Consider the following 143,545-nt stretch of genomic DNA (forward strand, 5'->3'; position numbering starts at 1 on the left):
CTGGGAAATCTTTAGAACGGGTCCCCCTATACATGACAAGTCCTACTTTCTGCTGTTACACGATGAGCATTATTATGGAATTCTAAACATGAAAGGATTCTTTGGATCTAGAAATTACTGTTCCCTCTGCGGGACTCCTTATGCTCACACACACACCTGTAGGTTTTGCTGTCGTTTTTGTTTATGGAGACAGTGTAACAGGGGGGTAGAGGTAATGTGTAGAAGCTGTAGACTGATATGCCCTTCTCAGAGTTGTTTAAACATTCATAAAAAATTAGCGGCCAAAAAGGAGATTGACTGTTTCTCTAAAGAACTGAGTGAAAAATGTGGAGGTTATGTTTCTAAGGGACACAAATGTGAGCCGCAAAAGTGCTTGGTGTGTCTTGAACTAGCTATACCTGGCCATCTCTGTTACATTCCCTGTCTTAGGCAACCTGAACTATCGAACAACTATAACTTTTATGACTTTGAATGTACGCAGGAGAAAGGCATTCACATTCCCAATTATAGATATGCGATAGGAACAGTTGATGGGGCAACTTGGGAGTTCAAGGGCGAGGGCTGTCTTACAGACTTCATCACAACCTTTATCTCCCCAGATTTCAAAGAATTCACATTTTTGGCACACAATGCGAAGGGCTATGACAGTTACTTTATCTTAAACCAGGTGGTGAAGGAAAAGATGGAGGTGAATCTTATTGTACAGGGCGGTAAGCTTATGTGTGTGACCGTGAAAAAATTAAAAATTAGGTTTATAGATAGCTTAAACTTCCTCCCCATGAAGCTTGGAAAGCTTCCCAAGGCTTTGAGGTTTGAGGGCTGCAAAGGTTATTTTCCCCACTTTTTTAACACTGCTGAAAACTGGAATTACCGAGGGCCTCTCCCCCACCCAAAATTTTATGGGTATGACACCATGATGCCCGATGAGAAAAAAGATTTTCTCGCATGGTATGAGGAAAATAAGAACAACACTTTTGAACTCCAGAAAGAGCTAGCACATTACTGCCAGCAGGATGTAAAAATACTGAAGAAGGCATGTATGTTGTTCAGGGATGAAATCCTGAGAATGACTACATCGGCGAAGAGGGACGGGTGAGACCCCTTTCAATACCTAACCATTGCTAGCATTGATATGGCCATGTTTAGATACATGTTTTTATACAGCAGGACCATAGCTGTTCTTCCATGGGACAACTACCTCCTGAGAGGAAAAAGATTTTCCTCCCCAGCAATTCAGTGTTTGATGTATCTGGAGCATAAAGAATCGATCGAAATCAGACATGCTCTGAAAGGGAGGGAATTTCGGGCTGTTGAGTTTTCTCTGGACGGGTACGCAGTGATTGGGGCAAGCCAACAGCTTTTGAATTCTACAGCTGCTTTTTTCACGGCTGCCCCATTTGTTACAAGGAATCGGATATAAACCCACTCAGGAACTTAAGCTACTGCATGCTTTATTATCTCATCATGCGTAGAGAGGACCAGATCAAAGACATGGGTTTTGAGGTCAGGGCCATTTGGGAACACGAATGGCAGGGTATGATAGCCACCGATGCAGCGCTTAAAGCGTTTCTATGTGAAACAAACCCACCGCAGCCTCTGAAGCCTAGAGATGCTCTGTATGGTGGGAGAACAAATGCCATCACCCTCTATTACAAGCCCAAAGAGGGGGAGGAAATATGTTATTATGACTTCACGAGCCTGTACCCATATGTGAACAAAACAAAGAAATATCCTTTGGGGCATCCGGATATTATCACCAAGAACTTTTTGCCCCTCTCTTACTACTTTGGTGTTGTAAAAACAAAGGTGGTTCCCCCGAGAAGTCTCTTTTTCCCTGTATTACTGGTTAGGGTGCGGGGGAAGCTCATGTTCCCTTTGTGCCAGAAATGTGCTGAAACTAGCCAGCAGGAGCCCTGCCATCACTCAGATGAGGAACGAGCCCTCGAAGGCATCTGGTACACTGTTGAGCTGATGAAAGCCTTGGAAAAAAGGTACAGGGTCTTGTCAATTTCAGAAATTTGGGATTTTCCTAACAGATCTGACTAGTTGTTTTCTGGCTACACTAAAATGCATCTACACCAGAAACAAGAGGCATCAGGCTACCCAACATGGTGCACGGATGAGGCGAAGAAGAAAAAATATATCTCCAATTATCATAAAAAAGAGGGAATCAAATTACGCCCCCAAAAGATTGAGGTGAACCCCGCAAAGTGCCAGATAGCAAAGTTGTTTTTAAATTCTTTATGGGGAAAATTTGCTCAGCATTCTAACTTGCTGAACAACAGCATCATAAGGGACCCTACACAGTTTCTGGAGTACACCTTCTCTCCTGCCTATGATATTTCAGGATTTGAAATTCTTGACAATGAGGCTGTCACTGTGTCCTGGAGACACGATAAAGAGCGGTTCAGCTGGCCCGGTGAACAAATGTACTAATAGGGGCTTTTACAATTGCATATGCGTGGTTAGAGCTTTACAACTTGCTAGACAAGTTACAGGACAGGTGCTTGTACCACGACACAGATGCTGTGATCTTTGTACACCGTGAGGGTGACTGGCATCCCCCCTTATGAGACTACTTAGGGGATCTGACAAGCAAGATTTTCCCAAATGAGCACATCACAGAGTTTGTGTCAGCCGGTCCTAAGACCTACGGCCTGAGACTATCCTCTGTGAGGTCTTACATGTGGGTGAAGGGCATTACACTCCACGCCCAGAATTCTGCAAAGGTCCATTTCAATAGTCTGAAACAACTGGTTCTAGACTATGGAACGGGGTCTAAAGAAATTGTTCTGCACCAGGAGGGCATTCTGAGAAATAAAAAGCTGTGGCGTATCAAAACAGGCGGTGTGAAGAAGATGATAAGGGTCATATATGATAAAAAGATCCTTCTGAAAGACTTCAGAACTCTACCTTACTGGTATTAAGATGGATGTGTGGTGGAAACACCCCCTTTTGGCCATTTTAGCAGGGCCAAGCAACTGCGGGAAAACGTATTTTATAAAAAACATGTTGGATCATGCGCGTACTGTGCTCTCTGTCGTTCCTGAAAATATTGTATGGTGTTATGCATGCTAGCAGCCTTTGTACAAGGAGCACCTTCAGAAGTACCCCTACATACATTTTATGGAAGGGCTCCCTATGACATTTAATGATGATGAATTATTAACCCCCAATAAAGTGAATCTTGTTATCGTGGATGAGGTCATGGCCTCTGCTTCTTCCAGTGCTGAGATTGGCGAGGTTTTTACCAGGTATGTGCACCATCATAATTTAAGTATTTTTTTTCATCACACAGAACATTTTCTTCCAGGGAAAATCCAATCGCACCATTACCTTAAACGCAAAATACATGGTGCTCTTCAAAAACCCTAGGGACAAACTACAGATTGTTACACTGACGTGTCAGATGTACCCTGGAAACCTGCAGTTCTTTCCAGAGAGTTTTCAGGATGCGACCACAAAACCTTATGGGTATCTGCTGGTAGACTTAAACACTTCCACACCTGAGTCTTACAAATTGAGGATGGGGCTTTTCCCACCAGACTGGCTGATGGTCTACACTATGAAAAAAAGAAACTTGGAGCCCTTTACAAAAGCAAGTGAGTTAACCTCAAGACCCTTGAATTGTAAGCGTATCCTCCTCATGGCAACATGTCTAACTGTGTGAGAAGAAATCTGCCCCTTTTGCAGCTGCTTATCAAGGCCCCACCGCAACAGAGAAAAGCCATTCTGTGCGCGGCTTCGCACGACCTGGTCTCGGCTATCTCAGAAATTGCACTCAACACTTTAAAAGGTAACATCCCCTTATCCGGCAGACAGATTTCTGTGCTGATAAAAAACAGCTCGCTCATCAAAAAACTGAGTAATAAACAGTTATCATTAAGAAAAAAGAAACAGCTGGTAAATTAGTCTGGAGGGTTTCTAGCACCCTTGTTAAGCATCACTCTTCCTTTAGTTGCAGAGCTTTTACATAACCGGTGATGGAGCATGCTGAAAAAATGTTCCTTGTACATAGCCACCAGCTAGAGCAACTGAAAAATCCTTCCCTGGGAGAAGAAAACATCAGAACTACAGCCCTCAGTTCCTTAGATGTTGACATGCAAAATTTTTTACAGAGAAGGGATTTAACGGAATATGAAAAGGTAAAACAATATTCCACTCTGCTTCAAAAATATCTAATTCATGAGAAACAGGGGGAAGCTGAAAAAAGACATCTGAGCTTGTTGTTACCAACATCACCAACAGCATCAGCTGAGACAACTACCAAAGCACATGCCTCTCCAGCTCCAGACAACGTGTATCATGAAGTCTTGGACAGCTTGTCCGTCAGATTTAAGAACCCTGCAAAGATACTCCTAAACAAAATGATGCAAAACAAGTCTGTTTCTTCGTGGAATGAAAAGCGGGCTTTTGTTTACAAAGGGGAAACTATCCCAGGCTGCAACATGTTGGAGTTGCTGAAAGCAATCACACAAATCCATGCGTTGCCATCTGCGCGCACCCCTAAAGGCTGGGATGTCTTTCTGAAGGCAATGGCTGAACTAAATATCCCTTCCAAGGTTGTTGGCAACCCTGGAAACAGGGCCTCTTTGGATCATTTGAAAAACCACAGCCCCGTGACAGAATTAAAACATACCCAAAGGCTTCCAGAAGATCTTCTAAAAAGCAGAGACAATCTATCTCTGTAGCATGGCTCACCTTATAAAAATAAAAGCACTTTTTTTAAAAAAAACAAGCTGCTTCAACCTTTTTTCTTTTAAATCCCTCAGCGGGGTTATCTTTTTATTGAAAAACATACCCATGAAAATTACTACAAGACACACAGGTTTGGGTTGATAAAAAAACTGCGGGGCAAGCCGCGACACGTACTGCTTCTTTTCTACAATTAGCAGTACCATGTGATCATTCCTTAGCAAATCATCAGAATAGAGTTCTTGAATCTGATTGAAAGTTAGATTGAAAGTTTTTTCTGGCACAGAAAAAAACACACAATGGTAACCGCAGGTTGCAGAGTCCGGGGGCTGTACTTGCTTTGCTTGAAATGTCATTACAGGGCCACATTTTCTTAAAAAATCCATAATTGCCTTGGGGAATCGGGGATGGTCTGGCGAATTTCCGTAGGAGTCAAAAAACTCTATGTGGTTTTCTTCTGTCAGGTAAAAAGCTAGCCAGAGCTCTCCAAGACGATCGTGAGGATCCGTGTTGACCACCAGCCCTGCGGGTCTCTGTAGCTGATTCGCTTTAGGAAGTTGGTCACAAGGAAACATTCCCTTGAATACCCTGTGGGTGGCTGGGTCAGCGGTCAGCAACCGCGTTAACTGCAGAGTGTCCATGTCACATATAATCAAACAGAACATTCCTCTGGTTATTTATTTCAATTATATTGTCAAAAACCCCATAAACAATCATGTTAACGGTCTGCAGGAGGGATCTGGCAAACTGTACTTCTGCCCTAAGCTTCCCTGTGTTGATCAAGGAATAGTGGTCGCTGCATTCCTGGTCAGGGGACAGGTCGAAGGCAAAGAGTGTGTAGCCCCTCGCAAAGTCTTCTCTGTTGACTATCAGCCCCTTGTCTTTCATGTGCTTACCAGTGGCATGCACCAGGCTCATGTACTCCCTCACACAGCTTCCTTCTTGAAAGTCAGGTTGAAATGGCTTTGCGGGGATTTGGTAGCCCGACAGGTAAATAGCAAAAAAACTGATGTCATAATGCTTAAAGTTAAACGGGTTTTTGCTGAAGGTTCCGCTGAAAGCGTTGTTGTCCACCAGGCCGATTACGACCATCTTCGGCAGTTGCCCCAGAAACAGGTTCTCCTGATTACTGACGCAACTCCCCGCAGGGAGACTACACTTTCATACTGACACGGTCCACGGGGTACTTGGCGGTGGTTGTAAGCAAAGCTTCGGTGTGCCCCAAATGTATCCCCGGGGTGACTCTCACTTTCTTTACAAACATCAACGGTTGTGGCGGTCACATGCAAAAACCTTAAACTGTAAGCTATATTAATCACAGTGTTCAGAATTGCCTGCAAGTAGATTCTTTTACACACAACTTGGAATAAACCTATTCTATCAAAATTTCCCAATCTCTGCAATTGTGGGCTTCCTCATCCTTGGATTTAATTTTACATCCAAAGCAGCAGTCAAGTAAATAGCCCTTATAACAATGCTTAAGAATCACATACAACGTAGCTCTTATTAGTGATTTCATAGCGCCTGAGCAGCAGTTTGGGCTGAAATGCTCCACGGGGGTCTTCTGAAGGCCTAAAGTATCACTGAAACTTGTACGGCCTTCTTGATTTCCTGGAAACTTCTGGGTCTTTGGAGAACCAGAGACATTCTTTCTCCTCTGGGGATTCCTTTAAAAAATATAAAAACAAATAAATATTTATGTCTTTCTAACCCATTAATACAACAATAATATCAAGCATGTATGCAAAAAAATGTTACCTGCGCAATCTTGATTACCGCTGCCTCCGGAAACTTGGATACTGTGTGGAAAAGCAAAAACCCACAGTCATAGCCTTTTGGGGGAAAACGCACAGTCTCTTCATCCCACACTAGCTTGTAAAGAACCTCCATAGGTATCGGTATATGAAATTTGTCACTAACATAGATTTCACAGCAGTGACTTTTCTTCCTTGGTGGAGATCCCGTCAAATGCTCAGAGACTGAAGCCGAGTGGGGGAGGTTCTTAAACACTAATCTGGTGTTAGGCGATTCAGGGGGGCTTTGAGAATCAACCGGTCTGACTGGGGTCTCCATTCCTGCAGGGGAAGCGGGTGAGCTTTTCAGAGGGGATGCCATGGCTGCAGCAGGCTGAATGGCTTTCTCCCTTCCCTGAAGGCCAGGGTCTTAAATACAGGGGGCATGCCCGGGCCTGTTCCCATTCCCCCTTTTCCCCATTGGGTCCCTTGGGTAGTCCAAGAGCTACGAAACCTTTGCCTATTGGTCAGCGGTGAAGGGGAAAGTTGTTTGAGGGGTCACATGAACCCCTTTCCTGCACTTCATTAGTGGGCTCCTTTTCCCGCCAAACCAAATATTGGGGTGCCACATAACCCCTTCCTAGTGGTCGGCAGGGATGGGAGAAGTTGTTTGAGGGGTCACATGAGCCCCTTTCCAACACTTTACTGGAGGGCTACTTTTCTCACCAAACCAAATGTCAGGGTGCTACAAAAACCCTTCCATAGTGGTCGACATTCATGGGAGAAGTTGTTTGAAGGGTCACATGAACCCCCTCAGGGGGCAGGATTTCTGGTAAAGAGGGGCGGGACTTCTTGCACACCAGGCCATAGTCCACATCACACGCTACAATCTGGCCAACTTGGTTAATGCTTAGGTCTGGGTGGCTTTCAGCTCTACACTGGATATTGATTGGCTTCCCGCAGATTTTGCCGCCCGCAGCCCGGATGTTGTTGTAGGTCTCGATGTCTCCTCCTTTGGGTCCGGAAGTGGGGAAGTCCACGTCAAACCATTCGGACCACTTGCATATGGGTGCACAAGTCGTTGTTGGAGGGGTGGTAGTTGGCGTTGCAGTTGGTGATGGCGGGTGTGTCGTAGTAGGCAAGGTGGTGGTTGTCTTGGGTGTTGTGGTTGTTTCGGTGGTGGTAGCAGTGGCAGTTGTGGTTGTTTCTGTAGTGGTTTTTGGAGGTCTTGTAGTGATTTTCTTGGGAGTTGGTGCTGGTGTAGTTGTGGTGGGTGTTGTGGTTGTTTTGGTGGTGGTATATGTGGTTGTTTCCGTAGTGGTTGTTGGGGGTGTTGTCGTAGTAGCTGGTCTGGGAGTGGTTGTGGTGGGTTCTGTAACGGTAATGGTTGGTTTCTTAGTGGTGGTTGTCTGGGTGGTAGTTGATTGGCAGTGAATGTTTTCCTCACAGCACAAGACCCGTATCTCGTAGTTGAAGCACAGCTTGTATTTCCCAGTTTGATCTTCATTCTTGCACACCAGGCCATAGTCCACATCACACTCTACAATCTGGCCAACTTGGTTAATGCTTAGGTCTGGGTGGCTTTCAGCTCTACACTGGATATTGATTGGCTTCCCGCAGATTTTGCCGCCCGCAGCCCGGATGTTGTTGTAGGTCTCGATGTCTCCTCCTTTGGGTCCAGAAGTGGGGAAGTCCACGTCATACCATTCGGACCACTTGCATATGGGTGCACAAGTCGTGGTTGGAGGGGTGGTAGTTGGCGTTGTAGTTGGTTTTGGCGGGTGTGTCGTAGTAGGCAAGGTGGTGGTTGTCTTGGGTGTTTGAAATGAAGTAGGTACATATACTACTGCTGAGAATAATTATGGTAGCTTGAAGGGGGTATGCACTCCTTTTTCAGACAAGGATTTAAGTATTCCCTGCATGGGAGATCTCTATTCAAACAAGCACCAGGATGGACGCATTCCCAAGACACTGTAATGGAAGATCAGAAGATCATCAGGTGGATGATGTGGTGTTGACAGTGATCCGATGTTTTGACAGCTGTTTGACAGCTCTGGGAAGGGCAGGGCTGGCTCCACAGCTGTAATCAATCAAGGCCAATGGAGACTCTGATGGACACCTGAGCTTCATTTGACCTTGATGAGACTTTGAATGGATGTGGACTCATGGACTGAAGAGATGGCTCAGCTGGCTAACTTGGACTTAACAAGGTAGCTTACAGCTGAGCTGAATTTGGACTTAACAAGGGGCTGCAGGATAAAAGGCAGCTTCAGAAGGAGCCAAGGGCTGGCCAAGCAGGATGCTGACCCAGCCGGAAGCTGGATGCTGACCAAGAGGGCTACCTGACCCAGACCTACAGGAAGAGTGGACTGCCAGGACCCTGCTGGAGGAGACACACTGCTGGAGAGGAGAAACTCTACTGCAGAAGACTGGACTGTGTTTTGGAGACCAGATTGGACTTGGACTGGAGGCTTCAGACGTTACCCCCGGAGTTAAGTGGAGTTTTCGGGAGGGAAAGCCTCTGGACAAGAGGACTTGCACGGAATGTCTGTGTTTGTAGCAATAAATTCTTGTTATTTGCTATAGATAAGAAGTTCTGTGTTTATTCCTTTGCACACCACAGCTGTACTTCTTGGAAAAGGAGGGTGTTAATTAGCCAAAAAGCGGGCATTAAAAGGGAGTTGGGATATTTGGACGGGAAAAATTGCCATGGTTGGCAGGAGTCGAGAATTTGGCAGAACAGACACCAACCTTTTTGTCTTATGCAGAACCTTTGGCATGACTTTAGCTGCCTTGGCTCTTTTCTTTGCTCTGATCACAGCTCTGGTGCTTGGAACCTTCATTAAGCCAAGGGACATTCCTGTAATCAAGGCCAATAGTTGCAGCCTCACCTACATTCTCCTCATCTCCCTCTTCCTTTGCATCCTCTGCTCTTTGCTCTTCATTGGAAAACCTACACAGATAACCTGCCTCATTAACAGTATTATTATTAACCATATTTGCTCATCAGGCAAACAGCCTTTGACATAATCTTTTGTGTTGCCATTTCTTCTATGTTGGCCAAAACTATTTCAGAGAGATCCTTCTGGAGATCCTCACAATCCCTTCTGCACTTTATCACCCCATCTCCAGGTCATTTATAAACAAATTGAAAAGCACCAATTCTGGGACCAATCCTTGGGGCACACTCTTTTCACCTCTCTCCACTCTGAAAATTGCAAATTGACAACCACTCTCTATTTCCTGGTCTTTGACCAGTTCCTAATTTGTAAAATGACCTGTCCTTTTAATCCCTGACTGTGGAGTTTTATCAGCAGCCTTTGATAAGGGTCTCTGTCAAATGCCTACTGAAATTCAGATATATAATGTCCACGGGTTCTCCTGCATCCACATGCCTGTCGACCTTTTCAAAGAATTCCTGAGCATGAAATTGCAAAAGGACAATTCTAAATTTGCAAAATACAGAATCTGGGCTGGTCCAGCTCAACATGGAAGGGTTTAAAAAGCTGCACCTCTTCTACACAACAGTTAAAGGTAGAGGTTCTCAAACTGGGATGTTGTGACATCTCAGCCAGGGAAGCCCCATCTCTGTCCCCTTAAGGGTCACTTCGATGGTGAAGGAAGCGACATGATCACCACGATTGTGCTGTTGCCGAGGATAAAAAGGGTTTTTAACTCACCATTAGCAGTGCCAGCCCACTAGGTGGTGCGGAGACCCCCCAAGCCTCAAAACAACTAAAAATACCTATCCCAACCCACTTTTGGATTTGCAATTGCAAACCGGAAGTGGGCCGTGATTGCTATTTTTAGTTGTTCTGAGATGTGGGGAGCCCAGCAAAGGGTCCACAGGCTCCCTGAAGCCCCAACCCCGAAAGTCACTGCTAATGGTGAGTTTAAAAAACTCCTTTTATCCGCAGCAGCGATGTGATAGCGGCAATCTCGTCACTGCCTTTGCCCCGCAAGCAAGCACTTTCCCCCGTTTCCAAACTCCCAGAGAGTTTGGGAACCTCTGGATATACAGAAATGATACAATAGATGTATCATCTATTGTATCTGATCACTTTGAGTGAGTCTGAAACTGTTGAGTAGCAAACAAGTTTGCCTCTTTTGACCACAAGGAAGTAAGAAAAACAAATAGCAAAAATAATGTACTCCCTTGTAATTTCAGCAATCAGTGCCATTGATACCCAAGGGCAAAGCTCTTTCCAAGCACACACAAGAAAAATCTCAGTGAGCAAGTCAGAGAGTGGTTATAAAAACAGTAGGGTACAATTCCCAGCTCAGATTAGGGACTATTGACAGGCAGGGCTCTGTCCATTTCATCCTTTTCCTCCAAACCAGCCTTTCAAGTTCCAGGAACAGGAATTCAAGTCTGGCTTTTTAAACATGGTTGAGATTAAGGAGAAAGTTGCACTTATCCATCATGCTGCTGTTGCTGTTGCTATTGCTACCTCCAATGGGGTGCAAAGCACATGCTGAGAAGTGTGCGGGGGATGTTCCCATACTTATCCGACATGAGTGGTACCAGCCAGGAGAGATTCATATTGGCGGGATCGTATCTAGTATCACTTACTTGTCTCCGGAATTTTCCTTTGAAAAACATCCTTCTAAGCAAGAGATTAAAAAATTACCACTGTAAGGAGTTCTCTCACCTCCTCCTCCAACAGACAAATATATATTTTTGGCAATCTGCATCTTGGCATGTCCACAACAGATCTGACAGTTTGGGGGAAAATGAGTTGTGCACTTAAGACATTTTTGGGGTCTTTAATGAACAGCTATGAAATACGAACAATTTAACATTTGAAATGGTTAAAAGACATACAAAGAGACATACATGCTCTGCTCATAAAGGACATTTTGGGCACAATCCTAACCCACTTTCCAGCACCAACATAATGGTAATGCAACTTTGAGGTAAGGGAACAAACACTGCCTTACCTTGAGAAGTCCTCTGTGACTTTCCCCCAACTGCAGGATGCAGCACATGCCCCACTGGCACAGCTATGCCAGTGCAGGAAAATTGGTTAGGATTGTGCCCTTTGGATTGTAGTAAAAAGCATTTCAACTCACATATAATATCATACAGTTCTTTTTATTACCTGTCGTGTTTTGGTTTCCTGTCTAGTGACTATGGAAGCCTTAGGAAGCCTTGCTCTCAACAATACTCTTCTAGTTGCCTGTTATATAAATTAGATTTTGGCTGCAATTCTATTCACACTTACCTGGGAGTAAGCCCCCTTGACTATACTGGGACTAAATCTGAGTAGGCATTCATAGGATTAGGCTTTCAGTTGATGTCATATCTTCCAAGAGCAGAGAAACCTATATTATGTATAGGGGATTCTTTGTCCAGCCTGAAAGTTACCAGACTAAGGGCTCAATCCTGTCCAACTTTCCAGTGCCAATGCAAGTGCGATGCAACCCCAAGGAAAGGAAACAAATATTCCCTTTGAACATTGAAGAGGCTTTCATGACTGCGCGCACACTGCAGGATACAGTGCATGCCCTGTTTGCATGGCTGCATCAGTGCTAGAAAGTTCATAGGATTAGGCCCTAAACAACTTAGCTCAGAGAGCAGCTCGGGCAGAAAATAACCATTTTAAAATGTTCCACAGAGAAAGCACTATAGTTGAGAATCTCTCTTCCCAATTTTTAGACCGCAAGGAGAGGCTCCAAGAGATTGGATAGCTTGGACATTCCTGATATTCTTCAGGAATGTGGTTCAATGTTCAGATATCATTCAGGATGGTTAAGCATCAAAACAACCATACTCTTTAAGGAGAATCTTTCTGTTACTGACCATATCAGGAGCATCAATGAGGCTTCCGTGTGGTCCTAGAGTTGCACAAGGTTCTGTGCCCAGGGCATTTGCCCCTTTCACTTCATGGCAGGTTTGCCATTGACAAATGAAAATTTTATCCAGTTGGATTTCTGATTTGGTTCACAAGCTTGGAAAAGTGCCATCCATTCGGAATAGACGGTTCTATAATGTCTTTCTGTGTGCTTGTGTGTGCGCCGATAAATTTCAAATATTATTTAGATTGCAGACTGGGCTGTGCCTCACTTCAGAAATATCTTTCATGTAAACAGTAATACCTGCTCTTTTCAGCAGAGGACAACTATGACAAACTAGATTTCCAGTGGATTCTGTCACAAGTACCTTTACTGGCTCGACAAGCACCTGTTGGAGTGCTGTAAGAGGATTTTCTGCCTAAGGCAGGGGTTTGGACTAGATGAACTATTAGGCACCTTCCAACTCTACAATTCTGTGATTTTCGTCCTCATTTCACTACCAAGCACCTCAAACTCTTAGAGCCTGGGAGGGCCAGTTAGTTGCTAAAATATATTCAGATACTGTTGGATTCTACTTAAAACTGTCAGACACTTCCTTTGCAGAATGGTAACAAGGTTGTACCAGCACATCCTGGCCTTGGCTTTTGCCATAGATGAGATCAATGAAAACTCTGAAATCTTGCCCAATATCACTCTGGGATTTCATATCTATGACAGCTACGGTGTTGCAAGGACAACCTACTGCAATACTCTTGGCCTGCTCTTTCAGTCACCAAAGTTCATCCCCAACTACAACTGTGGCTCCAAGAAAAATATAATTGGAGTCATTGGTGGACTTGACTCTGATATCTCCTCATATATGGCAAACACCTTAGGTCTTTTCAAGATTCCACAGGTAAGAACTGTGCTTGGGAGGACCACAAACACTTTTCTTCATTTCACATGCAGGTCACACTTCCCTTCTTTTATGATTAGATGTGTCACCTAATCACATATAATGCACACCTGTGTTCCTCAGGGCAGGAACATTCTCCTCTGAAATAATATATGTAGGATTAAAGAGATAAGTGAAATCTAAGAATTTTTCTATTTTGGAGTATATCAGCACAAATATTTCAGCCTTCCAAATATTTTTTTTTTTCCCCTCAAAAATTAAAAAATAAATAAATTGAATTATCATCTGTAGAAGTGGGACAAAATACACAGATTTTCTTGAAACAGTTTAAAGACTGGAAAGTACATTTATAATTCAATCCAAGCAGCCATGGGGATTTCTATCTTTAAAAAAAAGTTAGTTAGAAATTAATTTCTAAGCGAGTACATAATATGAATTTCAAATAATCCTATTTCATGCCTAAAGTAACTGAATTCTATTTTTCAAGTTTTCCTATGGCTCATTTGAACCAGGAAAGAAGGACTATTCCAAATTATCTTCCTTTTATCGCATGGTCCCCAATGAAGCCCTTCAGTACTGGGGAATTGTCCAGTTATGTCTGCATTTTGGATGGAAATGGGTCGGCCTCCTTGCTATGGATAATGAAGCTGGAGAACATTTCTTACAGGTCTTGGAACCCATGCTGTCCCAAAATGGAATTTGTTCAGCCTTCACTGAAAGGCGTAAAGGGCTAATTCATGCTCTGACATATCTCGAAGAACTTGTGAACAATATGCCAGTGTTCCTGGAGAGTAAAGCCAATGCAATTGTTTTCTATGGGGACATTCCAAATATTGTATCATTGACGAGCACTATGTGTGCTATAAATATGATTCCTCTGGTCATTCCTGGATTTAAACCCCCTGAAGGTAAACTGTGGATTATGACAGCCCAGATTGATTTTACAAGCAACATCTATTACAAGATATTTAATATTCAGCCATTCCGTGATGCTCTTTTCCATGGTGCTCTTTCCTTCTCAATTCATTCCAACCAGCTTCCTGGATTCACAGACTTTGTTCAGAATATAGAACCTCTGGAGGATAAAAATAATGGCTTTATGGAGATGTTCTGGGAGCATGCATTTGGTTGTTCGTTCCCAAAACTTGGTGTGCCTCCAAGGAGTAGAAGACAATGTACCGGAGAGGAGGAGCTGAAGAGCCTCCCTGCACCTGTTTTTGAAATGAGCATGACAGGCCACAGCTATAGTATCTATAATGCTGTCTATGCTGTGGCACATGCCTTGCACCTCTTGCTTTCCCCCAGAGCCAGATATGAAGAAAGAGGGAATGGAAAAAGACTGCACATGAAGCCCTGGCAGGTAATCCTGTCAATCCAATATTACCATTTTACTGTGAGTCCTCAGGTTCCTGAAAGGTGATAGCTGACTGATTGCGTTCCCCAAGTTCCCCTGTTCTTTTCTCTGCATTTCCTCATTTCTCTGTACATTTCTCTGCATTTGGGGGCAGTTGCTGTGCCATTCAGATGCTGGGAGCAGGAGGTCTGCAGTCCTCTGTTCTGTAAAACATCATTTTTGTTTTGCTTTTCTCTTCCATTTGAGTCTGAAACTTTGAATCAGGAATGAACTAGCTGCTTGCCTCATGTTCCTACCAGTTCTGCTCCGGGAAGGAAAGAATTCGTCGGGTAAACCAGTGACTGTGTTAAAACCTAGCGCTAAAAGTTCCAAGCTGACAAGAAGGAGTGCTCTCTTTGTTCCAGCAGCCCAAAGCCCATGTAGTGGGCTCTGGGTGGAAGGGACTCACTGAAGATGAGTGAAAATGTTGGATCACTGGGTAACCCTGAAAAGGCAGGAATAAGTCTAGCTAGAGATCATCAGTGCTTGTGTGTGTGTGTGTGTGTGTGTGTGTGTGTGTGTGTGTGTGTGTGTGTGTGTGTGTGTGTGTGTGTGTGTGTTTTGCCTTTTGTAGTCCTTCCACAATGCATTCAGACCTCTTCAGCCTAGAAAAGAGGCATATGAGGGGGGGCAAGATTGAGGGCGCAATCCTAACTAACTTTCCAGCATTGGCATAGCTGTGCTAGTGGGGCATGTGCTGCATCCTGCAGATGGGGAGCAGTCACGGAGGCCTCCTCAAGGTACGGCAATGTTTGTTCCCTTACCTCAAAGTTGTATTACCCTTATGTCGGTGCTGGGAAGTGAGTTAGGATTGTGCCCAGAGAAATACAAAATTATGCCTGGGAAGGACAGAGTGGATAGAGAGATGCTGTTTTCTTTCTCACACAACACCATAACCAGGGGACATCCACTAAAATTGAATGTTGGGAGAATTAGGACAGACAAAAGTAAATACTTCTTCACTCAGTCTGTAGTTAATCTGTGGAACTCCTTGCCACAGGATGTGGTGATGGCATCTGGCCTAGATGCCTTTAAAAGGGAATTGGACAAATTTCAGGAGGAAAAATCCATCACGGGTTACAAGCCGTGATGTGTATGTGCAACCTCCTGATTTTAGAAATGTGTTATGTCAGAATGCCTAATGCAAGGGAGGGCACAGGATTCAGGTCTCTTGCTGTTTTGTGTGCTCCCTGGGCATTTGGTGGGCCACTGTGAGACACAGGAAGCTGAACTAGATGGGCCTATGGCCGAATCCAGCAGGGCTGTTCTTATGTCCTCAGATTTAACTTGCAGTTGGTCCTTTTAACATGCAACACGAAGTGCCTCAGCACCATCTGCTGGCATAAATTATAAGTGCAGTTTGGAATACCCCTTTGCCAAGTTTATTTCCTTTTTATCTGCTTTTATCCACCATTTCATTTTCCCCTTTTTGGTTAGACTTTTAGTAATTTGTTTACAGTATACATGAATATTAAGTCTCTGCAGTCTGTGGAATGAGAAGCCCTGTGGATTGTCACATCTACTTCCTCTGCAAGTGCTAGTATGAGAAAGATTTTGATAGAAAACACAGAGGTTCGATTTTATTTTTTTTAATGTTGGGGTTTTGCCCAGCTAGCCCTTCTCTCTAGCCTGATCTCCTGGCTAGTGGCAGAGGTGACATTGTACCAAAGCTTTTCTGCATTCTGCTGAGTGTCCAAGCAGGGGAAAGAGGGGTAGGAAAGGTATGAGTGTGCTAACCACTAGGCCCTACTGCCCTGGATCAGCCCATACATGCTGAGAGCCCCTCTTTCTACCATGACACTTGGTTCTTTTCAGAAGTTCTCCAAATCAGCATCATAACCAACTCATGCAATTAATTGGCATAGAATCTGGCTATGATCTTTCCTTGACATGGTCCCTAAAGAAGCTATGGTCAAATATAACTTGTCAAAGAATAATCTATCAAACCCTTTTCACTCTAAGAAGGAAATTCATATAGGGAATTCTAGGAATATTATTGTAGGTTTTAAACCTGATGCTTTCATGCCTCTTTCCACCCAGCTGCACTCACCTCTTCTGAGGCTCTCGTTCAACAACAGTTGTGGAGATGAAATTAAGTTCAACGAACATGGAGAATTAGCAGCTGGATTTGATATTACAAACTTGATCACTTTCAGGAATGACTCCTACGTCAGAGTCAAAGTGGGGAGTTTGAATCTTCAGGCTGATTCAGGCGTAACATTTGCCATTGATGTGGATGGAATTGAGTGGCCTGACTATTTTATTCAGGTTGGCAAATCTTGTTTTTTGCTAGATAAATATTTCCTGACAAAATTTGAAATTTTGTTTTACTGTGTGCAGAGAGACACAGGTAGGTGGCAGTGGGTGCCTGGGGGTCCAGTTCCTACTCACCTGTACATTTCCCTGCAGTCCTTAGAGGTACATTTAGTCCAATCTTATCATTTTAACCGCCACCCCCATGGATGCACCAGCACCAAAACAACAACCGCTGCATCCTAAGGTGGGGGTCAGTTGCAGAGTTCTTCTCTAGGTAAGGGAACAATTGTTGCTTTACTCAGAGGTAAATATCCACAACACAGAGGGGTATATTCAGACCTTCAACAGCTATTTTGCTGTCACAATTCTGTACTGACCTGTGTGCAGGATCAGGTCCAGGAAGGGGATTAAGATATCCAGTGGGACCTAATCTTCCCATCTCCTGCCCTTTCCACCCCTCCACCCCCCCAGTTGCCCTCTTTCCATCCCCTCCTGCCTCTCCTGATGTTTTGCTACTTGCACTGACTACTTAGTGGCAGTCAGTGCCAGTGTAAGAAGAGAACCATCACAGCATGGCTTGGTGCAATAAGCATAAGATTGGGCCCTGAGTTTTGGAAGTGATCAGCTGAATACAGGCTCCCAGAACAGCTTGACAGCCCAAGACTCAAGCAGAAGCCTCGCTTTTTATTGTCAGCCCACTCATCCCTACCCACACTATCAAGTTATCTGTCAAGGAGCCTTGCGTGATCCTTGAAAAGTTCCATGTGTGACTGTACCTTGCTTGTGCAGCACTTTTGAACCCTGTGGGGAAAAGCCATCTCCTAGGAGCAAACAAGGTTGTTAAGTGACACAAAAGAATGTCACCCAGCCCCGCAATGCTCAAAAACAGCATGGTCAGAGAAGTGGCCCAATCCTACTGGTCCCCTCCCCCGCCAGAATGCATATTCCGGTGACTGGGTGTGTTTTCTGGGCACTGCAAATATCAAGGTACCGTAGCACACTGCCTAGCTGCCACTGTGAGAAATGAGAGACCAGACCCTCATGCTGGTAGCCACCACAAGAACCCCAGCACTGGTAAGTTGGTACAGGGGTGGGCAGTGCTCGGGAGTCAGTGGGCGGAATGGGGTGGAGACGCAAGCAAGGAGCAGATCAAGGCCAGGAAAGGGGTGGTGTCAGCAGCAGCACTGCTGCCAAAATCTGATCCCCCTTCCTAGCCTGGATTCATCCTTCTGCATCCACTCAGACCTGGAACTGGCAAAGGTCCAGTGAGACTCAATTGGGCAACAAAGGCCAGGTCAAGGAAACAACTGCTACCTCCTCCTTCTTGACCTCAATACACCAGGGCTCCATCCAAGTGTGGAAACTGTTATCATCCTCTATTTGTGTTTATGTCTAAGTCATAAATAATTTTGAGTACATTTGACCAAATGTGCCACCCATGAGCTCAAGGATAGTATTATACACTGTCATCACCCCTCTTCTTAACTGGCACATCATTTGTACACCAAAACTCCCCAAACATGCTTAGCGTTAATGGTAAAACTTCCTCGATTTAAGGACAGGTGCCGCCCTCGTCTCTCTGTAATGCTAACTGCCCACCTGGTTCCAGCAGGAAAAGGAAGGAAGGGGAGAAATTTTGCTGCTATGATTGTGCTCCGTGTCCAGAAGGGAAGATCTCAAATCAAAGCGGTAAGCTGTGTATAGTTCAGAAATTTGAATTGGATTAATCCTGTCTCACCCCTCTCCCCTGCCCCTCTGGAGCAGCCTTCCACTGGAGCACACCCTGCATCCCGAAAGGGAAAGTCCCAGATGTCTCAGCAAGATTCTTGGTTCCCTTACCCCAGGGGTACACTGCCAGGATGGGACAATTTTGCTGCGGCAGGTCTGAGCAGACTTGGCAAGCTGGATTCAGTTGCAGACCTGGCCCATGTGCTGCCCTGGGACCACAACATGCCACCCCCTGCAACAGGCTTCCCCCCCCCCGGGGATACTTGTGCACCCTATGAAGCCTCATACAATGTTCCTAGTTGCTCTGAAAGCATTCTGAGTCTTCCAGAGCACCATTAAACAGGGTACTCTGGAGAACTCAGAAGGCTTCTGGAGCACCCTTGAATGCAGCACAGGGCTTCTGCCTGCCCCCAGAATGGCTCTGATGGGCAGGTGGCAGCAGCTGTGCTGCAGCAGGCACAGCGGTTCCACCCCCACGGGGCCCACAGGCATGGCACCTGGAGCTTCCGCCCCCTCGACCCTCTCCAGGACTGCCACTGGGTGTATTGAGGCCAGGGAAAAGGACAGGATATCAGCAAAGAAGCTGCAGCTGATAATGCCCCCTTCCCATCCTTGACACACATTCCATCACACCCCGATCTCTACCCTGTTCCTCCCACCCCCCTACCATTCTTCCCACCAACCACCACCCTTCCAGTAGCACAGCAGGCCCATAAAATTGGGCTGCTAGTGTGTCAAAAGCACTGACACTTTGGAAGAACAGATAGTCATTCCTGGTAACAATTATAGTAGCTTGAAGGTGGTATGTGTTCTTTTTCCAGACATGGATTACTGTATTCCTTGCATGGAAGATCATTACCCAAACAAGCACCAAGATGGATGCATTCCCAAGACACCAACCTTTTTATCTTATGCAGAACCCCTGGGCATGACTTTAGCTGCCTTGGCTCTTTTCTTTGCTGTGATCACAGCTGTGGTGCTGGGAATCTTCATTCAGCAAAGGGACACTCCCATCGTCAAAGCAAACAACCGCAGCCTCACCTATGTCCTCCTCATCTCCCTCCTTCTTTGCTTCCTCTGCTCATTGCTCTTCATCGGAAAGTCTACAAACACAACCTGCCTTATTCGGCAAACAGCCTTTGGCCTCATCTTCTCTGTTGCTGTTTCGTCTGTCTTGGCCAAAACCATCACAGTGGTGGTGGCATTCATGGCCTCCAAGCCTGGAAACATTTTCCGGAAATGGGTGGGGAAAAGATTGGCACACTTTATTGTCTTATCCTGCACTCTTTTTCAAGTAGGCATTTGTGCTGCTTGGTTGGCTGTTTCTCCTCCATTCCCCGAGCTGGACATGCACTCACAGATTAGAGAAATTGTAGTGGAATGTAATGAAGGTTCGGCCACCATGTTTTACTGTGTGCTGGGCTACATGGGCTTCCTGGCCTCTGTCAGCTTCAGTGTGGCTTTTCTAGCCAGGAAACTGCCAGACAGTTTCAATGAAGCCAAATTCATTACCTTCAGCATGCTGGTCTTTTGCAGCGTTTGGGTGTCATTTGTGCCAACCTACCTGAGCACAAGGGGGAAAGCCATGGTGGCTGTGGAGATCTTCTCCATCTTGGCCTCCAGTGCTGGGCTGCTAGGCTGCATCTTTTCTCCCAAATGCTACATCATTATCCTGCGGCCTGATCTGAACAAACGAGAACAGTTAATAAGAAGACAATAATGAGGTATCTAATAATCAATCTTTTTCCTTCAGTGTCCTGTCTCTGACATATGAAAAGAGCTGGTGTTCTGTCCAAAGGTGAAGCCTGGGATGATTATACATAAGAATCTAATCTACGCACTCCCCCTCCAACAAAATGACTGTGATGTGTACCTAGAATAAAAACTCTCAGTTTAAACATTGTGAAAATGTACTTAAGCCATAGGTTGCATTTTTCTTGGTTTCCTGGCAGAAGCTCAGGGTGAAATTTTGGAATAACAAGAGCTGAACCCAGAGTATCCTATTGTATTGTTAACTTAAAACTATTAAAATAACAATGTTTTACTTTGAATTATTTTATTCCTAATCGTCTTCAAGTCAGGAACAGTGGCTTCAGCATAGAAAGGGGGTATGAATCCCATGGCTAATCATGTCTCAGTGGCTTCTCATCTAGTCCCTGGCATAATACTATCAAACAGTTACAGTGCACTGTATAATATTGAAAATTGTGCATCTACATTTTCTCATTTATCCATATTACAACAATTCATTGAGGAAGATCAGGATAATTACTATCTAATTGCAGAGACCGAACCTGAAAGTTAAAAGAAATGGTCCTTTCAAAGGTCAACTACCGAGTTCAGTGGTGATGGAAGAATTTTAACTCTGCCCTTCCCCCAATTGGGCTAACAGAGGATTCCTTTAGAGCAGGGGGTGGGCAAACCCCTGCCTGTGGGCCATTTGTAGCACTTGGGGACCCCAAATCCGGCCCACAGGAGACCCCAGTCTCCAATGAGCCTCTGGTCCACGTTAGCCCATGCTGGCCTGTGACTGCTGATCGCAAATGCCAGACACAAGCTGCGGGCCAAATTAGAGCAAGGCCTTTTATCGTCTCCATGTGTTTTTTGCTTTTCCCTGGGCCTGTTTTTAAATGCCCTCCCATTGCCTCTGAACAACTAATGTCTCCATGCGTTTCTGGCTTGGTCTGTATGTTTTCACTGTGCAAGAGGTGTGTAGCAAACAGTGCATATTTCTCATGTGGTTCTACATGCCTTTGGGCACAATCCTAACTAGGTCTACTCAGAAGTAAGTCCTATGTTGTTCAATGGGGCTTACTCTCAGGAAAGTATGGTTAGGATTTCAGCTTGTATTATAGTTCTCATGTGTATTATAAGTAATCTCAATCAAATCATTCATTCATATAAGTTCAGTGTCTAATGTATTCATTTATGAAAATGTATGTAAATTTATTCAAATTTGAAATGTAAATTAATTCTTTTTTCCCGGGCCCCCCAACGCAGTGTCAGAAAGATTATGTGGCCCTCCTGTCAAAATGTTTGCCTACCCCTGCTTTAGAGCTAAACAGGTTTTATCAAGCAACAGCACACAATGCCTGTGCTTGATAACATCTGTTTTGCTCTAAAGCAGGTGTGGGCAAACATTGCCTGCACTTATGTCATCAGCCACTAGATACAGTAGTGTGTTAAACCAAGCGCACTCCTAAATCAGAAAATTAGCATGATCATATTTCGGGATATTTCACACTAGAATGGAAAATGTCCTGCGTGTACCAAAACTTGCTTCTGCAGCAGCTGCAGTCCCGCAGCTGTGTCTCTGAGCTCCTGTACACGTCTTCGTGGTAAGCACATCCACAAGCCAAAGAGCTACCGTAGCAGGCCGGTTTCCCCCCAGATTTGACACTGTGTCCTGTATGCGTTCCTGGGCCTGGTGTATATGATTTTCAGCTGTAGCCACCGAAGTGCGGTAGTGTCCCCAGCAGGGCCTCTGAGAGAAATTTTATGAAGGGGTACAAAGTTTCTTTGGGGCCCCTTCCCAAAGAGGAAGAGGGTGAAACCAAGTCAGGGGTAGAAATGGGGTGGGTAGAATGGGGTCAAAACAGGGGGAAAGTGGCAAAAGCCAGAACAGGAGCCAAGGTCTACCAATCTTCCAATAGATAGGTCAGGTCTACCTGCCTGCCCGGCATTGACAGCATCCCACATGGGCAGTGAGTCTGGGTGAGTCTGGGTCCCCTCCTTTGGCTCCTGGGCCCCCTTTGTGACCCTGGGCCTGGGTAGAAATTAACCCCTTTACCCCCCCCCTCCTAGGCCCTAGCCCCCAGCATCACGTGCAGGCAGCAAAGTCACGTGAGAAAAGAAAATGTACGATACTAGGAAATTTCTGGCTCCCCTCCTTAGGCTCTTGAACCCCTTTCTCCTGGGTTGCCCTGGGTCCCATTAGGGAGAAGGGCGGGATAAAAATAAAGTTTTATTATTATTATTATTATTCTCACCCTGGGTCTGAGTACAAATTACCCCCTTTAGCCCCCCTCTCATATACCCTGACAGAAGGGCATGATTTTGGCTGCAATCCTATGTACGCTTTCCTGGGAGTATGCTTCATTGAATATAACAGAACTTACTTCTGAGTGGACATGTATAGGACTACAACTTTCATTTGGTTTTAGAAACTAATTTAGGTTCCAGACTGTGATGGGGTTTTTTTTTGGGGGGGGGGGCGCTAACCATCGCTGACACTTTATAGGCTTTTTTCTATTCTTTTCTAATTGAAGGAGAAGAGGTTAAGGCTGCAATCCTAACTACACTTTCCAGAGAGTAAGCCCCATTGAACAAAATAGGACTTACCATAGATACTCGCCTATAGTACGTGAAATTTTTGCCAAGTAATCAAGTTCAAATTATCACTTCGCCTTATCTCCGGGTCAATCAGAGGGCAAAGCCTTTTGACTCTGAAAAGTTTCATTTCTCAAGCAGCAGGCCGGCACAGCTCCTTAGAAGCAATTTGTTAACCTTTTATTCTCCTTCCTTCTGCTGCAGCCTGGTTCTGCTTGGCAAATGCTTGCAAAGCAGGTTAGTTTTTTGAAAAACCAGGATGGGAATCTTCCTTTCCATCTGAAGCAGGCTACAATTCAATGCACCCTTACTTAAGAATAACACCCATGGAAAGCAGTGGATCTACTTCACAGTAAAAAGGTTTGCAAATATATGCAGCTCCATCTCTCTGCTGTGAATTGAATTGCACACTCCCAGTTATGTGTTATGGGTTGTATGTTGTACGTAGAGCTTCTGGCTTAACACACCAGACACCTTAAAGGTGGATTTGATTCATGGTTCTCCTGCAGTGGTTCCCAAACTTTTTCACTTGCATATCCCTTGGCAGCACATTTCCATAAATTGTACCCTTCATATTAGCAAAATGTTTGTAATTAATAATACAAGCCTTCATCTCCTCCATATGAAAGCCCAGACTTCATGTATTCATCACATATTTTCTCTTTTCATCTGTTTGAAGAACAGAAGACTCTGCCTTTGCACTGTTTTGCACCAGAAGCGTGCTGAGAAATTCTGGGTGATTGATCACTTTCCATATTATGTTTCAGCTTTTTTACTGTGCTGGTTTTCAAACACTGGTTCATACATGAATTGATGACCAAAAACTAGCTATTGGTGGGGCTTTCACAGCCAACTAGCTACCTCCCTTCCTGCCTTGCTGGTCCTTGCAAGGCATTCCTGTCCTGCAAGGCATTCTGGAGCATGACCTGCCTTTTTCTACCTTTATTCCATTCTTTTTCAAGTACCTTTAAAGGTCCTGTTGAGTGTCCCTGGGAGTACATGAATACCAGGTTGGGAACCACTGATTTACTGGTATGTTGTTTACAGTGCACTTACTCTGACAGTGCTTACAAAAAGGTGATGAAGACTAGAATTCAAAAAGAATAAAAATGTATCTTATGATCTTTTACTATGTTTTTAATAAATTAGAGACTACAGTTCTTAGGTAACAATTAGTGGTGGGTTATTTTTCAGGATCTGGCCTTGAGTAAAATCAGACAAAACTATAGTCAGACACCCCCCTAAGTTTAACCTCCAACTTATCTGAGGGTCATAGAAAATTCCATGATTGTTGGCTCAAAACCTGCCCTCGGCTTATCTGTGGGATTGACTTATAGGCGAGTATCTGCGGTGCTTCTGAGTGGGCCTGGTTAGGCTTGTGCCCTAAATATATTTCCATTTCTTTTTCCAAAATGCACATTTCCTCACTGATTCCATTGTTTTGGGACAGTGTGCCTCACTCCAGCCTCACTACCCAGTGACCGCTCCATCATGAAGCTGCTGAAAGAAGCTGTGAGATCTGGTAAAAATGTTTTGCTTTTCCAGTCCTGCTACTGATGATGACACTAAGAGAGAAGAGTAACTGAAATTACAAACTCCTCTGTAATTAGCACAATCATCGGCATTGATTCCCAAGGCCAAAGCTCATGTGCTTTCCAAGCAGGCACTAGAAAAAATTTCAGTGAGCAGGTCTGAGAGAGGTTATTAAAACTGCACGGTATAATGGAACTGTCTAGCTCAGATCAGGGACCGCAGGCAGGCAGAGCTCACTTGCTTTGATCCTTTCCTTGTCTAAATCAGGTTTCAAATTCCAGGAAAGGGCGTTCAAGTCTTTTCTAACACTGTTAAGAATAAGGACAGGGAAGCTTGTTCATCATCATGGAGCTGTCTCTGTTGTTGCTGCTGTTACTGGTGCTCCCTAAAACAGTGTGCAAAGCACATGCTGAAAAATGCACGGGAAATGTGCCCATACATATTTCACATGAGTGGCACCAACCAGGTGAAATTTGCATTGGTGGGATTGCAACTCATATCTGGTATGCTTCAACTACATTTTCCTTCAGGCGACAACCTCGGGAGCAAATTCAAGATCATTCAGTGTAAGGAGTTGTCTCCCCTCTCCTGTAAAGTGATATTCAAATCTATTTTAGGGATTGTGCATACCTGCATGAATACAGTGGCATAGCTAGAGGGAGGCAAAGCACTAGGTTTTGGAGGGAGCCTCACCGCGGCATGCAGGCAGCCCCTCTGCCTCCCCTTTGGAGCCATTCCAGGCTGGGGAGTGAAACAGAAGCGAATGCTGCTTGCACACCACAGTGAGGCTCCCTGCAAAACTTAGTGCTTTGCACCCCCTTTAGCTACACCACTGGATCTGATTCTTTGGGGGGAAAGAGCTATGCTTTTTATATTCTTTTTTAAAGAAGGGAGGAATACAAACCATAAATACCCCTGCTAATTGGGTAAGAGGCACTTTTTTCAAGTGGGTGCTCCTCTTTTTAGCATGGGGAGAGTAACTGGCCCACCTCACCCCAGCAGTGTTTTTTCTAGTGGCTGTCTGCTGGTGTTCTTTTTGCATCTTTTTAGATTGTGAGCCCTTTTGGGACAGGGAACCATTAGTTATTTGATTTTTCTCTGTAAACCGCTTTGTGAACATTTAGTTGAAAAGCGGTATATAAATACTATTAATTAATTAATTAAATAAATAAAAAATATGAAATGATTAGAAGACATTTTAAAAAATCTATGTGTACTCTGGCAACAGAACATTTTGGATTGTGATAAATTGGATTTCAACTCTCACGAACTGGCACATAAAATTTTATCTGTAACTTTTTGGTTGAATTCCAGTTCAAAGTCTTCCAAGGAAAACTTTATAAGCAGACCACCAAAGAGAGGTTCCAATTGTGGATGTTCTCGTGGAATGCAGTGAAATGTTCAGGATCCGTTCGGACTGGCCAAACTGCAAATCCAGAATAAGAATTTAGATGTGAAACTTTCTGTTACTTTTATTAATAGAGCCTATTTCATACTTTTATTAATAGAGCCTATTTCATTAATAGAGCCTCAGGCAAGAAGTGTTAGAGTTTATCCAATTTGGTTTCTGCTTTGGTTCACAAGCTTGTGATTTCTCACTATTTTAGGTACTCATTTTGCAATGGTTGTTAAAAGGATACAGTTAGTAAATTTTTGGTCTTTTTCAAGACAAATTCTTCTTGTGTGGCTACTCCTTTTCAGCTACTCCATTTGGTTCACTGCCTGCTTATGTTAAAACAAACAAGGGAAACTTGTGAAATCTGGTTCACTGATCTCCTCTGTCACATCTGGCTTGGTTCTAAAATATATGAAAATGCCACCCATTTAACCCATTCTAATCAGATAAATTTCAGTGTGTGTACACGCATTGCATGCACTGATATGTTTTAAATATTATTTAACTTGCAGATAGGGCTGTGCAGAAATATCTTTCATGTACACAAGAGCGCATATCAGCAGAGGATAACTATGACCTTTGTGTTCATTTTACTAACAAGCACAGTAAACTTTTAGAGCCTGAGAGAACCAAAGAGGTATTAAAATGAATGCAGGCACTGTTGAGTTCTCCCTCAAAACTGCCAGGCGTTTCATTTGCAGAGTGGTGACCAAGTTCTACCAGCAAATCCTGGCTTTGGCATTTGCTATTGATGAGCAATATTTGGTATTTGCTATTGATATCCACTGGGGGCTGGGGATAAGAATAGGCCCTCAGTTTGGCTGTACTTGTCATAAGAGGCGACTAAACAGCCATCAGGTAGATGGGACTTGTCAGCCTGGGAAGGCAGCTCATCTGAGAGAAGGAAAACTCTGATCCCAAACCTCCACTGCCTTGTGGCTACATCCAGTTATGGAAAAGGCTTCAGGAGTCAACCTCTAGGCAAAATCCGGAGCCGGAGTCCCTGAGGCAGTTCATGGCTGAACACAGTCATGTTCTGGCAACTCCTGCAATGCCGCTGGAACCAACGGTATTGGCCTCTGCCTTTCCATTGGACCATTTCAGCGACATGGAGAGGGGGGAATTTGCTGCATGGGTAACAGCCTATCCTCCATACCTACTTTACCCAGGCTTCGCGCACTGGAGAGGACACTCTGTTCCAGAACCACCATTCAGAGCATGACACCATAGTCTTCCAAGACTGAAGGATGCCAACTAGGATTGATGAGATCAGTGAAAATTCTGAGATCTTGCCCAATATCTCTTTGGGATTCCATATCTATGATAGCTACGTTGATGCAAGGATGACCTACCGCAACACCCTGGACCTGCTCTTTCATTCATCAAGGTTCACCCCCAACTATAACTGTGGCTTCAAGAACAATTTACTTGGAGTCATTGGAGGACTTCAGTCTGATACCTCCTCATCTATGGCAGACATTTTAGGTCTTTACAAGATTCCACAGATAAGAACTGTGCACAGGATCTGTTCCAGTCCATGGCTCTGACCAGGGCTGGAGGTTCTTTTTGGTTTCTGAGGAAGAAGTGAGTCCAGTCCAAGGTTGTCATAAAAAGAGCATTAATTGTCTAAAATCTAACAGCATAGAGAAGGGGTGTCAAACATAATGCCCAAATTTGACCCCCAGAAACAATTTATCTGCTCCCCCGTTATAATTGGGCTCTCCCAGCATAATTGGGCTCTCTCATAGCTTGAAGATATGATCATGATTTGCACATTTTCTCTTCTATCATTTGAAGCTAATGAGTTTCTATCTGAGAACAAAGTGCTTATATCTGGTCAACATCTGCTTAATGATCTCACTTCTGCCCCTCAGCAGGCACCATGAAAGCTAACTTCAGCCCTCTGTATGAAATGAGTTTGACATCCTTGCCCTGTATTGCCTTGCCTTGCCCTTACAGCATTCCTAGGGGACTCATGGGGTGATGTGACCTTGTGGGTGTCCATCAGCATGGCCTGGGGGTAACGAAAGAACATAAGAACATAAGAACAGCCCCACTAGATCAGGCCATAGGCCCATCTAGTCCAGCTTCCTGTATCTCACAGCAACCCACCAAATGCCCCAGGGAGCACACCAGATAAAAAGAGACCTCATCCTGGTGCCCTCCCTTTCATCTGGCATTCTGACATAGCCCATTTCTAAAATCAGGAGGTTGCGCATACACATCATGGCTTGTACCCCATAATGGATTTTTCCTCCAGAAACTTGTCCAATCCCCTTTTAAAGGTGTCTAGGGTAGACGCCAGCACTACATCCTGTGGCAAGGAGTTCCACAGACCGACCACAAGCTGAGTAAAGAAATATTTTCTTTTGTCTGTCCTAACCCGCCCAACACTCAATTTTAGTGGATGTCCCCTGGTTCTGGTATTATGTGAGAATGTAAAGAGCATCTCCCTATCCACTCTGTCCATTCCCTGCATAATTTTGTATGTCTCAATCATGTCCCCCCTCAAGTGTCTCTTTTCTAGGCTGAAGAGGCCCAAACGCCGTAGCCTTTCCTCATAAGGAAGGTGCCCCAGCCCCGTAATCATCTTAGTCGCTCTCTTTTGCACCTTTTCCATTTCCACTATGTCTTTTTTGAGATGTGGCGACCAGAACTGGACACAATACTCCAGGTGTGGCCTTACCATAGATTTGTACAACGGCATTATAATACTAGCCGTTTTGTTCTCAATACCCTTCCTAATAATCCCAAGCATAGAATTGGCCTTCTTCACTGCCGCCGCACATTGGGTCGACGCTTTCATCGACCTGTCCACCACCACCCCAAGATCTCTCTCCTGATCTGTCACAGACAGCTCAGAACCCATCAGCCTATATCTAAAGTTTTGATTTTTTGCCCCAATGTGCATGACTTTACACTTACTGACACTGAAGCGCATTTGCCATTTTGTTGCCCATTCTGCCAGTCTGGAGAGATCCTTCTGGAGCTCCTCACAATCACTTCTGGTCTTTACCACTCGGAAAAGTTTGGTGTCGTCTGCAAACTTAGCCACTTCACTGCTCAACCCTGTCTTCAGGTCATTTATGAAGAGGTTGAAAAGCACCGGTCCCAGGACAGATCCTTGGGGCACACCACTTTTCACCTCTCTCCATTGGTAAAATTGCCCATTGACACCCACTCTCTGCTTCCTGGCCTCCAACCAGTTCTCAATCCACAAGAGGACCTGTCCTCTAATTCCCTGACTGTGGAGTTTTTTCAGTAGCCTTTGGTGAGGGACTGTGTCAAACGCCTTCTGAAAGTCCAGATATATAATGTCCACGGGTTCTCCCGCATCCACATGCCTGTTGACCTTTTCAAAGAATTCTATAAGGTTTGTGAGGCAAGACTTACCCTTACAGAAGCCATGCTGACTCTCCCTCAGACGGGGCCTGTTCGTCTATGTGTTTTGAGATCCTATCTTTGATGAGGCATTCCACCATCTTACCCGGTATGGATGTTAGGCTGACCGGCCTATAGTTTCCCGGGTCCCCCCTCTTTCCCTTTTTAAAAATAGGAAAGAAGTCTTTCCTGAGATTGTATAGGCGAGGCTAAGGATTTCTAAAAATAGCACAATTAGAGAGAACAGTCTAATTGACAACAAAGTGACATATGTTGCTGAAAACATAAACTATGCATGACTATTTCCCAGGTTCTCATCATTAAGAGGCATCTTATAAAACAAGTGCAGTGAGTAAAGATATGAGAGAGCACTATATAATGGACAATCTACTGGTGAGGTCATTTGCTTTTGGGCCCAACATCTCAGTTTCTCTCAGGAAGGTTAGGCCATCTTCTCATGGGATGAATAGAGGAATTTCCAGTGAGAAAGTAGACAACTTTCAGAAAATGGAAGACACAGAGAGAAGATGACTGCCAGGTCTTGCTCCAGGATTCATGAGCACTTTTCCTAACCTCACATCACAATACTTCTGATTTCTGCACCCCCAATGGTGTATGTGTTTTGAACAGCACGTACACACACACACACACACACACACACACACACACACACACACACACACACACACACAAAATACAGAGATTATCTTTAAATAGTTTCAAAGACCAGAAAATTCATTTTTTTATTTTTTTTATTCTAAGTAGCCATGAGGATTCCATGCAGCAAAATTATGAAATAAAAAATCATTTCATAAATAAGTACAAAACATGACTATCACTTTGAATTGAGAGAATTTCAAATTCTTCCATGTCTAATGTAACTAAATGATTGTTTCCAAGTTTTCCTATGGCTCATTTGAACCAGGAAAGAACGACGCGTCCGGTTTCTCTTCGTTTTATCGTATGGTCCCCAATGAAGCCCTTCAGTACTGGGGAATTGTCCAGTTATGTTTGCATTTTGGATGGAAATGGGTTGGCCTTCTTGCTATGGATAATGAAGCTGGAGAACACTTCTTACAGGTCTTGGAACCCATGGTGTCCCAAAATGAAATTTGTTCAGCCTTCACTGAAAGGCATAAAGGGATATTTCATGCTGTGATAAAAACTGAATTATCCATTCTTGAGCAGGATCTTTTATGAAGTAATATTTGGGTAGCACGTAATGGATATGAGATGCAACCCCACCAATGAGAATTTCTCCGGGCTGATACCACTCTTGTAAAATGTGTACAGGATCGTTTCCAGTACACTTAATGGTGTACACTTTGCACACTACTTGATGGTACAGCAGCAGCAGCTGCAACAACAGCAAGAGCAGCCAGTGAGGCTTCCTCATACTTGTTGAAAACTTTCCCCAGGACTGGAATCTGCCACTTCTTTCACATCATTCTTTCTTGAATTGGTCTGTATTGAACATGCTGGTATCCATGGCAGCTTACTCCACCAATCTTCCAAGGATGGGTGTGCACTTTATCCTTAATCTGAATTAACTTTGAAAAGGAAGTCTAGAGTGCTAGTCAGGAGACAAGGTGATGAAACCTTAGACAAGGCAAGTGGGAAAGTGTTCAAAGTGACAGTCTCCTGCCTTTCTGCAAGTTCCTAAGCCTACGATGGCGCACAGGGATATTTAAAAGCATTTCAAGCTTGCCTTCTGATGATCTCATTCCTTGGAGATGACTGGTGCTTTGGCCAGTTGAGTTAATTACTGTGATTGGGATAAGTAAAGGGAAGAGAATTGATTGTGCTCTCCCTGTGGCATTGGCAACAAAACCATGAAGCAGACAAGTTTGTCAGACATCATGGCAATTTTCTGTTGATCATTAGAAGCAGGGGGGAAAGGAAGCAGGATAGGTTAGAATAACCAAGACATTCTTCGTGGATACAGACAAGGTGGCAGGCTTGGTGTCTAGGAAATCCCTGGGGCAGAGGCCACCTCAGCCTTTCACTGGAGTAATTGGCCCACCTCACCCCCAGCAGTGTTTTTCTAGTGGCTATCTGCTGGTGTTGCATCTTTTTAGATTGTGAGCCCTTTTGGGACAGGGAGCCAATAGAATTATGATTTTTCTCTATAAACCGCTTTGTGAACTTTTTGTTGAAAAGCGGTATATAAATACTGTTGTTGTTGTTGCTGCTGTTGTTGGAGTATCTAAAATGACCCCTGTGGCTACCTCTGATTGCCAACCTTCAGAGGTCCCTTTCATCCTATCACACAGGCATGGAGAGAGCACTCTGTGCAGTTAGACACGTGGGCATCTTGTCAGAGCTTCCAATTTATTTATCAGTTTATTTATCAGTTTATAGAGCATACAACATTATCCATATGTATGTTCCAACATTCAGGAAAAGAATCTTTTAAGACTTCATTGTAACCAATAGGAACAACAATTCGTAGATACCTCAGATTGCTGGAACTGAGATGAGTGATGGTTTCTTTCCCTTAAATATACTGTTAAAGCAATGGAACTCTGTGACTGCATGTTTTTATTTGGGTTCATTACTCTATTCTTAAACCACCTAATATGCTTACTGTAGGGGCTATAGATAAAAAAATCTGGATTATAAATTCACTGGAATGTCTAGGAAAACTGGTTACAATTTTAGTGAACAGTCTCTCATAAATATTGGTTGTTTAGGTGACTTTCAGCCCTAAGTAAATCCCCACATGGAGGTGCATTTGGAAGGGGCTGCATCTGGGTCAGATCCAATTAAATGCCAAATACTATACCTGGTCAAATTATAAAAGGATAACGACCACCATTTTGAAAGTCTCCCGTTTCTGTTGTCCTCAGATACAAATTGGCTTTTGGAATTACAGGGAAAGGAACATTTGTGGCTTAAAAATCTTATCTCTACCAGGATCAGAGTAGAAATGCCTCTTACAGCCTAACCCTATGCGTCACTTACAGCACTGGAGTTAACTTTATTGTAGCAGTGAAGGCTATTTAATTTAGAACAAATATCCAGGGCCCTAGATAAAGGCTTCGGACATTTGTTCTAAAACTTCATAGTTAGGGGAGAGTTAGAACAGACAAAAGAAAATATTTCTTTACTCAGCGTGTGGTTGGTCTGTGGAAGTCTTTGCCACAGGATGTGGTGATGGCATCTGGCCTGGATGCCTTTAAAAGGGGATTGGACAAGTTTCTGGAGGAAAAATCCATTACGGGTTACAAGCCATGATGTGCATGTGCAACCTCTTGATTTTAGAAATGGGCTATGTCAGAATGCCAGATGCAAGGGAGGGCACCAGGATGAGGTCTCTTGTTATCTGGTGTGCTCCCTGGGGCATTTGGTAGGCTGCTGTGAGATACAGGAAGCTGGACTAGATGGGCCTATGGCCTGATCCAGTGGGGCTGTTTTTATGTTCTTATGTTCACAGCTGATTGACATGAAGGAACAAAGCAAAAACAGCCCAACAGTTTACATTGGTCATCCAAGAAGAATTTTTATTCTACAAATATATCCTAATAGTTGCATTTGGTTGGGATGCATGAAGAACAATTATGGCAAGTCCCAAGTTGACATAGTCTTGCTCAAACATTTAACAGATTTGTTAGAAGAAGAGAGCAGAGGAAATGAGAGTGTCTACTGGATACTGGAATGCTTTCTTCTTAATTGCTCTCTTTTGTTGAGATCAGGTCTCAGTATAATTATGTAGCATTTGGGAGCAAAAATGCAGCCTAGCAGCCCAGCACTAGAGGTCAAGATGGAGAAGATCTCCACAGCCACCATGGCTTTCCCTCTTGTGCTCAGGTAGGTTGGCACAAAGGACAGCCACACACTGCAAAAGACCAGCATGCTGAAGGTGATGAACTTGGCTTCATTGAAACTGTCTGGCAGTTTCCTGGCTAGGAAAGCCACAGTGAAGCAAATGACCGCAAGAAAGCCCATGTAGCCCAGGACACAGTAGAACATAGTGACAGAACCTTCATTACATTCCAGGATCATTTCTTCAGACAGTGAGTGTGGATCCAGGGATGGGAAAGGGGGAGTAGTGCTCAGCCAAACAGCACAAATACCAGCTTGAACAAAGGAGCAGGAGAAGACAATGAGGTGTGCCAGTCTTTTGCCCACCCATTTCCGGAAAACATTGCCTGGTTTGGAGGCCATGAAAGCCAGAACCACTGTGATGGTTTTGGCCAAAAGAGAAGAAACAGCAGTAGAGAAGATGAGGCCAAAAGCTGTTTGTCGCAGGAGGCAGGTCACCTTTTGAGGCTCTCCAATGAACAGCAACGAGCAGAGGAAGCAAAGGAGGAGGGAAATCAGAAGGATATAGGTGAGACTGCAGTTGTTGGCCTTGACGATGGGAGTGTCCCTTTGCTTAATGAAGATTCCCAGCACCAGACCTGTGATGGCAGCAAGGAAAAGAGCCAAGAGAGCTAAGGTCTTGCCCAGGGGTTCTGCATAAGATAAAAAAGTTGGGGTCTTTGGAAGGCATCCATTTTGGTGCTTGTTTGGGTAGTGATCTTCCATGCAAGGAATACAGTAATTCATGTCTAAAAAAGGAACACAAAAAATTCTAAGATTCTGTTCTTTTAAGCCAGCAGTTTTCAAACTCTTGGGGAGATGCTCTAAGTTCTTACGGGGCTGGGGGGAGGCATCAGGAGCGGGGGAAAGGCAGCGGTGCGATCCCCAAGATCGCGCTGCTCAGGGGGGCTGCAGGGGTTTGGGTGCACTTTCCTGAGCCTTCTGCAGCCTCCCGGGGGTGCAGGGAGCCCTGCTTGACTTTCTGCAGGGCTCTCTGCAGCTTCAGAAGTGAAAGTGGAATGATCACACTCCTGTTCTGCTTTAGCGGGGGTAGGGCAAATCGTTCTGCTTTTGGTTTCAGGTCAGGTCAGCTTCAGGTCATATTTCCCCTTATGTCTCTGAGGCCTCTTGAATCTCCACCAGGATATAACACGTACTTGGTCAGAGCAACTGCATTGTTGCCAAATGCTGAGGGATAATATTGGGAATAATTATTCCAGGTGACCCTAGGTCATCAGGAGGCTCACACAGAGATAAGGGAAATAGATTTCCCCTTATGTCTCTGAGGCCTCCTGAACTCCACCAGGATGTAACACGTACTTGGTCAGAGCGGCTGCATTGTTGCCAAATGCTGGGAGATAATATTGGGAATAAGACTATTCCAGGTTTTCAGATTCAGATGACCCTAGATTTCATTTGGGGTTTTTGTGTTTTAACCTGAAAATTAGAGTTGTTCATTCTGCCACACCAAAACTCCAAAAGCTATCTTAGAACTATTTTTCTAAACTTCTGCTAGAAGTTGGTCTGAGCAAGGAAAATTCTCACTGTTATGTTTCAAAATCATTAAGGGCTCAATCCTGACTGTGCCCTGGTTTGGCACCAGCCCGGGAGAGTCGCAAACGTGCCATAAAGCAAAACTGTGTCTCCGTAGGAGTAGACTTGACCGGCGCAGGAATATACGCCAGCAGCCAGCCTCTGCTGTGCCAAAACGAGGTAGGTTGACGCTGGCTGAGCTCAACTGGTGCGGGGGTCTGAGAGGGCATGAGGAGGGTGGGGAGGAGGCAGGGTGGAGGCCTTTTGGGGCAGGGAGAGAGTAGGTGGTGAGCAGACCCATGGGAGGGCAGGCAGTGAGAGGGAGGTGGGATCAGGATCTGGCAGTTATGCCAGACCCATTCCCAGGTGGCATGGAGCAGCTCCTGGTAGCTCCGTTCTACTCAGATCTGTGCCACCTCCTCAAGTGGTGCAGAACCAAGTAAGGCCCGTTGAGGCCACTGTGGCTCTCTCTGGGGTAAGGGGAATTTGTTCCCCTTGCCTTGGGCCGAGCCTCAGCCAGCCCCAAACTTGCACAGGATACAGCGCAGGCCCGTTGGCTGCCTGTCCCAGCACAAGTTAGGATTGCACTGTACCTGATTCTGCTCACTGGTTCTTATAATTGACCATAATCATATTCATCTCTCTTCACAGTGCATCACTTACTGTCTTGGTTTGAGATCATCCCTTCTGCACAAGGAGCACACTCATAGCAGCAAAATTTTGCCCCCTCCTTAGTCTTCCTGCTAGAACCAGGGTGGCAGTTTTCGTTGCAGAGAGAGAAGGGCGGCACCTATCCTTTAACAAAAGGAGAACATAACCGTGAGGATATTTTATAGGGAGCTGCAGCACAATCCTAACTTGCATTGGAGCAGGCAGGCCAGCAGACCTGAGCTTCATCCAGTCCAATTTTGGGGCCAGAAGCTTTCCCCATACCCCGTGTCGTGCTGCACTGGCCCCAATGGGTCCACTTCAATCTGAGCCACCTGACAAGGGAGGGCACCAGGATGCAGGTCTCTTGTTATCTGGTGTGCTCCCTGGGGCGTTTGGTGGGCCGCTGTGAGATACAGGAAGCTGGACTAGATGGGCCTATGGCCTGATCCAGTGGGGCTGTTCTTATGTTCTTAACTACAATTCCCAGGAGGCCTTGCAGGTCTCTTGTTATCTGGTGTGCTCCCTGGGGCGTTTGGTGGGCCGCTGTGAGATACAGGAAGCTGGACTAGATGGGCCTATGGCCTGATCCAGTGGGGCTGTTCTTAAGTTCTTAAGGAAGATGACTCCTGTGCTTTCCTCAGAACTGGTTGCTAATGGGAAACTTTTTCACTAACCATTAATTCATAAACTATTATGCAATATATCATTTCTTAAAACAAAATATTCCAACCTGAATCAAGTCTTCATGCCATTCAATTTGGTCCTCCTTAATGATTAATTTCACGCCTGAAGCAGTCTGAGGATCCAGCCGTCCCACCTTGATTCGGACAAAGGAGTCAATCTTAAAAGTGACCAAATTTGTAATATCAAATCCGCCTGCTAACTCTCCGTGATTGTTAAACTTCACTTCATCCCCACAACTATTGTTGAAGGGGTGAAGAAATGAGTGGAGCTAAGTGGGAAAAGGGAGAGAATCAGTGGGTCTCTCAAGTGTGGCAACATTACAACAAATACATTTCCAAGTTGTAAATTTACAGCCAAATCCGAATGGGGTGTGCATTCTCCACTGCTGGCTGCTGAAAAGAAGTTGCAAATTGTGTTCTGGTGTAGATCAGCAAGTAGCGCGGTACTGGAGCACCAGTGGAAAGGTTGGAGTCTTTCTGTGTGTGATGACAGCTGGCGCAGGTTTGCCAATAGGGAGACTGGAGGGGTACGGGAAGGTGGAATATCTCTTCTTCAACCTTTGCCAGCAAAACCGCTGGTGCAATCCAAGGAGATCCATTGTGGTGCGGGTGAATTAAACCCCTTTCCCCTCAGAGGATGGGCAGCCGAATCCTAAGCTGCCAGAGGAGCAGTGGCGCTGAACTGGCCACTGCTGCATTCTATGGGCATTGCAGCCGCTGCTGAAGTCTCTTCAGGGGAAGGGGACATTTGTCCCTTTCCTCTAGGTAAGGATGCAGGCCCCACAATGGGTCTCCTTTAGTCTGTGCTGGCTATTTTGACAGTGCAGACTGGAGGAGCTCTGTGTCGGGCATTTTAGCCTGACACAGAGCATAGGATCGGGTGCAGCAGGGCTCCACTGATCCCATCCCTCTCCCACCCTTGTTCTTCCCTATGTCCCATTCTCCTCCTGCCCCAGAATGCCTCCACCCCCCATACTGTCTTACTTCCTTACTGCCAAACCTTACTGACAAAATTTACTGCCACCCTGAGCTCTTTCCTTGCTTCAGGCGGCATTCATCCTATGCTGGATTCAGCTCTGACTAGCACTGGGCCTGGCCAGCAGTCCCTACATAGAACATACCATAAACATGCCCTCATCTGGAGGCATTCCGGAGCAGGAGGAGGGTGAGCGGCAGGTGGGCCAGTGGGAGAATGGAGTTCAGGGTCAGGACCAGGATCCAGGACTTAGGCCAGATCCTAACGCCCCTCTCAAGTGGTCCAGACTTACACCGGGCCGCTCAGATCTGCCCCACCTCTTAGGTGGTCATATTCATGTAGCCCCATGGGGCAGCTGCCACACAACATGAGATAAGGGGAATGGATTCCCCATACTCTGAGTTGCCCAGCCCAGCTCTGCTCTGGATGCAATACAGGCCAGCTGGCCCACCTGCTCCATGGCAGGTTAGGATTTGGCTGTTAGCTATATTGTTCTTTCAGTTGGTTAATTTTGAGTAGAAAACAAATAAATTTGGCAATGTATATCACCACTTCAAGTCATTTCAATATGGTATTTAGATTATGGCAATATTGCAGTGTCAGGGGGAATCCATTACCGGCCAAGGTTTCATGTTCAGTTGGCCTCCAACCTCTATTGTACTGTGTCTCGATCTAGAAGAATACATGAGCTGCAAGGCATATGCCACAGCATAGACAGCATTATAGACACTGTAGCTGTGGCCAGTCATGCTCATTTCAAAAACAGGTGCAGGAACGCTCTCCAGATCCTCTTCGCCGGTGCATGTGTCTGTGCTCTTTCGTGCTGCATTTCGCTTTGGAAATGTACAAGTGAATACTTGTTCCCAGAAGCCTTTGCTGAAACCATTTCTGTTTGCCCCCAGAGGGTCAATATTTTGAAGAAATTCTGTGAATCCAAGTGGCTCATTGGAATGAATTGTGATGGAAAGAGCGCCATGTAACAGAGCGTCACGGAACAGTCGCACACTCAACAAGGTGAAATAGGTGTTGCTTGTGAAGTCAATTTGGGCTGTTAAAATCCACACTTTCCCAGCAGGGATTTTATATCCAGGAAGCATCAATGGAATCACATTTCTTTTTACCCATAGATCAGCTGCCAATGACATAAGGGATATTGATTCTCCATATATAACAACTGCATTGGCTTTACTCTCCAGTAAACCTCGAAAAGTGTACGGGGCACGATTGATCAGTTTGTCCAAGTTTGAATTACCATGTTTATGTACAGTTCTCTCAGTGAAAGCTGTACAGATTCCACTCTGGGAGAGCATGGGCTCCAAGGCTTTCACAAAATATTCTCCAGCATCATTATCTATGGTGATGAGCCCGACCCATTTCCATCCAAAATGCAGAAGTAACTGGACAATTCCTTGGTACTGAATAGCTTCATTGGGGACCATCCGATAAAAGGAAGTGGAATGGATTTCATCCATCTTTACTTCTTCAAATGAGCCATATGAAAACTTAAAACAAAGATGAGGTGATATTTCAGAGAAGTAACATGACCATTGGCAGTTCTTTCAAGCTGTTACGTCGCTTTTTAAAAATATTTCCATAATTATTATCTTAAGTTCCATCTCACATTTTCATTTAGAGCAGTGGTTCCCAATGTTTAGAAACCCGCCAACCACTGGGGCAAAAATTGGAATCGTTGTGGATCACATGTGGCTGGGGGGGTGGGTGGGAGGGTTTCTGTTTGCTGCCCTCTCTGGTGGTCTGTCCCCCAAGCGCTCTCTCACAGACTATCAGAGAGGATGAAGAATGGACTGCCCACAGCCACAGCTGACACTTCAGTGGTTGTGGCTGTGGGCAGTCTGTTCTCTGCCCTCATTGGTGGTTCGTGGGAAATTGCTTGTTCAATGAGACATTGGAAGTGATCAAAAGTGATTTTTTTTCCCTGAGACCCCACCACCCATGGTCCATGGACCACAGGTTGGGAACCAGTGGTTTAGAGGGAACTTCATGGCTGCTATATTGGACTACGAACAATCAAAATCCTCCACATGATATGTTTGTCTATATATTTCTTTCCCCTGTTATAAAAGTCTACTTTCCATTGAAGAAGAAAAAGAAGAAAATGAAGAAGAAGAGAGGTGTAGGGAAGAAAAAAATGGAAGAAATTCCAATTTCCCCCAACAGAGAAACTTCTCTGCTTTACCTGAACAATCCTAAACATCTTTACTCAGAAGAGCGTCTGCTCAATAATACTTATGCCCAAGTAGACATTTTCAGATTGCAGCCGTAACTACAATTCTGATTTAATATTTCTTTTCTAGAAGCTTCAAAAGCAAACTGTATTAAAAATTGTTATGGGCCAAAAAGGAAGACTTTTGACATGTCTTTTAGCATACATCTCTTCAACGTCAGAAGACTGATACCGAAGAGTTGCATGAATGAAATGCATCAAGAGAAGCTTCCCGGGTACAGAGGTATAGTCATTTCTCTGGTTGAGTGCCAAACTCATTAATAAAAAGAAATAGTTAACCACTTGCTTGGTTAACTTGGCTGTATTCTTTGACTGCAGTTTGCTTGAACCTCAAACTTGAGACACCAGTCAAAATAAGCAGAATAGGTTTCCCTCTGCTTGGACCTTCTGCCGTGAGCAATTAAAATTTTTCCATATGCGCTGACTATAATAGAACCAGCTCTCTCTCTCTCTCTCTCTCTCTCTCTCTCTCTCTCTCTCTCTGATTACATTATTCTATTACACTGTATTATTACCGTATTCCTAGATAACACTCAGTGGAGGACCTCCCCAGCCCTGCACCCTGGTGCAAAGGTCCGAGATGGTACCTCCCAACAGGATACTGCCATCCCCTGCACGCAAATCCATCCCTGGTCACTTACCTGGAGCGCACGGTGCCTGGTGCAATTCCAGGATGCATCAGAGAAGCCTCTCTGAGGTTCCCCAGTGCTTTAAACTGTGCTTCCAGTAAATTGGAAGCACAGTTTCTGACCGTGTCGGGAGCCTTGGAGAGGCTTCCGTGTGATCCTAAAGCTCTGCGCCTGGGACATTTGCCCCATTGAGCCCATGGGAGGTCTGCCACTGATAACACTTGTTTCCTTCCCTCTCCATTTCATTGTCTTGTAAACATCAGCCATGACCTACTATGACTTATATATGCACACACATGCAATATCAACCAAGGTGCTGATGCCACTAGTAAACTCATTTACCTCTTGATCATTTTGAACCATCCTGTTCTAGAGATTGGAATAATGATTTCCACTAGCAAGATTAGGGAAAATTCCCAAGTCCCCCTCCATCTCACCTGTGGAATTTTGTAAATACCTAAGATATCTGCCATGTATGTGGAGGTATCAGACTCAAGACCCCCAATAGTTGCCATCACATTTTGAGGTCTTCCACATCTGTAGTTGGGGACAAACCTATGTGAATTGAAGAGAAGGTCCAGAATGGTTCGGTAGGTCATCCTTGCCTTGGAATAGCTGTCATAGATGTGGAATCCAAGGGTGACATTGGGCAAGATCTCAGGGTTCTCATTCACCTCGTCGACTGCAAATGCCAGGGCCAGGAGATGCTGGAAGAATTTGGTCAGCACACTGCAAAGACAAGTGAATTTCTGTCATTTTAAGGGAGAATTCTGCAAAGCCCTGCAAAGCATCACCAAATCTGTCCAGTCTGGATCTCAAAGAATCAGCTGCCTGGCCAAAGATCAAAGTTACATACAGAATCCTGATTGCCCAATTAAAGGGTGATCGGAGTTTGTTTAGCCTGTCCTGGAACATGAGAATCTCCTCCCATTTGGGGAGTGGAGGTGGACTGGAACTGGTGGCTATGGGGGCCTTTTAAAGGGCACAATACCCAGCCCTCTTCCTCCTTTACACGTGGGCGCTGTGTGGACACCCGCCTGCCCGCCCACCCTAAAGGCAGTCTGAGTTTTACTGGTTGCCATTTGGGGCTGGGTAGGAATTTTTTGCTACCTGCCCAGATTGGCCAAGGGTCAGGCAGTTTTTTCGCCTACCCCAGACTGTCTGGGGCCAGGGGTTGCTCCCCTTCAAGCTGCCATTGGTCACTTTATGAAGGCAGGTGGTGCGGGTTAGGAGGTGTGAAATGGACTTTGGGCATGCACCTTCAGGCGGCATAGGCAGGGCAGAACCCAATTGCAATCCTCAGGGGCTCAGCGGCATGAGGACATAGATGGGGCTTTGGCCGGGACCGCGGGGCCACCTCAGAGGCTCAGTGGCTCGAGGTGGCACAGTCCGCAGTCCGACGGCCTTCCCCTTAAGTGACAGACCTGGATGAGCCTAAAAACGGGGCGTGGCTTGGAGTCAGGTGCATGCCCGCCTGCGGGCAGATGTGTTCTGGTACCGCCCAGAGGTCCTGCCTCCACACCACAGGGGGCTTTGCTGCCTTGGATGCTGCAGGTCTCAGCCTCCTCTTCTGTTGTAACTGCTAAATAAAGTGGCCCTTTCTCCCATATCTGTTGTCTCGAGTGTTCATTGGACGGTGTGAAAACAAAAGTCAGCCAAGACTGAGTCTTACTGGAAACAAAAGAAATCGGTCATGGTTGTTTTTTGCTGGTCATTGTCACCAAAGACGGCAAAATAGAAAGAGAAAGAAAGATACATGCAAAAATGGATAAAACAATTTACTGAATTTCAGTAATGTGACACCAGAAGTTCATGAATATAATTTTATTTAATGGGGGAAGGAATCTACCTATTAATTCACCCCCTGTACAAAGATGTTATTTATTCCATGCTGAAAAGTAGAATATGAACTATAGATGAACTAAATAGAAATGTTGTATACTGAATGTGTGCAAAGAAGGAATGTTTTGTCTGCATTTGAAGTAACAGACACTCAAATAAGGAGTGTTTTTTTTTTTTTTTTTTTGACAAAGAAGATGCTTCTCCTTCACTCAATTTCGAAACATTCCATTTTGAATTTCAAAGTTTGCCATCCCCATCTAGTTCCACAGCACTGCCTGGAGGACTGTCAACTGAATTGAGGGTTAGTGATGCGCATTTCATGTCTCTGGTGTGTGAGTTTTAATGTGTTTAAGAGGATCTCATTAGTTGTCAGCCATCTGTCTGTTCATTCTTTTACAAAAACAATTAGAATGGCCTGACATGCCAATAAAGGTTTCAGAACAGAACAGAATTCGAATGGCCTCTCTTCTTTCAAAACAATCAAATTGTTTGCAGTCACATAACTATCAGAATCATTAAACTAAAACAAAATTTGACTTCGGGGGGAGGAGAAGGGAGCTTTCCTTACAGTGGAAAAACCTTAACTTCTTCTTGTGCAGGGTGTTTTTTGAAGGTATATTTAGGCAGCAGGTAATGGACGTGAGATGCAACCCCACCAATGAGAATTTCTCCGGGCTGATACCAGTCATGCGGTATATGTAGGGGATCATTTCCAGCACACTTAGTGGTGTCTACTTTGCATGCTCTATTCAGGTGTAGCAGTAGCAGCTGCAACACCAACAGCAGCAGAAGCTTCGCCATGTTTATTGAAAGCTTTCCTACCAGCGTTGGAATCTGCCACTTATTTCCACATCATCATTCCATTCACTTTGAACATGCTGGTCTCCATGGCAGCTGAGTCCACCAATGCAGTTCTTCAAAGGATGAGTCTGCACCTTGTCCTCAATCGGAATCATCTTAGAAAAGCAAGCCTGGAATGCTTGTAGGGAGACAAGGCAATGAAGCCCTGCATAGACAAGGCAAGTGGGGAAAGGTTCAAAGTGATAGGCTCCTGGCTACCTGCAAGTCCATAATCTTAGCCTACAATGGTACACAGGGATATTTTATAAGCATTTTAAGCTTGCTTGCTGATGATATTTTTCTTGCTTGCTGATGATAGTTTTCTTCCTTGCACTTTGGCCAGTTGAATTAATTACTGTGATTGGGATAATTACAGTAGAGAAAATAGATTCAGCTACACTTTTGCTCTCCTCCCGACTCTATTGGCAGCAACTCGGGTGAAACAAACAAATTTGTCAGACATCATGGCTACTGTTTGCTGATCCTTAGAAGCAGGGGTGAAAGGTGGCAGTAAGATCAGAATGACCCAAGACATTGTTCATGGATATAGACAAGGTGGCTGGTGTGGCTAGGGACTTCCAGGGCAGAAGTCACCTCAACCTTTCAGTGGGGTATCTCAAATGAGATACCTCTGGGTACCTCTGATTGTCGAGCCCCAGACACTTTCCATGAATTAGAAAGCTATTTTCTTTCCAGATATCTTGCATGCATGGCAGTGACATGTAGTGAGCTTCAGGTCCAGGGAAACATAGCCACATATACAAGCTCCCCCTTCCCCCTTAAGATCAGTCTCACAGAGTCTTCCTTGAAAAACAAACTCCCCCCCCCCCCCATAAATAAAAAAAAAAAATACCTCTTCTTTCCCCATTCAGAGCTAGGGAGAGCCCAGGGGCATCTCCCCTGAGTAACTGAAAAGCTGCCTCTTCTGGTGCTTTAGTTCACTGCACAGTCTTCCTGCCTTTTCATGGCTTAAAAAAAAGAAGGGAGGCACAGTGACAGTGGTCCTTCCTCTCCGGGTATCGCGTACATGCCTTGCTGGAGCTCCAATGCTTGAGGCCCATAGGATTGGGCCCTAAATCCCCACACAGTGATGCGTTCGAAAGGGGCTCCATCTGGGTCAGATTATTTTAAATGCTGAATCCTGTAACAGGCCAAAGTATAATGACCGCCATTTTGAAAGTCAACCGTTTCTGTCGTCCTCAGCTCCCAATTGGCTCTTGGAAGTACAGGGAAAGGAATCTTTCTGGCATGATAAGTCTTACCTCTGCCAGGAACAGAGCGGCAATGCCTCTTCCAGCCTAATCCCATGATTAGGTGTTTGTTTTCTGTTTCCAGCAAGTAAGACAGGATCACAGCCCAATTCTATGCATGTCTACACAGATGTAAGTCCCAGTGTGTTCGGTGTATCATTTACCCTATCTTATTTACTCCCCTCTCTTCTCATGCAGCAGGGAAGGTTATTTGCTTTAGAACAAATATCTAGGGCCCTAGATAAAGGCCTTGGACATTTGTTCTAAAACTTCACAGCTGATCCATATGAAGGGACAAAGCCAAAACAGCCCAACAGAGAAGAGCGTTTACATCGGTCATCCAAACAGAATTTTTATTCTACATACCTATTATAACAGCTGCATTTGGTTGGGACGCACAATGAACAATTAGGGCAAGTCCCAAATTTACATAGTCTCACTCAAACATTTCACAGATTTGTTAGAATAAGAGAGCAGGGAAAATGAGAATGTCTACTGGATAGTTGACTGCTTTCTTATTAATTGCTCTCAGATCAGGTCTGAGATTAATTAAGGTCAGCAGATTAATTGCTTCAGATCAGGTCTCAGTATAATAATGTAACGTTGGGGAGAAAAAATGCAGATCAGCAACCCAATACTTGAGGCCAAGATGGAGAAGATCTTCACAGCCACCATGTATTTTCCTCTTGTGCTCAGGTAGGCCAGTGGGCCTGTGCTGTATCCAGCGTAAGATTGGGGCCAAAAGCAACACAGCTTAAGGCAAGGAGAATTGCTTCCCCTTATCCTGTGGTGCAGCAGGCCGCCCGTGGGTCTCCTCAGATCTGCGCCACCTGATGAGATGGCGCAAATTCGAGCAGCCCGGAGCCACACTGTGCTGCCTGGGAATGTGGTCAAGATCTGGCATAACTGCCTGATCCTGGCCCCGCCTCCGTCTCCCCGCCCACCCGCACCCAGGAATGCCTTACTACACTTTTGTGACACCCCCAGGCCAGTGTAAGGGACTCGTCCCATCCCAAGTAGGGGTTGGGATTGCGCCCAAACACACACAACCCAATCAGTGTGGAGTCATACAATTATACACAATCCCTAAAATAGGGTGGAGGGGATAATTCCTTACAGGAGACGTTTCTGAATCCGTTCCCGAGAAGGCTGTTGCTTGAAGGAAAAATTAGGGAAAAGGTAATGGATATGAGATGTGACCCCACCAATGAGAATATCACCCGGCTGGTACCACTCATGCGGAATATGTACTGCGCACTTCACAGAATGTACGTTGCACACCAAGGGAGGGAAGAGCAGCAGCAGTAATAATAGAGAAGTCGCCATACCGATGGCAAAGCTTTCTTGTAGCCAGGGATTTTGTGCCTCTATAGAACCAACTCGGAGTTTCTGCCAAGGTGAAAACAAGTTGATCTGGACGTCAGCTGACACTTCGAATACATTCCTTAGCAGAAATGCATTTCTGATGCATTTCGAATACATTTCTGACCCTCAGCCGTGTTAGGAAAGCAGGACTTGAATGCTGTGAAGCCAGGCAAGGAAAGGGGTCAAACAGCACAAATGGGCAGAGCCCTTCCTGCCTACTACAAGCTGGGAACTGTACAGTGTAGTTTTTATACCCATTCTCGGACTGGCTCATTGATATTTTTCGAAGGCCTGCTTGGAAACCACACGCACTTTGGTCTTGCAAATTAATGACAGCAATTGTCATAATTACAGAATGGGAACCAATTTTGTGACTCTTTGTTCTCCACGTTCAGTAGCTGAACTGGGAAAGCAAACGGTTCCCCCCCACCCAGACCTCACAGCTACTGTTTGCTGCTTCATAGTGGAACACTAATTGGGTAGGGCAGTGTTTCTCAAACTGTGGGTCACAAGCCCATTTCAGGTGGGTCCCCATTCATTTCAATATTTTATTTTTAATATATTAGACTTGATGCCACCATGGTATGTGATCGCATTTGGGGAGATGTTGCAGACCTGTACTTTTAACAAGCTACTATGTACATTCTTTTAACAATGATAGTCAATGGGACTTACTCCTGGGTAAGTGTGGGTAGGATTGCAGCCTAAAATGTTCATGCTTTTCATGGGCAGGAGGTCTGGTCTAGAGGGTAGAGCCTCCGTCTGCCTGAAGATAACATCCACAAGGTCGCCAGTTCGAGGCCACCGGCACCGTGCGACCTTGAAGCAGCTGACAAGCTGAAGCTGAGCTATTTCCATCTGCTCTGAGCGTGGGAGGATGGAGGCCAGAATGTGAAGCCAGATCGGATTGAAACACCTGAATGTAGTGGTTCTTGAAAGAGAGAACCTTCTTTCAATTGTAAAAATCCCTATTTAATAAGGGATTTGGATAAGCCTGCCTATGTAAACCGCCTTGAATAAAGTCTTGAATAAAGACCAAGAAAGGCGGTATATAAATACCTGTTATTATTATTATTATGCTTGAATGATGTCACTTCCGGTCATGACATCACTTCTGGTGGGTCCTGACAGATTCTAATTCTAAAAAGTGGGTCCTGACACTAAACGCTTGAGAACCACTGGGGTAGGGAGTTCAGAGTGACCCATAAGATGGAATCTGTAAGGAAAGGAACATGCTTGGAAAATAAATGGATACACTATCATAGGACCTCTGTCCTTCCTATGAGAAAATAAAAAAAATGCCAAAGCTGTACATTCAGGGTGACCTGGTGTCCTCTTTTTCCAGGACATGCCCTCTTTTTTGCCTCGTGTCCTAGAAAAGAACCCAAATGTCCACCTTTTCCCTGTGAGCAGGCAGTGCAGAGCCTTCTCGAATTTAATAAATCATATGTAATATAGTTTCTAATTTAATAATAAGTAAAACAGTGTTTAAATGAGCCACATTAAATCAATATATGAGTGTTTTTTCAGCTTTTATTTTATCGTCCTACATTTTTCTTGGATGTCCTACATTTTGGAATGCCTTGTCCTCTTTTGTGGTTATGACATCTGGTCACCCTGTACACGTTCTTAGCAGTGGGTTTTCAAAAGGATTCATGTTTCACTTGCTCTCTATACATTCAAAAATCAGTCCAATTTGCATCTCTTTTAAGATTTCTGAAGTCTTCATTGGAAACTTGTCTCCACTGGAGACTTCATTGAAGACTCAACCATGCTCCTTGAAGCATTTGGTGGGCCACTGTGAGATACAGGAAGCTGGACTAGATGGGCCTTTGGCCTGATCCAGTGGGGCTCTTCTTATGTTCTTATGCTCTTAAATCTCAGTTACCTAATCAATGCACCTCCAAACCATGCCCTGTGGGCCGGATCCAGTGCATCGAGACTACTGTTCTGGGCATGGTGCAGTCATGGTGAAGCCTTCTCTGCAGACACCATTTGTCAAGCCTGACCTTCACAGAGCCTCACATCAGGGAGCCACTTCCCCCAGGAAGTTGGGGCACAGAGACTTTGCAGTGATATGCAGAGGAAGCAGCTACCTGACGTGAGGCTCTGCAAAGATTGTACGTGATGAATGGTGGCCGTTGGGTGGAATGGTAAGGCCTTGCCACCACTTCACCACTCTTGGAATGGCAATCTTGGTTCACCACGACTTGCTGGTTAATCCAGTATAGATTCCTGTTCATCACCCTCATACTTTATACCACATATTGGGGAGTCTGCGTGATGAATCCCAGGTGCATAGGGTGTGATCCATCCGATCAGATCAACTGGCTTCTAATCTAAGCAGTGCAGCAAGGCACATTGGACTCAGTCAGCTCAACCAGAGAGCTCACGTCAGGGCCACTACCTGGTGATAAGAGTTGCCCATGCTTTTTGTGCACCAACATCCTCCTCCTCTTGGTTTGATATAATGGTCCTGTCATGCTGCCGAAGAGAAAGCATGAATGAGTAGTTTGGGCCTTTAAGAGGAAGTGGGCAGGCAAGAAAGAGCAGCAGCAGCTTCTTTTTGAAGCACTATTATTCTGGGGATGCCCCTGGCATGAGTTTCTGGCCCAGGGTATCGAGTTTCCCCTTCCTTCCCAAAATCAGGCAAACCATTGCTCACGACTCACTGGGTTTCCCTCCTGAACCCTCCTTATCCCTTTCTTCTCGCCCACTGGTGCCTTATTCTTTGGTCTCCCTGAGAAGCTGGCTGTACCGCAACTACTTAGCCTCATGGTTGCCTTTCCACTTCTGTGTTCCAGAGAAATCATTCCAGCTGATTAAAGAGAGGAAATTTGGGCATTGAGCTTTCTCCCTATCTTCACCTAAAAGGCCCTCTAGCCTCTATGTTTATCCTCTGATGTCCCTGTTCCAAACCTGTTCATAGAGGCTCATGTCCAATGTATTTTTAATTGGCTTACAGCCCAGTCCTATTCCTCCTCCCACGATGCAGCTTGCATAAATAATAAATAAAATAAGCTAAAGTAAAATAATTCAAGTAAAATGTCTGTATTTTAATAGTTAAGAAAGGAAGATTATCTGGAGGCCAGTTTTGAAGTTCACAATTGTCAAATTCAACCTCTGTTGGGAAACCAAGAAAAAACACAATCTCTCACATAAGCACATTATTAACAGTATTTATTAACAGTATTTATATACCGCTTTTCAACTAAAAGTTCACAAAGCGGTTTACAGAGAAAAATCAAATAACTAAATGGCTCCCTGTCCCAAAAGGGCTCACAATCTAAAAAGATGCAAATGAATACCAGCAGATAGCCACTAGAACAGACAGTGTTGGGGTGAGGTGGGCCAGTTACTCTCCCCCTGCTAAAAAAAGGAGCACCCACTTGAAAAAGTGCCTCTTACCCAATTAGCAGGGGTTAACATCTTCACAATGTTTAAAACAGAGTTTTCCTTCTATGAAAACATCACAGTCATTTCATTGGGTGGAGATATGCGAGGGGTGTAGATGGGATTCTTATTCAGAATCATCCCAGGCTCCACCTTTGGCTAGACCACAGACTCTTTCCATAAATCAGGCCCTTGAGAATAGAAAAAACAGAATAATCATTGGATATCTCATCGTTGTCTTCGTCTTAACTGTTCTCGTTTGTTCAAATCAGGCCGCAGTATAATGATGTAGCATTTGGGAGAAAAGATGCAGCCCAGTAGGCCAGCACTGGAGGCCAAGATGGAGAAGATCTCCACAGTCACCATATATTTTCCTTTGGTGCTCAAGTAGGTTGGCACAAAGGACAGCCACACACTGCCAAAGACCAGCATGCTGAAGGTGATGAACTTGGCTTCATTAAAGGTGTCTGGCAATTTCCTGGCTAGAAAAGCCACACTGAAGCTGACAGAGGCCAGGAAACCCATGTAACCCAGGACAAAGTAGAACATGGAGGCTGAACCTTCGTTACACTTGACTATGATTTCTTCAAACAGTGAGTTCATGTCCAGCTCTGGGAATGGAGGGGAAATACCCAACCAAAAGGCACAGATGCCTACTTGAAGAAGGGAACATGAAAACACAATGGAATGTGCCAATCTTTTCCCCACCCATTTCTGGAAAATGTGTCCTGGCTTGGAGGCCGTGAATGCTGATACCACTGTGATGGTTTTGGCTAAAACAGAAGAAATCGCAGTGGAGAAGGTGATGCCAAAAACCATTTGTTGGAGGAGGCAGGTCATTTCTTGTGGCTCTCCAATGAAGAGCAAAGAGCAGAGGAAGCAAAGGAGGAGGGAAATTAGGAGAACATAGGTGAGGCTTCGGTTGTTGGCTTTGACAATTGGAGTGTCCCTTTGCTTGATGAAGATTCCCAACACCAGAGCTGTGATTGCAGCCAGGAAAAGAGCCAAGGCAGCTAAAGTCATGTCCAGACATTCTGTATATGATAAGAAGCTTGGTTTCTTTGGAAGGCACTGATCTTGATGCTCGTTTGGATAGTGATCTTCCTTGCAAGGAACACAGTAATCCATGTCTGAAAAAGGAACACATACTGCTACAGGTTGAGCCTTGTTATTCGAAATGGTTGCATTCATAGAACTCACCTGGATGGCAAAAATCACATTAAAGCAAATCCATTTAAAAAACAACGTCCCTTTGCTGGGCAATTTAAAAACAGCCTTGCGGGCTTTGTGATGTAAGATAGAGTCATTAGGCAGACAAGCCATCAATCAGTCTCTCTCCAGGTGCTTCACTCCGACCTGATTCATCCCTTTATCCAGATCGAAGTAAAGTGATTGAATGCAAAGTGATCATTTTTCTTTCACGTGTTCGGGGGAAGGGAGGGGTGGCTTGTCTTGGAGTGAAGCTGTTCTAAGTGCCTGGAGAGAGAATGATTGATGGATTGTCAGCCGGCTGCCCTTTCTTGCATTAATGAGGCTATTCTTAAACAACTTTGTTTTCCTTTAAATTAAAGGGCTCTTCTCATCGTGTTGAGATAAAACTGCAGGTAAAAAATTCTGTGGATAATTAGGTTGTACCTGTACTATATTTTTAGCAAGAACTGCCTTGTATGTGGCGTATAGGACTGAACCATTATCTCATGCAGCGAAATGAGGGAATTATTTGATAGGATGTGATGTGATAGGTGATAGGATGGATGTTCCTCAGCAGAATTCTGGTGAGGTATTTGCCCTTTTCCCTCAGCAGTCTTTCTCCTTAAAGAAGAACTGTGTACATTAGCCTCTAACAGCGGTATAGTTAATGGGGGAGTTGGCAGGTTGGAGAACAATTTTGGGACCTCTCCTACAATAGTAGCAAACTGAGAAATTTGCCTAAGGGCATATGTGCCCTGCTTCAGATGAAGATGAGAACCACTTCATAACTCCTGCCATGTTAAAAGGCTCCAATGTTAAGTAATCAAAGGAGCTTTCAGCAGCAGCTAGAATATAGTGGCTGATGCTACTGAAGTTTATTTATACAATCTTATTCAAATCTCTGCTTGGCAATGCAGCAGCAACAGCGCAGTTTCTGCTGCATCCTGTAAGGGAGTTTTGGCTGCTGGAGGTCTCCTTGGGGTAAGTGGACATTGGTCCCCTTACCTGGCGGCAGGGCCCAGCACCTGCTATGCGTCAACTCAGACCTGCACCAGCTCAATCACTGGCACAAGTCCACATTGACCTGGGAAGGCACATCAGCCCTGGGGAGGGGGGTGGTCAAGATTCCATATGGGACGTTGCTGCCAAACCCACCCTTATCCTGGGTCTGATCTGCCCTCCTCCCCTGCTCCATCACTGCCCCGTTCTGTACACCCCATTCCCGCTTCACCCACCACTGCCTTGTTCAACGCCAGTCCCATCTCCCTCCAACTCCCTGTTTTGGCTTACTTCTCAGTAGACCTGCTGGCACATGTGGGAAGGTTCTGGCCTTCCTGCTGGCATGCCAGCAGGACACACTTTATGGTTGCTTTTTAGCAGCTGACACCAGCAGAACAAGTGTTCCTTCGGCAGAGCAGACCAATAGAATTGGACTGTTAGAAAAGTTAAGACACTTTGATCTTCAGTGATGTATTTATGGAGGAATCCTTTTTCCAAGCCAACGAGCCAGAGATGAGATCCAAATTTTGAAATTTTGATTCAGGTAGTATATCAGACAAAGAGCAAGGCCTACATGATTGAAAGGATCCATGTTTTTCACAGGTTTGGGGACTTAAGAAATCCCAGATCTTTCCCATGAGTTTGGCATTTTACACTGAAACGTGGTGGTTACCAATCCTTTTACTCAGAGACTGACTTGGACTTTTTTCTCCAAGTATTCTTGGACTTGCAGCACAATCCTAAACATGCCTACTCAAGGGTAAGTCCCACAGAGTTAAATAGGACATAGCCCAATCCTATTCTTTCTCCCCCCCCCCCCGCTGATGCAGTGGTGTTGAAATGGCTACTGCTGCATCCTGGGGGGCGGGAGTTGTAGCTCTGTGAAAGGGAACAATCATTCCCTTATGTGGGGGTTAGCCTCCACGGTGCTGGGGGGGGCGGTCTACTCAGCCCTGCACTAGCTAAACAGCTGACTCAGATCTGCTTTGACCCATGCGGTGGGACCGGGTCCAGGAAGGAGATTAGGATTCCAGAACTGCTTGCACCCCTTTTCCAGACCCAATCTACCCTCCCCCTTCCCCCACTCCGTGTTGTTCTCCCTCCTGCCCCATTCTGCCCTTCCCTCACCTCTCCTTCCTTCCCTGCCATCTTATTGTTATCGATGAGGAGCTCCAGATCTGCTGCCATGGGTGAGAAGGCTCTAGCCTCCACCCCCCCCCCCAGCACGCCAACAACACACTACTCTGACAGAGCACCTTTTACAACTGGTACTGACTGCTTTATGGCAGTCACATTAGCGGAAGAGTCACTTGATGATGACCATTTAAGATTGGGCCATTATTCTCAGGTAAATGTGTATAGGATTTCAGCCAGAATGTGGGTGAGATTTTTTTTTATAGTTAAGGTTCAAAAGTTCTTCCAAGGACACTGGTGCTCCTTGCATAAGAACATAAGAACAGCCCCACTGGATCAGGCCATAGGCCCATCTAGTCCAGCTTCCTGTATCTCACAGTGGCCCCCCAAATGCCCCAGGGAGCACACCAGATAACACGAGACCTGCATCCTGGTGCCCTCCCTTGAATCTGACATAGCCCATTTCTAAAATCAGGAGGTTGCACATACACATCATGGCTTGTAACCCATAATGGATTTTCCCTCCAGAAACTTGTCCAATCCCCTTTTAAAGGCGTCCAGTTTTATGGCAGACTAACATAATGAGATGTTTATTTCTTAATGCCTTACCTCTTCGGTTTGAGACCAACCCTTGTGCACACGGAGCACAATCATAGCAGCAAAATTTCTCCCCCTCCTTCCATTTCTTGCTGGAACCAGGCTGGCATTGGTCACTGCAGACAGACAAGGGTGGCACCTGTCCTTAAATAAGAGGAAGACTTAACACTGAAGATGTTTGGGAAAGTTTTGCTGTACAGATGATGTTCCAGTTAACAAGAGGGGTGATGAATAGTGCAGAATATTATTTTTTTTAAGCTCATGCATGACACATTCTATGGGATGGAGACATAATGTCATAAACACAAATGGAAGACAATTAAAGTTTCCATGCTCGGACATACTTGTGGTCTCCCTATGTGAATAATAACCAGCTGCAGCTGGTATCCACCCACTCCCTCCCATCCCAAATCCCACCTGCCCCCTCTTCACCCATACAAATCAAATCAAAGCCTTTATTGGCATTATCAATAAAACCAGGATGTTAAACAGAGAATTTACCATATGCATTAGACTCAACTTCTTGAGACAATTCTTGAATATATACAATAAAAGTACTTTGCCATGATAGTCGTTAAACTCTCGTTTCTGCTGGTTAGTAAATGTCTAACCATGTCATTGTCAGATCCACTAAAAGACTTTGAAAAAGGGTATAAACACTGGCCAGAATAGTAATCACAGTTTAATAGAATGTGAGGGAGTGTCTCAATAGAACCTGAATTATAAGAACATACTTTGGATTGTTGAGCATTGAACCTGGCTTTCATCTCATTCGAGGGGAAAGTGTTGAATCTGGATAGGGAAAACACTTAGTGCTCCTGCGGTTTTGTTAGAAAATTTAAATAATTGCTGCCCAAATCAGCTGCCCAGGATAAGCCGAAGTGAAGTGGGGAGCAGGTTTTTTTTGGCCTCAGGTAAAAGCTCTTATTTTTCAATGTCCCTTAACCGGGTACGTAAGGTATTAGATGCGATTGCCCATGGCATCATGCCCAACCTCACCCATACATTACCCATACCTACCTGCCACGTTCTTCCCACTGCTGGTCCCCTTGCCAGCTTATCTGTAGTTCTGCGTGTAACTCACTGTGGAAGCTGGCCACCAACATCACCACCAGTTCTAAATGGTCAACAGCAGTGCACTGTGTGTGCTACAATATGACCACTTGCCATAGTAAATCTTGGTTCCACTGCCTTAAAGCCTAGTTAGGATGGGACCATAAATCTGGCCAGGAAGTTGGAGAAGAGAGCTAGGGTTAGAGACCATTTATTAGCACACCTAACAACTTTGTCTGCTCAAAGTAAGGCTGTGTAAGCAAGATGTAGATACCCATGGAATTTTCTAAGGATCAGCTAAAGCGGATTCCCAGCTAACCTGAAAACATGGAGAGGGTGTTTGTGTTGACAAGAAAAAGTGTGGCCTTCTCTTGACATGTTATTTGCCTGAATTGTGCTCGCACAGCAAACACCCAAGGTCTGTAACTGTGTCTCTCTACACATATTAAAGAAATTTAGGTTTTGTCAGGTAATATACATCTTCCCCCAAACAATCTTTACTCTACCTGAGTGAAATCTTCATGCCACTCAATTCTGTCCTCATTAATGGTGAATTTTCCACCGGAAGCAGTTTCAGGATCCAATCTCCCCACATTGACCCTAACATAGGAGTCATTCAGGAATGTGATCAAGTTTGTAATATCAAATCCAGCTGCTAATTCTCCATGCTTGTTGAACTTAATCTCATCTCCACAACTGTTATTGAATGAGACCCTCAGAAGAAATGAGTGAAGCTGATGGAAAGAGCCAAAAAAGCAATGGGAATATAGTCAGAACTATAGCCTGTGATAATGCTCCCCAAACGATGAAAAATACATTTCCTGGATGGATTTAAATTCCTTTTGTTCTGAGAGAGGAAGAGGTTAGAAATATGATTCCTCCATATGTTACGTTGGGCCACAGCTCCTTTAGGAATGATATACACAGAGAATATGGCAAAACATTGATCTCTATCATTGTACCAATTGATTAGTACACTGATCAGAAGAACTTTTTCACATTTTTATACCACTCTTCGTTCAAAGAGCTTAGGGTCGTGTACACAACTGCTCCCCTCCTTTTGTCTTCACAACAACCCTGTGAGATAGGTGAGGCTGAGAGAAAGTGACTGGCCCAAGGTCACCCTGGAAACATCATGGCTGAAGGGGGATTTGAATCTGGATCTTCCAGGTTTAAATCCACCTCTGAAACCACTACAGCACTCTGGCTCTCACAGAATTTTTTGAACTTTTGAGAGGATCCATGAAAGAGCACTGAAGGTGTTAATAAAGTGGAGTTTTTGATGCATTGATCAAAGGAGCTTGGGGAGATAACTAAGAAAGGAGATGGGTGGCCATGTCCTGTATTGATCTGGTAGCCGATGGCATGCTGACATCTTCACGTTACAGGTTGAATATCTCTTATCCAGTATTCCAAAATATGGGATATTCAGGACTTTTTTGAGTGCCAAAATGACTTTTTGAAAACTTTTTTGCCTAAAGAAATAAAATCACAGACTGTGTTTCGTGCACAAACCTTGTTCTATGCACAAAATTTAATATTTTTTAAAAAATGTATAAAATTACTTTCAGGCTATGTGTATAAGGGATATATGAAACACAAATGAATTTTTTTTTGTTTAGACTTGGGCACCATCTCCAAGATCTCTATGTCTTATTATGTATATGCAAATATGCCAAAATATGGACAAATCCAATATTCGAAATACTTCTGGTCCCAAGCACTTCAAATAAGGGATGCCCAACCTGTATCATGGTATGGTATGTTTGCTACTGAAATTAAAGTAATAGTGCACTGTCAGTGATGAAACATTACCAGCCAGGGTTCCATGTTCAGTCTGCTTCTAGAGGAATACATGAGATAAAAGGCATGTGCCACAGCATAGATGGCATTATAGATACCGTAGCTATAGCCAGTCATGCTCATTTCAAAAACAGGTGCAGGGAGGCTCTCCAGATCCTCCTCTCCGGTACATTGTCTTCTACTCCTTGGAGGCACACCAAGTTTTGGGAACGAACAGCTGAATGCATGCTCCCAGAAAATCTTCACAAAGCCATTGTTTTTCTCTTCCAAAGGGTCTATATTCTGAAGAAATTCTGTGAATCCAAGAGGCTCATTTGAGTGAACTGAGAAGAAGAGAGCCCCATGGAACACGCCATCATGGAATGGTTGTATATTCAACATCTTGAAATAGGCGTTGCTTACAAAATCAGTCTGGACAGTCATAATCCACACTTTCCCAGCAGGGATTTCATATCCAGGAATGATCTGAGGAATCACATTTCTTGAGAACCATAATTTGGTCGTTAATGCTAAAATGTTTGACATTCCCCCATAGAAAACAATTGTATTGGCTTTGTTCTCCAGGAGCACAGACATATCTTTCATTATTTCACTGATTAGTTCATTTACCATCATGAGATGGAGTTTGCCTTTATGTCTTTCAGTGAAGGCTGAACAAATTCCATTTTGGGACAGCATGGGTTCCAAGACCTCTAAGAAATGTTCTCCAGCTTCATTATCCATAGCGAGGAGGCCGACCCATTTCCATCCAAAATGCAGACATAACTGGACAATTCCCCAGTACTGAAGGGCTTCATCGGGGACCATGCGATAAAAGGAAGAGAATTTGGAATTGTCGTTCTTTCCTGGTTCAAATGAGCCATAGGAAAACTTGGAAACAATCATTTAGTTACATTAGACAGGGAAGAATTTGAAATTCTCTCAATTCAAAGTGATAGTCATGTTTTGTACTTATTTATGAAATGATTTTTTATTTCATAATTTTGCTGCATGGAATCCTCATGGCTACTTAGAATAAAAAAAATATAAATGAATTTTCTGGTCTTTGAAACTATTTAAAGATAATCTCTGTATTTTGTGTGCGTGCGTGCGTGCGTGTGTGTGTGTGTGTGTGTACGTGCTGTTCAAAACACATACACCATTGGGGGTGCAGAAATCAGAAGCATTGTGATGTGAGGTTAGGAAAAGTGCTCATGAATCCTGGAGCCTGACAGCCATCTTCTCTCTGTGTCTTCCATTTTCTGAAAGTTGTCTACTTTCTCACTGGAAATTCCTCTATTCATCCCATGAGAAGATGGCCTAACCTTCCTGTGAGAAACTGAGATGTTGGGCCCTAAAGCAAATGACCTCACCAGCAGCTAGTCCATTATATAGTGCTCTCTCAGATCTTTATTCACTGCACTTGTTTTATAAGATGCCTCTTAATGATGAGAACCCGGGAAATAGTCATGCATAGTTTATATTTTCAGCAACATATGTCACTTTGTTGTCAATTAGACTGTTCTCTCTAATTGTGCTATTTTTAGAAACCCTTAGCCTAGCCTACACAATCTCAGGAAAGACTTAGTTCGTTGCCCCCAGGCCATGCTGATGGACACCCAGAAGGTCACATCACCCCATGAGTCCCCTAGGAATGCTGTAAGGGCAAGGCAAGGCAATACAGGGCAAGGATGTCAAACTCATTTCATACAGAGGGCTGAAGTTAGCTTTCATGGTGCCTGCTGAGGGACAGAAGTGAGATCATTAAGCAGATGTTGACCAGAAATAAGCACTTTGTTCTCAGATAGAAACTCATTAGCTTCAAATGATAGAAGAGAAAATGTGCAAATCATGATCATATCTTCAAGAGATATGAGAGAGATCATATCATATGATCTCTCATATCATATCATAAGAGATCATATCTTCAAGAGAGCCCAATTATCATGCTGGGAGAGCCCAATTATAATGGGGGGAGCAGATAAATTGTTTCTGGGGGTCAAATTTGGACACGGGCATTATGTTTGACACCCCTTCTCTATGCTGTTAGATTTTAGACAAATAATGCTCTTTTTATGACAACCTTGGACTGGACTCACTTCTTCCTCAGAAACCAAAAAGAACCTCCAGCCCTGGTCAGAGCCATGGACTGGAACAGATCCTGTGCACAGTTCTTATCTGTGGAATCTTGTAAAGACCTAAAATGTCCGCCATAGATGAGGAGGTCTCAGAGTCAAGTCCTCCAATGACTCCAAGTAAATTGTTCTTGAAGCCACAGTTATAGTTGGGGATGAACCTTGATGAATGAAAGAGCAGGTCCAGGGTGTTGCGGTAGGTCATCCTTGCATCAACGTAGCTATCATAGATATGGAATCCCAAAGAGATATTGGGCAAGATCTCAGAATTTTCATTGATCTCATCAATAGCAAATGCCAAAGCCAGTATTTGCTGGTAGAACTTGGTCACCACTCTGCAAATGAAACGCCTGGCAGTTTTGAGGGAGAACCCAACAGTGCCTGCATTCATTTTAATACCTCATTGGTTCTCTCAGGCTCTAAAAGTTACTGTGGTTGTTAGTAAAATGAACACAAAGGACATAGTTATCCTCTGCTGATATGCGCTCTTGTGTACATGAAAGATATTTCTGCACAGCCCTATCTGCAAGTTAAATAATATTTAAAACATATCAGTGCATGCAATGCATGTACACACACTGAAATTTATCTGATTAGAATGGGTTAAATGGGTGACATTTTCATATATTTTAGAACCAAGGCAGATGTGACAGAGGAGATCAGTGAACCAGATTTCACAAGTTTCCCTTGTTTGTTTTAATATAAGCAGGCAGTGAACCAAATGGAGTAGCTGAAAGGGAGTAGCCACACAAGAACAATTTGTCTTGAAAAAGACCAAAAATTTACTAACTGTATCCTTTTAACAACCATTGCAAAATGAGTACCTAAAATAGTGAGATCTCACAAGCTTGTGAACCAAAGCGGAAACCAAATTGGATAAACTCTAACACTTCTTGCCTGAGGCTCTATTAATGAAATAGGCTCTATTAATAAAAGTAACAGAAAGTTTCACATCTAAGTTCTTATTCTGGATTTGCAGTTTGGCCAGTCCGAACGGATCCTGAACATTTCACTGCATTCCACGAGAACATCCACAATTGGAACCTCTCTTTGGTGGTCTGCTTATAAAGTTTTCCTTGGAAAACTTTGAACTGGAATCCAACCAAAAAGTTACAGATAAAATTTTATGTGCCAGTTCGTGAGAGTTGAAATCCAATTTATCACAATCCAAAATGTTCTGTTGCCAGAGTATACATAGATTTTTTAAAATGTCTTCTAAGCATTTCATATTTTTTTTTAATTTATGGTTTATATTCCTCCCTTCTTTAAAAAAGAATATAAAAAGCATAGCTCTTCCCACCCCCAAACAATCAGATCCAGTGGTGTAGCTAGAAGGGGTGCAAAGCACTAAGTTTTGCAGGTAGCCTCACTGTGGTGTGCAAGCGGCATTCGCTTCTGTTTCACTCCCCAGCCTGGAATGGCTCCAAAGGGGAGGCAGAGAGGCTGCCTGCATGCCGCGGTGAGGCTCCCTCCAAAACTTAGTGCTTTGCCCCCCTCTAGCTATGCTACTGTATTCATGCAAATATGCACAATCCCTAAAATAGATCTGAATATCACTTTATGGGAGAGGGGAGACAACTCCTTACACTGGATGATCTTGAATTTGCTCCCGAGGTTGTCGCCTGAAGGAAAATGTAGTTGAAGCATAAAAGATATGAGTTGCAATCCCACCAATGCAAATTTCACCTGGTTGGTGCCACTCATGTGGAATGTGTATGGGCACATTTCCCGTGCATTTTTCAGCATGTGCTTTGCACACTGTTTTAGGGAGCACCAGTAACAGCAGCAACAACAGAGACACTTCCATGACGATGAACAACCTTCCCTGTCCTTATTCTTAACAGTGTTAGAAAAGACTTGAACGCCCTTTCCTGGAATTTGAAACCAGATTTAGACAAGGAAAGGATCAAAGCAAGTGAGCTCTGCCTGCCTGCGGTCCCTGATCTGAGCTAGACAGTTCAATTATACCGTGCAGTTTTAATAACCTCTCTCAGACCTGCTCACTGAAATTTTTTCTAGTGCCTGCTTGGAAAGCACATGAGCTTTGGCCTTGGGAATCAATGCCGATGATTGTGCTAATTACAGAGGAGTTTGTAATTTCTGTTACTCTTCTCTCTTAGTGTCATCATCAGTAGCAGGACTGGAAAAGCAAAACATTTTTACCAGATCTCACAGCTTCTTTCAGCAGCTTCATGATGGAGCGGTCACTGGGTAGTGAGGCTGGCGTGAGGCACACTGTCCCAAAACAATGAAATCAGTGAGGAAATGTGCATTTTGGAAAAAGAAATGGAAATATATTTAGGGCACAAGCCTAACCAGGCCCACTCAGAAGCACCGCAGATACTCGCTTATAAGTCGATCCCACAGATAAGCCGAGGGCAGGTTTTGAGCCAACAATCATGGAATTTTCTATGACCCTCAGATAAGTTGGAGGTTAAACTTAGGGGGGTGTCTGACTATAGTTTTGTCTGATTTTACTCAAGGCCAGATCCTGAAAAATAACCCACCACTAATTGTTACCTAAGAACTGTAGTCTCTAATTTATTAAAAACATAGTAAAAGATCATAAGATACATTTTTATTCTTTTTGAATTCTAGTCTTCATCACCTTTTTGTAAGCACTGTCAGAGTAAGTGCACTGTAAACAACATACCAGTAAATCAGTGGTTCCCAACCTGGTATTCATGTACTCCCAGGGACACTCAACAGGACCTTTAAAGGTACTTGAAAAAGAATGGAATAAAGGTAGAAAAAGGCAGGTCATGCTCCAGAATGCCTTGCAGGACAGGAATGCCTTGCAAGGACCAGCAAGGCAGGAAGGGAGGTAGCTAGTTGGCTGTGAAAGCCCCACCAATAGCTAGTTTTTGGTCATCAATTCATGTATGAACCAGTGATTGAAAACCAGCACAGTAAAAAAGCTGAAACATAATATGGAAAGTGATCAATCACCCAGAATTTCTCAGCACGCTTCTGGTGCAAAACAGTGCAAAGGCAGAGTCTTCTGTTCTTCAAACAGATGAAAAGAGAAAATATGTGATGAATACATGAAGTCTGGGCTTTCATATGGAGGAGATGTAGGCTTGTATTATTAATTACAAACATTTTGCTAATATGAAGGGTACAATTTATGGAAATGGGCTGCCAAGGGATATGCAAGTGAAAAAGTTTGGGAACCACTGCAGGAGAACCATGAATCAAATCCACCTTTAAGGTGTCTGGTGTGTTAAGCCAGAAGCTCTACGTACAACATACAACCCATAACACATAACTGGGAGTGTGCAATTCAATTCACAGCAGAGAGATGGAGCTGCATATATTTGCAAACCTTTTTACTGTGAAGTAGATCCACTGCTTTCCATGGGTGTTATTCTTAAGTAAGGGTGCATTGAATTGTAGCCTGCTTCAGATGGAAAGGAAGATTCCCATCCTGGTTTTTCAAAAAACTAACCTGCTTTGCAAGCATTTGCCAAGCAGAACCAGGCTGCAGCAGAAGGAAGGAGAATAAAAGGTTAACAAATTGCTTCCAAGGAGCTGTGCCTGCCTGCTGCTTGAGAAATGAAACTTTTCAGAGTCAAAAGGCTTTGCCCTCTGATTGACCCGGAGATAAGGCGAAGTGATAATTTGAACTTGATTACTTGGCAAAAATTTCACGTACTATAGGCGAGTATCTATGGTAAGTCCTATTTTGTTCAATGGGGCTTACTCTCTGGAAAGTGTAGTTAGGATTGCAGCCTTAACCTCTTCTCCTTCAATTAGAAAAGAATAGAAAAAAGCCTATAAAGTGTCAGCGATGGTTAGCGCCCCCCCCCCCCCCCAAAAAAAAACCCCATCACAGTCTGGAACCTAAATTAGTTTCTAAAACCAAATGAAAGTTGTAGTCCTATACATGTCCACTCAGAAGTAAGTTCTGTTATATTCAATGAAGCATACTCCCAGGAAAGTGTACACAGGATTGTTGCCAAAATCATGGCCTGCTGTCAGGGTGTATGAGAGGGGGGCTAAAGGGGGTAATTTGTACTCAGACCCAGGGTGAGAATAATAATAATAATAATAATAATAATAATAATAATAATAATAAAACTTTATTTTTATCCCGCCCTTCTCCCTAATGGGACCCAGGGCAACCCAGGAGAAAGGGGTTCAAGAGCCTAAGGAGGGGAGCCAGAAATTTCCTAGTATCGTACATTTTCTTTTCTCACCTGACTTTGCTGCCTGCACGTGATGCTGGGGGCTAGGGCCTAGGAGGGGGGGGGTAAAGGGGTTAATTTGTACCCAGGCCCAGGATCACAAAGGGGACCCAGGAGCCAAAGGAGGGGACCCAGACTCACCCAGACTCACTGCCCATGTGGGATGCTGTCAATGCCGGGTAGGCAGGTAGACCTGACCTATCTATTGGAAGATTGGTAGACCTTGGCTCCTATTCTGGCTTTTGCCACTTTCCCCCTGTTTTGACCCCATTCTACCCACCCCATTTCTACCCCTGACTTGGTTTCACCCTCTTCCTCTTTGGGAAGGGGCCCCAAAGAAACTTTGTACCCCTTCATAAAATTTCTCTCAGAGGCCCTGCTGGGGACACTACCGCACTACGGTGGCTACAGCTGAAAATCATATACACCAGGCCCAGGAACGCATACAGGACACAGTGTCAAATCTGGGGGGAAACCGGCCTGCTACGGTAGCTCTTTGGCTTGTGGATGTGCTTACCACGAAGATGTGTACAGGAGCTCAGAGACACAGCTGCGGGACTGCAGCTGCTGCAGAAGCAAGTTTTGGTACACGCAGGACACTTTCCATTCTAGTGTGAAATATCCCGAAATATGATCATGCTAATTTTCTGATTTAGGAGTGCGCTTGGTTTAACACACTACTGTATCTAGTGACTGATGACATAAGTGCAGGCAATGTTTGCCCACACCTGCTTTAGAGCAAAACAGATGTTATCAAGCACAGGCATTGTGTGCTGTTGCTTGATAAAACCTGTTTAGCTCTAAAGCAGGGGTAGGCAAACATTTTGACAGGAGGGCCACATAATCTTTCTGACACTGCGTTGGGGGGCCCGGGAAAAAAGAATTAATTTACATTTCAAATTTGAATAAATTTACATACATTTTCATAAATGAATACATTAAACACGGAACTTATATGAATGAATGAATTTGATTGAGCTTATTTATAATACACATGAGAACTATAATACAGGCTGCAATCCTAACCACACTTTCCTGAGAGTAAGCCCCATTGAACAAAATAGGACTTACTTCTGAGTAGACCTGGTTAGGATTGTGCCCAAAGGCATGTAGAACCACATGAGAACTATGCACTGTTTGCCACACACCTCTTGCACAGTGAAAACATACAGACCAAGCCAGAAACGCATGGAGACATTAGTTGTTCAGAGGCAATGGGAAGGCATTTAAAATCAGGCCCAGGGAAAAGCAAAAAACACATGGAGACGATAAAAGGCCTAGCTCTAATTTGGCCCACAGCTTGTGTCTGGCATTTGCGACCAGGCCAGCATGGGCTAACTTGGACCAGAGGCTCATTGGAGACTGGGGTCTCCCTGTGGCCCAGATTTGGGGTCCCCTAGTGCCACAAATGGCCCGCAGGCAGGGGTTTGCTCATCCCCTGTTCTAAAGGAATCCTCTGTTAGCCCAATTGGGAGAAGGGCAGAGTTAAAATTCTTCCATCACCACTGAACTCGGTAGTTAACCTTTGAAAGGACCATTTCTTTTAACTTTCAGGTTCGGTCTCTGCAATTAGATAGTAATTATCCTGATCTTCCTCAATGAATTGTTGTAATAAGGATAAATGAGAAAATGCAGATGCACAATTTTCAATATTATACAGTGCACTGTAACTGTTTGATAGTATTATGCCAGGGACTAGACGGGAAGCCACTGAGACGTGATTAGCCATGGGACTCATACCCCCTTTCTATGCTGAAGCCACTGTTCCTGACTTGAAGACGATTATGAATAAAATAATTCAAAGTAAAACATTGTTATTTTAATAGTTTTAAGTTAACAATAAAATAGGATACTCTGGGTTCAGCTCTAGTTATTCCAAAATTTCACCCTGAGCTTCTGCTAGGAAACCAAGAAAAATGAAACCTATGGCATAAGAACATTTTTACAATGTATAAACTTAGAGTTTTTATTCTAGGTACACATCACAGTCATTTTGTTGGAAGGGGTGTGTGTGTAGATTAGATTCTTATGTATCATCCCAGGCTTCACCTTTGGACAGAAGGCCAGCTCTTTCCATATGTCAGAGACAGGACACAGAAGGAAAAAGACTGATTATTAGATATCTCATTTTTGTCTTCTTATTAACTGTTCTCGTTTGTTCAGATCAGGCCGCAGGAGAATGATGTAGCATTTGGGAGAAAAGATGCAGCCTAGTAGCCCAGCACTGGAGGCCAAGATGGAGAAGATCTCCACAGCCACCATGGCTTTTCCCCTTGTGCTCAGGTAGGTTGGCACAAAGGACAACCAAACGCTGCAAAAGACCAGCATGCTGAAGGTAATGAATTTGGCTTCATTGAAACTGTCTGGCAGTTTCCTGGCTAGAAAAGCCACACTGAAGCTGACAGAGGCCAGGAAGCCCATGTAGCCCAGGACAAAGTAAAACATGGTGGCTGAACCTTCATTACATTCCACTACAATTTCTCTAATCTGTGAGTGCATGTCCAGCTCGGGGAATGGAGGAGAAACACCCAACCAAGCAGCACAAATGCCTACTTGAAAAAGAGTGCAGGATAAGACAATAAAGTGTGCCAATCTTTTCCCCACCCATTTCCGGAAAATGTTTCCAGGCTTGGAGGCCATGAATGCCACCACCACTGTGATGGTTTTGGCCAAGATAGACGAAACAGCAACAGAGAAGATGAGGCCAAAGGCTGTTTGCCGAACAAGGCAGGTTGTGTTTGTAGACTTTCCGATGAAGAGCAATGAGCAGAGGAAGCAAAGAAGGAGGGAGATGAGGAGGACATAGGTGAGGCTGCGGTTGTTGGCTTTGACGATGGGAGTGTCCCTTTGCTGAATGAAGATTCCCAGCACCACAGCTGTGATCACAGCAAAGAAAAGAGCCAAGGCAGCTAAAGTCATGCCCAGGGGTTCTGCATAAGATAAAAAGGTTGGTGTCTTGGGAATGCATCCATCTTGGTGCTTGTTTGGGTAATGATCTTCCATGCAAGGAATACAGTAATCCATGTCTGGAAAAAGAACACATACCACCTTCAAGCTACTATAATTGTTACCAGGAACACCTATCTGTTCTTCCAAGAGTGTCAGTGCTTTTGACAGACTAGCAGCCCAATCTTATGGGCCTGCTGTGCTGCTGGAAGGGTGGTGGTTGGTGGGAAGAATGGGTAGGTGAGGTGGGAGGAACAGGGCAGAGATTTGGGTATGATGGAAAGTGAGTCAAGGATGGGAAGGGGGGCATTATTAGCTGCAGCATCTTTGCTGATATCCTATCCTTTTCCCCGGCCTCAACCCACCCAGTGGCAGTAATGGAGAGGGTCAGGTGGGCAAAAGCCCCAGGTACCATGCCTGTGGGCCCCATGGGGATGGAACTGCTGTGCCTGCTGCAGCACTGCTGCTGCCACCTGCCCCTCAGAGCCATTCTGGGGGCAGGCAGAAGCCCCGTGCTGCATTCAAGGGAGATCCGGAAGCCTTCTGAGTTCTCTGGAGTGCTCTGTTTAATGGTGCTCCAGAGGACTCAGAATGATTTCAGAGCACTTAGGAACATTGTGTGAGGCTTGATAGGGTGCGCCAGTATTCCCGGGGGAGGGGGAGCCTGTTGCAGGGGGTGGCATGTTGTGGTCCCAGGGCAGCACAGGGGCCAGGTCTGCAACTGAATCCAGCTTGCCAAGTCTGTTCGGACCTGCCCCAGCAAAATTGTCCCATCCTGGCAGTGTACCCCTGGGGTAAGGGAACCAAGAATCTTGCTGAGACATCTGGGACTTTCCCTTTCGGGATGCAGGGTGTGCTCCAGTGGAAGGCTGCTCCAGAGGGGCAGGGGAGAGGGGTTAGATAGGATTAATCCTATTCTAATTGCTTAACTATACACAGCTTACCGATTTGATTTGAGATCTTCCCTTCTGGACACGGAGCACAATCATAGCAGCAAAATTTCTCCCCTTCCTTCCTTTTCCTGCTGGAACCAGGTGGGCAGTTATCATTACAGAGAGACAAGGGTGGCACCTGTCAAATCAAGGAAGTTTTAGCATTAACACCAAGCATGTTTGGGGAGTTTTGGTGTACAAATGACGTGCCAGTTAAGAAGAGGGGTGATGACAGTGTATAATACTATCCTTGAGCTCACAGGTGGCACATTTGGTCAAATGTACTCAGAATTATTTATGACAAAAACATAAATACAATTAGAGGATGATAACAGTTTCCACACTTGGATGGAGCCCTGGTGTATTGAGGTCAAGAAGGAGGAGGTAGCAGTTGTTTCCTTGACCTGGCCTTTGCTGCCCCTTGAGTCTCACTGGACCTTTGCCAGTTACGGGTCTGAGTGGACTCAGAAGGATGAATCTAGGCTAGGAAGGGGGATCAGATTTTGGCAGCAGTGCTGCTGCTGACACCACCCCTTTCCTGGCCTTGATCTGCTCTACTCCTTGCTTGCGTCTCCACCCCATTCTGCCCACTTGCCTCCTTGTTCCACTGACTCCAGAGCACTGTCCACCCCTGTACCAACTTACCAGTGCTGGGGTGCTTGTGGTGGCTACCAGCATGAGGGTCTGGTCTCTCCTTTCTTACAGTGGCAGCTGGGCAGTGTGCTACGGTACCTTGATATTTGCAGTGCCCAGAAAAAACACCGAGTCACCGGAAGATGCATTCTGGCGGGGGAGAGGACCAGTAGGATCGGGCCACTTATCTGACCATGCTGTTTTTGAGCATTGCAGGGCTGGGGATCCTTCTTTTGTGTCACTTAACAACTTTGTTCGCTACTAGAAGATGGCTTTTCTCCACAGGGTTCAAAGTGCTGCACAAGCAAGGTGCAGTCACACATGGAACTTTTCAAGGATCACGCAAGGCTCCTTGACAGCTAACTTGATAGTGTGGGTAGGGATGAGTGGGCTGACAATAAAAAGTGAGGCTTCTGCTTGAGTCTTGGGCTGTCAAGCTGTTCCGGGAGCCTGTATTCAGCTGATCACTTCCAAAATTCAGGGTCCAATCTTATGCGTATTACACCAAGCCATGCTGTGTTGGTTCTCTTCTTACACTGGCACTGACTGCCACTAAGTAGTCAGTGCAAGTAGCAAAACATCAGGAGAGGCAGGAGGGGAAGGAAAGAGGGCAACTGGGGGGAAGAGGGGTGGAACGGGCAGGAGATGGGAAGATTTGGTCCCACTGGATATCTTAATCTCCTTCCTGGACCTGATCCTGCACACAGGTCAGTACAGAATTGTGACAGCAAAATAGATGTTGAAGGTCTGAATATACCTCTCTGTGCTGTGGATATTTACCTCTGCGTAAAGGGACTATTGTTCCCTTACCTAGAGAAGACCTCTGCAACTGACCCCCACCTTAGGATGCAGCGGTTGTTGTTTTGGTGCTGTTGCATCCATGGAGGTGGTGGTGGAAATGATGAGATTGGACTAAATATACCTCTAAGGACTGCAGGGAAACGTACAGGTGAGTAGGAAATGGATCCCCAGACACCCACTGCCACCTACCTGTGTCTTTCTGCACATAGTCAAACAAAATTTCAAATTTTGACAGGAAATATTTATCTTGCAAAAAACAAGATTTCCCAACCTGAATAAAATGGTCAGGCCACTCAATTCCATCCACATCAATGGCAAATGTAATGCCTGAATCAGCTTGAAGATCCAAACTCCCCACTTTGACTCTGACATAGGAGTCATTCCTGAAAGTGATCAAGTTTGTAATATCGAATCCAGCTGCTAATTCTCCATGTTCGTTGAACTTAATTTCATCTCCACAACTGTTGTTGAACGAGAGCCTCAGAAGAGGTGAGTGGAGCTGGGTGGAAAGAGGCATGAAAGCATCAGGTTTAAAACCTACAATAATATTCCTAGTAAGCTGTTCTAAGCAGAATTCCCTATATGAATTTCCTTCTTAGAGTGAAAAGGGTTTGATAGATTATTCTTTGACAAGTTATACTCGACCATAGCTTCTTTAGGGACCATGTAAAGGAAAGATCATAGCCAGATTCTATGCCAATTAATTGCATGAGTTGGTTATGATGCTGATTGGGAGAACTTCTGAAAATAACCATGTGACATGGTAGAGGGAGGGGTTCTCAGCATCTATGGGCTGATCCAGGGCAGTAGGGCCTAGTGGTTAGCACACTCATGCCTTTCCTGCCCCCCTCTTTCCCCTGCTTGGACACTCAGCAGAATGCAGAAAAGCTTTGGTACAATGTCACCTCTGCCACCAGCCAGGAGATCAGGCTAGAGAGAGGGGCTAGCTGTGCAAAGCCCCCACTTTGAAAAAAAAAAAATTGAACCTCTGTGTTTTCTATCAAAATCATTCTCATACTAGCACTTGCAGAGGAAGTAGATGTGACAATCCACAGTGTTTCCCATTCCACAGACTGCGAAGACTCAATGTTCATGTATATTGTAAACAAATTACTAAAAGTCTAACCAAAAAGCGAAAAATGAAATGGTCGATAAAGGTAGATAAAGAGGAAATAAACTTGGCAAAAGGGTATTCCCAACTGCACTTACAAGTTATGCCAGCAGATGGTGCTGAGGCATTTGTGTTGCATGTTAAAAGGACCAGCTGCAAGTTAAATCTGAGGACATAAGAACCGCCCTGCTGGATCAGGCCATAGGCCCATCTAGTTCAGCTTCCTGTGTCTCACAGTGGCCCACCAAATGCCCAGGGAGCACACAAAACAGCAAGAGACCTGAATCCTGGTGCCCTCCCTTGCATCTGGCATTCTGACATAACCCATTTCTAAAATCAGGAGGTTGCACATACACATCACGGCTTGTAACCCGTGATGGATTTTTCCTCCTGAAATTTGTCCAATCCCCTTTTAAAGGCGTCCAGGCCAGACGCCATCACCACATCCTGTGGCAAGGAGTTCCACAGACCGACCACAGGCTGAGTAAAGATTTTTCCTCCTGAAATTTGTCCAATTCCCTTTCAAAGGCATCTAGGCCAGATGCTGTCACCACATACTGTGGCAAGGAGTTGCACAGATTAACTACACACTGAGTGAAGAAGTATTTACTTTTGTCTGTCCTAACTCTCCCAACACTCAAATTTAGTGGATGTTCCCTGGTTCTGGTGTTGTGTGAGAGGGAAAAGAGCAAGTCTCTATCCACTCTGTCCTTCCCAGGCATAATTTTGTATGTCTCTGGGCGCAATCCTAACTCACTTTCCAGCACCGACTTAAGGGTAATACAACTTTGAGGTAAGGGAACAAACATTGCCATTCCTTGAGGAGGCCTCTGTGAGCGTCACCCAACTGCAGGATGCAGCACATGCCCCACTAGCACAGCTATGCCAATGCTGGAAAGTTGGTTAGGATTGCACCCTCAATCTTGCCCCCCTCATGTACCTCTTTTGTAGGCTGAAGAGGCCTGAATGCATTGTGGAAGGACTACAAATGGCAAAAGAAAACATAAGCACTGATGATCTCTAGCTAGACTTATTCCTGCCTTTTCAGGGTTACCCAGTTATCCAACATGTTCACTCATCTTCAGTGACTCCCTTCCATTTCAGAGCCCACGACATGGGCTTTGGGGTGCTGGAACAAAGAGAGCACTCCTTCTTGTCAGCTTGGAACTTTTAGCGCTAGGTTTTAACACAGTCACTGGTTTAACCGGCGAAGTCTTTCCTTCCCGGAGGAGAACTGGCAGGAACATAAGCCAAGCAGCTAGTTCATTCCTGATTCAAAGTTTCAGACTCAAATGGAAGAGAAAAGCAAAACAAAAATTATGTTTTGCAGAACAAAGGGCTGCAAACCTGCTGCTCCCAGCATCTGAATGGCACAGTAAACTCCCCCAAATGCAGAGAAATGCACAGGAAAAAAAAAACAGGGGAACTTGGGGAACACAACCAGTCAGCTATCACCTTTCAGGAACCTGAGCACTCACAGTAAAATGGTAATATTGGATTGACAGGATTACCTGCCAGGGCTCCATGATCAGTCTTTTTCCATTCCCTATTTCTTCATATCTGGCTCTGGGGGAAGGCAAGAGATGCAAGGCATGTGCCACTGCATAGACAGCATTATAGATACTATAGCTGTGGCCTGTCATGCTCATTTCAAAAACAGGTGCAGGGAGGCTCTCCAGCTCCTCCTCTCCGGTACATTGTCCTCTACTCCTTGGAGGCACACCAAGTTTTGGGAACGAACAGCCAAATGCATGCTCCCAGAACATCTTCAAAAAGCCATTATTTTTATCCTCCAGAGGCTCTATATTCTGAAGAAAGTCTGTGAATCCAGCAGGCTGATTGGAATGAATTGAGAAGGAAAGAGCACCATGGAAGAGAGCATCACGGAATGGCTGAATATTAACTATCTTGTAATAGATGTTGCTTGTAAAATCAATCTGGGCTGTCATAATCCACAATTTACCTTCAGGGGGTTTAAATCCAGGAATGACCAGAGGAATCATATTTATAACACACATATTGGTTGTCAATAATACAATATTTGGAATGTCCCCATAGAAAACAATTGCATTGGCTTTGCTCTCCAGGAACACTGGTATATTGTTCACAACTTCTTTGAGATATTCTGTTATTGTCCCAGCATGAATTATCTCTTTACCCCTTTCAGTGAAGGCTGAACAAATTCCATTTTGGGACAGCATGGGTTCCAAGACCTGTAAGAAGTGTTCTCCAGCTTCATTATCCATAGCGAGGAGGCCGACCCATTTCCATCCAAAATGCAGACATAACTGGACAATTCCCCAGTACTGAAGGGCTTCATTGGGGACCATGCGATAAAAGGAAGGCAATTTGGAATTGTCGTTCTTTCCTGGTTCAAATGAGCCATAGGAAAACTTGAAAAATAGAATCCAGTTACTTTAGGCATGAAATAGGATTATTTGAAATTCATATTATGTACTCACTTAGAAATTAATTTCTAACTAACTTTTTTTTAAAGATAGAAATCCTCATGGCTGCTTGGGTTGAATTATAAATGTACTTTCCAGTCTTTAAACTGTTTCAAGAAAAACTGTGTATTTTGTCCCACTTCTACAGAAGATAATTCAATTTATTTATTTTTTATTTTTTTGAGAAAGAAAAAAAAATATTAGGTAAGGCTGAAATATTTGTGCCATCTGATATACTCCAAAATAGAAAAATTCTTAGATTTCCTCCTATGGACAGTTCTTACCTGTGGAATCTTGAAAAGACCTAAGGTGTTTGCCATATATGAGGAGATATCGGAGTAAAGTCCACCAACGGCTCCAATTAAATTTTTCTTGGAGCCACAGTTGTAGTTGGGGATGAACCTTGATGACTGAAAGAGCAGGCCCAAAGTATTGCGGTAGGTTGTCCTTGCAACACTGTAGCTGTCATAGATATGAAATCCCAGAGTGATATTGGGCAAGATTTCAGAGTTTTCATTGATCTCATCTATGGCAAAGGCCAAGGCTAGGATGTGCTGGTACAACCTTGTTATCATTCTGCAAAGGAAGTGTCTGACAGTTTTAAGTAGAATCCAACAGTGTCCAAATACATAACTGGCCCTCCCAGGCTCTAAGAGATTGAGCTGCTTGGTAGTGAAATGAGGACAAAAATCACAGAATTGTAGAGTTGGAAGGTGCCTAATAGGTCATCTAGTCCAAACCCCTGCCTTAGGCAGGAAATCCTCTTACAGTACTCCAACAGCTGCTTGTTCAGCCAGTAAAGGTACTTGTGACAGAATCCACTGGAAATCTAGTTTGTCATAGTTGTCCTCTGCTGAAAATAGCAGGTATTACTGTTTACATGAAAGATATTTCTGAAGTGAGGCACAGCCCAGTCTGCAATCTAAATAATATTTGAAATTTATCGGCGCACACACAAGCACCCAGAAAGACATTATAGAACCATCTATTCAGAATGGATGGCACTTTTCCAAGCTTGTGAACCAAATCAGAAATCCAACTGGATAAAATTTTCATTTGTCAATGGCGAATCTGCCATAAAGTGAAAGGGGCAAATGCCCTGGGCACAGAACCTTGTGCACCTCTAGGACCACACGGAAGCCTCATGGAGGCTCCCGACATGGTCAGTAACAGAAAGATTCTCCTTAAAGAGTATGGTTGTTTTGATGCTTAACCAGCCTGAATGATATCTGAACATCGAACCACATTCCTGCAGAATATCAGGAATGTCCAAGCTATCCAAGCTATTGGAGCCTCTCCTTGCATTCCAAAAATTGGGAAGAGAGATTCTCAACTATAGTGCTTTCTCTGTGGAACATTTTAAAATGGGGATTTTCTGCCTGAGGTGCTCTCTGAGCTAAGTCGTTTAGGGTCCAATCCGATGAACTTTCTAGCACTGATGCAGCCATGCAAACAGGGCATGCACTGCATCCTCCAGTGTGGGCGCAGTCATGAAAGCCTCCTCAATGTTAGGGAACATTTGTTTCCTTTCCTTGGGGTTGCATTGTACTTGCATTGGCACTGGAAAGTTGGACTGGATTGAGCCCTTAGTCTGGTTACTTTCAGGCTGGCCAAAGAATCCCCTATACATAATAACCCGGTTTCTATGCTCTTGGAAGAGATGACATCAACTGAAAGCCTAATCCTATGAATGCCTACTCAGATTTATTATTATTATTTATTATTTTATTAATTTGTACCCCGCCTTTTTGCCCAACGGGCACACAGTCCCAGTATAGTCCCAGTATAGTCAAGGGGGCTTACTCCCAGGTAAGTGTGGATAGAATTGCAGCCATAATCTAATTTATATAATAGACAACTAGAAGAGTATTGTTGAGAGCAAGGCTTCCTAAGGCTTCCATGGTCACTAGACAGGAAACCAAAACACGACAGGTAATAAAAAGAACTGTATGATATTATGTGTGAGTTGAAATGCTTTTTACTACAATCCAAAGGGCACAATGCTAACCAATTTTCCTACACTGGCATAGCTGTGCCAGTGGGGCATGTGCTGCATCCTGCAGTTGGGGGGAAGTCACAGAGGCCTTCTCAAGGTAAGGCAATGTTTGTTCCCTTACCTCAAAGTTGGATTACCCTTATGTTGGTGCTGGAAAGTGGGTTAGGATTGTGCCTAAAATATCCTTTTTGAGCATAGCATGTATGTCTCTTTGTATGTCTTTAACCATTGCAAATGTTAAATTGTTCGTAGTTCATAGCTATTCATTAATGACCCCAAAAATGCACAACTCATTTTCCCCCAAACTGTCAGATGTGTTGTGGACATGCCAAGATGCAGAATGCGAAATATATATATTAGACTATTGGAGGAGGAGGTGAGAGAACTCCTTACATTGGTAATTTTTTAATCTCTTGATTAGAAGGATGTTTTTCGAAGGAAAATTTCGGAGGCATGAAACCGATATTAGATACGATCCCGCCAATAAGAATCTCTCCTGGCTGGTACCACTCATGTCGGATAAGCATGGGAACATCCCCCGCACACTTCTCAGCATGTGCTTTGCACACCATTGGAGGTAGCAATAGCAACAGCAACAGCAGCATGATGGATAAGCCCCCCTTTCTCCTTAATCTCAACCATGTTAAAAAAGCCAGACTTGAATCCCTGTTCCTGGAACTTGAAAGGCTGATTTAGAGGAAAAGGATGAAATTGACAGAGACCTGCCTGTCAATAGTACCTAATCTGAGCTGGGAATTGTACCCTACAGTTTTTATAACCACTCTCAGGCTTGCTCACTGATATTTTTCTTGTGTGTGCTTGAAAAGAGCTTTGCCCTTGGGAATTGATGGCAATAATTGCTGAAATTACAAGGGAGCACATTATTTTTGCTATGTGTTTTTCTTACTTCCTCGTGGTCAAAGGAGGCAAACCTGTTTGCTACTCAACAGTTTCAGACTCACTCAAAGTGATCAGATACAATAGGAGATGATACAATAGATGATACATCTATTGTATCATCTCTGTTTATCCAGAGGTTCCCAAACTCTCTGGGAGATTGGAAACAGGGGAAAGTGCTTGCCGGGGGGGGGGGGGGCAAAGGCAGTGACGAAATTGCCGTGATCACATCGCTGCTGGGGATAAAAGGAGTTTTTTAAACTCACCATTAGCAGTGACTTTCGTGGGGGGGGGGCTTCAGGGAGCCCTTGGACCCTTTGCTGGGCTCCCCACATCTCAGAACAGTTAAAAATAGCAATCACGGCCCACTTCCGGTTTGCAACTGCGAAACCAAAAGTGGGTTGGGATAGGTATTTTTAGTTGTTCTGAGGCTTGGGGGGTCCCCGCACCACCTAGTGGGCCGGCACTGCTAATGGTGAGTTAAGAAACCCTTTTTATCCTCGGCAGCAGTGCAATCGTGGTGATCATGTTGCTTCCTTCACCATCGAAGTGACCCTTAAGGGGACAGAGATGGGGCTTCCCTGGCTGGAATGTCACAACATCCCAATTTGAGAACCTCTGCCTTTAACTGTTGTGTAGAAGAGGTGCAGCTTTTTAAACCCTTCCATGTTGAGCTGGACCAGCCCAAATTCTCTATTTTGCAAATTTAGAATTGTCCTTTTGCAATTTCATGCTCAGGAATGCTTTGAAAAGGTCGACAGGCATGTGGATGCGGGAGAACCTGTGGACGTTATATATCTGAATTTCAGTAGGCGTTTGACAGAGACCCTTATCAAAGGCTGCTGATAAAACTCCAGTCAGGGATTAAAAGGACAGGTCATTTTATAAATTAGGAACTGGTCAAAGACCAGGAAAGAGAGGGTGAATGTCAATTTGCAATTTTCACAGTGGAGAGAGGTGAAAACAGTGTGCCCCAAGGATTGGTCCCAGAATTGGTGCTTTTCAATTTGTTTATAAATGACCTGGAGATGGGGTGATAAAGTGCAGAAGGGATTGTGAAGATCTCCAGAAGGATCTCTCTGAAATGGGTGAACAGACAGTTAATACACTTCAATAAGTAAGTATAAAGTGATGCACATTGGGGTGAAAAAAGTCAAAGTTTCACACATAAGCTGGTGGGTTCTGAACTTTCTGTGATGAATCAGGAGAGAGTTTTTGGGGTGCTGGTGGACAGCACGATGAAAGTGTCAACCCAGTGTGCAGTGGCTATGAAGAAGACCAGTTCAATGCTCGGGAAAATTAAAAAAGGGATTGAGAATGAAACAGCCAATATTATAATGCCATTGTACAAATTGATGGTAAGACCACACCTGGAGTATTGCATCCAGTTCTGGTCCAGTTATGTCATTGTCAGTTACTTCCAGTGGTACTTCGAATAGGTGGGTCATGTGAAGTGGGATGGCCGAGGACAAACCTTGAGAGACACTGTTCTAGAGTAAGACCTTGGGTACTCATTCCAGAAACTTTGGAATGAATCACAATGAAGGAACAAAGAAAACAAAAGTTCATTACAGAAGAGTGTTTCATCATTCATCCAATCAGATGCTTTATTCTACATACACATCGTAATGGCTGTACAGTATATGGCTGGGACATATAAGAAAAGATGATGGGATTCATCTAGGACAGTGTTTCTCAAACTGTGGGTCGGGAGCCACCAGTGGGTCACGAGGCAATTTTTGGTGGGTTGTGAAAAGTTTCCAAAATATTTTTTAAAAAACCCTTTGCTACCACCCTTGCCCAGTTTGCAGATGAAATTGCAGCAGAGGGAAAACTAGATGGAAAGACTGCTCTCATAGCTGGAATACTAATCTGTGAAGATGTGGTCACCTTCATACCCCAAATTAAAACGTCACAGATTCTGATTTTCTCTAGTAATTGGCATGACGTAGCTCAAGTGTGAACCATGTTTCAGCCTTTTGTCTGGTCTGGAAGTTCCTCACTCAACACGCTGCTCTCCAATTCAGCCTTCTCATACCCTGGAAGGACTGTAGCAAGGTTTGGGGGAACAGTCATTGTCTAGGGAGAGTCTAGCAAATGTCTACATACATACTATATGTAAGGTCTCTAGCAGCCTTGGGAGCACAGGACCCGGATTTTTAATATTTATGTATTTATTATTAAATAAAAATATTCTTTCTTTCTTGATCTCTTTCTTTGTCTAGTAAAGATACATAGGTTGTGATAGTCATTTTTAAAAGTGGGTCTCAGTGCTAAAATGTTTGAGAAGCACTGGTCTAGGATATCCCAAGTGCTAAGCTCAGGCAGGCTCATTCACACATGAAACTAAATAGTTTCAAGAAGACAGGAGAAAAAAAAAATAGAGCATCTACTGGATATTTGAATGCTGTCTTCTTATTAATTGCTCTCTTTTGTTCAAATAAGGTCTCAGTATCAGCCATGGTGTGGGCTTCCTCATGAGGAAGCTGCTTCAAGCATTCACTAATGAGGCTATACTATATCTCCAAAAATAAACATGAGAGGGCAAAATGGATGCCATTTTTGGAATTGGCACCCCAAATATACCCAGGTATTGGTGTAACATTTAAGGAAGCTAAATGTGCTGTGGGATGCTGTGGGCATTATCGTGGGTACATGACGGCAACTACTGCCATAAGCCAAACACACCAGGCCCAGGAATGCATACATTCCTTAACAGTGTCGAGGAAACTGACCTGCTGCAGTTGCTCTTTCGCTAGTGAAGGAGTGTAGAGGAGCTCAGTGACAGAGCTGCGGGACTGCAGCTGCTGCAGAAGTCAGTGTTGGTGTACACAGGAGACTTTCCATTCTAGTGTGAGCCTAAATACAATGGTACTCATCTCCTGCAATTATTTTCTGTATTTGAAAGACTTTAGAGAGACTTAGGAGTGTGTTTAGTTTTCCATATTACTGTATAGAGCTGCCAAAGTCGGGCAGGCAGGTAGACCTGAGCTCTAAATTGGGAAGACTGGCAGACCTGGGTTCCAAAGACTATTCTAGCTGTTGCCAGTTTCCCCCACCTGTTTTGCCCCCATTCTGCCCCCCCACTGCCCCCCCACTCTGTTTCACCCCCTTCCACGTTGGGAAGGGGCCCAAAAGAAACTTTGCACACCCTGATAAAATTCCTCTCAGAGGCCCTGCCTGCAAGGGCTTCTGTGCGTCTACCTGGACTTGCACCAGGTCTGAGTAGGGGCAAGGGGAAATGCTGGGGACAAAATGGAAAGGATGGTATTGATAGAGGAATCAGCGCATATACCTGCCCTCCAAGCCCCTGAGTCCCTGATTCCCAGTGTTGTACACCAGTGAGGAAGCATCACCTGCCAGGGTTCCATGCTCACTTTGCTTCCATCCTCTATTTTCTGGGTCTGGAGGAATGCATGAGATGCAAGGCATGTGCCACAGTATAGACAGCATTATAGATACTGTATCTAATATTGATTTATGTAACTACGTGAGATTGCCTTCTGTGCTTCGGCAACAGCGCGTTCTTCTCTATTTCAATACTTGTAGAATTCCAAATCGAATCTTTCTTCAGTCTCAACGTTTTAGAGCGTTGGGAATTTTTCCTCAGAGACATTTCCAAAATATGATCATCCGAAAACTTTTTTCAACTCACCTACAAAATGTATCCTCTCCCTTGGAAAAGTCTATGCATTCAAATGGAAATTCTACATCTACAATAAAAGATTCAGTAACTGTACAAGTTAGCCCAGCTCTACCTAATCATGTTCTTCCCCAAAAAAACCCTCCGCTACTACCTTCTCCTCCTGGTCGTCGAGGACAATCTTCACTACTCACATCCAAGACAGACCGGCCTCAGCAAAAATCTCGCAGTCTTCGAAGGACTAAGAACTCCTTAACACTGCGACCAAAGAACCTGTGCCCCTCTCTTTCGATTCCCTTCGTTGGATCTACTGAGTCCTCGAACTGTTCTTCTTTCCCTTCCCTTCCACTATTGCAAACTCCTAAGTCTTATGACCAGTCAAGACTCACTCACCCGACAGCTGTTTCTCTCTGTTCCAATGACCCCCTTTCTCTCTGTCCCTCCTCTTCTCCTATATCAACCCAATTACCCATTTCTCCTACTAACTCAATAGAAGTGGACCAGCAATCCTTACCCACTGTTACTGGTCCAACTAAGTCTATTAATCAACATCTATTTCCTGTTTGTGTTGTTTCTAAGTCCCTACCCTCTGAACCCTTTGTATTGGTAGACGCTACATCCCAATTCCCTCCTCCTTTAAACTTCGATTTTACCTTTGTAAAGGATCATTCTGATGGTTCTCTCTCCACATCCTCTAAGCACTGACTAGAACCAACTTCCCTAACCCCTTCCTCTTCCACTCTTTTCACTTTGATCTCATGGAACATTTCCGGTTGGTCATCTAAAAGCTCAGATAAGGACTTCCACGCTTTTATTAAAAAGTTTAATTTTATTTTATTTCAGGAGACATGGTCGTTGGTCCCACTGTCCCTACATGGGTATACTTCTTTTGTGACCCCAGCATTTAGGAAGAATGCCCTAGGGAGACCTTTTGTGGGACTTTGTTGTTTTGTTAAATCTGGCCTTTCTTGTTTAGTTTCTCAGTTAGATTCGAACTCTCCTTATTTTCAAACTATATTAATTCAGTTTAAAGATATTCAAATTCTTCTTTTTAATGTATATATACCCCCAGCTAAACTTGCCCCATCCGACATTTGGTTAGATCTTGATAACACTATATCCCGTGCTTCTAACTTATATTCTGATGCTTTTATGATTATTTCTGGAGATTTTAATTCTAGAATTGGCCCTTCAAATTCTACACTTGCCCAGCAGATGAACTGGTACTCCGATGACCTTATCCCCCCTTGGTTTCAAACCTCAAGGTCTTCCAAAGATTCTGTAATAAATAGTTTTGCCCCAAATCTTATAAGTTTATGTATTTCATTTAACGTCTTTATTCTAAATGGCTCAAAAGGCCGTGACATTCCAGGCGATTTTACCCACCTCTCTCCAAGAGGTGCTAGTGTAATAGATTATGCCCTAGTTTCTCCTGCCCTCCTGCCCCTTTTATCAGATTTCTGTGTCTGCACCCGTTCTGAGAGTGATCACTTGCCAGTTGCACTTATTCTTAATATTCCCTTTGATTCCCCTGTCTCTTCTCTTTCTCTCCCCAATCCAAGCCGTCCCTACAGATGGTCACCAGTTGCGGAGCAAGCCCTGTCCCAGTGGACTCAGGCACCTGAAACTAACTCCCAATTGCGTTTACTATTTGCCTCTCGGGCCACTACTGATGTGATTGAAGCTTTCCAAGTTATAATCTCTTCCTTGGTAGATCACTTGAGGATGGCTAGCCCAAGTAATCCTCCTCGTTTTACAAAAAATACATGGTTTGACGAGGAGTGTTGGAAATTAAAAAAGCAGGTGCGTACCCTTTTTCTTTTTTTTCGGAATAATCCATCTTCTTACAATTTACAATATTATTTTCAACTACGGACCGCCTGCCGAAAGTATTTCCAGGAAAAACAACATCTTTTTGCCCTTGGGAAGTGGTCCATTCTCCATCAAGCCATTATTTCCAAAAACCATAAAACTTTTTGGGACGCAGTTACTAGGGCAAGTCATCCAACCCCTGTCATCTACTCTGACATTCCAGAAGCCACGTGGACAGATTATTTTTCCAAAATTTTCTATTCTTCTTCCCTCCTTATCTCTAATATTGATCTCCAAAAAGTCCCTGAATGGCCATCGGTTTCCCCACTGGAAATTTATCAACTCATAACTTCCTTAAAATCAGCCAAAGCCCCCGGCCCAGATTTTATCATCAATGAAATTCTTCTTACTAATCCTGGTTGGTGGGCTGCTCCCCTGGCTTCTCTTTTTACCACGATAAATTCTACAGGTCTATTCCCAGATATCTGGCGCTGTTCATTTCTTCTTCCAATTTTTAAGAAAGGTGACCCCGCTTCCCCGTCAAATTATCGTCCTATAAGTCTTTTATCTTGTATAGAGAAGCTTTATGCCAAATTCCTTCTTCAAAAGCTGTCATCCTGGGCTCGTTTGAAAAACCTTCCAGGAGTCGAACAATCAGGTTTTCGCCAGGGTGTTTCTACTCTGGATCATGCCTTTGCACTTTCTTTTCTAGCCCAGAAATATTCCATACATCATAAATCAAATCTATATGTAGCCTTTATCGACCTACAAGGTGCTTTTGACTCAATAAATAGAGCCCTTTTATGGAAAAAGTTATTCAACTGGGGCATTGACCAGAGGCTTCTGTTTTTGTTACAGCAACTTCATTCCCATAATAAATGTCAAATCCGTCTTCCTTTTACCAATATTCTCTCTTCTAGTTTTCCTATCAATAAAGGAGTGAGGCAAGGTTGCATCCTTGCCCCTCTTCTTTTTAATTTATTCATTGCCGATCTTCCTGCCAGCTTAACCACCACCTCTCATTCCTTTCCTGTAATAAATAAAAAGCCAATTCCGATTCTTCTTTACGCCGATGATACAGTACTTCTCTCACTCACAAAATCCGGTCTTCGTGAGCTCATTTCCAAATTTCAAGTTTATTGTCATTCAAATGATCTTGTAATTAATGCCAACAAAACAAAAATTATGGTTTTTTCCCGCTCCTGGGCTCCTTCTAAATGGTCAATCAATTCCCAATCTTACACTCAAGTTAAATCTTTTAAATACCTAGGTTTACATTTTCACTATAATTTATCATGGACTCAACATAAAAAGTCAGTTATTTCTTCAACAACTACCCACCTTTTGGCTATAACAAATTTTTATTTTAATGCAGGAAACCAATACATCCCAGCAGCGATTCAAATTTTTAAAGCAAAAATTATTTCTCATTTATTATACGGTATCCCGATATGGATACAGGCAGTTTCTAAGGATTTGGATCATATTGCTTCTTCCTTTTTTAGAAAGATATTAGGTATTCCTAATCTTATACGGTTGCCCACTATTCTTTTAGAACTTGGTTTACACCTTCCCTCCACTTATGCCTGGCTTTTTACCTTTAAGTTTTGGTTAAGGATTCATTTATCTCCTTCCCCTGACTCTTTAATTACAGAATTAATGAGTGACATGTATATCTTTATTTGGTTTAAAACAGTGGAAACTAAACTCCACTCCATTAACCTATCAGTAGAATTACTTGCTGATCTAAATTTATCTCAAGCTTATAAAATTATCAAAGACCACCTTTTCCTAGCTGAATTCAATACTTTAAAAAATTCTCTTAATTTGACCTGTTCCCCCCTTTCCCTAGGTCTTTTTCCTCAACTTGTTGTTGCCACTTCAAACTATTTTTTTCACCTCACTAATCCTAGACTGAAGAGAGCCTTCATGCTCGCTAGACTCAACATATTTCCCTCAGCTGTTCATTATGGTCGTTTCATGCGAGTTCCTCGCGAGAAACGATTATGTTTATTCTGTGGGGAGACCCCGGATACTCTTTTACATATTTTGCTTTTTTGTCCCTCTCATGATTCCCATCGTAGGATTTATTTAGAATCCTGGATTTCTAATTTCCCCCCTCAGGTATCACCCCTTCCCCAGTTGTTGGAAGACTCTATTGCTCCCTTGACGTATTCAGTGGCTAGTTTCCTGGCCTATATATTACAAAAAACGCCGGACTTTAGTTCTATAAAATCTTCTTTAAAATTTTTGTAGTCACCTTTCGCTATCTAATACCTGTTTTACTGAAAGGATAAGGTTGTCCCTTCTGGCTCCTTTTCTTTCTAGACCCTATTTCTTTTTTCTCTATTTAGTTTTCCTGAACTAGTCTAGTGGATAACGGTTGTATTGTTCCACTTTGTTGTCAGTTGTCTGCTGTAATATTTATAATGCCAATAAAGGTTAACTAACTAACTATAGATACTGTAACTGTTACCAGTCATGCTCATTTCAAAAGAAGGTGCAGGAAGGGTCTCCAGGTCTTCCTCTCTGCAACACGTTTCTATATTTTTAAGCGGCACACCAAGTTTAGGAAATGCGCAGCCGAATGCCTGCTCCCAGAACATCTTCCTAAAACTATCTTTCTTTCCCCTCCAAAGGGACTATATTCTGAAGGAATTCTGTGAATCCAAGAGGCTCATTGGAGTGAACGGAGAAGGAAAAAGCACCATGGAATACGGGCATCTTTTTCAGGAATCCATTGATCAGTTCAGCCATGGTTGTGAAATAGACTTTGCCTTTATGTCTTTCAATGAAGGCTGAACAAATTCCATTTTGGGACAGCATGGGTTCCAAGACCTTTAAGAAATATTCTCCAGCATCATTATCCATAGCGAGGAGGCCGACTCATTTCCATCCAAAATGCAGACATAATTAGACAATTCCCCAGTACTGCAGGGCTTCATTGGGGACCATGCGATAAAAGGAAGGGAAATTGAACTCGTCGCTCTTTGCTGGTTCAAATGAGCCATATGAAATCTTGGGGGAAAAAATCCAGTTACATTAGATAGGGAATTCAATTAATGTATCTGAAAGTCTCTTCATTCATACTCATGTTTTGTACTTATTATGAAATTATTGTTTACTCATCCTTCTGCAGAGAGAAATCCTCATAGCTGCTTTGAACCATAAAATATAAACACACTTTTCAGTCTTTGAAACCACTTCTTTTGAGAAGGCAAACATAAGAAAAATGATAGTATCTAATCCTTATATTTCACTTGAACTCTTTCATCTTAAATATATTTTCCCAGGAGTGAATGGAATATTCAAAAACTGCATGCATTTATTGATTTGATTTACAGCCCTGAACTCCAGCCAATAGCCAATTGAAAATGGATAGTTTGCTCTCTGGCACGGGCTTCTGCCATGGGCAACGCTGGTTCACAAAACATACCTCCATCATTGTTTAAATAAGTTGCTATTGGGCTTGCTCTAGGACACTTGTAGCATACACGAAAGACCTCCATGCTTGTGCAGGGACCTCTGTGCTGTTAACATTCAGAGCCAGGCAGCAGGGGCCAGTTCAAGAGAGGACGTAAAGTAAAAGAGCCAAAGGTGCTCCCTTTGGGGAAGGTGTTTAGAGGGAAAACCCAGGGGGTGCCAAATGACTATTATGCCCAGAGCAGAAGGGGACATAAGAAGGAAGCTAGAGAAAGAACAAAGGAAGGAGCAACAAGAGACTCAGAACCTGTGTGAGTACCTGGTGGCACCACTAATCCTAAAACAAGGGAAGAATAGATGACATGTGAGGTTAGGAAAAGTGCTCATGGCCCCCATGCACAGTTCTGACCTGTGGAATCTTGTAAGCAGCTAAGATGTCTGCCGTATATGAGGTGATATCCCAGTCAAGTCCACCAATAATAAACTTTATTTATTTATATCCCGCCCTTCTCCCTAAAGGGACCAATGACCCCAAGTGAATTGGGCAATCAATTTATCCTCAACAACAAACAGCTTAACAAATTCAGGAAACTTTGTCATGTCATTTAGACTTTATTTTACCTTGGTTAGACAAGATTTGGGGTAACTCCCTTTGGGAAAATCATGATCTGCATGTTTTGTCAATAAGAACATTGAAATTTAGTGGGATCTTCCATTTTCCAATCTCACCCAGACTCACTGCCCATGTGGGATGCTGTCAATGCCGGGCAGGCAGGTAGACCTATTGGAAGATTGGTAGACCTTGGCTCCTGTTCTGGCTTTTGCCACTTTCCCCCTGTTTTGCCCCCATTCTACCCACCCCATTGCCACCCCTGACTTGGTTTCACCCCCTTCCTCTTTGGGAGGGGGCCCCAAAGAAACTTTGTACCCCTTGATAAAATTTCTCTCAGAGGCCCTGCTGGGGGCACAATGGCAGGCGCACTACTGTGGCTACTGCTGAAAGTCATACACACCAGGCCCAGGAACGCATGCACGACACTCCTTAACACAGTGTCAAATCTGGGGGGAAACCGGCCTGCTACGGTAGCTCTTTGGCTTGTGGATGTGCTTACCACGAAGACGTGTACAGGAGCTCAGAGACACAGCTGTGGGACTGCAGCTGCTGCAGAAGCAAGTTTTGGTACATGCAGGACACTTTCCGTTCTAGTGTGAAATATCCCGAAATACGATGATGCTAATTTTCTGATTTAGGAGTGTGCTCGGTTTAACACACTGCTGTATCTAGTGGCCGATGCCACAAGTGCAGGCAATGGTTGCCCACACCTGCTTTAGAGCAAAACAGATTTTATCAAGCAAAGGCATGGGGAGGGATCCAACATGGCTACCAAAGCAGTCGCTCCTACGGTGTGCTCTGGTTTTTAAATTTTATTTATTGGTTTTAACTATTGTTTTATCTAGAACTGCTGTGGCAGTTTGGTCTGTGAAGGTGTCCTCCTCCAGTTCCTGATTAAAGGTATCTTTCTGGGTGCTTTCTGAAGCTTCCTTAAAAGCAATTCTGATATCTGCACTCCCTGTTCAAATGGGAAGAAAACGCCAACTTTCCCTGGAGAGTCCTGACCTTGGGTCTCCTCCCTCATCCTTTAAACAACCTAAACAATCTAAACCTGGGGATTTTTTCGAACCCACAAGGAGTCCCTCCCATGTTTCTCATGTAGAGGCCGATATAGACTTGCTGAGGACTATTGACTATTCACGCCTCTCTCCTCTCACCAGATCTCTGATTAGAGACCCGATTGATGACCAAGTGTCAGGGAATTCCCTCCAAGTGTCAGGGAAGCTTTGCCAGACTCTGGCACTATAGAACTATTATTGCAACATTCTACCTCTATGTCCCTGGCTGTGAAGCAAATCTTCAAATATCTAGAAAATATTCTGCTTCTTTTAAAGGACCAGACACCAAATTATGTGAATCCCTACCTGCACCTCTGCAAACCTAGTTCTACTTTTAAATCTTCAGAGTCCCAGGCTTTTCTTCCTCTCCCAGAAGAGCCCCTTCTTCTACCATCCGGAATCTCTGCTACCAAGCTAATATTGGACCCCAAGAGTGTTGCCTTTTCAGTACATTATCATCCAAGGCACCCCGCGGACTGGACGCAGCTAAGGAAGGCTAAGAAATACTTGTCAAATATCTGGAGGATAAACCTTTCTAAGATAGACCTGTATAAAATCGAGAAACTGCCTTCATCTTTATGCCAGACACGCATTCTTTTATATTTTTGATCGCTTTATGTTCCGAGTCTGATATTCTCTCATGCCCACGTTTTTAGAGACCTAGGTATTTTTCCTCAAAGACATTTTAAAAACCTGATTATCGCACGGCTGCAACCGATTAAATCCAGGAAGCCCTCTAAACTTTCAAAGGAGGCTCCTGTAACTCATAACATCAATACTGCACAGTTTGCCACAACCAGAATGTCTTCTCCGTTCCTCATCCAGCTCTCCCTCTCCTCTGATGGCCCCTAGACTTAAGGACTCGAGCTGCCCTTCACTCTACACTTTTCTTTCAGACAAGCCTACTGAATTTAATGAAAGCTCTCCACCTCTGTGTCCTTCTCCTCCTTCTGGGGGTTCCCCCTTTCACCTATTTGTGTTGTGGATCAATCACGGCAAAGTGGTGTATTTACTCTTGTCGATGCCCAGGCGCAAGCTGTTCCCCCGAAGACTTTTCTTCTCTCTACCACGTCGTCCACCAAGCCAGCAGCCCTTTCTATGATCTCACATCCTGCTCCCCCAGAGCCTTGTACTACGGATATTTGGTCAAATTGAAATGATAAGCCTTATACGCCTGTAATCTCTGGCTCAAACAGTTGCGTTATTTCTGAAGCTCCCCCAAACATTGATGTTGATGTACCGTTTCAATGACTACTGAATTTGTCTTCATTCCCTTCACCCTCTGGATTCCCCTCCAAGTCTTCACTTTGCCATCTAGTAAGTCAGCTCAAATCAGGAGTTATATTTAAATCTCAGCTCTGTCAGGCTGCCAACCGGATCACAGAAAGGAGTCTATCAACGCCTTTGGAGAGGCCACCTCTACCTTTTGCACCTCAAAGCCCTCCTGAATCTATCTACTGCGACTCTGGTTTGATTGCTCTGGAACCTAAAAGGCCTTTATCCTCAGTGCCAACTAGTCTTGATACCATAAATGTTATATCTTGGAACATCGCTGGCTGGATTCACAAATCCATGGACAAAGATTTTAAAGACTTTTGTACTCAATTTGACATAATCGCTTTTCAAGAGACCTGGCTACTGCCGGCAGCATCTCCTTCCATTCCTGGATATGCCGTCTTTGTCAAACCAGCCACCAAATCCTTGACCGGCAGAAGGGCTATGAGCTACTTTAATTTCTACCCATAAAACTTCAAAGACAGAAGTTCTAGACATCCTTCCTAGCTTAAATATTCTGGCCATATTTGTGACTTGGTTTCCCTCCTTTAAATTCATTTTGCTAAATGTATATTGTCCCCCCCAAGGATTTGCACTGTCCTGAGATCTCTACGTTGACTGCCTTGGACCAGGTGATGTCGGAACTGTCTGAGGAATACCCTGGTCTCCCCGTTCTATTAGCCGGGGACATGAATGCCAGAATGGGGCAAAATAACACCATCATGGGAGATAAATTGGGCCTAACTCCGGAAGAGATTACTTATCTCCCGGAGAGCTCCTCGTCTGATGCTGGAGTAAAGGAAGCCGGCATAACTTTATTCAGTTTGATTTATAAATACCACCTCTTTATATGCAATGGCTTAACTCCAGGCCCTGGCTCTGCTTCCTTTACCTTTCTTGGCCAAAGGGGCAATAGTGTCATCGACTACATGCTGGTTTCATCTACCTTTTTGCCCTATCTTCAGTCCTTCAAGGTCCTATGTAGGCCAGAAAGCGATCATATGCCAACTTCTCTGGTCATTTCCTTTCCCTCAGGCTATCAGGCAAATACTAAAGATCCAAAAGTCTCTCCTTTATTGCTATGTGAAAGAAGACTCCGCTGGTCAGACAAACTTCAGGATCAAGAATCTTGTCTTCTGGGATCCACCACTCTGTCATCTCTCAGAGACTCCATTTCCAAGGCTTCAAATCCCTTGGCTATCTATAATCAAATTACTGAAGAAATTAGGCCTCTTCTTTTCACTTCCAAGCCGACGGGACAAGAATCACATTCATATGGCGGCTGGTTTGATTGGGAGTGTATTCGACAAAAACGATTATTGGCCAGAGCTCTTAAAATCCTGAGGAGGGACTCTGCCGAAAACTTTGCCTCCTTGTTGGGGTTCCCCTCCTCCCCCGAGTCCCCAGCGTACCCAGGAAGGAGGCTTCTGGACCAGAGCAGAGGCAGCAGCCTTCCCAGCCCTCTCAGGAACAACCCTGGCAACTCCAGGTGAGAGGAGGTGGGAGGGAAACAGAGAGAGGAAGGGTGGGAGTTGTGGTAAGCCCAGGGAAGGTCAGGCCCAGAGACAGGCCCTTTTTGTACCATCCCTGTGAGGGAAGGGGAGGGGCCAAAGGGGAGGGGTCTGCCCTACATAAACCTGGAGGCCAGGGATGACAAGGCTGTTGGGAGTTAGAAGAGCAGGTAGGAGGATCTGCTGCTAGCAGCCCCTGCTCCTGACTAACAAATGCTGCCAACCCAAAGAAGGGGAACCGGGTGACGCAAGCCCCCCTTCTTTTGGGAAACTAGTCTGAGGCCTCCACAAGGGGGTCCCCCTTGGAAAGGCCAGGCGGGCCCTCCCCTCCCCCACAGGGAGGCCTCACACTCCTATATCCAACTGAGGAGAGACTATAAAAACCTTTTAAGATCTAAAAAGGCTGATCAGACTAGAAAGTCTTGGCAAGACCTTGCCTTGGCCGTGTTTGAAAAGGATTCTTCTAAGTTCTGGTCTTTGATCTCCAGAGGTATGAAGCCTCAACATGGTACTCTGGATAACCAGATAACTACCCTCCAGTGGCAAAATCATTTTTCCACGATTTTCACTGAAAATGCCAATCTAAACCTCCTATCTCCTTATTGCGATTTGGCTGCTCCTTCCCTCCGTCTCATACCCAATTGGGACCCCGTCACCTCGGCAGAAATAAAAGACTTGATATCTTCTATTCCAAACAACAAAGCCCCGGGCCCTGACATGCTACCAGGTGAACTTTTCAAACACAACCCAGACTGGTGGTGTAAAATCCTCATCAAATTATTCTCCTATATAAACCATTCTGGAGATTTTCCCCAGGGCTGGGAGGATAGTATTGTGGTACCCATTCATAAGAAAGGTTCCAAATCGGACCCCAAAAATTTTAGACCCATCAGCCTTCTTAGTGTAGCGTCCAAACTCTATACCAAGTATCTCCTACGTAAATTGGAGGAATGGGCTAAAGACAACTCGATCATCGCTGAAGAACAGGCCGGGTTCCAAAAGAGAAAGTCCACATTGGATCATAGTTTTGTTATCCACCACTTGATCCACAAATACACCCAGACTGGCAACAAAAGACTTTATGCTGTTTTTGTTGACCTTACCTCGGCATTTGATTCTATTAACAGAATGCTTTTATGGCAGAAGTTGTCTGCAACCAACATCGCTAGGAGACTTCTTCTTCTAGTGCAGAGGATTCATACAAACACCAATCTAAGAGTCAGACTTAGGACATCTGGCACGCTCTCTGAGAAAATTTCTACCGACAAGGGAGTTCGACAAGGCTGCCTATTGGCTCCTTTTCTTTTCAATTTTTATCTAAACGACATCGTACATGCTCTCCAAGGACCAGAGTTTTTCCCTCCTGTGATGGGGGACACTAAACTTCCAATTCTCCTGTATGCTGACGACATAGCACTTTTCTCAACTACATCTATTGGGCTGTGCAGGTTACTGTCTAGATTAAGCTCCTTCTGTACACAGGAAAAACTGTCCATAAACCACAATAAGACCAAAGTGGTCCTTTTTGGCAAACAAAAAAAGAAGCACAAATGGAGGATTGACGGTAATTCCATAGAACAACTTAGAGCTTTTAAATATTTAGGCGTCACCTTCAATGCTCAACTTGCCTGGTCTCCTCATTTAAATATGGCCAAGCTTAAAGTAGCTCATACAATCCAATCTGTACTACACTTTATGAGAACTAAAGGAAGTAACCTTGTGACTCCTGCGGTAGAGGTTTTTGCTAAGAAAATAATCCCCCAAATGATTTTTGGAACAGAAATCTGGGGCTACTCAAAAACCTCTACATTAGAATCAGCCCAAAATGCTTTTATATGTTTATTATTAAATGTCCCTCTGCAAACTTTATCCCCTCTTCTCAGAGTGGAAGTGGGTTTAATTTCGATAGGAGCACACTGTCATACTGCGCTAGCTCCGTACTGGTATAAATTAGCAGCAATGGATGACTCCCGTCTTCCCAAGATGTGCTTCAGAGATCAACTTATTAACCCTGCTCGGCTATCCTGGGCAACTTTAGTAAAACAGATCATGGAGAAATATGAAATAGTCACGGACACTTTACCTTCCTATATATCCAAAAACGTTAAGGCTATGGTAAAAGATAAAATTCGACTTTACCATATGAGACGTGACTTGTGTGATATTTCCAGCTCAACTTACTCATCCTGGCTCCCATTGTATAAGTTATCATTTGTATCAGAAAATTATTTAACCTATCTTACAGTTCCAGCATTGCGCAAAGCCTTTACTGCCCTGCGCTTTCAGTGTATGCAGACTACGGTCCTTGAAGGCAGATATAAAAATACTACCTACCATCTTAGGACTTGCATTTGCAACTCAGGTGAAATAGAGGATATTTCTCACTACCTATTAAAATGTCCTTTATATGAGCTTCCTAGAACAAAATATCTATTTAATATCATTGCTCTGCTCCAAGAGAGATCCACCTCAGCCTTAATCTGCTGGCTTCTTGCTGACTCTGACACTGACATCACTTATAAAGTTGCTGTCTTTGCCCTTGTGGCAAAGAAAATAAGAGCCAAATTTTTGTTGTCTTAAACTCAAATTTCTCTGTCCTCTTTATTGGTTTGCAAGATCCCGACAATTGTTTAAACTTTTTTCACTTTTGAACTATTCCAAAAATATCCTCTATTTTATGGTTTTGACCTACGTTAAGTATTAAAATCATTTGCCTAATTTTACGTGTTTTGTAGGTTGCAATGCTATTGTGTGCTTTTATATGTATATATTGTAATATGTTCTCTCATATATTGAAATGACCTATGGCTGGGAGAAAAGAATTAATTTACATTTCAAATTTGAATAAATTTGCATACATTTTCATAAATGAATACATTAGACATGGAACTTATATGAATGAATGAATTTGATTGAGCTTATTTATAATACACTTGAGTACTATAATACAGGCTGCAATCCTAACCACACTTTCCTGAAAGTAAGCCCCATTGAACAAAATAGGACTAACTTCTGAGTAGACCTGGTTAGGATTGTGCCCAAAGGCATGTAGAACCACATGAGAGCTATGCACTGTTTCCCACACACCTCTTGCACCGTGAAAACATACAGACCAAGCTAGAAACGCATGGAGACATTAGTTGTTCAGAGGCAATGGGAGGGCATTTAAAATCAGGCCCAGGGAAAAGCAATAAAAACACATGGAGACTATAAAAGGCCTTACCCTAATTTGGCCTTACTTGTGTCTGGCATTTGTGACCAGCATGGAGCCAGCATGGGCTAACGTGGACCAGAGGCTCATTGGAGACTGGGGTATCCCTGTGGGCTGGATTTGGGGTCTCCAAGTGCCACAAATGGCCCGCAGGCAGGGGTCTGCCCACCCCCTGCTCTAAAGGAATCCTCTGTTAGCGCAATTGGGGGAAGGGCAGAGTTAAAATTCTTCCATCGCCACTGAACTCGGTATTTGGCCTTTGAAAGGACCATTTCTTTTAATTTTCAGGTTCGGCCTCTGCAATTAGATAGTGATTATCCTGATCTTCCTCAATGAATTGTTGTAATATGAATAAATGAGAAAATGTAGATGCACAATTTTCAATATTATACAGTGCACTGTAATTGTTTGATAGTATTATGCCAGGGACTAGATGGGAAGCCACTGAGACGTGATTAGCCATGGGATTCATACCCCCTTTCTATGCTGAAGCCACTGTTCCTGACTCGAAGACGACTATGAATAAAATAATTCAAAGTAAAACATTGTTATTTTAATAGTTTTAAGTTAACAATAAAATAGGATACTCTGGGTTCAGCTCTTGTTATTCCAAAATTTCACCCTGAGCTTCTGCCAGGAAACCAAGAAAAATGCAACCTATGGCATAAGAACATTTTCACAATGTTTAAACTGAGAGTTTTTATTCTAGGTACAAATCAAAGTCATTTTGTTGGAGGGGGGGGGTGCGTAGATTAGATTCTTATGTATAATCATCCCAGGCTTCACCTTTGGACAGAACACCAGCTCTTTCCATATGTCAGAGACAGGAAACTGAAGGAAAAAGACTGATTATCAGATATCTCATTTTTGTCTTCTTATTAACTGTTCTCGTTTGTTCAAATCAGGCCGCAGGAGAATGATGTAGCATTTGGGAGAAAAGATGCAGCCTAGTAGCCCAGCACTGGAGGCCAAGATGGAGAAGATCTCCACAGCCACCATGGCTTTTCCCCTTGTGCTCAGGTAGGTTGGCACAAAGGACAACCAAACGCTGCAAAAGACCAGCATGCTGAAGGTAATGAATTTGGCTTCATTGAAACTGTCTGGCAGTTTCCTGGCTAGAAAAGCCACACTGAAGCTGACAGAGGCCAGGAAGCCCATGTAGCCCAGGACAAAGTAAAACATGGTGGCCGAACCTTCATTACATTCCACCACAACTTCTCTAATCTGTGAGTGCATGTCCAGCTCGGGGAATGGAGGAGAAACAGCCAACCAAGCAGCACAAATGCCTACTTGAAAAAGAGTGCAGGATAAGACAATAAAGTGTGCCAATCTTTTCCCCACCCATTTCCGGAAAATGTTTCCAGGCTTGGAGGCCATGAATGCCACCACCACTGTGATGGTTTTGGCCAAGACAGACGAAACAGCAACAGAGAAGATGAGGCCAAAGGCTGTTTGCCGAACAAGGCAGGTTGTGTTTGTAGACTTTCCGATGAAGAGCAATGAGCAGAGGAAGCAAAGAAGGAGGGAAGTGAGAAGAACATAGGTGAGGCTGCGGTTGTTGGCTTTGACGATGGGAGTGTCCCTTTGCTGAATGAAGATTCCCAGCACCACAGCTGTGATCACAGCAAAGAAAAGAGCCAAGGCAGCTAAAGTTATGCCCAGGGGTTCTGCATAAGATAAAAAGGTTGGTGTCTTGGGAATGCATCCATCTTGGTGCTTGTTTGGGTAATGATCTTCCATGCAAGGAATACAGTAATCCATGTCTGGAAAAAGAACACATACCACCTTCAAGCTACTATAATTTTTACCAGGAATGATGATCTGTTCTTCCAAGAGTGTCAGTGCTTTCAACACACTAGCAGCCCAATCTTATGGGCCTGCTGTGCTGCTGGAAGGGTGGTGGTTGGTGGGAAGAATGGGTAGGGGGGTGGGAGGAACAGGGTAGAGATTGGGGTGTGATGGAATGTGTGTCAAGAATGGGTAGGGGGCATTATCAGCTGCAGCATCTTTGCTGATATCCTATCCTTTTTCCTGGCCTCAACCCACCCAGTGGCAGCCCTGGAGAGGGTAGGTGGGGGGCAAAAGCCCCAGGTGCCATGCCTGTGGGCCCCATGGTGGTGGAACTGCTGTGCCTGCTGCAGCACTGCTGCTGCCACCTGCCCCTCAGAGCCATTCTGGGGGCAGGCAGAAGCCCCGTGCTGCATTCAAGGGTGCTCCGGAAGCCTTCTGAGTTCTCCGGAGTGCCCTGTTTAATGGTGCTCCAGAGGACTCAGAATGCTTTCAGAGCACCTACGAACGTTGTGTGAGGCTTCATTGGGTGCATAAGTATCCCTGGTGAGGGGCAGCATGTTGCAGGGGGTGGCATGTTGTGGTCCCTGGGCAGCACAGGGGCCAGGTCTGCAACTGAATCCAGCTTGCCAAGTCTGCTCGGACCTGCCCCAGCAAAATTGTCCCATCCTGGCAGTGTACCCCTGGGGCAAGGGAACCAAGAATCTCGCTGAGACATCTGGAACTTCCCCTTTCGGGATGCAGTGTGTGCTCCAGTGGAAGGCTGCTCCAGAGGGGAGGGGGAGAGGGGTTAGATAGGATCAGGGCTTTTTTGTAATGGAACACACCGGAATGGTGTTCCAGCAACTTTTTCCCCCCTCCTCCCTGCCCCCACCATTTTCCCTCCTACCTGCACTGCCCCACCCCCTTTTTTCCCTCCTCCTTGCCCCCACCTTTTTTCCCCTGCCTGCACCACCCCACTCCGCACTGCTGGCTAGGGAGGGATTCGAACCTCCAACCTTGTGCTCCACAGCCCAGCACTCTCTCCATTGGGCTATAGGAAAGCCTATTGTTAAAGTGTTCAGAACTAATATATATGGTCTTCAGCCCAGCTGGTGGCCATCAGTCCCTCAAGTATTAGTTCCAAACACTTTGAGCCTAAGAGCTCTGGTGGCTCAATGGCTAAACTGCAGATCTGTGGAGCCAGAGCCTAGGGGTTCAAATCCCAGTGAGGAATAATATATTTTTTTTAAGGTGGGAAGGTGCTCCATTGCTGCAAAATATAAAGGTTGGTTGCTAGTTGCCAAAAGGGGGGCCAGTTGAAGCTGCAAAACTCCTCAAAGTTCAGTCCCAGGCAGGCTCTTTTTTGACCTTTTTTTTTAAAGTCCCAGGTAGGACGTAACCCACAGCCTCCAGCAGGGGGCTCACTCCAGGAGCTTAACTGTGGGTTAAGTCCTAACTGGAACTTAAAAAAAAAAAGGTCAAAAAAGAGCCTACCTGGGACTGAACTTTGAGGAGTTTTGCAGCCTCAAATGGCCCCCCTTTTGGCAACTAGCAACCAACCTTTATATTTTGCAGCCATGGAGCACCTTTCCACCTAAAAAAAAATTATTCCTCATAGGAATTTGAACCCCAAGCCTCTGGCTCCACAGACCTGCAGTTTAGCCATTGAGCCACCAGAGCTCTTAGGCTCAAAGTGTTTGGAACTAACACTTGAGGCACTGATGGCCACCAGCTGGGCTCAAGACCTTATATATTTGTTCTGAACACTTTAACTACTGTGCAGGCTTTCCTGTAGCCCAATGGAGAGAGTTTCCTATAGCCCAATGGAGCACCTCCCAACCTAAAAAAAAGGGGTGTTTCACTCCAGCTGTGGCAGGAGTGCTTTTGCTATCAGGGAGCTCACACGAGATGGACGTGTGTGTGTGTGTGTGTGTGTGTGTGTGTGTGTGTGTGTGTGTGTGTGCGTGCGCGCGCGTGTGTATAAAAATGGCTTTAAAATAAATAAATAAATAAATAAATAAATAAATAAATAAATAAATAAATAAAAAGTTGTGAGTTCCTGCCCCTATTTTTTTACAAAAAAAGCACTGGATATGATTAATCCAATTCAAATTTCTGAACTATACACAGCTTACCGGTTTGATTTGAGATCTTCCCTTCTGGACACGGAGCACAATCATAGCAACAAAATTTCTCCCCTTCCTTCCTTTTCCTGCTGGAACCAGGTGGGCAGTTATCATTACAGAGAGACAAGGGTGGCACCTGTCGAATCGAGGAAGTTTTAGCATTAACACCAAGCATGTTTGGGGAGTTTTGGTGTACAAATGACGTGCCAGTTAAGAAGAGGGGTGATGACAGTGTATAATACTATCCTTGAGCTCACAGGTGGCACATTTGGTCAAATGTTCTCAGAATTATTTATGACAAAAACATAAATACAATTAGAGGATGATAACAGTTTCCACACTTGGATGGAGCCCTGGTGTATTGAGGTCAAGAAGGAGGAGGTAGCAGTTGTTTCCTTGACCTGGCCTTTGCTGCCCCTTGAGTCTCATTGGACATTTGCCAGTTACAGGTCTGAGTGGACTCAAAAGGATGAATCCAGGCTAGGAAGGGGGATCAGATTTTGGCAGCAGTGCTGCTGCTGACACCACCCCTTTCCTGGCCTTGATCTGCTCTACTCCTTGCTTGCGTCTCCACCCCATTCTGCCCACTTGCCTCCTTGTTCCACTGACTCCAGAGCACCGCCCACCCCTGTACCAACTTACCAGTGCTGGGGTACTTGAGGTGGCTACCAGCATGAGGGTCTGGTCTTTCATTTCTTACAGTGGCAGCTAGGCAGTGTGTTACAGTACCTTGATATATGCAGTGCTCAGAAAACACACCCAGTCACTGGAATATGCATTCTGGCGGGGGAGAGGACCAGTAGGATTGGGCCACTTATCTGACCATGCTGTTTTTGAGCATTGCAGGGCTGGGGATCCTTCTTTTGTGTCACTTAACAACTTTGTTCGCTACTAGAAGATGGCTTTTCTCCACAGGGTTCAAACTGCTGCACAAGCAAGGTGCAGTCACACATGGAACTTTTCAAGGATCACGCAAGGCTCCTTGACAGCTAACTTGACAGTGTGGGTAGGGATGAGTGGGCTGACAATAAAAAGGGAGGCTTCTGCTTGAGTCTTGGGCTGTCAAGCTGTTCTGGGAGCCTGTATTCAGCTGATCACTTCCAAAACTCAGGGCCGAATCTTATGCTTATTGTACCAAGCCATGCTGTGTTGGTTCTCTTCTTACACTGGCACTGACTGCCACTAAGTAGTGAGTGCAAGTAGCACAACATCAGGAGAGGCAGGAGGGGATGGAAAGAGGGCAACTGGGGGGTAGAGGGGTGGAAGGGGCAGGAGATGGGAAGATATCGTCCCATTGGATATCTTCATCCCCTTCCTGGACCTGATCCTGCACACAGGTCAGTACAGAATTGTGACAGCAAAATAGATGTTGAAGGTCTGAATATACCCCTCTGTGTTGTGGATATTTACCTCTGAGTAAAGGAACAATTGTTCCCTTACCTAGAGAAGAACTCTGCAACTGACCCCCACCTTAGGATGCAGCGGTTGTTGTTTTGGTGCTGGTGCATCTATGGGGGTGGTGGTGAAAATGATAAGTTTGGAATAAATGTGCCTCTAAGGACTGCAGGGAAATGTACAGGGGAGTAGGAACTGGACCCCCAGACACCCACTGCCACCTACCTGCATCTCTCTGCACATAGTAAAACAAAATTTCAAATTTTGCCAGGAAATATTTATCTTGCAAAAAAACAAGATTCCCCAACCTGAATAAAATAGTCAGGCCACTCAATTCCATCCACATCAATGGCAAATGTTATGCCTGAATCAGCCTGAAGATTCAAACTCCCCACTTTGACTCTGACATAGGAGTCATTCCTGAAAGTGATCAAGTTTGTAATATCAAATCCAGCTGCTAATTCTCCATGTTCGTTGAACTTAATTTCCTCTCCACAACTGTTGTTGAACGAGAGCCTCAGAAGAGGTGAGTGGAGCTGGGTGGAAAGAGGCATGAAAGCATCAGGTTTAAAACCTACAATAATATTCCTAGTAAGCTGGTCTAAGCTGAATTCCCCATATGAATTTCCTTCTTAGAGTGAAAAGGGTTTGATAGATTATTCTTTGACAAGTTATATTCGACCATAGCTTCTTTAGGGACCATGTAAAGGAAAGATCCTAGCCAGATTCTATGCCAATTCATTGCTTGAGTTGGTTATGATGCTGATTGGGAGAACTTCTGAAAAGAACCACATGTCCTGGTAGAGGGAGGGCTTCTCAGCATCTATGGGCTGATCCAGGGCAGTAGGGCCTAGTGGTTAGCACACTCATGCCTTTCCTGCCCCCCTCTTTCCCCTGCTTGGACACTCAGCAGAATGCAGAAAAGCTTTGGTACAATGTCACCTCTGCCACCAGCCAGGAGATCAGGCTAGAGAGAGGGGCTAACTGGGCAAAGCCCCCGCTTTGAAAAAAAAATTGAACCTCTGTGTTTTCTATCAAAATCATTCTCATACTAGCACTTGTAGAGGAAGTAGATGTGACAATCCACAGTGCTGTTCATTTATACTGTAAACAAATTACTAAAAGTCTAACCAAAAAGGGAAAAATGAAATGGTGGATAAAAGCAGATAAAGAGGAAATAAACTTGGCTAAGGGGTATTCCCAACTGCACTTATAATTTATGCCAGCAGATGGTGCTGAGGCACTTTGTGTTGCATGTTATAAGGACCAGCTGCAAGATAAATCTGAGGACATAAGAACAGCCCCGCTGGATCAGGCCATAGGCCCATCTAGTTCAGCTTTCTGTGTCTCACAGTGGCCCACCAAATGCCCAGGGAGCACACAAAACAGCAAGAGACCTGAATCCTGGTGCCCTCCCTTGCATCTGGCATTCTGACATAACCCATTTCTAAAATCAGGAGGTTGCACATACAAATCACGGCTTGTAACCCGTGATGGATTTTTCCTCCTGAAATTTGTCCAATTCCCTTTTAAAGGCATCTAGGCCAGATGCCATCACCACATCCTGTGGCAAGGAGTTCCACAGATTAACTACACACTGAGTGAAGAAGTATTTTTTTTGTCTGTCCTAACTCTCCCAACACTCAATTTTAGCAGATGTTCCCTGGTTCTGGTGTTGTGTGAGAGGGAAAAGAGCATCTCTCTATCCACTCTGTCCTTCCCAGGCATAATTTTGTATGTCTCTGGGCGCAATCCTAACTCACTTCCCAGCACCGACATAAGGGTAATACAACTTTCAGGTAAGGGAACAAACATTGCCGTACCTTGAGGAGGCCTCCGTGACTGCTCCCCATCTGCAGGATGCAGCACATGCCCCACTAGCACAGCTATGCCAATGCTGCAAAATTGGTTAGGATTGGGCCCTCAATCTTGCCCCCTCTCATGTGCCTCTTTTCTAGGCTGAAGAGGCCTGAATGCATTGTGGAAGGACTACAAATGGCAAAAAAAACCATAAGCACTGATGATCTCTAGCTAGACTTATTCCTGCCTTTTCAGGGTTATCCAGGTATCCAACATTTTCACTCATCTTCAGTGAGTCCCTTCCACCCAGAGCCCACTACATGGGCTTTGGGCTTCTGGAAGAAAGAGAGCACTCCTTCTTGTCAGCTTGGAACTTTTAGTGTTAGGTTTTAACACAGTCACTGGTTTACCCGACGAAGTCTTTCCTTCCCGGAGCAGAACTGGCAGGAACATGAGCCAAGCAGCTAGTTCATTCCTGATTCAAACTTTCAGACTCAAATGGAAGAGAAAAGCGAAACAAAAATGATGTTTTGCAGAACAGAGGACTGCAAACCTCCTGCTCCCAGCATCTGAATGGCACAGCAAACGCCCCCAAATGCAGATAAATGCACAGAAAAAAAAAAACAGGGGAACTTGGGGAACACAACCAGTCAGCTATCACCTTTCAGGAACCTGAGGACTCACAGTAAAATGGTAATATTGGATTGACAGGATTACCTGCCAGGGCTCCATGATCAGTCTTTTTCCATTCCCTATTTCTTCATATCTGGCTCTGGGGGAAGGCAAGAGATGCAAGGCATGTGCCACAGCATAGACAGCATTATAGATACTATAGCTGTGGCCTGTCATGCTCATTTCAAAAACAGGTGCAGGGAGGCTCTCCAGCTCCTCCTCTCCGGTACATTGTCTTCTACTCCTTGGAGGCACACCAAGTTTTGGGAACGAACAGCCAAATGCATGCTCCCAGAACATCTTCATAAAGCCATTACTTTTATCCTCCAAAGGGTCTATATTCTGAACAAAGTCTGTGAATCCAGCAGGCTGATTGGAATGAATTGAGAAGGAAAGAGCACCATGGAAGAGAGCATCACGAAATGGCTGAATATTAACTATCTTGTAATAGATGTTGCTTGTAAAATCAATCTGGGCTGTCATAATCCACAATTTACCTTCAGGGGGTTTAAATTCAGGAATGACCAGAGGAATCATATTTATAGAGCATATAGTGGTCGTCAATGATACAATATTTGGAATGTCCCCATAGAAAACAATTGCATTGGCTTTACTCTCCAGGAACACTGGCATATTGTTCACAAGTTCTTGGAGATATTCAGTTATTGTCACAGCATGAATTCTCCATTTATGCCTTTCAGTGAAGGCTGAACAAATTCCATTTTGGGACAGCATGGGTTCCAAGACCTGTAAGAAATGTTCTCCAGCTTCATTATCCATAGCGAGGAGGCCGACCCATTTCCATCCAAAATGCAGACATAACTGGACAATTCCCCAGTACTGAAGGGCTTCATTGGGGACCATGCGATAAAAGGAAGGCAATTTGGACTTGTCCTTCTTTTCTGGTTCAAATGAGCCATAGGAAAACTGGAAAAATAGAATCCAGTTACTTTAGGCATGAAATAGGATTATTTGAAATTCATATTATGTACTCGCTTAGAAATTAATTTCTAACTCACTTTTTTTTAAAGATAGAAATCCTCATGGCTGCTTGGGTTGAATTATAAATGTACTTGCCAGTCTTTAAACTGTTTCAAGAAAAACTGTGTATTTTGTCCCACTTTTACAGAAGATAATTCAATTATTTATTTTTTATTTTTTGAGGGGGAAAAACATATTTGGGAAGGCTGAAATGTTTGTGCCATCTGATATACTCCAAAATAGAAAAATTCTTAGATTTCACTTATCTCTTTAATCCTACATATATTTTTTTCAGAAGAGAATGTTCCTGCCCTGAGTACCGGGTGACACATCTAATCATAAATGAAGGGAAGAGTGACTTGCATGTGAAATGAAGAAAAGTGTTTGTGGCCCTCCCAAGGACAGTTCTTACCTGTGGAATCTTGAAAAGACCTAAGGTGTTTGCCATATATGAAGAGATATCAGAGTAAAGTCCACCAACGGCTCCAATTAAATTTTTCTTGGAGCCACAGTTGTAGTTGGGGATGAACCTTGATGATTGAAAGAGCAGGCCCAGAATATTGCGGTAGGTTGTCCTTGCCACACCGTAGCTGTCATAGATATGAAATCCCAGAGTGATATTGGGCAAGATTTCAGAGTTTTCATTGATCTCATCTATGGCAAAAGCCAAGGCCAGGATGTGCTGGTACATCTTTGTTATCATTCTGCAAAGGAAGTGTCTGACAGTTTTAAGTAGAATCCAACAGTGTCTGAATACATTTTAGCAACTAACTGGCCCTCCCAGGCTGTAAGATTTTGAGCTGCTTAGTAGTGAAATGAGGATAAAAATCATAGAATCATAGAGTTGGAAGGTGCCTAATAGGTCATCTAGTCCAAACCCTGCCTTAGGCAGAAAATCCTCTTACAGCACTCCAACAGGTGCTTGTCGAGCCAGTAAAGGTACTTGTGACAGAATCCACTGGAAATCTAGTTTGTCATATTTCTCCTCTGCTGAAAAGAGCAGGTATTACTGTTTACATGAACGATATTTCTGAAGTGAGGCACAGCCCAGTCTGCAATCTAAATAATATTTGAAATTTATCAGTGCACACACAAGCACACAGAATGATAATATAGAACCATCTATTCAGAATGGATGGCACTTTTCCAAGCTTGTGAACCAAATCAGAAATCCAACTGGATAAAATTTTCATTTCTCAATGGCGAACCTGCCATGAAGTGAAAGGGGCAAATGCCCTGGGCACGGAAACTTGTGCACCTCTAGGACCACACGGAAGCCTCATGGAGGCTCCTGATATGGTCAGTAACAGAAAGATTCTCCTTAAAGAGTATGGTTGTTTTGATGCTTAACCATCCTGAATGATATCTGAACATCAAACCACATTCCTGCAGAATATCAGGAATGTCCAAGCTATCCAATCTATTGGAGCCTCTCCTTGCGGTCCAAAAATTGGGAAGAAAGATTCTCAACTATAGTGCTTTCTCTGTGGAACATTTTAAAATGGGGATTTTATGCCTGAGGTGCTCTCTGAGCTATGTCGTTTAGGGCCCAATCCTATTTACTTTCTAGCACTGATGCAGCCATGCAAACAGGGCATGCACTGCATCCTGCAGTGTGGGGATAGTCATGAAAGCGTCCTCAATGTTAGGGAACATTTGTTTCCTTGCCTCGGGGTTGCATTACACTTGCATTGGCACTGGAAAGTTGGACAGGATTGAGCCCTTAGTCTGGTTACTTTCAGGCAGGCCAAAGAATCCTCCATCCGGGATAGCCCAGTTTCTGTGCTCTTGGAAGAGATGACATCAACTGAAAGCCTAATCCTATGAATGCCTACTCAGATTTAGTCCCAGTATAGTCAAGGGGGCTTACTCCCAGGTAAGTGTGGATAGAATTGCAGCCAAAATCTAATTTATGTAACAGAGAACTAGAAGAGTATTGTTGAGAGCAAGGCTTCCTAAGTCTTCTATGGTCACTAGACAGGAAACCAAAACACGACAGGTAATAAAAAGAACTGTATGATATTATATGTGAGTTGAAATGCTTTTTACTACAGTCCAAAGGGCACAATCCTAACCCATTTTCCTGCACTGGCATAGCTGTGCCAGTGGGGCATGTGCTGCATCCTGCAATTGGGGGAAAGTCACAGAGGCCTCCTCAAGGGAGGTCAATGTTTGTTCCCTTACCTCAAAGTTGCTTTACCCTTATGTTGGTGCTGGAAATTGGGTTAGGATTGCGCCCAAAATGTCCTTTTTGAGCTTAGCATGTATGTTTCTTTGTATGACTTTTAATCATTTCAAATGTTAAATTGTTCGTAGTTCATAGCTATTCATTAATGTCCCCAAAAATGTCTTAAGTGCACAACTCATTTTCCCCCAAACTCTCAGATCTGTTGTGGACATGCCAAGATGCAGAGTGCCAAAAATATATATTAGACTATTGGAGGAGGAGGTGAGAGAACTCCTTACAGTGGTAATTTTTTAATCTCTTGCTTAGAAGGATGTTTTTCGAAGGAAAATTTTGGAAACATGTAACTGATACTAGATACGATCCCGCCAATAAGAATCTCTCCTGGCTGGTACCACTCATGTCGGATAAGCATGGGAACATCCCCCGCACACTTCTCAGCATGTGCTTTGCACACCATTGGAGGTAGCAATAGCAACAGCAACAGCAGCATGATGAATAAGCCCCCTTTTCTCCTTAATCTCAACCATGTTAAAAAAGACAGACTTGAATCCCTGTTCCTGGAACTTGAAAGGCTGATTTAGAGGAAAAGGATGAAATTGACAGAGCCTTGCCTGTCAATGGTCCCTAATCGGATCTGGGAATTGTACCCTACAGTTTTTATAACCACTCCCAGGCTTGCTCACTGATATTTTTCTTGTGTGTGTTTGGAAAGAGCTTTGCCCTTGGGAATCGATGGCAACGATTGCTGAAATTACAAGGGAGTACATTAATTTTGCTATGCGTTTTTCTTACTTCCTTGTGGTCAAAGGAGGCAAACCTGTTTGCTACTCAACAGTTTCAGACTCACTCAAATTGATCAGACACAAAAGGAGATGATACAATAGATGATACATCTATTGTATCATCTCTGTTAATCCAGAGGTTCCCAAACTCTCTGGGAGTTTTGAAACAGGGGAAAGTGCTTGCGGGGGTGGGGGGGCAAAGGCAGTGACGAGATTGCCGCGATCACATCGCTGCTGGGGATAGAAGGAGTTTTTTAAACTTACCATTAGCAGTGACTTGGGGGGGGGGCTTCAAGGAGCCCTTGGACCCTTTGCTGGGCTCCCCACATCTCAGAACAACTAAAAATAGCAATCACGGCCCACTTCCGGTTTGCAACTGCGAAACCAAAAGTGGGTTGGGATAGGTATTTTTAGTTGTTCTGAGACATGGAGGTCCCCGCACCACCTAGTGGGCCGGCAGTGCTAATGGTGAGTTAAAAAACCCTTTTTATCCTTGGCAACAGCACAATTGTGGTGATCATGTTGCTTCCTTCACCATCGAAGTGACCCTTAAGGGGACAGAGACGGGGCTTCCCTGGCTGGGATGTCACAACATCCCAGTTTGAGAACCTCTGCCTTTAACTGTTGTGTAGAAGAGGTGCAGCTTTTTATACCATTCCATGTTGAGCTGGACCAGCCCAAATTCTCTATTTTGCAAATTTAGAATTGTCCTTTTGCAATTTCATGCTCAGGAATTCTTTGAAATGGTCAACAGGCATGTGGATGCGGGAGAACCCGTGGACATTATATATCTGAATTTCAGTAGGCGTTTGACAGAGACCCTTATCAAAGGCTGCTGATAAAACTCCATGGTCGGGGATTAACAGGACAGGTCATTTTATAAATTAGGAACTGGTCAAAGACCAGGAAATAGAGAGTGGTTGTCAATTTGCAATTTTCACAGTAGAGAGAGGTGAAAACAGTGTGCCCCAAGGATTGGTCCCAGAATTGGTGCTTTTCAATTTGTTTATAAATGACCTGGAGATGGGGTGATAAAGTGCAGAAGGGATTGTGAAGATCTCCAGAAGGATCTCTCTGAAATGGGGGGACAGTTAATACACTTCAATAAGTAAGTATAAAGTGATGCACGTTGGGGTGAAAAAAAGTCAAAGTTTCACACATAAGCTGGTGGGTTCTGAACTTTCTGTGATGAATCAGGAGAGAGTTTTTGGGGTGTTGGTGGACAGCACGATGAAAGTGAAGACTGAGTGTGCAGTGGCTATGAAGAAGACCAGTTCAATGCTTGGGAAAATTTAAAAAAGGGATTGAGAATAAAACAGCCAATATTATAATGCCATTGTACAAATTGATGGTAAGACCACACCTGGAGTATTGCATCCAGTTCTGGTCCAGTTATGTCATTGCCAGTTACTTCCAGTGGTACTTCAAATAGGTGGGTCATGTGAAGTGGGATGGCCGAGGACAAACCTTGAGAGACATTGTTCTAGAGTAAGACCTTGGGTACTCATTCCAGAAACTTTGGAATGAATCACAATGAAGGAACAAAGAAAACAAAAGTTCATTACAGAAGAGTGTTTCATCATTCATGCAATCAGATGTTTTATTCTACATACACATCGTAATGGCTGTACAGTATATGGCTGGGACATATAAGAAAAGATGATGGGATTCATCTAGGACAGTGTTTCTCAAACTGTGGGTCGGGAGCCACCAGTGGGTCACGAGGCAATTTTTGGTGGGTTGTGAAAAGTTTCCAAAATATTTTTTAAAAAACCCTTTGCTAGCACCCTTGCCCAGTTTGCAGATGAAATTGTAGCAGAGGGAAAACTAGATGGAAAGACTGCTCTCATAGCTGGAATACTAATCTGTGAAGATGAGGTCACCTTCATACCCCAAATTAAAACGTCACAGATTCTGATTTTCTCTAGTAATTGGCATGACGTAGTTCACGTGTGAACCATGTTTCAGCCTTTTGTCTGGTCTGGAAGTTCCTCACTCAACAGGCTGCTCTCCAATTCAGCCTTCTCATACCCTGGAAGGACTGTAGCAAGGTTCGGGGGAACAGTCATTGTCTAGGGAGAGTCTAGCAAATGTCCACATACATACTATATGTAAGGTCTCTAGCAGCCTTGGGAGCACAGGACCCGGATTTTTAATATTTAATTATTTATTATTAAATAAAAATATTCTTTCTTTCTTGATCTCTTTCTTTGTCTAGTAAAGATACATAAGTTGTGATAGTCATTTTTCAAAGTGGGACTCAGTGCTAAAATGTTTGAGAAACACTGGTCTAGGATATCCCAAGTGCTAAGCTCAGGCAGGCTCATTCACACATGAAACTAAATCGTTTCAAGAAGACAGGAGAAAAAAAATAGAGCTTCTACTGGATATTTGAATGCTGTCTTCTTATGAATTGCTCTCTTTTGTTCAAATAAGGTTTCATTATCAGCCATGGTGTAGGCTTCCTCATGAGGAAGCTGCTTCAACCAATCACTAATGAGGCTATACTATATCTCCAAAACTAGATGCGAGAGGGCAAAATGGATGCCATTTTTGGAATCGGCACCCCAAATATACCCAGGAATTGGTGTAACATTTAAGGAAGCTAAATGTGCTGTGGGATGCTGTGGGCATTATCGTAGGTACATGGTGGCAACTACTGCCATAAGCCAAACACACCAGGCCCAGGAATGCATACATTCCTTAACAGTGTCGAGGAAACTGACCTGCTGCAGTTGCTCTTTCGCTGGCGAAGGAGTGTAGAGGAGCTCAGCGACAGAGCTGCGGGACTGCAGCTGCTGCAGAAGTCAGTGTTAGTGTCCACAGGACACTTTCCATTCTAGTGTGAGCCTAAATACAATGATACTCGTCTCCTGCAATTATTTTCTGTATTTGAAAGACTTTAGAGAGATTTAGGAGTGTGTTTACTCTTCTGTATTACTGTATATGGCTGCCAAAGTCGGGCAGGCGGGTAGACCTGACCTCTAAATTGGGAAGACTTTGGACTTTGGACTTTGACATGGGCTCCAAAGACTATTCCAGCTGTTGCCAGTTTCCCCACCTGTTTTGCCCCCATTCTGCCCACCCCCACTGCCACCCCCCCCACTCTGTTTCACCCCCTTCCACTTTGGGAAGGGGCCCAAAAGAAACTTTGCACACCCTGATAAAATTCCTCTCAGAGGCCCTGCCTGCAAGGGCCTCTATGGGTCTACCTGGACTTGCACCAGGTCTGAGTAGGGGCAAGGGGAAATACTGGGGACGAAATGGAAAGGGTGATATTGATAATCAGCACGTATACCTGCCCTCCAAGCCCCTGAGTCCCTGATTCCCAGTGTTGTACACCAGTGAGGAAGCATCACCTACCAGGGTTCCATGCTCACTTTGCTTCATGGTTCTGGAGGAATGCATGAGATGCAAGGCATGTGCCACAGTATAGACAGCATTATAGATACTGTAACTGCTACCAGTCATGCTCATTTCAAAAGAAGGCGCAGGAAGGGTCTCCAGGTCTTCCTCTCCAGTACACGTTTCTATATTTTTAAGCGGCACACCGAGTTTAGGAAATGAGCAGCCGAATGCCTGCACCCAGAATCTGTTCCTAAAACTATCTTCTTTTTTTTTTACTCCAAAGGGACTATATTCTGAAGGAATTCTGTGAATCCAAGAGGCTCACTGGAGCGAACTGAGAAGGAAAAAGCACCATGGAATACGGGCATCTTTTTCAGGAATCCATCGATCAGTTCAGCTGCGGTTGTGAAACAGACTTTGCCTTTATGTCTCACAATGAAGGCTGAACAAATTCCAGTTTGGGACAGCATGGGTTCCAAGACCTTTAAGAAATATTCTCCAGCATCATTATCCATAGCGAGGAGGCCGACTCATTTCCATCCAAAATACAGACATTGTTTCCGCACTGTCCAATGAACACTCGAGACAACAGATATGGGAGAAAAGGCCACTTTATTTCACATTAGCAAGAGAAGAGTAGGCTGAGACCTGCAGCATCCGAGGCAGTGAAAGCCCCTGTGGTGTGGGATGGGACCTCTGGGTGGTACCAGAAACCTCTGCCCACAGGCAGGCATGCACCGACTCCAAGTCGCGCCCCGCTTCTGGGCGGCGCGTCTCATCCATGTCTGTCCCTTAAGGGGACGGCAGCCGGACCATGGACTGCGCCACCTCAAGCCACTGAGCCTCTGAGGTGGGCCCCGTGGTCCCAGCCAGGGCCCCGTCTACGTCCTCATGCCGCCGAGCCCCTAAGGACTGAAATGGGGTTCCGCCCTGCCTATGCCGCCTGAAGGTACATGCCCAAAGTCCCATTCACTCCTCCTAACCCACACCACCTGCCACAAGGAGTCAGCTAGCGCTTGACACCCCCCCCCGCTCCCAACCAGTGGCAGAAGCACCTTAAGGCTGTCCCACAGGTCCTTAAGAAAGATGTCTGCGCCTTCCTCCGACAAATGAACACCATCGCCCCTGTACAGGAAAGGTAGCAAGAACACAATTGCAGGATGCATTACCAACCTGCCACCAGTGTGAGACACAAAGCCACCAATGCCCTTGGTGATTTTCCTGCGCATCCTTTCAATCTTAGCACAGCAGAAGGCCCCTTGCCATACATGACGCTGCAAGACGTCCGACCAGACCAAGGTGGAACCAGGCAGCCAACCCATAAGGGTGGTGATGTCCTCGCGGGCTCTGTTCATCAGAGCCAGACCAGACATCCTGCAAAGGTCATTCTCATCCAGATGGAGCACCAAAACATCCGGTGGGGGGTTCACATTCAGGAACTCCATCAACGCAGGCAGCAGCTGGCCCCATCTCATCCCCCTCTTGGCTAACCAAGTAACCTGCACTGCCGGGCTGAGGCCCAGATGCGATCCGAGGAGGGTTGCAGCCGCCCTCTTGCGGGCCCAAAAGACAATGGAGTGGCCGCAGATTAACACACGTACCAGGCTACCACAGTGTCCTGCAAGATGAAAGCAGAGATGTTAATGCAAGGTATCCCTGCTGCTGCTGCTGCTGCAGCCTAACATGCGCCCTGGGCCACCACAGCATCCTGCAAGATGAAAGCAGAGAGTTTATAGCAAAGCATCCCCTTTAACACTGCTCCCCCCACAGATTGGGGAATGCCTGGAACACCAGAGTCACTGTAGTGGACCATGCAATACTGGTCGGGAATGCCATCGTTCACGGATGTCCCCGTGGGGTAAGACAATTGGTGAATGAGGCAGTATACCCCAGGGGCCTTCTTAGGCACCACCCCCAGCGGAGAACCTTAAGGTCAGGTGGGGGGAGTAAGAAAAAGGGGCCCAAACACACTCCAAATCCACCCCTTGGCAATCGTCCTCTGGACTATGCCCTCCATGCCCGTGACTGACTTCAGGTTGCGAGCTAAACTCACACCCTTGTGGTGTGGCGAGCAGATATGGAAACCCTGAGTGAAACCCTCCCACAGGAATACAGCCGCAGCGCGATCAGGGCACTCGTGCAGCAGCTCAGTCATCAGCGGCAGCCTAATCGGACTTGGCCTCTTTGGAATTGGATGCGTCACCTGCACCTCCTCCCTTCTCCTGACCTGAGCCTCGGTGCCTAGATTTCCTGTCCCAGTAACCCCTCGGGCAGGAGGTAAGCGGGTGGTCAGCACCGCACAGTCCACAGTTGTGCAGGAACGTACAACTTGATCTAGAACAGTGCCCTGAGGAGGCATACTCATAGCAGGCACGTGGGGATTGAACCCGTCGGCCTGGTGCTCCCACCTGAGGCGGCCCCGCCGTGCACGAACTACTGCTCCTGGCAATCAGTTGGCCGCTGTCCGAGCGCTCACCCCCAGCAGCACCACCCGCCATCACGAGTTGAATCCACAGCTCCGAGTTCTTCCTTTCCCAGGAAAGCTGCGGGTTATTCCCACGCGCATGTGGAACTGCTCATCATAGGCCAACCAACCTGAACCTGAGTATCCCCTAAAAGCCCTGTGAATCAAGTCCAGGTACTTTGCTAGTGCCGGGCCTTTATACAAGTCTTTCTGCAGAACAACTCCCATGTAAATGGTAAACCCTGCTAACCAATTGGTCCAATTGCGATCAATTTTGGGCTTACGCAACGTCTGATGGTCCCGATTGCACTCCCCTGGCCTGATCTCAGGCTCTGGCTCCCTATAGAGAAGGCTGAAGAGGTCCACATACTCGCCCCTCCATATCTTTTCTTTAACTGCAGGGGCCAGATGATCCCCAAGTGGAAGAGCCTCCTCCCCGTATGGCATGCGGGGAAGGGGGGGAGCCCCTTGAACCACCGCCTTGGAAGCTGGTGACAATAGGGGCCATGCGCCAGCTGCCAGCCCAGTCCCGCTCTGGGCAGGCAGCCCAGTATGCCAGGCTTGGGCTGCATTGGCCAGCTGTGATGCTGAGTAAATGTTCCCTTGTGCCAGCGGGAGCTCACCTGTCACTGTAACACCCGCAGCAAACTGCACGCTCACCCCCTGGGCGCCATCCTGCACCCGAGAGGGGCCCGAATGTAACACTGCCATCACTTGTTGGGGGAGAGCCGCCGGCGCCATACCACCCTGCTGATATGCAGCCTGCTGAGCAGCGCATCCCTGCGGGGAGGCTGGTTGTCTGCCCTCTGGCAGCTGTGTAGAAACTGACTGGCAGCAGGGCTGCGGAGTCTCCCCCACTGCCAGGACGGGTGAATGCTGAAGCAATCCTGGTTGCCCCTCTGGGCCATCCATTACAGCCCCTGGGCGCCCTCGCTGATTGTGTGGAACAGCACAACCTCCCCAGACTTCCACAACTCCAGCCAAGCCTCTCCCTCCATACTCACCCGTGTTGGCCTGGTCCCCTATGTTGGGGTTGGGAACTTCAACATATGCAGATGGAGCCACTGCTGCATCGTTGTCCGAAGAGGCCTCTGAAGATTCCCCCACTGGGGTCAAATCTGGGCCTGCGGCAGGCCTCGCAACTGCCGCTGGCCCGCAGCTCTCCAAGGCTGTAAGCCTGTCCAGAATCCCTTGCAGGATATCGGACAGGGAGGAGCACGCACACTTCTCGGGCAGGGCATTGCCCCCCACTCGGGGAGTACATGAAGGCACCATCTCCCCTTGTAATGCCATGACCAGTGCAGCTATGCTGTCCAGACCTGGCGTGGGAACCACCTGCCCCACCATGGAAGCCCCCGCGTTCCCAACAGGCACTGCAGCAGCGGGCGCCTTGCGGTTGGCTCTACACTGAGACCTACGCATGCTGACAAGAGACTGAAGCAAAGAAACAAGCTAACCTGGAAGGGAAGTGATGAAGACAAGTAGTCAATGCCAGATAAACTCTCATACATAACCCACATGAGCAGTAATTGCGCACCAAACTGTAAGGCCTCGGGGAGGGGGGTGTGGCAAACAACTCCCTGCCGACTACTCCAGCTGGACACAACCCTCCAGCTGCACCTGGAAGGGTGAACAAATGAAGCCCTACTGCTCCGCAAGGTGAGGGGACCCCCCAGAGGGAAAGAACCATACAACATTCACGCTGCCGAGGGAGGGGGGCGTGATTAAGGCACCTCTGCCAGCCTCCCCAACATGGGGGAGAACCCCTTCGAAGGAAGGGGGCTGCCTGAAAGCGCCCCATCAGCAAGGAGAAGGGGAACGCCGCTGTCCTGAGGGGGGCGCCATGGTAGCCAGCCAATCTTCATGGAGCTCCACTCTCCAGGAGGGGGGTCTGAGGCACCCTGGCGACCGCCCTGAGGGGGGGCGGACCCCGCCACACCACATCGAGTGGATCCAGCCCCCCCATAATTCAAATTATGTGAATCTCTACCTGCACCTCTGCAAACCTAGTTCTACTTTTAAATCTTCAGAGTCCCAGGCTTTTCTTCCTCTCCCAGAAGAGCCCCTTCTTCTACCATCCGGAATCTCTGCAACCAAGCTAATATTGGACCCCAAGAGTGTTGCCTTTTCAGTACATTATCATCCAAGGCACCCCGCGGACTGGACATAGCTAAGGAAGGCTAAGAAATACTTGTCAAATATCTGGAGGATAAACCTTTCTAAGATAGACCTGTATAAAATCGAGAAACTGCCTTCATCTTTATGCCAGACACGCATTCTTTTATATTTTTGATCGCTTTATGTTCCGAGTCTGATATTCTCTCATGCCCACGTTTTTAGAGACCTAGGTATTTTTCCTCAAAGACATTTTAAAAACCTGATTATCACACGGCTGCAACCGATTAAATCCGGGAAGCCCTCTAAACTTTCAAAGGAGGCTCCTGTAACTCATAACATCAATACTGCACACAGTGTGCCACAACCAGAATGTCTTCTCCGTTCCTCATCCAGCTCTCCCTCTCCTCTGATGGCGCCTAGACTTAAGGACTCGAGCTGCCCTTCACTCTACACTTTTCTTTCAGACAAGCCTACTGAATTTAATGAAAGCTCTCCATCTCTGTGTCCTTCTCCTCCTTCTGGGGGTGTCCCCCTTTCACCTATTTGTGTTGTGGATCAAACTCGGCAAAGTGGTGTATTTACTCTTGTCGATGCCCAGGCGCAAGCTGTTCCCCCGAAGACTTTTCTTCTCTCTACCATGCCATCCACCAAGCCAGCAGCCCTTTCTATGATCTCACATCCTGCTCCCCCAGAGCCTTGTACTACGGATACTTGGTCAAATTGAAATGATAAGCCTTATACGTCTGTAATCTCTGGCTCAAACAGTTGCGTTATTTCTGAAGCTCCCCCAAACATTGATGTTGATGTACCGTTTCAATGACTACTGAATTTGTCTTCATTCCCTTCACCCTCTGGATTCCCCTCCAAGTCTTCACTTTGCCATCTAGTAAGTCAGCTCAAATCAGGAGTTATATTTAAATCTCAGCTCTGTCAGGCTGCCAACCGGATCACAGAAAGGAGTCTATCGATGCCTTTGGAGAGGCCACCTCTACCTTTTGCACCTCAAAGCCCTCCTGAATCTATCTACTGCGACTCTGGTTTGATTGCTCTGGAACCTAAAAGGCCTTTATCCTCAGTGCCAACTACTCTTGATACCATAAATGTTATATCTTGGAACATCGCTGGCTGGATTCACAAATCCATGGACAAAGATTTTAAAGACTTTTGTACTCGATTTGACATAATCGCTTTTCAAGAGACCTGGCTACTGCCGGCAGCATCTCCTTCCATTCCTGGATATGCCGTCTTTGTCAAACCAGCCACCAAATCCTTGACCGGCAGAAGGGCTATGAGCTAAATAATAATATAATAATATACAGTATTTATATACCGCCTTTCTTGGTCTTTATTCAAGACTTTATTCAAGGCGGTTTACACAGGCAGGCTTATTAAATCCACGCAGGGATTTTTACAAATTGAAAGAAGGTTCTCTCTTTCAAGAACCACCACATTCAAGATGTTACGCTCCGATCTGATTTAACATTCTGGCCTCCATCCTCCCACGCTCCGAGCAGATGGAACAGCTCAGCTGCAGCTTGCCAGCTGCTTCAAGGTCGCACGGTGCCGGTGGCCTCGAACTGCCGACCTTGTGGATGTTAATCTTCAGGCAAATGGAGGCTCTACCCTCTAGACCAGACCTCCTGCCCTGCTACTTTACTGCCCTGCTACTACTGCCCTGCTACTCCTGCTACTTTAATTTCTACCCATAAAACTTCAAAGACAGAAGTTCTAGACATCCTTCCTAGCTTAAATATTCTGGCCATATTTGTGACTTGGTTTCCCTCCTTTAAATTCATTTTGCTAAATGTATATTGTCCCCCCCAAGGATTTGCACTGTCCTGAGATCTCTACGTTGACTGCCTTGGACCAGGTGATGTCGGAACTGTCTGAGGAATACCCTGGTCTCCCTGTTCTATTAGCCGGGGACATGAATGCCAGAATGGGGCAAAATAACACCATCATGGGAGATAAATTGGGCCTAACTCCGGAAGAGATTACTTATCTCCCGGAGAGCTCCTCGTCTGATGCTGGAGTAAAGGAAGCCGGCATAACTTTATTCAGTTTGATTTATAAATACCACCTCTTTATATGCAATGGCTTAACTCCAGGCCCTGGCTCTGCTTCCTTTACCTTTCTTGGCCAAAGGGGCAATAGTGTCATCGACTACATGCTGGTTTCATCTACCTTTTTGCCCTATCTTCAGTCCTTCAAGGTCCTATGTAGGCCAGAAAGCGATCATATGCCAACTTCTCTGGTCATTTCCTTTCCCTCAGGCTATCAGGCAAATACTAAAGATCCAAAAGTCTCTCCTTTATTGCTATGTGAAAGAAGACTCCGCTGGTCAGACAAACTTCAGGATCAAGAATCTTGTCTTCTGGGATCCACCACTCTGTCATCTCTCAGAGACTCCATTTCCAAGGCTTCAAATCCCTTGGCTATCTATAATCAAATTACTGAAGAAATTAGGCCTCTTCTTTTCACTTCCAAGCCGACGGGACAAGAATCACATTCATACGGCGGCTGGTTTGATTGGGAGTGTATTCGACAAAAACGATTATTGGCCAGAGCTCTTAAAATCCTGAGGAGGGACTCTGCCGAAAACTTTGCCTCCTTGTTGGGGTTCCCCTCCTCCCCCGAGTCCCCAGCTTACCCAGGAAGGAGGCTTCTGGACCAGAACAGAGGCAGCAGCCTTCCCAGCCCTCTCAGGAACAACCCTGGCAACTCCAGGTGAGAGGAGGTGGGAGGGAAACAGAGCGAGGAAGGGTGGGAGTTGTGGTAAGCCCAGGGAAGGTCAGGCCCAGAGACAGGCCCTTTTTGTACCATCCCTGTGAGGGAAGGGGAGGGGCCAAAGGGGAGGGCTCTGCCCTACATAAACCTGGAGGCCAGGGATGACAAGGCTGTTAGGAGTTAGGAGAGCAGGTAGGAGGATCTGCTGCTAGCAGCCCCTGCTCCTGACTAACAAATGCTGCCAACCCAAAGAAGGGGAACCGGGTGACGCAAGCCCCCCTTCTTGTGGGAAACTAGTCTGAGGCCTCCACAAGGGGGTCCCCCTTGGAAAGGCCAGGCGGGCCCTCCCCTCCCCCACAGGGAGGCCTCACACTCCTATATCCAACTGAGGAGAGACTATAAAAACCTTTTAAGATCTAAAAAGGCTGATCAGACTAGAAAGTCTTGGCAAGACCTTGCCTTGGCCGCGTTTGAAAAGGATTCTTCTAAGTTCTGGTCTTTGATCTCCAGAGGTATGAAGCCTCAACATGGTACTCTGGATAACCAGATAACTACCCTCCAGTGGCAAAATCATTTTTCCATGATTTTCACTGAAAATGCCAATCTAAACCTCCTATCTCCTTATTGCGATTTGGCTGCTCCTTCCCTCCGTCTCATAACCAATTGGGACCCCGTCACCTCGGCAGAAATAAAAGACTTGATATCTTCTATTCCAAACAACAAAGCCCCGGGCCCTGACATGCTACCAGGTGAACTTTTCAAACACAACCCAGACTGGTGGTGTAAAATCCTCATCAAATTATTCTCCTATATAAACCTTTCTTGAGATTTTCCCCAGGGCTGGGAGGATAGTATTGTGGTACCCATTCATAAGAAAGGTTCCAAATCGGACCCCAAAAATTTTAGACCCATCAGCCTTCTTAGTGTAGCGTCCAAACTCTATACCAAGTATCTCCTACGTAAATTGGAGGAATGGGCTAAAGACAACTCGATCATCGCTGAAGAACAGGCCGGGTTCCAAAAGAGAAAGTCCACATTGGATCATAGTTTTGTTATCCACCACTTGATCCACAAATACACCCAGACTGGCAACAAAAGACTTTATGCTGTTTTTGTTGACCTTACCTCGGCATTTGATTCTATTAACAGAATGCTTTTATGGCAGAAGTTGTCTGCAACCAACATCGCTAGGAGACTTCTTCTTCTAGTGCAGAGGATTCATACAAACACCAATCTAAGAGTCAGACTTAGGACATCTGGCACGCTCTCTGAGAAAATTTCTACCGACAAGGGAGTTCGACAAGGCTGCCTATTGGCTCCTTTTCTTTTCAATTTTTATCTAAACGACATCGTACATGCTCTCCAAGGACCAGAGTTTTTCCCTCCTGTGATGGGGGACACTAAACTTCCAATTCTCCTGTATGCTGACGACATAGCACTTTTCTCAACTACATCTATTGGGCTGTGCAGGTTACTGTCTAGATTAAGCTCCTTCTGTACACAGGAAAAACTGTCCATAAACCACAATAAGACCAAAGTGGTCCTTTTTGGCAAACAAAAAAAGAAGCACAAATGGAGGATTGACGGTAATTCCATAGAACAACTTAGAGCTTTTAAATATTTAGGCGTCACCTTCAATGCTCAACTTGCCTGGTCTCCTCATTTAAATATGGCCAAGCTTAAAGTAGCTCATACAATCCAATCTTTACTACACTTTATGAGAACTAAAGGAAGTAACCTTGTGACTCCTGCGGTAGAGGTTTTTGCTAAGAAAATAATCCCCCAAATGATTTTTGGAACAGAAATCTGGGGCTACTCAAAAACCTCTACATTAGAATCAGCCCAAAATGCTTTTATATGTTTATTATTAAATGTCCCTCGGCAAACTTTATCCCCTCTTCTCAGAGTGGAAGTGGGTTTAATTTCGATAGGAGCACACTGTCATACTGCGCTAGCTCCGTACTGGTATAAATTAGCAGCAATGGATGACTCCCGTCTTCCCAAGATGTGCTTCAGAGATCAACTTATTAACCCTGCTCGGCTATCCTGGGCAACTTTAGTAAAACAGATCATGGAGAAATATGAAATAGTCACGGACACTTTACCTTCCTATATATCCAAAAACGTTAAGGCTATGGTAAAAGATAAAATTCGACTTTACCATATGAGACGTGACTTGTGTGATATTTCCAGCTCAACTTACTCATCCTGGCTCCCATTGTATAAGTTATCATTTGTATCAGAAAATTATTTAACCTATCTTACAGTTCCAGCATTGCGCAAAGCCTTTACTGCCCTGCACTTTCAGTGTATGCAGACTACGGTCCTTGAAGGCAGATATAAAAATACTACCTACCATCTTAGGACTTGCATTTGCAACTCAGGTGAAATAGAGGATATTTCTCACTACCTATTAAAATATCCTTTATATGAGCTTCCTAGAACAAAATATCTATTTAATATCATTGCTCTGCTCCAAGAGAGATCCACCTCAGCCTTGATCTGCTGGCTTCTTGCTGACTCTGACACTGACATCACTTATAAAGTTGCTGTCTTTGCCCTTGTGGCAAAGAAAATAAGAGCCAAATTTTTGTTGTCTTAAACTCAAATTTCTCTGTCCTCTTTATTAGTTCGCAAGATCCCGACAATTGTTTAAACTTTTTTCACTTTTGAACTATTCCAAAAATATCCTCTATTTTATGGTTTTGACCTACGTTAAGTATTAAAATCATTTGCCCAATTTTATGTGTTTTGTAGGTTGCAATGCTATTGTGTGCTTTTATATGTATATATTGTAATATGTTCTCTCATATATTGAAATGACCTATGGTTATATAATAATAAATTTCAATTCAATTCAAAGCAAAGCCATGGTGTGCTGTTGCTTGATAAAACCTGTTTAGCTCTAAAGCAGGGGTAGGCAAACATTCTGACAGGAGGGCCACATCATTTTGCTGACACTGTGTCGGGGGGGGGGCTGGGAGAAAAGAATTAATTTACATTTCAAATTTGAATAAATTTGCATACATTTTCATAAATGAATACATTAGACATGGAACTTATATGAATGAATGAATTTGATTGAGCTTATTTATAATACACATGAGTACTATAATACAGGCTGCAATCCTAACCACACTTTCCTGAAAGTAAGCCCCATTGAACAAAATAGGACTTACTTCTGAGTAGACCTGGTTAGGATTGTGCCCAAAGGCACGTAGAACCACATGAGAGCTATGCACTGTTTCCCACACACCTCTTGCACCGTGAAAACATACAGACCAAGCCAGAAACGCATGGAGACATTAGTTGTTCAGAGGCAATGGGAGGGCATTTAAAATCAGGCCCAGGGAAAAGCAATAAAAACACATGGAGACTATAAAAGGCCTTACCCTAATTTGGCCTTACTTGTGTCTGGCATTTGTGACCAGCATGGGCTAACGTGGACCAGAGGCTCATTGGAGACTGGGGTATCCCTGTGGGCTGGATTTGGGGTCCCCAAGTGCCACAAATGGCCCGCAGGCAGGGGTCTGCCCACCCCCTGCTCTAAAGGAATCCTCTGTTAGCGCAATTGGGGGAAGGGCAGAGTTAAAATTCTTCCATCACCACTGAACTCGGTATTTGGCCTTTGAAAGGACCATTTCTTTTAATTTTCAGGTTCGGCCTCTGCAATTAGATAGTGATTATCCTGATCTTCCTCAATGAATTGTTGTAATATGGATAAATGAGAAAATGTAGATGCACAATTTTCAATATTATACAGTGCACTGTAATTGTTTGATAGTATTATGCCAGGGACTAGATGGGAAGCCACTGAGACGTGATTAGCCATGGGATTCATACCCCCTTTCTATGCTGAAGCCACTGTTCCTGACTCGAAGACGACTATGAATAAAATAATTCAAAGTAAAACATTGTTATTTTAATAGTTTTAAGTTAACAATAAAATAGGATACTCTGGGTTCAGCTCTAGTTATTCCAAAATTTCACCCTGAGCTTCTGCCAGGAAACCAAGAAAAATGCAACCTATGGCATAAGTACATTTTCACAATGTTTAAACTGAGAGTTTTTATTCTAGGTACAAATCAAAGACATTTTGTTGGAGGGGGGGTGCGTAGATTAGATTCTTATGTATAATCATCCCAGGCTTCACCTTTGGACAGAACACCAGCTCTTTCCATATGTCAGAGACAGGAAACTGAAGGAAAAAGACTGATTATCAGATATCTCATTTTTGTCTTCTTATTAACTGTTCTCGTTTGTTCAAATCAGGCCACAGGAGAATGATGTAGCATTTGGGAGAAAAGATGCAGCCTAGTAGCCCAGCACTGGAGGCCAAGATGGAGAAGATCTCTACAGCCACCATGGCTTTTCCCCTTGTGCTCAGGTAGGTTGGCACAAAGGACAACCAAACGCTGCAAAAGACCAGCATGCTGAAGGTAATGAATTTGGCTTCATTGAAACTGTCTGGCAGTTTCCTGGCTAGAAAAGCCACACTGAAGCTGACAGAGGCCAGGAAGCCCATGTAGCCCAGGACAAAGTAAAACATGGTGGCCGAACCTTCATTACATTCCACCACAACTTCTCTAATCTGTGAGTGCATGTCCAGCTCGGGGAATGGAGGAGAAACAGCCAACCAAGCAGCACAAATGCCTACTTGAAAAAGAGTGCAGGATAAGACAATAAAGTGTGCCAATCTTTTCCCCACCCATTTCCGGAAAATGTTTCCAGGCCTGGAGGCCATGAATGCCACCACCACTGTGATGGTTTTGGCCAAGACAGATGAAACAGCAACAGAGAAGATGAGGCCAAAGGCTGATTGCCGGAGAAGGCAGGTTGTGTTTGTAGACTTTCCGATGAAGAGCAATGAGCAGAGGAAGCAAAGAAGGAGGGAGATGAGAAGAATATAGGTGAGGCTGCGGTTGTTGGCTTTGACAATGGGAGTGTCCCTTTGCTGAATGAAGATTCCCAGCATCACAGCTGTGATCACAGCAAATAAAAGAGCCAAGGCAGCTAAAGTCATGCCCAGGGGTTCTGCATAAGATAAAAAGGTTGGTGTCTTGGGAATGCATCCATCTTGGTGCTTGTTTGGGTAATGATCTTCCATGCAAGGAATACAGTAATCCATGTCTGAAAAAGCAACACAAAAAATTCTAAGATTCTGTTCTTCTAAGGCAGCAGTTTTCAAACTTTTGGGGAGTGTTTGAGATGCTCTAAGTTCATACAGGGGTGGGGGGAGGTAATCTATGTCTGGAAAAAGAACACATACCAAATTCAAGCTACTATAATTGTTACCAGGAATGACGATCTGTTCTTCCAAGAGTGTCAGTGCTTTCAACACACTAGCAGCCCAATCTTATGGGCCTGCTGTGCTGCTGGAAGGGTGGTGGTTGGTGGGAAGAATGGGTAGGGGGGTGGGAGGAACAGGGTAGAGATTGGGGTGTGATGGAATGTGTGTCAAGGATGTGAAGGGGGCATTATCAGCTGCAGCATCTTTGCTGATATCCTATCCTTTTTCCTGGCCTCAACCCACCCAGTGGCAGCCCTGGAGAGGGTAGGTGGGGGGCAAAAGCCCCAGGTGCCATGCCTGTGGGCCCCATGGTGGTGGAACTGCTGTGCCTGCTGCAGCACTGCTGCTGCCACCTGCCCCTCAGAGCCATTCTGGGGGCAGGCAGAAGCCCCGTGCTGCATTCAAGGGTGCTCCGGAAGCCTTCTGAGTTCTCCGGAGTGCCCTGTTTAATGGTGCTCCAGAGGACTCAGAATGCTTTCAGAGCACCTACGAACGTTGTGTGAGGCTTCATAGGGTGCATAAGTATCCCCGGTGGGGGGCAGCATGTTGCAGGGGGTGGCATGTTGTGGTCCCTGGGCAGCACAGTGGCCAGGTCTGTAACTGAATCCAGCTTGCCAAGTCTGCTCGGACCTGCCCCAGCAAAATTGTCCCATCCTGGCAGTGTACCCCTGGGGCAAGGGAACCAAGAATCTCGCTGAGACATCTGGAACTTCCCCTTTCGGGATGCAGTGCATGCTCCAGTGGAAGGCTGCTCCAGAGGGGAGGGGGAGAGGGGTTAGATAGGATCAGGGCTTTTTTTGTAATGGAACGCACCGGAACGGTGTTCCAGCAACTTTTCCCCCCCTCCCTGCCCCCACCTTTTTCCCTCCTGCCTGCACCGCCCCACCCCCTTTTTTCCCTCCTCCTTGCCCCCACCTTTTTTCCCCTGCCTGCACCACCCCACTCCGCACTGCTGGCTAGGGAGGGATTCGAACCTCCAACCTTGTGCTCCACAACCCAGCACTCTCTCCATTGGGCTATAGGAAAGCCTATTGTTAAAGTGTTCAGAACTAATATATATGGTCTTCAGCCCAGCTGGTGGCCATCAGTCCCTCAAGTATTAGTTCCAAACACTTTGAGCCTAAGAGCTCTGGTGGCTCAATGGCTAAACTGCAGGTCTGTGGAGTCAGAGCCTAGGGGTTCAAATCCCAGTGAGGAATAATATATTTTTTTTAAGGTGGGAAGGTGCTCCATTGCTGCAAAATATAAAGGTTGGTTGCTAGTTGCCAAAAGGGGGGCCAGTTGAAGCTGCAAAACTCCTCAAAGTTCAGTCCCAGGCAGGCTCTTTTTTGACCTTTTTTTTTAAAGTCCCAGGTAGGACGTAACCCACAGCCTCCAGCAGGGGGCTCACTCCAGGAGCTTAACTGTGGGTTAAGTCCTAACTGGAACTTAAAAAAAACAAAGGTCAAAAAAGAGCCTGCCTGGGACTGAACTTTGAGGAGTTTTGCAGCCTCAAATGGCCCCCCTTTTGGCAACTAGCAACCAACCTTTATATTTTGCAGCCATGGAGCACCTTTCCACCTAAAAAAAATGATTCCTCATAGGGATTTGAACCCCAAGCCTCTGGCTCCACAGACCTGCAGTTTAGCCATTGAGCCACCAGAGCTCTTAGGCTCAAAGTGTTTGAAACTAACACTTGAGGCACTGATGGCCACCAGCTGGGCTCAAGACCTTATATATTTGTTCTGAACACTTTAACTACTGTGCAGGCTTTCCTGTAGCCAAATGGAGAGAGTTTCCTATAGCCCAATGGAGCACCTCCCAACCTAAAAAAAAAGGGGTGTTTCACTCCAGCTGTGGCAGGAGTGCTTTTGCTATCAGGGAGCTCACACGAGATGGACGTGTGTGTGTGTGTGTGTGCGCGCGCGCGCGTGCGCGCACGCGCGTGTGTGTATAAAAATGGCTTAAAAATAAATAAATAAATAAAAAGTTGTGAGTTCCTGCCCCTATTTTTTTACAAAAAAAGCACTGGATACTGAACTATACACAGCTTACCGGTTTGATTTGAGATCTTCCCTTCTGGACACGGAGCACAATCATAGCAGCAAAATTTCTCCCCTTCCTTCCTTTTCCTGCTGGAACCAGGTGGGCAGTTATCATTACAGAGAGACAAGGGTGGCACCTGTCAAATCGAGGAAGTTTTAGCATTAACACCAAGCATGTTTGGGGAGTTTTGGTGTACAAATGACGTGCCAGTTAAGAAGAGGGGTGATGACAGTGTATAATACTATCCTTGAGCTCACAGGTGGCACATTTGGTCAAATGTTCTCAGAATTATTTATGACAAAAACATAAATACAATTAGAGGATGATAACAGTTTCCACACTTGGATGGAGCCCTGGTGTATTGAGGTCAAGAAGGAGAGGTAGCAGTTGTTTCCTTGACCTGGCCTTTGCTGCCCCTTGAGTCTCATTGGACATTGGCCAGTTACGGGTCTGAGTGGACTCAGAAGGATGAATCCAGGCTAGGAAGGGGGATCAGATTTTGGCAGCAGTGCTGCTGCTGACACCACCCCTTTCCTGGCCTTGATCTGCTCTACTCCTTGCTTGCGTCTCCACCCCATTCTGCCCACTTGCCTCCTTGTTCCACTGACTCCAGAGCACCGCCCACCCCTGTACTAACTTACCAGTGCTGGGGTACTTGAGGTGGCTACCAGCATGAGGGTCTGGCCTTTCATTTCTTACAGTGGCAGCTAGGCAGTGTGTTACAGTACCTTGATATATGCAGTGCTCAGAAAACACACCCAGTCACTGGAATATGCATTCTGGCGGGGGAGAGGACCAGTAGGATTGGGTCACTTATCTGACCATGCTGTTTTTGAGCATTGCAGGGCTGGGGATCCTTCTTTTGTGTCACTTAACAACTTTGTTCGCTACTAGAAGATGGCTTTTCTCCACAGGGTTCAAAGTTCTGCACAAGCAAGGTGCAGTCACACATGGAACTTTTCAAGGATCACGCAAGGCTCCTTGACAGCTAACTTGACAGTGTGGGTAGGGATGAGTGGGCTGACAATAAAAAGGGAGGCTTCTGCTTGAGTCTTGGGCTGTCAAGCTGTTCTGGGAGCCTGTATTCAGCTGATCACTTCCAAAACTCAGGGCCGAATCTTATGCTTATTGTACCAAGCCATGCTGTGTTGGTTCTCTTCTTACACTGGCACTGACTGCCACTAAGTAGTGAGTGCAAGTAGCAAAACATCAGGAGAGGCAGGAGGGGATGGAAAGAGGGCAACTGGGGGGTAGAGGGGTGGAAGGGGCAGGAGATGGGAAGATATCGTCCCATTGGATATCTTCATCCCCTTCCTGGACCTGATCCTGCACACAGGTCAGTACAGAATTGTGACAGCAAAATAGATGTTGAAGGTCTGAATATACCCCTCTGTGTTGTGGATATTTACCTCTGAGTAAAGCAACAATTGTTCCCTTACCTAGAGAAGAACTCTGCAACTGACCCCCACCTTAGGATGCAGCGGTTGTTGTTTTGGTGCTGGTGCATCTATGGGGTGGTGGTGAAAATGATAAGTTTGGAATAAATGTGCCTCTAAGGACTGCAGGGAAATGTACAGGTGAGTAGGAACTGGACCCCCAGACACCCACTGCCACCTACCTGCGTCTCTCTGCACATAGTAAAACAAAATTTCAAATTTTGCCAGGAAATATTTATCTTGCAAAAAAAACAAGATTCCCCAACCTGAATAAAATAGTCAGGCCACTCAATTCCATCCACATCAATGGCAAATGTTATGCCTGAATCAGCCTGAAGATTCAAACTCCCCACTTTGACTCTGACATAGGAGTCATTCCTGAAAGTGATCAAGTTTGTAATATCAAATCCAGCCACTAATTCTCCATGTTCGTTGAACTTAATTTCCTCTCCACAACTGTTGTTGAACGAGAGCCTCAGAAGAGGTGAGTGGAGCTGGGTGGAAAGAGGCATGAAAGCATCAGGTTTAAAACCTACAATTATATTCCTAGTAAGCTGGTCTAAACTGAATTCCCCATATGAATTTCCTTCTTAGAGTGAAAAGGGTTTGATAGATTATTCTTTGACAAGTTATATTCGGCCATAGCTTCTTTAGGGACCATGTAAAGGAAAGATCCTAGCCAGATTCTATGCCAATTCATTGCTTGAGTTGGTTATGATGCTGATTGGGAGAACTTCTGAAAAGAACCACATGTCCTGGTAGAGAGAGGGCTTCTCAGCATCTATGGGCTGATCCAGGGCAGTAGGGCCTAGTGGTTAGCACACTCATGCCTTTCCTGCCCCCCTCTTTCCCCTGCTTGGACACTCAGCAGAATGCAGAAAAGCTTTGGTACAATGTCACCTCTGCCACCAGCCAGGAGATCAGGCTAGAGAGAGGGGCTAACTGGGCAAAGCCCCCGCTTTGAAAAAAAAATTGAACCTCTGTGTTTTCTATCAAAATCATTCTCATACTAGCACTTGTAGAGGAAGTAGATGTGACAATCCACAGTGCTGTTCATTTATACTGTAAACAAATTACTAAAAGTCTAACCAAAAAGGGAAAAATGAAATGGTGGATAAAAGCAGATAAAGAGGAAATAAACTTGGCTAAGGGGTATTCCCAACTGCACTTATAATTTATGCCAGCAGATGGTGCTGAGGCACTTTGTGTTGCATGTTATAAGGACCAGCTGCAAGTTAAATCTGAGGACATAAGAACAGCCCTGCTGGATCAGGCCATAGGCCCATCTAGTTCAGCTTCCTGTGTCTCACAGTGGCCCACCAAATGCCCAGGGAGCACACAAAACAGCAAGAGACCTGAATCCTGGTGCCCTCCCTTGCATCTGGCATTCTGACATAACCCATTTCTAAAATCAGGAGGTTGCACATACACATCATGGCTTGTAACCCGTGATGGATTTTTCCTCCTGAAATTTCTCCAATTCCCTTTTAAAGGCATCTAGGCTAGATGCCGTCACCACATCCTGTGGCAAGGGGTTCCACAGATTAACTACACACTGAGTGAAGAAGTATTTTCTTTTGTCTGTCCTAACTCTCTGAACACTCAATTTTAGCAGATGTTCCCTGGTTCTGGTGTTGTGTGAGAGGGAAAAGAGCATCTCTCTATCCACTCTGTCCTTCCCAGGCATAATTTTGTATGTCTCTGGGCACAATCCTAACTCACTTTCCACAACCGACATAAGGGTAATACAACTTTCAGGTAAGGGAACAAACATTGCCGTACCTTGAGGAGGCCTCCGTGACTGCTCCCCATCTGCAGGATGCAGCACATGCCCCACTAGCACAGCTATGCCAATGCTGCAAAATTGGTTAGGATTGGGCCCTCAATCTTGCCCCCTCTCATGTGCCTCTTTTCTAGGCTGAAGAGGCCTGAATGCATTGTGGAAGGACTACAAATGGCAAAAAAAACCATAAGCACTGATGATCTCTAGCTAGACTTATTCCTGCCTTTTCAGGGTTATCCAGGTATCCAACATTTTCACTCATCTTCAGTGAGTCCCTTCCACCCAGAGCCCACTACATGGGCTTTGGGCTTCTGGAAGAAAGAGAGCACTCCTTCTTGTCAGCTTGGAACTTTTAGTGTTAGGTTTTAACACAGTCACTGGTTTACCCGACGAAGTCTTTCCTTCCCAGAGGAGAACTGGCAGGAACATGAGCCAAGCAGCTAGTTCATTCCTGATTCAAACTTTCAGACTCAAATGGAAGAGAAAAGCGAAACAAAAATGATGTTTTGCAGAACAGAGGACTGCAAACCTCCTGCTCCCAGCATCTGAATGGCACAGCAAACGCCCCCAAATGCAGATAAATGCACAGAAAAAAAAAAACAGGGGAACTTGGGGAACACAACCAGTCAGCTATCACCTTTCAGGAACCTGAGGACTCACAGTAAAATGGTAATATTGGATTGACAGTATTACCTGCCAGGGCTCCATGATCAGTCTTTTTCCATTCCCTATTTCTTCATATCTGGCTCTGGGGGAAGGCAAGTGATGCAAGGCATGTGCCACAGCATAGACAGCATTATAGATACTATAGCTGTGGCCTGTCATGCTCATTTCAAAAACAGGTGCAGGGAGGCTCTCCAGCTCCTCCTCTCCGGTACATTGTCTTCTACTCCTTGGAGGCACACCAAGTTTTGGGAACGAACAGCCAAATGCATGCTCCCAAACATCTTCATTAAGCCATTACTTTTATCCTCCAAAGGGTCTATATTCTGAACAAAGTCTGTGAATCCAGGAGGCTGATTGGAATGAATTGAGAAGGAAAGAGCACCATGGAAGAGAGCATCACGAAATGGCTGAATATTAACTATCTTGTAATAGATGTTGCTTGTAAAATCAATCTGGGCTGTCATAATCCACAATTTACCTTCAGGGGGTTTAAATTCAGGAATGACCAGAGGAATCATATTTATAGAGCATATAGTGGTCGTCAATGATACAATATTTGGAATGTCCCCATAGAAAACAATTGCATTGGCTTTACTCTCCAGGAACACTGGCATATTGTTCACAAGTTCTTGGAGATATTCAGTTATTGTCACAGCATGAATTCTCCATTTATGCCTTTCAGTGAAGGCTGAACAAATTCCATTTTGGGACAGCATGGGTTCCAAGACCTGTAAGAAGTGTTCTCCAGCTTCATTATCCATAGCGAGGAGGCCGACCCATTTCCATCCAAAATGCAGACATAACTGGACAATTCCCCAGTACTGAAGGGCTTCATTGGGGACCATGCGATAAAAGGAAGGCAATTTGGACTTGTCCTTCTTTCCTGGTTCAAATGAGCCATAGGAAAACTGGAAAAATAGAATCCAGTTACTTTAGGCATGAAATAGGATTATTTGAAATTCATATTATGTACTCGCTTAGAAATTAATTTCTAACTCACTTTTTTTTAAAGATAGAAATCCTCATGGCTGCTTGGGTTGAATTATAAATGTACTTGCCAGTCTTTAAACTGTTTCAAGAAAAACTGTGTATTTTGTCCCACTTTTACAGAAGATAATTCAATTATTTATTTTTTATTTTTTGAGGGGGAAAAACATATTTGGGAAGGCTGAAATGTTTGTGCCATCTGATATACTCCAAAATAGAAAAATTCTTAGATTTCACTTATCTCTTTAATCCTACATATATTTTTTTCAGAAGAGAATGTTCCTGCCCTGAGTACCGGGTGACACATCTAATCATAAAGGAAGGGAAGAGTGACTTGCATGTGAAATGAAGAAAAGTGTTTGTGGCCCTCTCAAGAACAGTTCTTACCTGTGGAATCTTGAAAAGACCTAAGGTGTTTGCCATATATGAGGAGATATCAGAGTAAAGTCCACCAACGGCTCCAATTAAATTTTTCTTGGAGCCACAGTTGTAGTTGGGGATGAACCTTGATGATTGAAAGAGCAGGCCCAGAATATTGCGGTAGGTTGTCCTTGCCACACCGTAGCTGTCATAGATATGAAATCCCAGAGTGATATTGGGCAAGATTTCAGAGTTTTCATTGATCTCATCTATGGCAAAAGCCAAGGCCAGGATGTGCTGGTACATCTTTGTTATCATTCTGCAAAGGAAGTGTCTGACAGTTTTAAGTAGAATCCAACAGTGTCTGAATACATTTTAGCAACTAACTGGCCCTCCCAGGCTGTAAGATTTTGAGCTGCTTGGTAGTGAAATGAGGATAAAAATCATAGAATCCTAGAGTTGGAAGGTGCCTAATAGGTCATCTAGTCCAAACCCCTGCCTTAGGCAGAAAATCCTCTTACAGCACTCCAACAGGTGCTTGTCGAGCCAGTAAAGGTACTTGTGACAGAATCCACTGGAAATCTAGTTTGTCATATTTCTCCTCTGCTGAAAAGAGCAGGTATTACTGTTTACATGAAAGATATTTCTGAAGTGAGGCACAGCCCAGTCTGCAATCTAAATAATATTTGAAATTTATCAGTGCACACACAAGCACACAGAATGATAATATAGAACCATCTATTCCGAATGGATGGCACTTTTCCAAGCTTGTGAACCAAATCAGAAATCCAACTGGATAAAATTTTCATTTGTCAATGGCGAACCTGCCATGAAGTGAAAGGGGCAAATGCCCTGGGCACGGAAACTTGTGCACCTCTAGGACCACACGGAAGCCTCATTGAGGCTCCTGACATGGTCAGTAACAGAAAGATTCTCCTTAAAGAGTATGGTTGTTTTGATGCTTAACCATCCTGAATGATATCTGAACATCAAACCACATTCCTGCAGAATATCAGGAATGTCCAAGCTATCCAATCTATTGGAGCCTCTCCTTGCAGTCCAAAAATTGGGAAGAAAGATTCTCAACTATAGTGCTTTCTCTGTGGAACATTTTAAAATGGGGATTTTATGCCTGAGGTGCTCTCTGAGCTGTGTCGTTTAGGGCCCAATCCTATTTACTTTCTAGCACTGATGCAGCCATGCAAACAGGGCATGCACTGCATCCTGCAGTGTGGGGATAGTCATGAAAGTGTCCTCAATGTTAGGGAACATTTGTTTCCTTGCCTTGGGGTTGCATTGCACTTGCATTGGCACTGGAAAGTTGGACAGGATTGAGCCCTTAGTCTGGTAACTTTCAGGCAGGCCAAAGAATCCTCCATCCGGGATAGCCCGGTTTCTATGCTCTTGGAAGAGATAACATCAACTGAAAGCCTAATCCTATGAATGCCTACTCAGATTTAGTCCCAGTATAGTCAAGGGGGCTTACTCCCAAGTAAGTGTGGATAGAATTGCAGCCAAAATCTAATTTATATAACAGACAACTAGAAGAGTATTGTTGAGAGCAAGGCTTCCATGTTCACTAGACAGGAAACCAAAACACGACAGGTAATAAAAAGAACTGTATGATATTATATGTGAGTTGAAATGCTTTTTACTACAGTCCAAAGGGCACAATCCTAACCCATTTTCCTGCACTGGCATAGCTGTGCCAGTGGGGCATGTGCTGCATCCTGCAATTGGGGGAAAGTCACAGAGGCCTCCTCAAGGTAGGTCAATGTTTGTTCCCTTACCTCAAAGTTGCTTTACCCTTATGTTGGTGCTGGAAATTGGGTTAGGATTGCGCCCAAAATGTCCTTTTTGAGCTTAGCATGTATGTTTCTTTGTATGACTTTTAATCATTTCAAATGTTAAATTGTTCGTAGTTCATAGCTATTCATTAATGTCCCCAAAAATGTCTTAAGTGCACAACTCATTTTCCCCCAAACTCTCAGATCTGTTGTGGACATGCCAAGATGCAGAGTGCCAAAAATATATATTAGACTATTGGAGGAGGAGGTGAGAGAACTCCTTACAGTGGTAATTTTTTAATCTCTTGCTTAGAAGGATGTTTTTCGAAGGAAAATTTTGGAAACATGTAACTGATACTAGATACGATCCCGCCAATAAGAATCTCTCCTGGCTGGTACCACTCATGTCGGATAAGCATGGGAACATCCCCCGCACACTTCTCAGCATGTGCTTTGCACACCATTGGAGGTAGCAATAGCAACAGCAACAGCAGCATGATGGATAAGCCCCCTTTTCTCCTTAATCTCAACCATGTTAAAAAAGCCAGACTTGAATCCCTGTTCCAGGAACTTGAAAGGCTGATTTAGAGGAAAAGGATGAAATTGATAGAGCCTTGCCTGTCAATGGTCCCTAATCTGAGCTGGGAATTGTACCCTACAGTTTTTATAACCACTCTCAGGCTTGCTCACGGATATTTTTCTTGTGTGTGTTTGGAAAGAGCTTTGCCCTTGGGAATCGATGGCAACGATTGCTGTAATTACAAGGGAGTACATTAATTTTGCTATGTGTTTTTCTTACTTCCTTGTGGTCAAAGGAGGCAAACCTGTTTGCTACTCAACAGTTTCAGACTCACTCAAATTGATCAGACACAAAAGGAGATGATACAATAGATGATACATCTATTGTATCATTTCTGTTAATCCAGAGGTTCCCAAACTCTCTGGGAGTTTGGAAACATGGGAAAGTGCTTGCGGGGGTGGGGGGGCAAAGGCAGTGACGAGATTGCCGCGATCACATCGCTGCTGGGGATAGAAGGAGTTTTTTAAACTCACCATTAGCAGTGACTTGGGGGGGCTTCAAGGAGCCCTTGGACCCTTTGCTGGGCTCCCCACATCTCAGAACAACTAAAAATAGCAATCACGGCCCACTTCCGGTTTGCAACTGCGAAACCAAAAGTGGGTTGGGATAGGTATTTTTAGTTGTTCTGAGACATGGAGGTCCCCGCACCACCTAGTGGGCCGGCAGTGCTAATGGTGAGTTAAAAAACCCTTTTTATCCTTGGCAACAGCACAATTGTGGTGATCATGTTGCTTCCTTCACCATCGAAGTGACCCTTAAGGGGACAGAGACGGGGCTTCCCTGGCTGGGATGTCACAACATCCCAGTTTGAGAACCTCTGCCTTTAACTGTTGTGTAGAAGAGGTGCAGCTTTTTATACCATTCCATGTTGAGCTGGACCAGCCCAAATTCTCTATTTTGCAAATTTAGAATTGTCCTTTTGCAATTTCATGCTCAGGAATTCTTTGAAAAGGTCAACAGGCATGTGGATGCAGGAGAACCCGTGGACATTATATATCTGAATTTCAGTAGGCGTTTGACAGAGACCCTTATCAAAGGCTGCTGATACAACTCCACAGTCAGGGATTAAAAGGACAGGTCATTTTATAAATTAGGAACTGGTCAAAGACCAGGAAATAGAGAGTGGTTGTCAATTTGCAATTTTCACAGTAGAGAGAGGTGAAAACAGTGTGCCCCAAGGATTGGTCCCAGAATTGGTGCTTTTCAATTTGTTTATAAATGACCTGGAGATGGGGTGATAAAGTGCAGAAGGGATTGTGAGGATCTCCAGAAGGATCTCTCTGAAATGGGGGAACAGACAGTTAATACACTTCAATAAGTAAGTATAAAGTGATGCACACTGGGGTGAAAAAAAGTCAAAGTTTCACACATAAGCTGGTGGGTTCTGAACTTTCTGTGATGAATCAGGAGAGAGTTTTTGGGGTGTTGGTGGACAGCACGATGAAAGTGAAGACTGAGTGTGCAGTGGCTATGAAGAAGACCAGTTCAATGCTTGGGAAAATTTAAAAAAGGGATTGAGAATAAAACAGCCAATATTATAATGCCATTGTACAAATTGATGGTAAGACCACACCTGGAGTATTGCATCCAGTTCTGGTCCAGTTATGTCATTGTCAGTTACTTCCAGTGGTACTTTGAATAGGTGGGTCATGTGAAGTGGGATGGCCGAGGACAAACCTTGAGAGACACTGTTCTAGAGTAAGACCTTGGGTACTCATTCCAGAAACTTTGGAATGAATCACAATGAAGGAACAAAGAAAACAAAAGTTCATTACAGAAGAGTGTTTCATCATTCATCCAATCAGATGCTTTATTCTACATACACATCGTAATGGCTGTACAGTATATGGCTGGGACATATAAGAAAAGATGATGGGATTCATCTAGGACAGTGTTTCTCAAACTGTGGGTCGGGAGCCACCAGTGGGTCACGAGGCAATTTTTGGTGGGTTGTGAAAAGTTTCCAAAATATTTTTTTAAAAAACCCTTTGCTAGCACCCTTGCCCAGTTTGCAGAAGAAATTGTAGCAGAGGGAAAACTAGATGGAAAGACTGCTCTCACAGCTGGAATACTAATCTGTGAAGATGAGGGCACCTTCATACCCCAAATTAATACGTCACATATTCTGATTTTCTCTAGTAATTGGCATGACGTAGCTCATGTGTGAACCATGTTTCAGCCTTTGTCTGGTCTGGAAGTTCCTCACTCAACACACTCCTCTCCAATTCAGCCTTCTCATACCCTGGAAGGACTGTAGCAAGGTTCGGGGGAACAGTCATTGTCTAGGGAGAGTCTAGCAAATGTCTACATACATACTATATGTAAGGTCTCTAGCGGCCTTGGGAGCACAGGACCCGGATTTTTAATATTTATTTATTTATTATTAAATAAAAATATTCATTCTTTCTTGATCTCTTTCTTTGTCTAGTAAAGATATGTAGGTTGTGATAGTCATTTTTCAAAGTGGGACTCAGTGCTAAAATGTTTGAGAAGCACTGGTTTAGGATGTCCCAAGTGCTAAGCTCAGGCAGGCTCATTCACACATGAAACTAAATCGTTTCAAGAAGACAGGAGGAAAAAAAATAGAGCTTCTACTGGATATTTGAATGCTGTCTTCTTATTAATTGCTCTCTTTTGTTCAAATAAGGTTTCAGTATCAGCCATGGTGTAGGCTTCCTCATGAGGAAGCTGCTTCAACCATTCACTAATGAGGCTATACTATATCTGCAAAACTAGACGTGAGAGGGCAAAATGGATGCCATTTTTGGAATCGGCACCCCAAATATACCCAGGAATTGGTATAACATTTAAGGAAGCTAAATGTGCTGTGGGATGCTGTGGGCATTATCGTGGGTACATGGTGGCAACTACTGCCATAAGCCAAACACACCAGGCCCAGGAATGCATACATTCCTTAACAGTGTCGAGGAAACTGACCTGCTGCAGTTGCTCTTTCGCTGGCGAAGGAGTGTAGAGGAGCTCAGCGACAGAGCTGCGGGACTGCAGCTGCTGCAGAAGTCAGTGTTAGTGTCCACAGGACACTTTCCATTCTAGTGTGAGCCTAAATACAATGATACTCGTCTCCTGCAATTATTTTCTGTATTTGAAAGACTTTAGAGAGATTTAGGAGTGTGTTTACTCTTCTGTATTACTGTATATGGCTGCCAAAGTCGGGCAGGCGGGTAGACCTGACCTCTAAATTGGGAAGACTTTGGACTTTGGACTTTGACAGGGGCTCCAAAGACTATTCCAGCTGTTGCCAGTTTCCCCACCTGTTTTGCCCCCATTCTGCCCACCCCCACTGCCACCCCACTCTGTTTCACCCCCTTCCACTTTGGGAAGGGGCCCAAAAGAAACTTTGCACACCCTGATAAAATTCCTCTCAGAGGCCCTGCCTGCAAGGGCCTCTATGCGTCTACCTGGACTTGCACCAGGTCTGAGTAGGGGCAAGGGGAAATACTGGGGATGAAATGGAAAGGGTGATATTGATAATCAGCACGTATACCTGCCCTCCAAGCCCCTGAGTCCCTGATTCCCAGTGTTGTACACCAGTGAGGAAGCATCACCTGCCAGGGTTCCATGCTCACTTTGCTTCCATCCTCTATTTTTCTGGGTCTGGAGGAATGCATGAGATGCAAGGCATGTGCCACAGTATAGACAGCATTATAGATACTGTAACTGTTACCAGTCATGCTCATTTCAAAAGAAGGCGCAGGAAGGGTCTCCAGGTCTTCCTATCCAGTACACGTTTCTATATTTTTAAGCGGCACACCGAGTTTAGGAAATGAGCAGCCGAATGCCTGCACCCAGAATCTGTTCCTAAAATTATCTTCTTTTTTTTTTTCCTCTAAAGGGACTATATTCTGAAGGAATTCTGTGAATCCAAGAGGCTCACTGGAGCGAACTGAGAAGGAAAAAGCACCATGGAATACTGGCATCTTTTTCAGGAATCCATCGATCAGTTCAGCTGCGGTTGTGAAACAGACTTTGCCTTTATGCCTTTCAGTGAAGGCTGAACAAATTCCATTTTGGGACAGCATGGGTTCCAAGACCTTTAAGAAATATTCTCCAGCATCATTATCCATAGCGAGGAGGCCGACTCATTTCCATCCAAAATACAGACATTATTTCCGCACTGTCCAATGAACACTCGAGACAACAGATATGGGAGAAAAGGCCACTTTATTTCACATTAGCAAGAGAAGAGTAGGCTGAGACCTGCAGCATCCGAGGCAGTGAAAGCCCCTGTGGTGTGGGATGGGACCTCTGGGTGGTACCAGAAACCTCTGCCCACAGGCAGGCATGCACCGACTCCAAGTCGCGCCCCGCTTCTGGGCGGCGCGTCTCATCCATGTCTGTCCCTTAAGGGGAAGGCAGCCGGACCATGGACTGCGCCACCTCAAGCCACTGAGCCTCTGAGGTGGGCCCTGTGTTCCCGGCCAGGGCCCCGTCTACGTCCTCATGCCGCCGAGCCCCTAAGGACTGAAATGGGGTTCCGCCCTGCCTATGCCGCCTGAAGGTGCATGCCCAAAGTCCCATTCACTCCTCCTAACCCACACCACCTGCCACAAGGAGGGGTCAGCTAGCGCTTGACCCCCCCCGCTCCCAACCAGTGGCAGAAGCACCTTAAGGCTGTCCCACAGGTCTTTAAGAAAGATGTCTGCGCCTTCCTCCGACAAATGAACACCATCGCCCCTGTACAGGTAAGGTAGCAAGAACACAATTGCAGGATGCATTACCTCCCTGCCACCAGTGTGAGACACAAAGCCACCAATGCCCTCGGTGATTTTCCTGCGCATCCTTTCAATCTTAGCACAGTAGAAGGCCCCTTGCCATACATGACGCTGCAAGACGTCCGACCAGACCAAGGTGGAACCAGGCAGCCAACCCATAAGGGTGGTGATGTCCTCGCGGGCTCTGTTCATCAGAGCCAGACCAGACATCCTGCAAAGGTCATTCTCACCCAGATGTAGCACCAAAATATCCGGTGGGGGGTTCACATTCAGGAACTCCATCAACACAGGCAGCAGCTGGCCCCATCTCATCCCCCTCTTGGCTAACCAAGTAACCCGCACTGCCGGGCTGAGGCCCAGATGCGATCCGAGGAGGGTTGCAGCCACCCTCTTGCAGGCCCAAAAGACAATGGAGTGGTCGCAGATTAACACACGTACCGGGCTACCACAGTGTCCTGCAAGATGAAAGCAGAGATGTTAATGCAAGGTATCCCTGCTGCAGCTGCTGTTGCAGCCTAACATGCATTCTGGGCCACCACAGCGTCCTGCAAGATGAAAGCAGAGAGTTTATAGCAAAGCATCCCCTTTAACACTGCTCCCCCCACAGATTGGGGAATGCCTGGAACACCAGAGTCACTGTAGTGGACCGTGCAATACTGGTCGGGAATGTCAACATTCACGGATGTCCCCGTGGGGTAAGACAATTGGTGAATGAGGCGGTATACCCCAGGGGCCTTCTTAGGCACCACCCCCAGCAGAGAACCTTAAGGTCAGGTGGGGGGGAGTAAGAAAAAGGGGCCCAAACACGCCCCAAATCCACCCATTCGCAATCGTCCTCTGGACTATGCCCTCCATGCCCGTGACTGACTTCAGGTTGCGAGCTAAACTCACGCCCTTATGGTGTGGCGAGCAGATATGGAAACCCTGAGTGAAACCCTCCCACAGGAATACAGCCGCAGCGCGATCAGGGCACTCGCGCAGCAGCTCAGCCATCAGCGGCAGCCTAATCGGACTTGGCCTCTTTGGAATTGGATGCGTCACCTGCACCTCCTCCCTTCTCCTGACCTGAGCCTCGGTGCCTAGATTTCCTGTCCCAGTAACCCCTCGGGCAGGAGGTAAGCGGGTGGTCAGCACCGCACAGTCCACAGTTGTGCAGGAACATACAACTTGATCTAGAACAGTGCCCCGAGAAGGCATACTCATAGCAGGCACGTGGGGATTGAACCCGTCGGCCTGGTGCTCCCACCTGAGGCGGCCCCGCCGTGCACGAACTACTGTTCCTGGCAATCAGTTGGCCGCTGTCTGAGTGCTCACCCCCAGCAGCACCACCCGCCATCACGAGTTGAATCCACAACTCCGAGTTCTTCCTTTCCCAGGAAAGCTGCGGGTTATTCCCCACGCGCATGTGGAACTGCTCATCATAGGCCAACCAACCTGAACCTGAGTATCCCCTAAAAGCCCTGTGAATCAAGTCCAGGTACTTTGCTAGTGCCGGGCCTTTATACAAGTCTTTCTGCAGAACAACTCCCATGTAAATGGTAAACCCTGCTAACCAATTGGTCCAATTGCGATCAATTTTGGGCTTACGCAACGTCTGATGGTCCCAATTGCACTCCCCTGGCCTGATCTCAGGCTCTGGCTCCCTATAGAGAAGGCTGAAGAGGTCCACATACTCGCCCCTCCATATCTTTTCTTTAACTGCAGGGGCCAGATGATCCCCAAGTGGAAGAGCCTCCTCCCCGTATGGCATGCGGGGGAGGGGGGGAGTCCCTTGAACCACCGCCTTGGAAGCTGGTGACAATAGGGGCCATGCGCCAGCTGCCAGCCCAGCCCCGCTCTGGGCAGGCAGCCCAGCATGCCAGGCTTGGGCTGCATTGGCCAGCTGCGACGCTGAGTAAATGTTCCCTTGTGCCGGCGGGAGCTCACCTGTCACTGTAACACCCGCAGCAAACTGCACGCTCACCCCCTGGGCGCCATCCTGCACCCGAGAGGGGCCCAAATGTAACACTGCCATCGCTTGTTGGGGGAGAGCCGCCGGCGCCATACCACCCTGCTGATATGCAGCCTGCTGAGCAGCGCATCCCTGCGGGGAGGCTGGTTGTCTGCCCTCCGGCAGCTGTGTAGAAACTGACTGGCAGCAGGGCTGCGGAGTCTCCCCCACTGCCAGGACGGGTGAATGCTGAAGCAATCCTGGTTGCCCCTCTGGGCCATCCATTACAGCCCCTGGGCGCCCTCGCTGATTGTGCAGAACAGCGCAACCTCCCCAGACTTCCACAACTCCAGCCAAGCCTCTCCCTCCATACTCACCCGTGTTGGCCCGGTCCCCTATGTTGGGGTTGGGAACTTCAACATAAGCAGATGGAGCCACTGCTGCATCGTTATCCAAAGAGGCCTCTGAAGATTCCCCCACTGGGTTCATATCTGGGCCTGCGGCAGGCCTCGCAACTGCCACTGGCCCGCAGCTCTCCAAGGCTGTAAGCCTGTCCAGAATCCCTTGCAGGATATCGGACAGGGAGGAGCATGCACACTTCTCGGGCAGGGCATTGCCCCCCACTCGGGGAGTACATGAAGGCACCATCTCCCCTTGTAATGCCATGACCAGTGCAGCTATGCTGTCCAGACCTGGCGTGGGAACCACCTGCCCCACCATGGAAACCCCCGCGTTTCCAACAGGCACTGCGGCAGCGGGTGCCTTGCAGTTGGCTCTACACTGAGACCTACGCATGCTGACAAGAGACTGAAGCAAAGAAACAAGCTAACCTGGAAGGGAAGTGATGAAGACAAGTAGTCAATGCCAGATAAACTCTCACACATAACCCACATGAGCAGTAATTGCGCACCAAACTGTAAGGCCTCGGGGGGTGGGGTGGGAAACAACTCCCTGCTGACTACCCCAGCTGGACACAACCCTCCAGCTGCGCCTGGAAGGGTGAACAAACGAAGCCCTACAGCTCCGCAAGGAGAGGGGACCCCCCAGAGGGAAAGAACCATACAACATTCGCGCTGCCAAGGGAGGGGGTTATGATTAAGGCGCCTCTGCCAGCCTCCCCAACATGGGGGAGAACCCCTTCGAAGGAAGGGGGCTGCCTGAAAGCGCCCCATCAGCAAGGAGAAGGGGAACGCCACTGTCCTGAGGGGGGCGCCATGGCAGCCAGCCAAGCTCCATGGAGCTCCACTCTCCAGGAGGGGGTCCGAGGCACCCCAGCGACCGCCCTGAGGGGGGGCGGACTCCGCCACACCACGTCGAGTATGCGGAAGGGGGATCCAGCCCCCCCAGGAGCAGATCACGCCACCACTGGCGGCCCAGCGGTGCCCGGGGTCCGAAGCACCCAGGCGACCACCCTGAGGGGGGGCGGCCCCCCACCACGCCACGCCGAGTGTGCAGAAGGGGGGTCCAGCCCCCCTCATGCACAGGTCACACCGCCCCGGGCGGCCCAGCGGTGCCCAGGGTCCATGGCACCCACGCGACCATGTTGAAGGAGGGGTCCAGCCCCCCTCAGGCGCCGATCATGCCACCACTGGCATCCCAGCGGGGCCTGGCCCGGGCCGCTGCTGCACTGCCGCTGACACGCGCGGGAATGGGGGGACCTCCCCAAGATGGTGCCCGAAGGGGCCAGAGGAGGTCCCTCCAAACATGGCACTAGCCGTGCACGCGCAAAGCCGGCACCAGCATCCGGCAGCGTAGGTGCAAAGAGGGGCGACTCTCCCAACACGGCGCCCGCGATCGGCCGGAGGAACGCCTCCCCAACATGGTGCCGGCCGCGCATGCACAAGCCGGTGCCCCGATTTACACATGCGCAAAGGCCCCAGACCATCCTAAGATGGCACCAGAGAGGCGCCTAAGAGGCCCCAGACCATCCTAAGAGGCGCCAGAGAGGAGAGGCAGACAAAGAAGCCCTCCCCAAGATGGCGGCCCCCCCGGAGGCGGCCGCCCTCCACCGGCGCCAGGGCCTGCCACGACCAGCCGGCAGCTGAGGTGGTGAGGCCCTGCCGCAGGCCAGCCACGAGCAGCCCAGCAGCCAGGGCCCAGAGGGTCCTCAAAAGCGCCAGCCCCCGCAGAGGCTATATCCGGGCCCGCTCCAGTCAAACAGGCTCCGTGGGACAAGTGACTGGGGTGGCCGGCCCCACAGCATACCGGCCCCACAGTGGCCCCCCGCCCGTGCCTGGAGCGACCCGCTAGCCCGCGACAATGTGGGCCCCCCACTGTGAGTAAGGACATGCTGGCGAGGGGCACAACCTGGCCCCAAAACACAAAATTTTTGCTCCCTGCACCTGGGCTGCATACGCGGGCACCGCACAACGGGGGGGGGTGCATGACTGGAATGACGGGCACCATGGGAAAATTGGCAAAAGGAGGGAGAAATGCAAGGGGGTTAAGGGGGGGTAAGCAAAAATGCAGGGGGGTAAAAAAGGGGAGGTGAAGCAGGGGCAGGCAAACCCCCCCACCTTACCTCGAACCCAACAGTAAGCTGGAAAGCACCACCTGTTGTTATTCCCATGGTGCCCACGTGCAAAGGAGGAAGAGGGCTGGGTCCTGCGCCCTTTAAAAGGCCCGCCATAGCTGCCAGACCCAGCCCCTTTCCACTCCCCATTGGGGAGGGACTCTCGTGTCCCAGGCCAGGCCAAACAAACTCCGATCACCTTTTTTATTAGGCAATCGGGATAATTAGACAATTCCCCAGTACTGCAGGGCTTTGTTGGGGATCATGCGATAAAAGCAAGGGAAATTGAACTTGTCGTTCTTTGCTGGTTCAAATGAACCATATGAAAACTTGGAAGGAAAATATCCAGTTGTATTAGATAGGGAATTCAATTAATGTATCTGAAAGTCTCTTCATTCATACTGTTGCTCATGTTACGTACTTATTTATGAAGTTACTGTTTACTCATCCTTCTGCAGAGAGAAATCCTCATAGCTGCTTTGAACCATAAAATATAAACGCACTTTTCAGTCTTTGAAACCACTTCTTTTGAGAAGGCAAACATAAGAAAAATGGTAGTATCTAATCCTTATATTTCACTTGAACTCTTTCATCTTAAATATATTTTCCCAGGAGTGAATGGAATATTCAAGAACTGCCTGCATTTATTGATTTGATTTACAGCCCTGAACTCCAGCCAATAGCCAACTGAAAATGGATAGTTTGCTCTCTGGCACGGGCTTCTGCCATAGGCAATGCTGGTTCACAAAACATACCTCCATCATTGTTTAAATAAGTTGCTATTGGGCTTGCTCTAGGACACTTGTAGCATGCACGCAAGACCTCCATGCTTGTGCAGGGACCTTTGTGCTGTGAACATTCAGTGCCAGGCAGCAGGGGGCCAGCTCAAGAGAGGACATAAAGTAAAAGAGCCAAAGGTGCTCCCTTTGGGGAAGGTGTTTAGAGGGAAAACCCAGGGGGTGCTGAATGACTATTCTGCCCAGAGCAGAAGGGGACATAAGAAGGAAGCCAGAGAAAGAACAAAGGAAGGAGCAACAAGAGACCCAGAACCTGTGTGAGTACCTGGTGGCACCACTAATCCTAAAACAAGGGAAGAATAGATGACATGTGAGGTTAGGAAAAGTGCTCATGGCCCCCATGCACAGTTCTGACCTGTGGAATCTTGTAAGCAGCTAAGATGTCTGCCGTATATGAGGTGATATCCCAGTCAAGTCCACCAATAATAAACTTTATTTATTTATATCCCGCCCTTCTCCCTAAAGGGACCAATGACCCCAAGTGAATTGGGCAATCAATTTATCCTCAACAACAAACAGCTTAACAAATTCAGGAAACTTTGTCATGTCATTTAGACTTTATTTTACCTTGGTTAGACAAGATTTGGGGTAACTCCCTTTGGGAAAATTATGATCTGCATGTTTTGACAATAAGATCATTGAAATTTCCTGGGATCTTCCATTTTCCAATCTCACCCAGACTCACTGCCCATGTGGGATGCTGTCAATGCCGGGCAGGCAGGTAGACCTGACCTATCTATTGGAAGATTGGTAGACCTTGGCTCCTGTTCTGGCTTTTGCCACTTCCCACCTGTTTTGCCCCCATTCTACCCACCCCATTGCCACCCCTGACTTGGTTTCACTCCCTTCTCTTTGGGAAGGGGCCCCAAAGAAACTTTGTACCCCTTGATAAAATTTCTCTCAGAGGCCCTGCTGGGGGCACTACCGCAGGCGCACTACTGTGGCTACTGCTGAAAGTCATACACACCAGGCCCAGGAATGCATGCACGACACTCCTTAACACAGTGTCAAATCTGGGGGGATACCGGCCTGCTACGGTAGCTCTTTGGCTTGTAGATGTGCTTACCACGAAGATGTGTGCAGGAGCTCAGAGACACAGCTGCGGGACTGCAGCTGCTGCAGAAGCAAGTTTTGGTACATGCAGGACACTTTCCGTTCTAGTGTGAAATATCCCGAAATACGATGATGCTAATTTTCTGATTTAGGAGTGCGCTTGGTTTAACACACTACTGTATCTAGTGGCTGATGCCACAAGTGCAGGCAATGTTAGCCCACACCTGCTTTAGAGCAAAACAGATGTTATCAAGCAAAGGCATGGGGAGGGATCCAACATGGCTACCGAAGCAGTCGCTCTTACGGTGTGCTCCGGTTTTTAAATTTTATTTATTGGTTTTAACTATTGTTTTATCTAGAACTGCTGTGGCAGTTTGGTCTGTGAAGGTGTCCTCCTCCAGTTCCTGATTAAAGGTATCTTTCTGGGTGCTTTTTGAAGCTTCCTTAGAAGCAATTCTGATATCTGCACTCCCTGCTCAAATGGGAAAAAAACACCAACTTTCCCTGGAGAGTCCTGACCTTGGGTCTCCTCCCTCATCCTTTAAACAACCTAAACAATCTAAACTTGGGGATTTTTTCGAACCCACAAGGAGTCTCTCCCATGTTTCTCATGTAGAGGCCGATATAGACTTGCTGAGGACTATTGAGTATTCACGCCTCTCTCCTCTCGCCAGATCTCTGATTAGAGACCTGATTGATGACCAAGTGTCAGGGAATTCCCTCCAAGTGTCAGGGAAGCTTTGCCAGACTCTGGCACTATAGAACTATTATTGTAACATTCTACCTCTATGTCCCTGGCTGTGAAGCAAATCTTCAAATATCTAGAAAATATTCTGCTTCTCTTAAAGGACCAGACACCAAATTATGTGAATCCCTACCTGCACCTCTGCAAACCTAGTCCTACTTTTAAATCTTCAGAGTCCCAGGCTTTTCTTCCTCTCCCAGAAGAGCCCCTTCTTCTACCATCCGGAATCTCTGCAACCAAGCTAATATTGGACCCCAAGAGTGTTGCCTTTTCAGTACATTATCATCCAAGGCACCCCGCGGACAGGACGCAGCTAAGGAAGGCTAAGAAATACTTGTCAAATATCTGGAGGATAAACCTTTCTAAGATAGACCTGTATAAAATCGAGAAACTGCCTTCATCTTTATGCCAGACACGCGTTCTTTTATATTTTTGATCGCTTTATGTTCCGAGTCTGATATTCTCTCATGCCCACGTTTTTAGAGACCTAGGTATTTTTCCTCAAAGACATTTTAAAAACCTGATTATCGCACGGCTGCAACCGATTAAATCCAGGAAGCCCTCTAAACTTTGCCACAACCAGAATGTCTTCTCCGTTCCTCATCCAGCTCTCCCTCTCCTCTGATGGCCCCTAGACTTAAGGACTCGAGCTGCCCTTCACTCTACACTTTTCTTTCCGACAAGCCTACTGAACTTAATGAAAGCTCTCCACCTCTGTGTCCTTCTCCTCCTTCTGGGGGTGTCCCCCTTTCACCTATTTGTGTTGTGGATCAATCTCGGCAAAGTGGTGTATTTACTCTTGTCGATGCCCAGGCGCAAGCTGTTCCCCCGAAGACTTTTCTTCTCTCTACCACGTCGTCCACCAAGCCAGCAGCCCTTTCTATGATCTCACATCCTGCTCCCCCAGAGCCTTGTACTACGGATACTTGGTCAAATTGAAATGATAAGCCTTATACGCCTGTAATCTCTGGTTCAAACAGTTGTGTTATTTCTGAAGCTCCCCCAAACATTGATGTTGATGTACCGTTTCAATGACTACTGAATTTGTCTTCATTCCCTTCACCCTCTGGATTCCCCTCCAAGTCTTCACTTTGCCATCTAGTAAGTCAGCTCAAATCAGGAGTTATATTTAAATCTCAGCTCTGTCAGGCTGCCAACCGGATCACAGAAAGGAGTCTAACGACGCCTTTGGAGAGGCCACCTCTACCTTTTGCACCTCAAAGCCCTCCTGAATCTATCTACTGCGACTCTGGTTTGATTGCTCTGGAACCTAAAAGGCCTTTATCCTCAGTGCCAACTACTCTTGATACCATAAATGTTATATCTTGGAACATCGCTGGCTGGATTCACAAATCCATGGACAAAGATTTTAAAGACTTTTGTACTCAATTTGACATAATCGCTTTTCAAGAGACCTGGCTACTGCCGGCAGCATCTCCTTCCATTCCTGGATATGCCGTCTTTGTCAAACCAGACACCAAATCCTTGACCGGCAGAAGGGCTATGAGCTACTTTAATTTCTACCCATAAAACTTCAAAGACAGAAGTTCTAGACATCCTTCCTAGCTTAAATATTCTGGCCATATTTGTGACTTGGTTTCCCTCCTTTAAATTCATTTTGCTAAATGTATATTGTCCCCCCAAGGATTTGCACTGTCCTGAGATCTCTACGTTGGCTGCCTTGGACCAGGTGATGTCGGAACTGTCTGAAGAATACCCTGGTCTCCCCGTTCTATTAGTCGGGGACATGAATGCCAGAATGGGGCAAAATAACACCATCATGGGAGATAAATTGGGCCTAACTCCGGAAGAGATTACTTATCTCCCGGAGAGATCCTCGCCTGATGCTGGAGTAAAGGAAGCCGGCATAACTTTATTCAGTTTGATTTATAAATACCACCTCTTTATATGCAACGGCTTAACTCCAGACCCTGGCTCTGCTTCCTTTACCTTTCTTGGCCAAAGGGGCAATAGTGTCATCGACTACATGCTGGTTTCATCTACCTTTTTGCCCTATCTTCAGTCCTTCAAGGTCCTATGTAGGCCAGAAAGCGATCATATGCCAACTTCTCTGGTCATTTCCTTTCCCTCAAGCTATCAGGCAAATACTAAAGATCCAAAAGTCTCTCCTTTATTGCTATGTGAAAGAAGACTCCGCTGGTCAGACAAACTTCAGGATCAAGAATCTCATCTTCTGGGATCTACCACTCTGTCATCTCTCAGAGACTCCATTTCCAAGGCTTCAAATCCCTTGGCTATCTATAATCAAATTACTGAAGAAATTAGGCCTCTTCTTGTCACTTCCAAGCCGACGGGACAAGAATCACATTCATATGATTCTTGGGTCCCTTTTTGGGAGAAGGGCTGGATAAAAATAAAGTTTTATTATTATTATTATTATTATTATTATTATTATTATTATTATTATTATTATATGGCGGCTGGTTTGATTGGGAGTGTGTTCGACAAAAACGATTATTGGCCAGAGCTCTTAAAATCCTGAGGAGGGACTCTGCCGAAAACTTTGCCTCCTTGTTGGGGTTCCCCTCCTCCCCCGAGTCCCCAGCTTACCCAGGAAGGAGGCTTCTGGACCAGAACAGAGGCAGCAGCCTTCCCAGCCCTCTCAGGAACAACCCTGGCAACTCCAGGTGAGAGGAGGTGGGAGGGAAACAGAGCGAGGAAGGGTGGGAGTTGTGGTAAGCCCAGGGAAGGTCAGGCCCAGAGACAGGCCCTTTTTGTACCATCCCTGTGAGGGAAGGGGAGGGGCCAAAGGGGAGGGCTCTGCCCTACATAAACCTGGAGGCCAGGGATGACAAGGCTGTTAGGAGTTAGGAGAGCAGGCAGGAGGATCTGCTGCTAGCAGCCCCTGCTCCTGACTAACAAATGCTGCCAACCCAAAGAAGGGGAACCGGGTGACGCAAGCCCCCCTTCTTGTGGGAAACTAGTCTGAGGCCTCCACAAGGGGGTCCCCCTTGGAAAGGCCAGGCAGGCCCTCCCCTCCCCCACAGGGAGGCCTCACACTCCTATATCCAACTGAGGAGAGACTATAAAAACCTTTTAAGATCTAAAAAGGCTGATCAGACTAGAAAGTCTTGGCAAGACCTTGCCTTGGCCGCGTTTGAAAAGGATTCTTCTTCTGGTCTTTGATCTCCAGAGGTATGAAGCCTCAACATGGTACTCTGGATAACCAGATAACTACCCTCCAGTGGCAAAATCATTTTTCCATGATTTTCACTGAAAATGCCAATCTAAACCTCCTATCTCCTTATTGCGAATTGGCTGCTCCTTCCCTCCGTCTCATAACCAATTGGGACCCCGTCACCTCGGCAGAAATAAAAGACTTGATATCTTCTATTCCAAACAACAAAGCCCCGGGCCCTGACATGCTACCAGGTGAACTTTTCAAACACAACCCAGACTGGTGGTGTAAAATCCTCATCAAATTATTCTCCTATATAAACCATTCTGGAGATTTTCCCCAGGGCTGGGAGGATAGTATTGTGGTACCCATTCATAAGAAAGGTTCCAAATCGGACCCCAAAAATTTTAGACCCATCAGCCTTCTTAGTGTAGCGTCCAAACTCTATACCAAGTATCTCCTACGTAAATTGGAGGAATGGGCTAAAGACAACTCGATCATCGCTGAAGAACAGGCCGGGTTCCAAAAGAGAAAGTCCACATTGGATCATAGTTTTGTTATCCACCACTTGATCCACAAATACACCCAGACTGGCAACAAAAGACTTTATGCTGTTTTTGTTGACCTTACCTCGGCATTTGATTCTATTAACAGAATGCTTTTATGGCAGAAGTTGTCTGCAACCAACATCGATAGGAGACTTCTTCTTCTAGTGCAGAGGATTCATACAAACACCAATCTAAGAGTCAGACTTAGGACATCTGGCACACTCTCTGAGAAAATTTCTACCGACAAGGGAGTTCGACAAGGCTGCCTATTGGCTCCTTTTCTTTTCAATTTTTATATAAACGACATCGTACATGCTCTCCAAGGACCAGAGTTTTTCCCTCCTGTGATGGGGGACACTAAACTTCCAATTCTCCTGTATGCTGACGACATAGCACTTTTCTCAACTACATCTATTGGGCTGTGCAGGTTACTGTCTAGATTAAGCTCCTTCTGTACACAGGAAAAACTGTCCATAAACCACAATAAGACCAAAGTGGTCCTTTTTGGCAAACAAAAAAAGAAGCACAAATGGAGGATTGACGGTAATTCCATAGAACAACTTAGAGCTTTTAAATATTTAGGCGTCACCTTCAATGCTCAACTTGCCTGGTCTCCTCATTTAAATATGGCCAAGCTTAAAGTAGCTCATACAATCCAATCTTTACTACACTTTATGAGAACTAAAGGAAGTAACCTTGTGACTCCTGCGGTAGAGGTTTTTGCTAAGAAAATAATCCCCCAAATGATTTTTGGAACAGAAATCTGGGGCTACTCAAAAACCTCTACATTAGAATCAGCCCAAAATGCTTTTATATGTTTATTATTAAATGTCCCTCGGCAAACTTTATCCCCTCTTCTCAGAGTGGAAGTGGGTTTAATTTCGATAGGAGCACACTGTCATACTGCGCTAGCTCCGTACTGGTATAAATTAGCAGCAATGGATGACTCCCGTCTTCCCAAGATGTGCTTCAGAGATCAACTTATTAACCCTGCTCGGCTATCCTGGGCAACTTTAGTAAAACAGATCATGAGAAATATGAAATAGTCACGGACACTTTACCTTCCTATA

The 143,545-nt window shown here is 45.2% G+C and overlaps 5 protein-coding genes across 5 annotated transcripts; 1 reads left to right on the forward strand and 4 right to left on the reverse strand.

Moving 5' to 3' along the window:
- Window positions 1-13,669: 13,669 nt before the first annotated feature.
- On the forward strand, window positions 13,670-20,216 carry LOC136654296 (vomeronasal type-2 receptor 26-like). The gene is made up of 4 exons (XM_066631249.1): window positions 13,670-14,479; window positions 16,553-16,780; window positions 18,331-18,457; window positions 19,318-20,216. The coding sequence occupies exons 1-4, from the start codon at window positions 13,670-13,672 to the stop codon at window positions 20,214-20,216; spliced, it is 2,064 nt and encodes a 687-aa protein (XP_066487346.1).
- Window positions 20,217-32,777: 12,561 nt separating this feature from the next.
- Window positions 32,778-42,454, reverse strand: LOC136653683 (vomeronasal type-2 receptor 26-like). The gene is made up of 5 exons (XM_066630567.1): window positions 42,321-42,454; window positions 40,094-40,385; window positions 35,854-36,075; window positions 35,136-35,262; window positions 32,778-33,688 (listed from the first exon to the last, which is right to left on the reverse strand). The coding sequence occupies exons 1-5, from the start codon at window positions 42,452-42,454 to the stop codon at window positions 32,778-32,780; spliced, it is 1,686 nt and encodes a 561-aa protein (XP_066486664.1).
- Window positions 42,455-48,574: 6,120 nt separating this feature from the next.
- Window positions 48,575-57,628, reverse strand: LOC136653684 (vomeronasal type-2 receptor 26-like). The gene is made up of 4 exons (XM_066630568.1): window positions 57,399-57,628; window positions 53,827-54,016; window positions 52,280-52,406; window positions 48,575-49,476 (listed from the first exon to the last, which is right to left on the reverse strand). The coding sequence occupies exons 1-4, from the start codon at window positions 57,626-57,628 to the stop codon at window positions 48,575-48,577; spliced, it is 1,449 nt and encodes a 482-aa protein (XP_066486665.1).
- Window positions 57,629-63,548: 5,920 nt separating this feature from the next.
- Window positions 63,549-70,177, reverse strand: LOC136653685 (vomeronasal type-2 receptor 26-like). Its single transcript, XM_066630569.1, has 4 exons — window positions 69,359-70,177; window positions 67,008-67,235; window positions 65,315-65,441; window positions 63,549-64,450 (listed from the first exon to the last, which is right to left on the reverse strand). The coding sequence occupies exons 1-4, from the start codon at window positions 70,175-70,177 to the stop codon at window positions 63,549-63,551; spliced, it is 2,076 nt and encodes a 691-aa protein (XP_066486666.1).
- A 20,417-nt stretch (window positions 70,178-90,594) lies between these two features.
- Window positions 90,595-98,360, reverse strand: LOC136653686 (vomeronasal type-2 receptor 26-like). The gene is made up of 4 exons (XM_066630570.1): window positions 97,542-98,360; window positions 95,333-95,560; window positions 93,639-93,765; window positions 90,595-91,496 (listed from the first exon to the last, which is right to left on the reverse strand). The coding sequence occupies exons 1-4, from the start codon at window positions 98,358-98,360 to the stop codon at window positions 90,595-90,597; spliced, it is 2,076 nt and encodes a 691-aa protein (XP_066486667.1).
- Between the last annotated feature and the right edge of the window lie 45,185 nt (window positions 98,361-143,545).

Source organism: Tiliqua scincoides, chromosome 5, assembly GCF_035046505.1.
Source record: "Tiliqua scincoides isolate rTilSci1 chromosome 5, rTilSci1.hap2, whole genome shotgun sequence".
NCBI lineage: Eukaryota > Metazoa > Chordata > Lepidosauria > Squamata > Scincidae > Tiliqua > Tiliqua scincoides.

What these genes read in the sequence shown, in the direction of transcription:
- LOC136653683 (XM_066630567.1), bottom strand. Translation starts at nt 42,454, where the DNA reads ATGATTCCGATTGAGGACAAGGTGCAGACTCATCCTTTGAAGAACTGC. An exon ending in AGTGGCAGATTCCAACGCTG is followed by an intron (nt 40,386 to 42,320) that starts GTAGGAAAGCTT and finishes TTGTCTTTGCAG; the next exon opens with TGTGCTGACCAAATTCTTCC. An exon ending in GGCATGAAGACTTGATTCAG is followed by an intron (nt 35,263 to 35,853) that starts GTTGGAATATTT and finishes GTTAAAGGATAG; the next exon opens with GTGCCGCCCTTCTCTCTCTG.
- LOC136653686 (XM_066630570.1), bottom strand. Translation starts at nt 98,360, where the DNA reads ATGGTCCCCAATGAAGCCCTTCAGTACTGGGGAATTGTCCAGTTATGT. An exon ending in TGATCATGGAGCCCTGGCAG is followed by an intron (nt 95,561 to 97,541) that starts GTAATCCTGTCA and finishes CTTTCCACCCAG; the next exon opens with CTCCACTCACCTCTTCTGAG. An exon ending in GGCCTGACTATTTTATTCAG is followed by an intron (nt 93,766 to 95,332) that starts GTTGGGGAATCT and finishes TCGATTCGACAG; the next exon opens with GTGCCACCCTTGTCTCTCTG.
- LOC136654296 (XM_066631249.1), top strand. Translation starts at nt 13,670, where the DNA reads ATGGTCCCCAATGAAGCCCTTCAGTACTGGGGAATTGTCCAGTTATGT. An exon ending in GGCCTGACTATTTTATTCAG is followed by an intron (nt 16,781 to 18,330) that starts GTTGGCAAATCT and finishes ATTTAAGGACAG; the next exon opens with GTGCCGCCCTCGTCTCTCTG. An exon ending in GAAGATCTCAAATCAAAGCG is followed by an intron (nt 18,458 to 19,317) that starts GTAAGCTGTGTA and finishes TTCTTTTTCCAG; the next exon opens with ACATGGATTACTGTATTCCT.
- LOC136653685 (XM_066630569.1), bottom strand. Translation starts at nt 70,177, where the DNA reads ATGGTCCCCAATGAAGCCCTTCAGTACTGGGGAATTGTCCAGTTATGT. An exon ending in TGATCATGGAGCCCTGGCAG is followed by an intron (nt 67,236 to 69,358) that starts GTAATCCTGTCA and finishes CTTTCCACCCAG; the next exon opens with CTCCACTCACCTCTTCTGAG. An exon ending in GAAGATCTCAAATCAAATCG is followed by an intron (nt 64,451 to 65,314) that starts GTAAGCTGTGTA and finishes TTCTTTTTCCAG; the next exon opens with ACATGGATTACTGTATTCCT.
- LOC136653684 (XM_066630568.1), bottom strand. Translation starts at nt 57,628, where the DNA reads ATGAATGCAGGCACTGTTGGGTTCTCCCTCAAAACTGCCAGGCGTTTC. An exon ending in CTGCTCTTTCATTCATCAAG is followed by an intron (nt 54,017 to 57,398) that starts GTTCATCCCCAA and finishes ATTCAATAACAG; the next exon opens with TTGTGGAGATGAGATTAAGT. An exon ending in GTTGGTCTCAAACCGAAGAG is followed by an intron (nt 49,477 to 52,279) that starts GTAAGGCATTAA and finishes TTCCTTTTTCAG; the next exon opens with ACATGGATTACTGTGTTCCT.